Here is a 142,735-nt window from a genome sequence, read left to right as displayed (position 1 = left end):
CCACTCACTCACCCACTCACCCACTCACTCACTCACTCACCCACCCACCCACCCACCCACTCACCCACCCACCCACTCACTCACTCACTCACTCACTCACCCACTCACTCACTCACTCACCCACCCACCCACCCATCAACTCACCCACTCACCCACCCACTCACCAACCCACTCACTCACCTACTCACTCACCCACCCACCCACTCACCCACCCACCCACTCACTCACCCACCCACCCACCCACCCACCCACCAACTCACCCACTCACCCGTTCACTCACCCACCCACTCACCCACCCACCCACTCACGCACCCACCCACCAACTCACCCACTCACCCGTTCACTCACCCAACCACTCCTCTGCCGCCCACAGCCGTCCCGCAGTGCCCCGCCAACAGCCACTACTCGTACTGCGCTCCGCCGTGCCCCATGTCGTGTGTGGACGGCGCCATCGAGGGCCAGTGCCAGGGAGACTGCGTTGAGGGCTGCGTCTGCCACATCGGCTACGTCCTGGAGGACGACGCCTGCGTGCTGGCCGACCAGTGCGGCTGCCTCTACAAAAACAAGTACTACAAGGTGATGCACTGCCTACTGCGGGTTGTTGTTGTAACTAGGCATCGGCAAGGTAAGGTAATTTACCCTTTTTACCGGGTAAAAGGGTAAAGGTAATGGTGTCGACATGCTAAGGGGTAAGGTAAAGGGTAGGGTAAAGGTAGCTCGGAAGAATTACCCGGTAGGGTAAAGTTAGCGCGAAGTATTACCGCTAAAAGCTCCGTGGCGCAGTCCGTGGCGCAGTCCGTGGCCTCCATTTAATAAGTAATATTTAATAAAAACACGCTTTTATTAAATGTACTAGTAATGGCAGAACTCCACGACTCCAGGAAGTAAGGGACTGTGGTGCTTTACAGCCAACGTTGGTTGAGCGTGGACAATTAGACCCAAGCCGAAAAATAACATATACAAAATAATGTAAAAAATATATATATTTTAAATGATATACAGTGATATAGTGTTGTCATCAGTATGACATAAGTATACCAAGTTTGCAGTCGATACCACATTAGGAAGTGGGTTAAAATTGAGTTACAAGATTTGAGGATACAACAACAACAATAACGACAACAACAGAGTGAGTTAAAAGAAAGCGTGTAAAATTGGAATCATCGAGAGTAGTCTATATGAATAAAGCGCTCTACCTATAGCATTTACCGTTATAAACCTTTTTCATGTGTAGTACCCCAGTAATTACCCTGTAATCGTGTAATTTGTATGAGGTAAGGGTAAAAGGTAGGGTAAAGGTAGGCACGTTGCTTTTTTACTATTTACCGTTTACCTTACCTGCTAAAGGGTAAAAGGTAGGGTAGAGTGATTGTATTGTGGTAAGGTAAAAGGTAGGGTAAAGGTATGCTCGTTGTTTTTACCTTCAAACTTTTACCTTACCTTGCCGAGGCCTAGTTGTAACCATGAGATCACCTGGCACACGTTGACTCAGACACAGGAGGATGTTCCGTAACTGTGTTGTTAGAACCCGCGACTTTACCGCAAGAACCAAAGAGCAAATCAGCTCAACCAAGTGGCTGATGTCCTCTATCGTCATCATCGTGTGGAAATTGACAGATGGAGGTGTGGGCCCCCCTCCCCCCCCGGGTCCTCCCCCCACCTGCCCCCCCCCTGCCCCCCCCTGCCCACCTCCCCCCCGTCCCCCCCCCATCGTTTCACCGGTGTCCTCCCTCGGTGGCAGGTGGGGGAGTCGTTCATCTCAGACGACTGCACGAGCTCGTGCCTGTGTGACGTGGGGGGCATCGACTGCCATGCGTTCGCCTGCCCCGAGTTCTACGTCTGCGCCGTGCTGGAGGGGGGCAAGACCGGCTGCGACGCCATCGCGGGTGAGATGATAATGACGATGATGACGATGATGATGACGATGATGATGATGACGAAGTTGATGATGATGATGACAATGATGCCAACTCATGATGACCTCCTGTATACCAGGGAGGTAGTTAACATATCATAGCTACCATGATCATGATGATAGAGAGACGCAGACTCCAAATATACAGCAGCAGCTGGCATCGTCAGAGTCTGGGTTCGAACCCACGACCTCCTGCACACCAAGCGAAGGGAGGTAACATCTCCTAGCCACGGTGGCACCCCATCTAAACCTTTCTTAGGTCTCCCCTAGGCATACCACGCGAGGTGGTTAACATCTCGTCGTGAGCGGGAATCGAACTCGAGTCGCCGGGTTCGTAGTGCAACTCGCAAATCGCTACACCGCCGCTCCCCATTCTCCTCTTACCACCACCGCTACCACCACCACCGCTTCCACCACCACCGCTACCACCACCACTGCTACCACCACCACCGCTATAACCACTGCTACCACCACCACCACTACCACCACTGCTATCACCACTACCGCTACCACCGCTCCCGCTACCACCACCACCACTACCACCACTGCTACCACCACTACCGCTACCACCGCCACCGCTACCACCACCACCACTACCACCACCACTGCTACCACCACCACCGCTATAACCACTGCTACCACCACCACCGCTACCACCACTGCTATCACCACTACCGCTACCACCGCTCCCGCTACCACCACCACCACTACCACCACTGCTACCACCACTACCGCTACCACCGCCACCGCTACCACCACCACCACTACCACCACTGCTACCACCACTACCGCTACCACCGCTACTGCTACCACCACCACCACTACCACCACCGCTACTACCACTACCACCGCTACCACCACCGCTACTACCAAGAAGACAAAGATCACCCGGATAGCCTTAATAGACTGTTGGGGCAAGTGCTGTTATCCAGCACCTATGAAGGCCAGAATGGCACACAAGGGGGTGGGTGACCAACACCCCGCAAGGGCCGCCTTTGTCTTCCCAGTGCCAATGCTTTTACACATCGCACTAAGTCCTCATTTGTGGCAAGGTCGACCAAGGGTACGTCCAGGTACCGGTTCAGATCATCGTCGCCGGTGATAACCGTGAGCGGGAATTGAATTCGGGCTGCCGCGCTCGTAGCGCAGCGTAGCGCTGACCTTCCCACCCCGACCCATTGTCCTGCCCACCGCCACAACCCCCCCCCCCAGGTCACTGCCACGCATCGGGCGACCCGCACTACACCACCTTCGACGGCAAGAACTTCGACTTCATGGGCATCTGCACCTACACGCTGGCGGCGCCAGGCCCTGGCTACGCGGGCCCTCGCCCGGCGGCTTGGCACGTCCTGGTGCAGAACGAGCACCGGTACGGCTCCACGGCCGTGGCGTACACGCGATCCGTCGAGGTGCGGTTCGACCGCGACGTCAACGTCAAGCTGCTGTTCGGTGGCGCCGTCCTGGTGAGTTGGAGGTGGGGGGTGGGGACCAAAGTAGGGTAGCAGAAACGGCAGGCAGGAAGGGAAAACGTCGGGCACGGCCATTGTAGATCGGTGATGCATGTACACGTGTGTTTGCGCATGCGTGTGTTGAACTTCACCTGTGAGAGGCCGCTGCCATTCTTCCACTCTGGTGGCGGGTGTACATCGGGGACCCCGATCAAACCCACAGTGGCCTGGTCTCAGCGAGCCGATAAAAGTTGGCAGTTAGAATTTCATCATCTCTTGCGGCTGGGGTTGGCATCGTCCTCCCCCCTCCTCCTGATGCCGAGGAGAAATGGGTGAGTTTTTGGACTGTGTCTCATGCAGCTGGGAATGGCTGCTTTGGGGACACGGTCAAAAACCTCCCCAGCGACCCTGGCTGATGGAGGAGGTGTTCAGGCTGGCTGAGAAAGAGCGACAGGCCCACTCCTACTGTCTACGACATCCTGCGTCGGAGAATGAGGAGGCTTACCGCCGCCTTTGCTCGGAGGTTCGGAGAGCCGTGCGGCACTGCAAGGATGTGTGGCTGTCGCGGGTTGCTGAGGAGAGGCAGTCTAGTAGCCTGCGATCACTCTTTAACGCTATCAAAAAAGTAACTTGCAGCACCACACCTATCACCATCATTAGCGGAAAGAAAGGTGATCCGATTACCAACCCCCAGGAACAGGTTTGCAGATTTGCTGAGCATTTCTGTGAGGTCTTGTGGAAGGGGAATCCCTCAGCCTGGAAAACATCATGGGGCAAAGTGGGGATGAACCTGCTCGGGCTGCAGTGCCTCAAATATTGGAAGAAGTAGGGTGACGAAGCACAGAAGGTGATCCAGAGTCAGAGACCAGGCAAAGCACCGGGCAGACATGATCTCCCAAGCGAAATGCTGAGGGAGGGTGGTATTTCGGCGCAGACAGCCCTGTATGACATGATCATAAAAGTCTGGATCACTGGATGGATTCTTCAGGATTGGAAGGATGCCCTGGTGGTCCCCCTCTTAAGAAGGGGGACTGCACATACTGTAACAACTACAGGGGCCTCTCCCTCCTCAGTGTGCAGGTCCATGAGCCGATAGCCTCCCATCCACCAACATCATTATCATCATCAGCTGCACCAGCCCATAGCCTGGCCTACACCTACATCATCATCAGCAGCAGGTCCACCGGCCCATAGCCTCGCCTCCACTTTCAGCATCATCTTCAGCAGGTCCATCAGCCCATAGCCTCGCCTCCACCGATGTAGATGGAGGTCAATGTGGGTGGAGGAAATCAGTTGGCAGAGGGCAACCAGAGGGAGGATTCCAGGATACGGACGAGACCAGGAGATGGAGGAGACGATGGGTGAGTGATGTTCAGGGGACCGATCAAGTCAGGGAGAATGGAAGAACGTGAGCAGATGGAAACGACCAAGCGAAAACTCGATCATCTCAGCCAATGGGAGGGAGGTAACTGTAAATGGAGGATTCCAGGAGATGGAAGGTGTGCAGGATAAGGCTCCACTGGGCTGTGTAGCTCTCATCTCAGAAGCGACCTAGCTATCACGAATGACAGCAGCTGAACGAAACTGGTGGCTTAACGTCAACACCATCATCATGTGGGAATTTACAGCGGCAAACAAATCCTCTGAACGTGTGGTCAAGTCGATTCTGAGCGTGGAGGGAAAACCCGGAGGGGGGCCCGGAGAAAGATCCAGAGAGAGAGAGACGCAGACTCCAAATACACAGCAAAAAGGTATCGTCAGGGTCAGGATCGAACCCACGACCTCCTGTGTACCAGGCGATGGAGTTAACATCTCCTACCCGCCGTGATGATGATGAGAGAGAGACGCAGACTCCAAATATACAGCAAAAGGCGTCGTCATGGTCAGGATCGCACCCACGACCTCCTGCGTACCAGGCGAGGAATTTAACATCTCGTGCGTCCGACCAGGTGAACGACGAGAGTGTGAGCCTCCCCGTGGGCCTGCCCAACGGCACGGTGGTGAGGGCCGGCAACTTCGCGGTGCTCTCCTTCCCGGCGGCGGGGCTCACCGTCAAGTACGACGGCTACAGCTACGTGGACCTGCGCCTCAAGGCGTACTACGCGCGCAACCTCAGCGGCCTCTGCGGCGACTTCAATGGCGACCCGGGCGACGACTTCGTGGGGTCCGATGGGGAGCTGCACGCCACCGCCTACACCTTCGGCAGTTCCTGGCAGTTCCCAGTCGCCAGCAACAACTCGGCGTGAGTCGTTTCCGCCGCTTGACCCCAACACGAACACATGACCCTACCACTTGATTCTAACTCGAACACATACCCCTACACCTTGACTCTAACACGAACACATTGCCCCTACCGCTTGACTCTAACACAAACACATTGCCCCTACCGCTTGACTCTAACACAAAGACATATCCCTACTCCATGACCCTTACCCAATCACATACATACCCCTACCACTTGACTCTTAACATGAAAACATGCCCCTACACCTTCTCCAGGAACGCATCTTGAGCGCTAAGCGAGGTCTGCCTATACCTATATATGTATATATACACATTTCCTATGTATACACTCTGCCCCACCATAGTGCTGTGATTGGACAGAGAGAGATGAGAGAGAGAGAGATGAGCGTGCCACCTCAATGCTCGGTCCCGAGCAGAAACTTCGCACCAGATTTATTTGGGGAGGGGTGGCGAGGAACGGGCAGGTGGTGATGGCATCCCCCGTGCCTTTCTCTCTCTTCCCTTGGCAGCTGTGGCTTCGACTACGGTCGCGTCGTGGATCCCGACAAGAACAGCAAGGATAAGGCGTCCCTCCTCTGCGCGCCCCTCAAGAGCGCCACCTCTCCGCTTGCCGCCTGCTTCCAGGCGGTGCCGCCGGCCCCCTACCACAGCAACTGCGTCTTTGACCTGGCGCTCACGGCGCTTAGCAACGAGCTGCGTTGCTCCCACCTGCAGGAGTACTTCGACGCGTGCCTGGCCAGCGGAGTCCGGCCCGGAGAGTGGAGGGATGCCCTCGGCTGCTGTGAGTTTTTTTTGCTTCCTTCCGATGTTATCATCGTTATCCTTGTTGGCAGCGGCGATCACTCGGGGTCGAGCATGGATTGTCACGTCGAAATGTATAAAGGGGCAAATGCTCTGTTTCTAAAGGTAGAGGGAAAAAACCAGAGGAACCCGGAGAAAAGTCCACGCAGCCCACGGGGAGAGAGAGACATGCAAACTCCAAATATACAGGCATCAGAGTTGGGATCCAACCCACGACCTCCTCGGCATCAGAATATGTATTTATACTGCTGGAGGAATCCTATGAGCTATAAAGCTCTTTTTCACAGATGTCCAGTCAGGCGGGTAAGAACGTTACAACAACAAACAATACAAAAATATGATGGAAATGCGTGAGTTCAAAAAAGGTAAACAAATTACCCAAACACATACATATAAAACTAAACCATCCTCATCCTATCAGACGAAGCCCCACTGAGGCATTAACTTATTTTGCAACAGCGACCTGGCCACTAATAATAGCTCAACAAAGTGGCTTATTGTTTGGACATTTATTTTAAGAAAAATTCATCTAAATAGTCTAAACGTGTGTTTCTGTAACAGGCGAGGTGTTTAACATCTCCTTGCCACCATGGCGCCCAGGGAGCCACATACGATGCCTGCTTGCCTGGTTTAAGTTCTAAGTTCTAAATGACCAATTGATCCAACGACTTCAATCTCCTCCCCACCTACACCCCGCCCCGGCACCTCCCGCTCCCCGACAGCGCTGAGCTGCCCGGCAAACAGCGCGTACAAGGCGTGTGCGTCGTCGTGCCAGAGCGCGTGCGGCTTCTCCAATGCCGCGTGCCCCAAGAATCAGCCGTGCGTCGAGGCGTGCGAGTGCAGCCCAGGCTTCTTCCTGCACGACGGCGCCTGCGTGGACGCGGCCAACTGCGGTTGCACCATGGACGGCATCTACCATCCCGTGAGGCCTCGTCTGCTTCGTCTGTGCCCAGAGCCTAATCTACCATCTCGTGAGGCCTAGTCTGCTTCATCTGTGCCCAGATATTAATCTACCATCTCGTGAGGCCTAGTCTGCTTCATTTGTGCCCAGATCCTAATCTACCATCCCAGGAGACCTAGTCTGCTTCATTTGTGCCCAGATCCTAATCTACCATCTCGTGAGGCCTAGTCTGCTTCATCTGTGCCCAGATCTTAATCTACCATCCCTTGAGGCCTAGTCTGCTTCATTTGTGCCCAGATCTTAATCTACCATCCCGTTAGGCCTAGTCCGCTTCATTTGTGCCCAAAGCCTAATCTACCATCCCGTGAGGCCTAGTCTTCCTCATTTGTGCCCAGATCTTAATCTACCATCCCGTTAGGCCTAGTCCGCTTCATTTGTGCCCAAAGCCTAATCTACCATCCCGTTAGGCCTAGTCCGCTTCATTTGTGCCCAGATCTTAATCTACCATCCCGTGAGGCCTAGTCTGCCTCATCTGTGCTCAGAACTTCATTCTTCTACCACGAGATGCGGCCTAGTTTACTTCATCTGCGTCACATCATAATTCATCTACTGTCCCTTGGGGCCTTTACAACTCTGGAATTTTCTCCTATGCTTTGATTTTAAATAAGTTCTGAAAGAGCCCAAATTACGTTTTCTATCCTTTCAGCTCCCTCCCGCAACCCCACAGGCAAAATAAATGTGGTTTGTGTGCGTGTGTGCTTGTCCTGTAGGGAGCGGTTGTGTCCACGACGCTACCCAGCGACATCGAGTTTGATTCCCGCTCACGGCTATCAACACTAGTGATGATAATCTGAATTGATCCTGGGCCAGCCCTAGCCTCAAATGAGTACCTGGTGTAGCGGTGTGTAAAAACATTGCCACTGGAGAGACAAAGGCGGACGGGCGTGATGTTGGCCTCCCACCCACTTTGTAGCTGATCCTGCTCGCTATCAGCACTTGCCCCAATGGTCTGTTAAGGCTACATGGGGGATCTTTGTCCTTTTGTCCTGTGGTGCAGGTGGGCGAGAAGTGGTGGTCGTGGGACTGCTCGCACCACTACACCTGCTACTCGCAGTACAACATCTCGGACGACCTTGGTGGGTGCTTGGGCAACGAAGTCTGCTTCATCAAGAACGGAATTCTGGGATGTCACCCCGGTGGGTCCACACACACACATACGGCACACATACACACACCGCTTCGGACACCGAGGATCTCTGTCACAGCCTCACGTCGGTTTCTTTGCTGTCACCCCCTCGCTGTGGAATGCATTCTGACTTTTTAAAAACATCTAAAGGCCTCTGGCCTTGGCACCTGATTGGCTCACTAGTGAAGACATCACATTTATCCCTCCATTTAAGACCGAAACAGGATTTCTCCACAAATCTGGCTGTCGCTTGATGATGCTCGTAATTACTGGCAAAACGCCATGGTACTCGAATTGTAAATGTTGTGGGTTTACTCTCCAACACACCGGTGTGCTGTACTAGTAACGAATTGGCATGTTCTGTTTACGTGACAAACCTTAGGAGTTGTCTGTGTTGGGTGGTGGCGGGTTTACCAACATTTATATTTACGCGATCTAACCCAAAAACCTCTATTATGGGCCTCTATCTTGTTGGGTCGGGGCATTGGAGCAGCCCTGAGCTTGGCTGAGTTGTTTACTTGTCTGCAAAGTTTTGGTGTGTTATAAATGTCATTATTATTATTATAAGAATATGAAAAATTACGATGATGCTGATGATGTATGTTTAACACATAGGCCTTCACGACCAATATCATCCATAATACAGGTGTTGTTAAACCTGCCATCACCCGACATAGCCAATTCGTAAGGTTTGTCACGTGAACAGAACATGCCAATTCGGTATTAGTACAGCATACCGGTGTGTTGGAGAGCAAAGCCACAACGTTTACAATCTGAGTACGACGTTTCGCCAGTAATTACAACTAGCTTCATTGGGCAACAACCAGATTTGTCGAGAAATCCTACTGTTTCGTTCCTTAATTAGAGAGATAGATGTGATGGCATAACTTGTGAGCACTTCTTGAGCAATGTGGGGTGGGGGGATTAATTAATGCATATAAATGACAATTGGTATCCATTGCCGGTTGAGTTATTTATATGGTAATCAACATACATTGTGCATGCACATTATACAAGCCCATTGTTCTTGTACCTCCTGTCGATGATGTATATATGCATGTTTAACTTCTTTCGCACCGTATGTAGCCAACCATGCTAATCGGAGGTTGCGGAGGAGTCTCTGACACACATCAGAGACTCTGCTTCGCCTCTCTAACCCAAAACTGCTAGGCCTCTCATTCTCTCTGTGACCCTCCTCCCATTTGCCGATTAACAAAAAGCCTGACCCTCGACGTTAAGCTGATGTTGACGGGAGTGACGGCGATGGTGACGGTGACGCTAATGAAGACGACAAAGATGGTGATGGTAACGCTAATGAAGACGACGAAAATGGTGACGGCGGTGCTAATGAAGACGATGAAGATGGTGATGGCAACGCTAATGAAGACGACGAAGATGGCGACGCTAATGAAGACGACGAAGACGTTGACGCTGATGAAGACGAGGACGGTAATGATGGTGATGGCAACACTAATGAAGATGATGACGGTGACGGCAACGCTAATGAAGACGACGAAGATGGTGACGGCGACGCTAATGAAAACGAAGATGGTGACGGCGACGCTAATGAAGACGACAAAGATGGTGATGCTAATGAAGACGACGACGGTGACAACGACATTAATGAAGACAATGATGGTGATGCTAAGATGACGGTGAAGACGACACTAATGAAGGCGATGACCGATGACGGCTGACGATCCGTTGCTCTCTCCCATTTCAGCCGAGTTGGAGCTGTCGTGCCAGAATGAGCGGATGTCGGCCCGCATCCCCAAGGTGCTGGTGAGCACCTACAACGCAAACCAATTCACGCTCAACGACGGCTCACTCCCGGGCTGCTCGCCGCTCGACGATGGCCAGTTCATCGTCTTCGACATTGCCATCATGGACTGCGGCGTCGTGTACCAGGTGCGATGCGTGTGGTCGTGTAGTGGAATGTATAGTCGCGTAGTGTATAGTAGTGTAGTGTATTGTAGTGTATAGTAGTGTAGTGTATAATAGTGTATGGTAGTGTTGTGTATAGTAGTGTAGTGTATAGTAGTGCAGTGTATGGTATTATAGTGTCTAGTAACGTAGTATATAGTAGTGTATAGTAGTGTATAGTATCGTAGTGTATAGTAGCGTTGTCTCGGCCTCGCTGTGCGCTGCGTTGCACCGCTATCCGAGGAGTTAAACTCGCGTCCAATAAACCCTCGTAGCCAGGATGAACGTCCGACTGCAAACGTCATTTATTGAGTTTAACGAGGTAAAACTGGTGAGAAACAGTACAGATACAGCATATGTTAATACCCGGAAACACCAACACAATTAATAAACACCACAGCATCAGAACATTGTCTTAGATAACATGTTTCTCAACAATAGACCCTGGATGGACCAGGCCCCTACATTACCACTAAATAACTATACAAGAGCATAAGCTGCTGTGTTACATAAAGGCACATCGTGTATTCATCACACTGCACCCCAAATGTACAGTATTACACATAACACTAAATTGTGGATGAGATATTTCGTCATCCTTGCTCTCAGGATCGCAATATAGTTACTTGGGTACAAGTTTGACTCGACTTATTAAATTACAAGTAACATTCACAATAAGGAAAGTTGCAGGCTTCGTTGTTACCTAGGCCTCGTATTTATCATAACAATTTAACAGCATTATAAAGGCATTTACATAATTATAACGGTCATTCTAACATTATAACAGCATTGCCAATATTATAAGAACATAAACGAACTTACAGACAATGCTTCTTAAAGTCCCACAATGGACAATTGCGGCTGGCTTCACTGGGATGCGATGTGTGCCGCCATCTTGAATTATGTGTGTAATGGCCGACGCCCGTGTGGTTGAGCGGGAATCTTAACTCGCAACTTCCTGGTCACGTGACCAAACTTAGCATCAAAAACAGGAAATTCCTGTGTACATACGCCCCCCATCTGCCGGGATGCAAGACACTTGCCGTGAGGCAGAACAAGCGTAGTGTATTGTAGTGTAGTGTATAATAGTGTAGTGTATAGTAGTGTATATTAGTGTAGTGTATAATAGTGTATAGTAGTGTCGTTAAGACTTTACCTGGTTAACTGACTGTGATGTTTCCATCCACCTGCCTATGTCAGCTGTTATTTCTGACTCTCTGTGTGTATCTCTATCTATGCCTCTCTCTTAGATCTCTCATGCTCACCTGTCCTTTGCATTGCAACCTCATGCCTTTGGATTGCACCACTCTTCGATCTTACACTAACATGCTAATCTCTCACATTAACATAGCCATTCCGTGCCCTCGTCGAGGAGGCCGCTCTCCGTTCTTACATTTACCTGCTAATTTCTCACATTAACATCACTAGCCCCGCCCACTTCTTTATGACCCTTGGGCTACACCCATTTCAAACCTTTTAAAACAGTCTGCCTCAGCGGCAGGCCACACTTTCCTACCTAATGACGGACGCTTGTGTTGCACCCGAAACGTCGTGATTTACTTTCTTTTATACCTACGTGACTTTACCGAAAGAACCAATCAGTATGGATTCCTGCAGTCATGAAGGCTTCAAATCAAGATAGTAGTGCAGTGTATAGTAGTGTAGTGTATAATAGTGTATAGTAGTGTCGTGTATAGTAGTGTATAACAGTGTAGTGTATAATATGGTAGTGTAATGTATAGTAGTGTAGTGTATAGTAGTGTATAATAGTGTAGTGTATAGTACGGCGCGTTCAAGCAAAACTCAGAAACTCCCCATTCCACCAACCCCCCTCTCCCCGCCCACCCCACCCGCCCCGCCACCCACGCCGACGAGGAGCACCAAAACCTCCGGGCGACGTTACCTCCATAACTCGTCTCGCTACCGTCACTCTCCCCCCCCCCCCCCACCCCCAGGAGACGGATTCGCAGATGATCTTCTCTCAGACGCTCACCCTCAAGTCGGCCAACAGGAACCAGCTCATCATCCGCAACTTCAACGACGTCGAGGTCCCGCTCACGTACGTGTTGCCCCCCCCCCCCCCCCCATGCCCGGCGCTCTTACCCACGACGATGTAAAGTGAACGGATAACCTCGACCTCTCTGCTCAAAGTGACCACCTCCACTCTCCCCCCCCCCCCACCGCCATCGGGGAGACCTCACTGCTCTGGCCATGTTGACAGGTGACGGACGTGCCCTAGTCTATTTGCTCATTCAACGCCTCGCTTTCTTATCATCATCTTATTCTTCTTATTCTTCATTGTTGTATGGGGGGGGGTGGAAGCGGCTGCAGTTTGATTGTCGATGTTCGCCATCCATTCGATGGCTTCACGCGGCGAGCCAGAGTGAGTGATCGCGATGCCACCGCTGCCAGATACGTACATACGGTAACTCCCGCCATCTCTCTTTCTCTCTTTGAACATCCTGACTATCATCTCCACGTCATCTCCACCTCATCTCCACGATCTCTGTCTGACCATATTGAATCTCATCTCCACGGTCTGTCTCTGTGAACATCCTCATCTCTTATGTCCACAATCTCTTTCTGACCAGTTTGAATCTCATCGCCATCTCATCTCCATGATCTCTCTGTGTGGACATCCTCATCTCTCATCTCCATCTAATCTCCATGATCTCTCTCACCATCTCTCATTGTCTCTCTCTGTGAAGATCCTCATCTCTCATCTCCATCTCATCTCCACGATCTCTCTCTCTGTGAACATCCTGACTCTCGTTTCTCATCTTAATTTCATCTCCACTATCTCTCTCTTTCTCTGTGATCATCCTCGTCTCTCATCTCCATCTCATCTTTACGATCTTTGCCACCATCTATCATCGTCTCTCGCTCTCCAGGTGTAAGTACGACAAGCACCGCAGCCTGGCGGTGAACTTCGTGCCGGACACGGGCAGCATCTTCGTGACGGAGACAGGCTTCGGCGACTTCGTCTTCAACATCGAGCTGTACCACTCGCAGCACTTCGCGCTGCCGTACAAGAAGAGCGACTACCCCATGCACTTACAGGAGAACGAGAACATCTTCGTGCAGCTCGCCGTCAAGTCCAACCTGAGCGTCACGCTCTTCACCGAGAACTGCTACGCAACCCCCAACGGGGACCCCCAGAACCCCATTCGATACGACCTCGTCAAGAACGGGTACACGAAAGCGCCACCTGGTTTTTATTACGTTCTATTAAAGTTTTCAAAGTTTCATTCATAAATACAAATTGGGGGGCAGGTGTGGGGCGTGGGGGGGGGGGTTGCGGTAATGCAACACGAGCCCGGTACAGAGTGTAAATGCTGACAAAGAGGGGGTGGGCGGGTCATGGAAACTTCACGAACAAAAAAGGTCCTAAACTCGGTGCTCCCTGGGTATTTATGGCAGGAGGGGGGGTGTATAAATTGTGGCTAACTGCCCCCACCCAAGTGTCGACCGTGAGTGGGAGCGTGGATTTTTTTTATAATGGGGGAAAGGGAAGGGAAGTAAAGGGGATAGAAGGGACAGGGGGATGAGGATGGAGGGGATGGAGGGGAAGAGGGAAAAGCGGAGCGCCTCCTCACTCAATAATCGCAATCGTAATCTTTGATTTACGACTGGAGGAATAGCGTCGACTCGTAACTCTGTGCCGCCACTGGGCAGTATCCGCTCGCTTTCGTAGCGAAAGAAAGGGACGGGGAGGGGGTAGGGAGGGCGACTCAGATGCTCCAGGAGAGAAGCACAGAAGAGCGGGAAGGCGCAACAAGTCGGCGCAAGCAAACAGTTTTTGCCCAAAGCTCTGCAGTCCTCTGTATATTCGGGTGTTTTCCTTTGGCCAATTAATAACGAGCATTTGCTACTTGTGGGAGGAGTCAGAGGAATCCGGAGCACCCGGGGAAAAGCCACGCGAGCGAGGGGGAGAGGCAAGTGTGAAGGAACAGGGCAGGACGCGGAGAGGCCATGCAGCAGAGCACCTGGTGTAGCGGTGCACAGTGAACGTTGCCACTCGAGATACAAAGGTGGCCGGGCGTGGTTCTGACCACCTACCGCCTGAAGTGCCATGCAGGTCTTCGTAGGAGTGCTGTTACTCGCCGCTAACAGCACTTGCCCCAAGAGTCTGTGTGAGGCTACAAGGGGAGATCTTTGTCTTTGTATGTTATCCCCCCCACCCACACTCCCCCCCACTCAACAGCTGTGTGCTGGACTCGACGTGGAAGAGCTACAGCAGCTTCCTCAAGAAGAACCAGATCAGCTTCACCGCCTTTGCCTTCATTGGGGAGTTCAAACAGGTGGGTGCACGAGACGTTGGGAGTGCGTCGTGTCAGCCGCGCGTGCTTTACTGGCGGGGGGCAAATCCCCCGCCTCGTTGCTGCTCGCTGGTCGGGAGCACTACGCTGGCTGTGAGCGATAGCCAATGCGCGGGGGGGTGGGGGGCTCTGGACACGTGCGATGGGAAGGTGACCCACCACACCGCCCTCCACCTTCAACTACGTTACTAAAACATACAACCTGATTAAACAAACTAAGCCTTTGCCGGAGGCCACTGTGAGGTGGAGGCGGGGTTGGGGACAACTGTCTATGATATCTCCTGGCCAAACCCCCATTTTGTGGAGCCAGGAGGTTGTTGACACACGTGTTCTGCCACTGCTGACAGTTGTATTTGTGAGTATTTAGTATCTATTTTCTGTTATTTTAGTCTTGTGCTGATCGTTTGTCCTGTTTGCCCAACATAGCATTTGCCGCAAGTGCAATTAATCTGGTACACACCTTCTGTTGATAGCTTCGGTAATCTTTTGTACCAGATATCATTTTTTGTATTTTATGTCCTGTGCCAAATCTGACTCGGATGTTTTGCAAATCTAGTTACAACTGACCAAGACTAATAAGAGAATCTATCGAAATTGAGAGAAATAAAAATAATTTCATCCGTTCGGATAGCTACAAACTTCGCGCAAGAAGAACGCACAAGTGATGTCATCACATCTACCCCTCTATTTAAGGAACGAAACAGGAGGACAACTCCATAAATCTGGCTGTCGCTTGATGAAGCTAGTTGTTGTAATTACTGGCGAAACGTCGTACTCAGATAGTAAATGTTGTGGCTTGGCTCTCCAAGACACTGGTGCTGTACTATACACTACTGTGCGCTACACTAAACACTACACTATACACTAGTGCTGTACTAGTGATGAATTGGCCACGTTCTGTTTACGTGACAAACCTTTCTAATTGGCTGTGTCGGGTGGTGGCGGGTTTAACGACACATTTATATATTTACGCGATCTAACCCAAAAAGCCTATTACGGATAATATTGGTCATGAAACCCTACGTGTTAAACCAAGCTTTACATGGCTGTACTAGAGGTATTTCCGTCTGGTACAGATACAATGGGAAGCTGATCGATACCTGAGTGCGGTTGAGGGATGGCTCCCCATTGGTAAAACATGTCACGTATGCCAACAATCTGGCCCTTGCTGCTCACTCTCAGGAGTTGGACGTTCTGCTGCTAAACCGTGTTTTCAGGTGTCTCTACGCTGTGATGTGCTGGTCTATGTGTGTGTTCACACTGACCCACGTATCCTCCCCCCCCCCCCGTGTCCCCCCATCCCCCCATCCCCCCATGTCCATGTACTGCAACGTCACTGACCCACGTGTCCCCCCCCACTCCCCCCCTCAGGTCTTCCTGCACTGTGACGTGCTGGTGTGCAAGGCGGGCCAGGCGGGCACACGTTGCCAGCAGGGCTGCGTGAAAAGCGCCCGCCGCAGGAGGAGTGCCGGCGCCATGGGGGAGATCGTCGAGTCGGCGATGCACACTGTGTCCCGCGGGCCGCTCGTCTTCGGTCAGCGCGGACGCTCGACCGGTAATGGACGCTCGAACACACCGATCCAGCCAGTGCAGGGCCTAACCCGCGAGATGTAAACGTCCACATGATGGGCAGCTTTCTTGGTAGGATGGGGATGGCTTAGTTGTCGTAATTGTACGTGTTTGGGTGATTTTGATGAATAATAATGCCAATTCATAACGCGCGCAATTTTCACTCGCCCAAGGGGGCAACGACCCTTGAGGCACAGAGCCCAGCTCAGAGATCCGCTCAAGTGAAAGTTAAATATAGATGTTTTTTTTGAGAAGGCGCTTAAAAGTCGGCAAAGAGTCAGGCACTGCGAATGTGGAAGGGGGAGGGGCATGGTGGCATTCCAGGTGGAGGAAGGGGCAAGACAACGAAGAAATCACGCATGGCGGTCGTGGCCCTGACTCTCTCTCTGGTGTCGAGAGTAACTCCCGGGTCGAGCCGTGGAGAGCTCCGGTGGCGGTTTGGGAGCGGGGCGTCAGGTGGTCCGAGAGGTTACGGAGGGTGGGCCAGTCCTGTAGGCATCGTAACAGAAGCGGGCGATTTTGAAGGTGATACTGATGGGGATTTGGGAAGCCAGAGGAGGGTCCGGAGAGCAAAGTCGGAGGTCAGACGCGGTTGGTGGGAGGTGAGGACAGTGCGCGCCTGGTGGGTTTTGCAGACGTTGGAGTGTCCTCAGGTTGTTTCATGAGGGCCGGTTGAGTACCGGGCTGCAGTCGTCGATGCGTGAACCGATGATGCTGCAAGCCACGTTCGTTTGCGACGTCTGTGGTGATGAATGGTAGATACAGTTGCCGATGACCAGGTTAGTGTGAACGACAGGATGGAAGTCCATGGTGGGCACCCAGAAATTTGAGATGGTCGGTCAATTTAACAGCAGACCCAGCGATTCGAATAGTTACAGGCGGTGAAAATGGGGCCGGCTCTTGTCTGTGACCGATGAGGATCGCTTCAGATTTGCGAGCTTTGCACGATAGACTGTGAGGCCAGAAGCAGTGCTGGGGTGTGCGAAAGAGTGGTCGGGAAGACGTGCGAGCCCCAGAGGTGTTAGGTGGGGGGTGAAGGCGGCATAATAGAAGTGTCGTCGGGCGTACAAATTACAGTGATTTACCGAAATTATCGATAAGTCGTCCGATGGGTGATGCTGTGGAGAGAAGTGGTCTGAGAACGGATCCCTGAGGGTTGCCCGCAGCCCGTCGTGAAACAAGGGGGTGAGAAGTTGCCAAATGTAATGGCGGAGTACTCTGCCAGAGACGAAATATTTCATCCGGCCGACGACCGCACCAGTGATGCCGAAATCGGGAGGAGAGAAGGTCGACGGGGGTGTATTGCGGTTTATGGCGCTGAAAGCGGAGATGTCAAGGGTGATGACGGCTGGCGACTGTTGAGCCGGAGTCAGCGATATGCAGGATGCGATCGAGGACGCAAGCGGGGGCGGTCGAGGCAGAGTACGCTTGTGATAAGCCGATTTGACGAGGACAGAAGCTTGGACGTGGGGTGATGTTTGGGCTTTAGCTGTGCGAACGCAGGGCGCTCAAGCAGCTTAGAGAAAGTGGACAAGTTGGTGATGGGATGATAGTATGATGGGGGTCGTGGTTTAAGTTGGGAGGGGGGGGGGTTCATATATATAATGGGAGTTATTTTTGCCCAGTCTTAAGAAGAGGATGGGGAAACAGCCGGTAGAGAAAGAAGCAATTTGTGATATTCGATAGATTGAGTTGCGATTTGAGAGCTGCGGTGCGGAATGAGCGAGCCGGGGAGAGTGTCCAGAGGTGAGGATTTAATGCGAAGTGAGCACAGCCAGGCAGAGAGACCTCAGCAGGGGACACGTGTGAAAGTAAACGGGCACGGTTAGAGGGGTATTACAAGGAGTGGCAGGAGGGTGAGGAGAGTTGAGGTGAAGATTGAGAGATGATTTGATTGTGTCCGCTATGGTGGTGAGTGTATTGGTGAAGTGTGTGTGAAATGCAGGCAGTATTAAACTATCGTGTTTTTGATTTGAAGCTTTCATGACTGCAGAAATTCATATTCTTGGTTCTTTCAGTGTTGCAGTAGAAACGTCGTGAGAATTTTATTGTTTTATATTTTTATTGTTTTATTATTTCTCTTCTACGTGACTTTACCGAAAGAACCAAGAATATAATATCGTGTTTTTGTATTGTTTGTTGTTGTAACGTTCTGACCCTGTTCCCCTACTAGACATCTGTGGAAAAGAACTGTATAGCTCATCAGATTTCTACAGTATAAATACATATTCTGATCATGGTTATAATGGTTATAATGGTAAGAAAATAATATACAGGAAAACTGTTTAATCTATGTTGATAGTGATGGTGATAGTGATGATGTTGGTGATGATGTTGTTGATAGTGATGTTGGTGATGACAATGATGTTGATGATGGTGATGATGTTGATAGTGATGATACTGTTGAGAGTGATGATATTGATGTTCATAGTGATGATGTTAATGATGTTAATAGTGATGTTGATAGTGATAGCGATGATAATGATGTTGACGACAGTAGTGATGATGGTGATGGTGACGATGATGTTGTGATGGTGACGATGTGCACTTTTCTCTCTCTCCTCACCACAGTGGTCGTTTCGCAGTTCGTGACTCCGATCACCGTCATTGCCGCTGCCTTCATTGTGGCGGTCGCCCTCGTCTACCGCAAGAAGCGATCCTTGAGCAGCGGATACCAGCCCCTGTCTCCCCACTACTCCAGATAGACCACCATCAACTCTCAACACCACTACCATCAACACCACCATCAACACCACCATCAACATCACCATCATCGTTACACAGAGGACACCGGCCCCTGTCTCACTTCTCCAGATCAACCAACCATGATTTCTCAACACCACTACCATAAATACCACCACCATCATCAACACCACCATTAACATCACGATCACTAACACAGACCTTGATGCCAATGTTGAGGTCTCCTGGCCACCAGGACGAGAGGGCTTCAGCAGAGAGAGTTCGTGTCATGTCGCTGTTGCTCCTCCTCCGTTGAAGGAGCACAGACCGCCGTTGGTTTACTGCTAGAGGGTCCGTAGTTTGGGTTGCACGGCCACATTCACGCTGCTGTGGCTTGTCTTTAATGTATCTCTGTGTGTCTCTGCGTATGTCTACGAGTCTCTGAGGGTATATCTGTTGGTTTGCTGTATGGGTCCATGGGTTTTGGTTTGCACGGCCACAGTCGCACGACTGTGGTTCAATCGTTAATCTTCCACTTACTGAACGGTGGCGTTGAGTTATGATGCACGATGCAATAGTGGTGGTGGTGATTAATTGGCAATGCCGCGGGCACAGCTGGTGCATCTGTCAGTTATCTCAGTCAGTCAACCCATGGCACCTTGGTCTGTCACATGACCTCCTCCTGCCAGCAGCGAAAGCCTTCGACACTTCACGTGGCCTCAGAGTGCACCTGGCCTGGCACAGGCGCAGTGGTGATGTCACCGTCACTTAGTGGCAAATGGTGGGTATTGGTATTGATTACGTTGGTAGATTAAAGATTTTTCATACATTACAGTGCTGGTGTTAGCGGTGACGACAACGATGATGATGATGGTGGTGACGATGATGATGTCGAGAAGATGGTCACTGCTATTGACGGTCAACACTGCAGATGCCCCTGGAAGGCAGTCGCAGTGGCAGTGGGGTTCACGGTGGTGCTCACGGTGGCGGGCACGGTGGTAGTCACGGTCGTGGTCACGTTGGCGCTATGGGGTGCGGGTATCGGTGATTGTATCAGAGGCTTTGGTTTCGACATATAAAGGCAGATCGCAGCAGTCCTTTGTCTTCTGACTTATTTTTTTATTTTTACATTCGCCGTGGTTGCTTGATAAGCGCAGGCTCAGACGACGCTCTTGCATTTTGATTCATGTGTAACGGTGTAAATACTGCAGGAGACGAGTTGACGGAGGCAGCACGTATTTATTTATAACACCCTACAGAACAGTCATCTATACAGCCTAGGAACACAGCCTACGGCTACGCGTACCTGACACCGGCTACGCTCTCGGGTCCTCCGGCTATGTACCTCCTAGAGGAGGCTATCTGACCCGACCTAGCCAGGGTATGGGTCTCAACCACTGGCCCATCAAACCGGGCCCTGATAAGGACGTCGGGCCGCGAGTACCCAGGGTCTCACCACTGAGCCACACAGAGTCCCGGCCCTGATAAGGGCAGCGGGGCTAGGGGTCCCAGGGTCCTATCTAGCTTGCTGTCTTCATTCTTCACTGGCTTCAACGACTCCCCGAGCGCTCACGCGCACCGCCCTATATAGCCCTCTGCCCCCGAGGGATGGGGCTCATGCGGACGTCGGTGTAGCCACCCATGTGCGGACAGTGATTTAGACACCGGCTACGCGATGGCTCGCTTCACCCCGGTACGTACCACCTCTACACATGCAACGGGTTCGTTCTATCGATTTTGGGGAATCGCCGCCGCCTGGTGGTGATGCAGCCGGTTGTAGCGCAACTTGATTAGATTGGCCCTTGCCTCCCCCCCTCCACAGTTGCCAGACCATTGCTTCCTGGACAGATTCTCCGTTCTTCGCCACTCTGCTGTCTGGATATGGAACTTGTCTTCCCAAACACAATGTCAGTGTATTCATCGATTCTGGTCTCCCGGGGGCCTTCAAATGCCGAGCACCACGTGGACATCTCCGAATGTCACCGCACGTTTCGGAGGAGTCGGTCTTTTGAGTTTCAGTGAACCGATGATTATGCCGATTAGACTGTACTAATGTCTGATATGGCTGTTGATCACAGTTGTACCCAATACCAAAAAAAAGTATAAAGGATGTTAGACATCCTTGGACAACAGCGTCTTTGTGTATAGGACATGGTTTTTTGCCTTGGATATCGTAAACACCATAACCACCACGAGGGGGCGCTGTAATACGATAACAGCGGACATTAAATAAAAGCAAACACTTGCAAGTGGACGTCTTTGCCCATATATGGTGTCGTGACGTCAAAGAGGGCGTCTTAGGTGTTTTGGATCGCTAATTAGCGATTCTGTGGCGTTAACCGATTATGCCGATTAAATTGCACTGTCTGATATGGCTGTTGTTCACAGTTGCACTCAGTAACAAAAAAAAGTGTCAATTATGTTAGAAATCTTTATATATAGTAGGCCATGGGGGTTTTCTTTACTTGGATATCAAAAACACCAAAGTCGTCATCAGGTCGTATTTATTATTTCCCTTCTACGTGACTTTACCGAAAGAACCAAGAAGATGAATCCCTGCAGTCACAAAAGCTTTAAATCGAAATAGAATAGTACCTGTCAAATAAGATGGTCAAAATGTGTAGTTAAATCTTTTTTGCATGGTTAATAACATTTTTCCAATAATTACTCAGTGTGTACCCATCATCACGGTTGAAGTTATGTCTGTGTTTGTATATATGGATGGCTTCGTGTACAAACCTTTGATGATGTACACGAAGCCATCCTTTTTGTATTTGGATTGTCAACCAACACCGGGTAAAACATCAACATGTGCACCTATTGTTCTCTTTTAGCCCCGCCCACCCCCCAACACGTTCCATTCATTGGCTTCCATATTCAGATAATCCCCTCCCCCTTCCTCCCCCCTTAACTTGTATTTAAGAGCTTGTCTCTTGGAATTTTGCCTCACTTGAGACAGTAAATCTAGCTGACAGTCCCACCTGATGACGGAGACTTGTGTTGCCTCCGAAACGTCGTGATTTATGATTTTATTTCTATTATTTCAATTATTTTTATTTTTTATTTTTACCTACGTGAGTATATACTTACTGTTCTAATAAATGAGTGTTGTCTCCCAAGAAGTGTGTGCGTCTAAAATGAACCCATTACATTTGGTGTTAGAAGTGGCTAGCGTTAGGTGTTATCCTAGTCAGTATAGAATGCGCGCGATTACTACAACTTACCTGGACGCTTCCACACGACGGGGACGGCGGGAAAATCGTCTTCAGGGCAGCCCCGGGGTCTGCAGCCCCGGTGAAGGAGGGAGATGGCGCTGCAGGCGGGGCAGCAGGACGCACATCACGTCGCTGCTTCGCTGCCATCGAGAGAGAGCGCCGGAGCTGGAGGAGAGAGGACGCCGCTGCTGCTGCGGGTGCCTGGGCGGGAAATTCGCGCGCGTCCCGACCGGCCGCCAAGATGGCGGCCGGTCGGGACGTGCGCCATTTTCAACTCCTGATCCCCTGCTGATTTTGTACGTTTGCCCATCTGACAAAGAAATCATCAGTCTATAATTTTAATGGTAGGTTTATTTGAACAGTGAGAGACAGAATAACAACAACAAAATCCAGAAAAACGCATGTCAAAAATTTTATAAATTGATTTGCATTTTAATGAGGGAAATAAGTATTTGACCCCTCTGCAAAACATGACTTAGTACTTGGTGGCAAAACCCTTGTTGGCAATCACAGAGGTCAGACGTTTCTTTTAGTTGGCCACCAGGTTTGCACACATCTCAGGAGGGATTTTGTCCCACTCCTCTTTGCAGATCTTCTCCAAGTCATTAAGGTTTCGAGGCTGACGTTTGGCAACTCGAACCTTCAGCTCCCTCCACAGATTTTCTATGGGATTAAGGTCTGGAGACTGGCTAGGCCACTCCAGGACCTTAATGTGCTTCTTCTAGAGCCACTCCTTTGTTGCGTTGGCCGTGTGTTTTGGGTCATTGTCATGCTGGAATACCCATCCACGATCCATTTTCAATGCCCTGGCTGAGGGAAGGAGGTTCTCACCCAAGATTTGACGGTACATGGCCCCGTCTATCGTCCCTTTGATGTGGTGAAGTTGTCCTGTCCCCTTAGCAGAAAAACACCTCCAAAGCATAATGTTTCCACCTCCATGTTTGACGGTGGGGATGGTGTTCTTGGGGTCATAGGCAGCATTCCTCCTCCTCCAAACACGGCGAGTTGAGTTGATGCCAAAGAGCTCTATTTTGGTCTCATCTGACCATAACACTTTCACCCAGTTGTCCTCTGAATCATTCAGATGTTAATGGGCAAACTTCAGACGGGCATGTATATGTGCTTTCTTGAGCAGGGGGGCCTTGCGGGCGCTGCAGGATTTCAGTCCTTCTCGGCATAGTGTGTTACCAACTATTTTCTTGGTGACTATGGTCCCAGCTGCCTTGAGATCATTGACAAGATCCTCCCGTGTGGTTCTGGGCTGATTCCTCACTGTTCTCATGATCATTGCAACTCCACGAGGTGAGATCTTTCATGGAATCCCAGGCCGAGGGAAATTAACAGTTCTTTTGTTTCTTTCATTTGCGAATAATCTCACCAACTGTTGTCACCTTCTCACCAAGCTGCTTGGCGATGGTCTTGTAGCCCATTCCAGCCTTGTATAGGTCTACAATATTGTCCCTGACATCGTTGGAGAGCTCTTTGGTCTTGGCCATGGTGGAGAGTTGGGAATCTGATTGATTGCTTCTGTGAACAGGTGTCTATACAGGTAACAAGCTGAGATTAGAAGCACTCCCTTTAAGAGTGTGCTCCTAATCTCAGCTCGTTACCTGTATAAAAGACACCTGAGAGCCAGAAATCTTTCTGATTGAGAGGGGGGCAAACACTTATTTCCCTCATTAAAATGCAAATCAATATAACATTTTTGACATGCGTTTTTCTGGATTTTTGTTGTTGTTATTCTGTCTCTCACTGTTCAAATAAACCTGCCATTAAAATTATAGACTGATCATTTCTTTGTCAGTGGGCAAACGTACAAACTCAGGAGGGGATCAATTACTTTTTTCGCCTCAACTGTATGTAGGGTGTGTAGGCATACATGCCTACAAAATCAATGTCTTTTTAGGGGGTGTGGGTGGAGTGACTTTTTTTGGGGGAGGGGGGGGGTTGACCATTTTTGTAAACCTGTTGGATCAACTTTTTACCCCCACATCTGCGGGGGAGGGGGTCCATTTTCTATAACTTTTTGATTTATGCCTTCTGAAAGGCTCTCATCATTTAGTTGACGGACAAACGAACAAATGGGACGCCGGGCTTTTATAATAGAGAAGCTCTTTTGCCCATCAAAGGACGAGTGTATATTGCAGTAAATGTGAAATACTCAATAGAAAAATTGTTCAGCTCATGATTATTAATGAGGGGGGTTGCCCCATGTGGAGTGACGTCACCCGTTAATGGTTATTGTGGAAGGGCTGCGGCATGTGGAGTGACATCACCCGCTCAGGATTATTAATGAGGGGAAGGGTGGGCATGTGGAGTGCGCGACCTTGTGCGTTAGTGTAAATTTCCACACAGGCATGAATATTAATGAAGGGGGGGGGCTTCTTTTGCTGTGACGTCACTCACTGTGCTGCGTATTAGTTTTTTACCGTCACTTTCTGTAAAGAAAAGTCATATTTGAAGCGACTTTGCGTAATTATTTAATTCAGCTCGACCTTCTTCTGCATTAGTGTAAAAATCCACCCACTCATGAATATTAATGAGGCGGGGGGGTGGGCCTCATGTGGAGTGACATCACGCGCGGGACACACTCACATTATTGGCTGATTACACTGGTCAACAAAAAAAAAATTCTGGCCTCGACTTTTGCAGCTGTTTTAGACTAATTTCAGGGTGCCGATTCCAAATCTGATCTCAGATTTGCTCTATCACATCTAATTTTATGCTATCGGCATACCCCATTTTCATTGATTTTACCCGAAATTAACTCTGTCACTTATGATTGCAAGTTGTTGCGAGTCAGTGACTGCTTTAGTGTTAAAATTTGGTGCTGTATCTTTAGGATAGTGTGTTTATAATATCATTTTATGTAGATATCCACATTTCTTTAATATTTTTCTTCTGCAGTTTTTATTGAAAATGCAATATTTGATATCTCAAAAATCTGATTTGATAGACAAAAAGTGATGCCAGATTTGGAATCAGCACCCCAACATTACCTTAAAACCGTTGGAATACCTTATGCCAGAAAAAGTGTGTTGACCAGTGTTATAGTAGTATTCAAGCAAACGCAAAGGGATAGAAGAGCGAGATAAAACACGTGTGCGCGCACGATCCAGCACTAGGTGGAACAAAGACTGAGTGGAGGGGGGGGCTCGCTGCTGCGGCCGCTGTCACCACTGCCGCCCGCGACGCACGTGTTGCCTCCTCACCCTCGGGTACTGTACTGTACGCGGGAACGTGGCGGAAAATTTCGGCTTCTGAAAAATCCCACGAACAAGGGTGTAAAATCGTCGAGCGCGGTGATCGGGCGTCTGCCCCTAACTTTGTAAATCGTTTGCGCCAAACGGATTCGCGATAAACCGGGGACGACTCGTGCATGCTGATGGTGATTTTGGCCGTAACTTACATAACCATTTGCCGAACAAAAACATTATAATAAAGGTCGCCGCGCTCATTACACACTAAGCGCTTGTCACAAATGAACCACAACAATATATCACCGTTCTCGTCAAGGAGCATAAACCAACATCACGCGAATTACGGTCATTCTAGCAGCAGAAGCGGTTTCGGGCTAACCGTCGAACAAAGACGGTCACTGCATCATGCACTTTCAGAAGCGCTGTTTCTGCAGCCATCTGGAACGCTCTTCCTTCGGATATTAGGAAGCCACTGGGAGCTATGCACTTTTAAATCTACATTGAAAACTAATTTCTTTAGAACTACTTTGTGCGTTTATTGTCCTTCCCCCCCACACCTCCGATTTGCGTGGTTGCCTATGTACGGTGCGAAAGGAGTTCAACGTACACACACGTACGTACGTTCGTGTACGTGACTTGGCGGGTGTTGTGGAACTTTACGTGGCCGGTCTCATTCCACAGCTGTGGGGCAACGGCTGGAGAGGCCAAATTGTTTTTTGTCACAAGTTCGCCACGCGAGCGGGCGGTAAGAGGCGGACGCGTGCTGGCATGAAGATGCACGAACTCCGGCTCTACACTGCTGTGGGATGCGAGCGACATTACCACCGCGTGTCAGCTCTCCGTGCCGGCATAATTTCTCGGGCATGAGAGGCGAGGGACTTCTCCGAACCGCGAGCGCGCTTTCACTCTCGGGGTTTTTCCTCCGCGTGGCTCCTCCTGTGCGTTTTGAGCGCACCCGAGCGCTGGAACGCCTTCTCGCACAGGTCGCACTTGTAGGGCTTCTCGCCCGTGTGCACCATCATGTGGGCGCGAAGCCCCCCGGCGCACGAGAACGCCTTCCCGCATGCGGCGCACTCATACGGCTTCTCACCCGTATGGATCCTGTTGTGTATGCGTAGGGCCACCGGCTCAGCAAAGGCCCTGCCGCAAACGGCACACGCGTACGGCCTCTCGCCGGTATGCGTCCTCTTGTGCCCGAGGAGGACCCTGGCCTGCGCGAACGCCTTCCCGCACACGTCGCACACATACGGCCTCTCGCCCGTGTGCCTCCTCCTGTGCATCAGGAGGTACTGCGACCGGGCGAACGCCTTGCCGCACACCGAGCACTTGTAGGGCTTCTCGCTCGTGTGGACACTCTGGTGCCGGACGAGGGCGCCCGACTGCGAGAACGCCTCGCCGCACTCGGCGCACGCGAACGGCTTCTCCCGCGTGTGCGTCCGCTGGTGGCTGCGGAGGTGGTCCGAGCGGGAAAACTCCATGCTGCAGACGGTGCAGTGGTAGAGCTTCTTGCTGACGTGCGTGCTCCTGTGCAAGACGAAGCTCGTCGCCTTCGCGAACGTCGCGTCGCAGACGCCGCACCGGTAGGGCTCCTTGCTGGCGTGTGTCCTCTGGTGCTCGTCGAGGTCCTGCGACCGACTGAATGCCAGTTCGCAACCAGTGCACTTGTAGGGCTTCTCCTCGGAGTGCGCCGCCTGATGCTCACGGAAGACCTCGGCGTCTATAAAGACCTTGCCGCACTTCCCGCACTTGTCCGACGCGCGAGCGTCGTGCGTCGCCTGGTGCTCGATGAACACGTTCAGCTTGTCCGTGTTGAACGCGCAGTGGGGGCACCGGAACAGCGTGGGCTCGGTACACCCCCTGTGCCGCTTCATGTGGTCGTCTAGGGCGGGCAAGCTGACCACGAGCCACTTGCAGATAGGGCAGAAGATCTTCATCTTTGCTCCGTCCGTCCGTCCTATCAGCACTGGGACACGCAGGGCAAAGCACAAATAAGGAAATCAATTCTCTCCTCGTGTCTTCACGTCAACCCTTTTCCCATGTCCAAGGCGACTGCCAGTTCAAAATCAGAATCAATGTTTAATCTGATGAGCTATAAAGCTATTTTTTCACAGATGTCCAGTAGGAGCACGGGGTCAGAACTAAACAACAAACAATACACAAACACAATAGGAGTGCAAAGTGTAGAAAAGGTGGACAGCCAGATGTGTCCGCCTGATGATGCTCGTTGTTGTAATTACTGGCGAAACGGCACAGTACTCAGATTGTAAATCTTGTGGATTTGCTCTCCAACACACAACCGGTGGAGTACTACATTATACACTACACTATATACTGCAGACTATACACTACACACTATGCACGACACTATATACTGCACACTATACACTACACGCGACACACTATACACTACACTATACACTACACACTATACGCAATACACTACACGCTATACACTGCACATTATACAATATACACTACACGATACACTATTTACTACACTGTACACTACACACTATAATATACACTATACACTACACAATATACAGCACACACTATAATTGTAAATATTGTAGATGTACTCTCCCAACATACAACTGGTGTAGTACTACGCTATACACTCCACTGTACACTACACTACACACTACGCTGTACACTACACACTACGCTATACACTACACTGTACACTACACTATACACTCCACTATACACTACGCTGTACACTACACTATACACTACGCTGTACACTACACTATACACTACGCTGTACACTACACTGCTCTCCAACACATAACCGCTGTGGTTCTGTACTAGTGTAGTGGTGATACGCGCTGGGTGTATATGTCGTGTGCCAGCGCGTATGTACGGGTGTGTGTGTGGTGACGCGCGCTGACGGGGAGGAGCAGGCGTCAGTGCGCGGGTGGGGGTAGTGCTGCTGATTGGCTGTGTGCCGGTGACGCGCCCAGAGGGAGTGATCGGGTAGCAGCGCGGGGTGATTGGTCGAGGAGTGGAAACACGCGCTGAGCGGAACCGGATCGTAGGGATAGCGCGTGGGGATTGGGTAACTGAGGAGCGGTGCCGACGTTGAGGTCCGCATCCGCTCCGTCTCCCGGGAAGAAGGGGTATATAAGGTGATGCACAGAGGAGCAGGGGCAGAAGTGGAACCATCTAAGAATGAAGACGAAGGTGCAGAGAGAGAGCCCGGAGAGGAGAGTAATGGAGAGTAGAGGAGAGTAAGGTATAAGTGTGTAGCCAGCGAGAGAGAACGGTCTACACGAGCTGAGTAATGTATAGTGTGTAGCCAGCGAGAGAGAACGGTCTACACGAGCTGAGTAATGTATAGTGTGTAGCCAGCGAGAGAGAACGGTCTACACGAGCTGAGTAATGTATAGTGTGTAGCCAGCGAGAGAGAACGGTCTACACGAGCCGAGTATGCATACGGTGTAGCCAGCGAGAGAGGAAGGTCTACACGAGCCGAGTATGCATACGGTGTAGCCAGAGAGAGAGATGCAAAGTCTACACGAGGCGAGTGGAGAGTGTAGCAGAGGCGCAGAGTCTACACGAGGCGAGAGAGGAGTGTAGCCGAGGCGCGGAGTCTACACGAGGCACAGAGAGCCGGCAGCACAGAATCCAGAGTCAAGAGAAGCGCATTGTGAAGAAGAGAGGCCACGCGTTGTATTGTTACAAGTCAAGATTTAATAAAAGAAGTGTGTTCCCGTCAAGGAGTTTCCTGCCGTCATTTTCCAATACTTCATCTGGCGTCAGAAGTGAAACGGGCTTCCAAGTATGGAGACGAGGAAGACCCGTAGGACCCACGGGATTGACCGCGAGGAAGACCTGGACGACTCGGGGCCGCTGGTGGCGGGGGGTGAGGAAGAGGACTTGCCCACGCTGCAGGGTCCGTCGACGGCGCCGGCCGAGCGACCGGGGACAGACGCCGGGCTTCGTGAGGCGCACTCCCGACTGGCGGAGCTGCTGCTCGCCGCCGCGTCCATCTTGGCGGAGATCAGCTCGTCGGGAGGAGCGGGGACGGTGGGGGACATTTTACAAGGTCGCCCCGCAGATTCCCGCCAAAACGAATGGGGGATTCCCGCCATTGCGCCTGGGCCTACTTTTGGCGGGAACGGCGAGCGCCACGTGGTGGTGGGTTCCCAAGCGCGCGCATCGACGTCATCAGCGCGCGAGGGGGTCCGCCATCTTACGTCTGCTGCTGGAGCCGCCATCTTAGACACCGACGGACAGGCGGAGAGGAACCACGAGGCGGATGACTTCATTTTTCAGCAGCGCCTGCCCACGTTGTCAGCCTTCAAGGCGGAAGGCGGAGACTGGGGCCAATTTCAGCGAAGGTTTTTGGCGCATCAAGAGATGTCAGCGTGGTCCGATGCTACGGCGCTGCGGGCATTGCCCGCCATGCTGGACGACGATGCGCTCGCGGCCTTCAGGGCTGCACGGAAGTCAGACCGCTCCACGCTGAAGGATGCGCTGGGTTTGTTGGCCAGGGTCTACGGGCCTCCCTCTACGTGCCGCCATCTGTTCTACGCAAGACGGAAAGCGGCCACGGAGACCGCGCTGGCCTATCGCACGGCGTTGCTGGCTCTTGCTGATGCTGCGTTCCCTCGGATGGACGAGGAGGGCCAAGACGCGATGGTTTTGGAGCAGCTGCTCAAGTTGGCGCAGGACCTGGGGGTCCCTATCAACACAGCTGACGAGATTGATATTTCTTCTTTGAGAGTCGCCACGAGTATTCAAGCGCACGAGGCCCTGCAACGGAAGCAAGGCGTTGGTTGCAACGCTGCTGTCGTCGCAGCCCCGGGTTTGGTGGTCGCCGAACCCCAAGTCGTCAGCCCACGAGAGGAGGCGTTCGCCACGGGACGACCAGGGGACTGGAGGCCGGGGGCCCGGTCGCCTCTGCGATCGGGCCGAAAGTCGGAGCAACCAAGATCTACTCCGACCCTCGTCACGTGCTATAACTGCGGCCTCCGGGGCCACGTGGCGTCCGGGTGCCGCGCTCCGCGGCAGCGCGCCATGGGAGCTCGGCTGGACGACGACCGAGAGCCCAAGTCATCTCTACAATCCCCGGCAAGTCGCGGCACCTCACACGCTCGGCCTGTTTATTCGGCACACATGGGACGCCGCGTTGCGGCGGAGGAGGGCCGGTTAAGGTTCGGGGATTCGGTTCGGCGAGGGGGGTTCGGCCGGGACCAGGGAGACATTGAATGGGCGGAATTGGGGCATAGAATTGTGGCTGCTTCGGCGGGTTCGTCCGTTGTTACGGGATCTATTGATGGGGTTGAGATTAGGGTGTTAGTGGACACGGGGGCATCGGCAACTATTATATCGGACCTCATTTATAATATTCTTCCGGTCCAATGTCGTCCGCTGCTTCCAGTGGATGTGCCATTTTACGCCGCTAATGGGGGATCGTTGGGCATTATCGGTCAGGTTAGGGCGTCCATTTGCATTGGAGATATCAAATTGTCGGGACCCGTTTTCGTTTCGTCTTCTTTGGCAGTTCCGTGTCTTTTGGGCACTGACTTTTTGGCTAAAATGCCCATTAAAATTCTTATCGATCAACGATGCATTGAACTGCCATCGGGTCGCCGGATTTCATTTTTGACGGGCCCTACTGACATTCGGACGGCGTGCGCTACGATACAAGCGGTGGCGACGTAGACAGTGCAAGTGCCCCCGGGTTCACAGATGTTGATTCCCCTCCGGTTGCGGAAACCATGGGTGAGGGAGGCTTCGGGACAGAGTATGCTTTTGGGTCCTTCTAACAAGGCTGTCGGGGGTCTTGATTTATCGGTGGCTCACACTTTGGTGCGGGCTGACAGGGATCCGTTTGTGATGGTTTTGAACGCGGGGTCGCGACCAGCTGTCATTCCGCAGGGCACCGTGCTGGCTCACGCGGCGCAGGTCCCTGGGGATGATGGGTTGGTTGCGCAGGTGGGCTCGAGCCCCGCGCGGAACGTTGAGCCAAGGGAAGACCTTGAGTGGGTCCATTCGTTATGTGCCGCCTCGGACGATTTGTCGGCGGCGCAGTTGGGTGCGCTGCGCGAGTTGCTCATTGAATTCTCTGATGTATTCAGTAAACATAAGTATGACATTGGGTGCACGGATTTGTTGCACCATCACATTGAAACGGGCGATGCGGCGCCGGTCAGGCTAAATCCCTTCCGACTGAGTCCCGTGGAGAAGGAACATGTTCAGTCGGCTGTTAACGATATGCTAGAAGCTGATATTATTTCGCCCTCCTCTAGCCCGTGGGGAGCGCCTATTGTGCTGGTTAAGAAGCAGGACGGGTCCCTGCGATTCTGCGTTGATTTCCGTCGCCTGAATAAGATCTCTGTGGCTGACGCGTATCCGCTCCCCAGGATGGATGAGTCCCTCGATGCATTGTCTGGTGCGCGATATTTTTCGACTCTTGATTTGTTATCGGGGTTTTGGCAGTTGCCGCTCGACGAAGAGTCGAAACCTAAGACAGCATTTCGGACTCCAGGGGGGCTGTTCCAGTTTAACCGGTTACCCATGGGACTTCACTCCTCTCCAGCGACGTTTCAGCGACTTATGGAGCTGGTTTTGTCGGGCTTGCAGTGGGATACATGCTTGATTTATATGGACGATGTCATTGTTTTCAGTAAAACGTTTGAGGAACACCTCCGGCGATTGAGAGGGGTGTTCTTGCGAATGCGATCGGCTAAGTTGAAATTTAAACCGGCCAAATGTCACCTCCTTCGTAGGTCCGTTAGATACTTGGGTCACATTGTCGATTCTTCGGGGATCTCCACCGATCCCGCGAAGACGGATTGTGTCGGTTCGTGGCCGACACCTACGTCCGTTTCCGACGTGCGTATTTTCATCGGGTTTGCTTCTTATTATCGGCGGTTCGTTGAGCACTTCGCCACTATTGCAAAACCCTTGCACGCTCTAACGGCGAAGGGAGTGAAGTTCAAATGGGGACCGGAGGAGGAGGCCGCGTTTCGCTCCCTCCGGGACGCCTTGGTGGGTGCCCCACCCTTGTGTTATCCCGATTTTGCCAGTCCCTTTTTGCTGGACACGGATGCTGGCAACACGGGCATTGGGGGGGTGCTATCCCAAGTCGTTGGGGGTGTCGAAAGAGTTGTCGCCTACGGTAGTAGGGTGTTGTCTCCGGCGGAGCAGCGCTACTGTGTCACCCGTCGCGAGCTGCTTGCCATTGTTTTTTTTGTGCAGCAGTTTAGGCCATATCTTTATGGTCGTCACTTTACAGTCAGAACGGACCACGCGGCGCTGCAGTATTCATTGAGGGTCGCCCAGCCCTCGGGCCAGTTGTCGCGTTGGTTGGAAGTCCTCCAGGACTATCAGTTTACGACTACGTACCGTAAGGGGTTGCGACACACGAATGCCGATTGCTTGTCGCGGTTGTTGCCTTGTGATGAATGCGCGTGTTTGTCGGGATCGGCGCGCTGTAAACCGACGCTTGCGGGGGAGATGGGGGCACTGGCTGCGACAGCGGGCGCACCGATCGGGGATGATTCCACTGCCTCTCAGGGTCGGGACTCGCTGCTCTCGCTGTCGCTCAGCGAATGGGGCCGCCTCCAGATGGCGGACAGCTCGCTGCTAGCATTGCGCCGCAAGGTTGGGGGTCCCGAGGGGGACCAGGAGCGTACCGGCTCCTATGTACTTGAGCGGGGCGTGTTATTGAAATGGGACAGTTTGTCCCGGCGGAACGCACTCGTGGTGCCTTCCGCTGTGAGGGGGAGGGTTGTCTTGGCGGCACACGAACGCCTCTTGCACTTGGGAGTTAACAAGACGCTTGCCCTGCTTCAGCGTGACTATTACTGGCCGGGAATGGGAAGTGATGTGGTGCATAGTCAGAAGGGGTGCGTTGAGTGCGCCAGGCGTAAACCACCGGCCGTGGCAGCTAATCCACCGCTGCAATCTATTCAGGTCTCGCGTACCAACGAGCTCGTTGCACTCGATATTTTGGGGCCCTTCCCAGTCACGCCGAGAGGGAATAAATATTTGTTAGTGGGGGTCGAATACTTTACCCGATGGCCTATGGCGTGGCCTCTCGCTAACCAGTCGGCAGCGGCTGTGACGGATGCCTTCGTCCAGGGCTATGTCCTGGACAAGGGGGCTCCCGAACGCCTGCTGACCGACCAAGGTAAAAATTTTTCGAGTAAATTGTTGCAAGAGGTGTGCGATCTGTTGGGTACCAAGAAGGTGCGTACCTCCCCGTACCACCCGCAGACTGACGGGATGGTGGAGAGACTCCACAAAACCTTGACTTCCATGCTGTGCCAGCAGGTGTGCGAGGCACATGTAGATTGGGACCTGCAGGTCCCGGGAGTCCTTGCCGCGTATAGAATGGCCCCCCATGCAGCTACGGGGTTTTCCCCATTCTATTTGATGTACGGTCGGGAAGCTGACCCGCCAATAGAAACGCAACTTGGCCTGTCCGCTCCACGAACTAATTCTAATTTGGCAGAACATATTAAGTTTAATATTCACAAGCTGACAGAGGCGAGGGAGGCCGCGCGGCTTAATTCGCGGGCTCGCCAAATTGCTAATGAACGGTTGCGGGCACGGAAGGTGTCCATGCACGAATGGAAACCAGGTGACAGGGCCTGGCTGCATTGCCCTCAGGCACCCTTGGCTACGTCGCCTAAATTGTTGAGACCGTGGAGGGGACCCGTGGAGGTCGTGCGCGTTGCACGGCCCCAGTGCGTTCAGATAAAGTGGGGAAAGCGCCGGTGGTACGTTCACCCCTCCCGACTGAAACCGTTCTCGCCTCCATATGGCCTCCCCTTGTGTCGTGATGGCCGGGCGTGTGACGTGACCGGCGACCCAGAGGGGGAAATGTCTCTGCCTGATCCACACGTATTTTCGCCTGATCTGCTCCCAGGTGTCTCGGAACTGACAGCTGCCGATCACCGGCGGCCGGATCTCCGCGGCGGGGCCGGCCCTTTCAGGCCCGTTCCGCGCCGTCTGGAGCAGCCGGAACCGCCGGACGGTCGTCAGTGTCCCGCCCCATACGATGGACCAGCCAGACGGACTCGCGCCAGGTCGTGCTACTTTGCATGACCTGCCTCGTGAGGAGTCGGGGCAGTTGGAGCGCCTCGTCACTGCGTGTAGTCGCAGGGACGTGGGGCGCGTTCGTTTCGAATTTGCTCGTATCGTGTTATTGTTGACTTTTCGGGTTCATTGTCAATCTGTACATAGTTATTCTTGTTGTTGTTGTTGTTGTGTTATGTTACGGGGCACACTCGGGGGGTTACGGGGTTTTTTTTTGTTGGTTGTCGTTTTATCGTCGCGGTTGGTTGTTGTTAGCAGCCGGGCCGGCTGCGAGCTATGTGGGAGGGGGTGATGTAGTGGTGATACGCGCTGGGTGTATATGTCGTGTGCCAGCGCGTATGTACGGGTGTGTGTGTGGTGACGCGCGCTGACGGGGAGGAGCAGGCGTCAGTGCGCGGGTGGGGGTAGTGCTGCTGATTGGCTGTGTGCCGGTGACGCGCCCAGAGGGAGTGATCGGGTAGCAGCGCGGGGTGATTGGTCGAGGAGTGGAAACACGCGCTGAGCGGAACCGGATCGTAGGGATAGCGCGTGGGGATTGGGTAACTGAGGAGCGGTGCCGACGTTGAGGTCCGCATCCGCTCCGTCTCCCGGGAAGAAGGGGTATATAAGGTGATGCACAGAGGAGCAGGGGCAGAAGTGGAACCATCTAAGAATGAAGACGAAGGTGCAGAGAGAGAGCCCGGAGAGGAGAGTAATGGAGAGTAGAGGAGAGTAAGGTATAAGTGTGTAGCCAGCGAGAGAGAACGGTCTACACGAGCTGAGTAATGTATAGTGTGTAGCCAGCGAGAGAGAACGGTCTACACGAGCTGAGTAATGTATAGTGTGTAGCCAGCGAGAGAGAACGGTCTACACGAGCTGAGTAATGTATAGTGTGTAGCCAGCGAGAGAGAACGGTCTACACGAGCCGAGTATGCATACGGTGTAGCCAGCGAGAGAGGAAGGTCTACACGAGCCGAGTATGCATACGGTGTAGCCAGAGAGAGAGATGCAAAGTCTACACGAGGCGAGTGGAGAGTGTAGCAGAGGCGCAGAGTCTACACGAGGCGAGAGAGGAGTGTAGCCGAGGCGCGGAGTCTACACGAGGCACAGAGAGCCGGCAGCACAGAATCCAGAGTCAAGAGAAGCGCATTGTGAAGAAGAGAGGCCACGCGTTGTATTGTTACAAGTCAAGATTTAATAAAAGAAGTGTGTTCCCGTCAAGGAGTTTCCTGCCGTCATTTTCCAATACTTCACTAGTAACGAATTGGCATGCTCTGTTTGCGTGACAAACCTTACTAATTGGCCGTGTCGGGTGGTGGCGGGTTTAACAACGTAAGAACATTTATATATTTACGCGATCTAACCCACTAACACATTCCTGCGGAGGGAGCTGGTAGGAACGTTGGGTTGCTCGGTCAATGGCCAGGGTCAACGGCGGCGTGGTGTATTCCGCAAATATGCCCGACTGTGAGGGCGGGCACAAGCCGGCGTGAGTAGGTTAAACGTTGAGTTTTATAAGGGCACCACGGGGTGACCAGCCCCTCCCCACCCAGCCCCACCCCTCCCACCCCCCACCCCACCCCTCCCACCCAGCCCCTCCCCACCCAGCCCCTGCCTCCCCACCTAGCCCCTCCCTGCACGACGGACACAATAATCCCCTGTGGGCTGGTGTAACCAGGAGGTTCCTACCAGTATAACCCTCTATTCTGGATTCCTACTACGTATTAAACCAATTGTTGTTTGTCGAGAAACTCACTCTCCCATTTTTGGGGGGGGGGGGGGTGGTTAGATTCGCGTAAATATGTTACATTGAACGTAAATAATATATTTGTTATATTAAGTATAATAATATTTTTTATATTTTATTATAAACGAAATCTGGGGTTGTCCACTCACGCTCGCGTCTGCTTCCGCCTCCGATTCACAAACATCCGGGCGCGACGTCACTGTCGGGATAGGGGTGACGTGACGTCACTGTCAGGATAGGGGCGAACGTGACGTCACTGGCAGGATAGGGAGAGACGTGACGTCACGGTCAGGATAGGGTGATACGTGACATCGCGGGCACGTACAGTTCTGCTTGCGGCCTTACAAAGATAATGCAGTACTGTACGGACAGTACGACACACGTAGTACTGTACATACAGTACGCACAGTGCGATACATGTAGTACTGTACATACAGTACGCATAGTGCGGTACATGTAGTACTGTGCATACAGTACGCACAGTACGATACATATAGTACTGTACGTACAGTACGATACATGTAGTACTGTACATACAGTACGCACAGTACGATACATGTAGTGCTGTACATACAGTACGCGCAGTACGATGCATGTGGTACTGTGCATACAGTACACAGTACGATACATGTAGTACTGTACATACAGTACGCAGTGTTATACATGCAGTACTGTACACACCGTATAGTGCTGTGCGTAGTGCTGTACAGTACGTGCCGTGCTGTATATACAAGAGGCGACGTTTCGGGCAATGGCCCTTCTTCATGGCACGTGATTCGAGGGGATGAGGTGGCTAGGAGATGTTGACTACCTCGCCTGGTGTGCAGGAGGTCGTGGGTTCGATCCCAGACCCTGACGATGCCTGCTGCTGCTGTATATTTGGAGTCTGCGTCTCTCTCATCATCACGGTGGCTAGATGTTGACTACCTCGCCTGGTGTGCAGGAGGTCGTGGGTTCGATCCCAGACCCTGACGATGCCTGCTGCTGCTGTGGAGAGGCTGGTGGCGTTCCCATACCTCACTCGTTGGTTCTTTCGGTAAAGTCACGTATAAAGATAACATAATAAATAAAATAATAGCATACTACGACGTTTCGATTGCAACACAAGCAACCATCATCAGGTATAAAATAAATAGCAACAAAAATCTAACCAGAAAACTATAGACAGACATATAAGCAGACAGATATCACAAAGATACTATTTAAGGCCTCGTCACAGAGACGTTCTCTCTCTATGTATCTTTGTGATATCTGTCTGCTTATATGTCTGTCATATTAACATAAATCTATACATTGATTTATATGAAGTCCAGATATTGTGGCCAAGGTTTAGCTAATTGTTTTTATTTACATAGCATAGCAATTATATTTATAGCAATATATTGGGGGGGACATTTTGTGATAGGCAGGGTGGCTTCTGACGAGAGCTACCACATAGCTCAGTGGGGCCTTACCTGGTAACAAAAAATATATAGTTTAATATATGGGTCTCTGTGTATCTCTATGGGTCTCTGTGTATCTCTATGGGTCTCTGTGTGTCTCTGTGGGTCTCTGTGTATCTCTATGGGTATCTGTGTATCTCTATGGGTCTCTGTATATCTCCGTGGGTCTATGTGTGCCAAGGCGTCCACTCCATCATTAGACCTCCTTTGCCAGTACCAAAATATAATATGGTTTTTCCTCTTTTTTCTGGCAACAAAACTGAAACCTTTTTACGAGGAATCATGTGTGCATTAACCACAATACTTGTGGTCAAAATGCAAACAGAGAACACACTGATAATAGATGCACACAGTGTTTGTGTACGGTGCTTTTTCTGCAATATTTTGCTGTCTTTTCTTGGATTTTCTGTTTGCACTCAGTCACTTTGTTCATGTTTTTGTTTGTTGCGGTTGCACCCGATTCAAGAGCCGAATGGCTCACAGGGCTATACCTAATAAATTAACTTGAACTTGATTGGTCCACACCAAAGAAAGATTTTTGACGCAGAAGATCGCCCTGGCGGTTTGGGTCTTCCGCAAAGCTGCTCACGGTCCAACCTAAACTGCATCGTCCACTGCACAAACCATGGCAAGCGGTCGATGTGGACGACACCAGACGATGCACAAATCCTCACGCAGGTGTCTTCACATTTCATCGGCACCTCGACGTCGCTTGGAGTCACGCCGCAAGCCCCTTTGGACCCCATGCGCTTCATCTTCAACAGTGCGAAGTTCAAACCCCGATGAATCTTGGAGACCGGAATGGAGTTCAAAAGAACTCGCAATCAAACACCTTGTCGTGAAAGAAACCAACGCAGAAGATCCCCTGGGTTTGATCTTCCACGTAGCTCATGGTCCACTCTCAAGCCGCATTCCACTGCAGAAACCGTGGCAGCAGCCGATGGGGATAACCTGATGCACAAATTAAAAATTAAAAACTCTCCAGTCTGTAGTGGTGCGACTGCGGTCAGGGGCCGTCCATAAATGACGTCACACACCTAGGGGGGGGGGGGTCAGACATTTGTGACGATGTGTGACGAGGGGGGGGGGGGTTGAGAAATGTGACGTCACATCAAAATGCACAACTTTAAATATAGACAACACGTTCTACTTAATTAAATAGACTTTTTAATGTTTTCTCCTACAGCATCAGAGTGCAGCAGCACATTAAATACGCACTACAATGACAATAGTTTAAAGCGATTTGAAGCATGTTTTATAAAAAAAAATTTGGGGGGAGGGTCAGAGCTTTGTGACGTCATATTTGAGAGGGGGTCTGACTTTTTGTGACGCCGTGTGACGATGGGGGGGGGGGGGGTCAAAAATCGTCCAAAATCGCGTGATGTCATTTATGGACGGCCCCAAACACGTAGTAGAGTGCACAATTCTACGTGCCATTCAACACAGGTAGGCTAACACCAGCTACACAACGAATAATGAATTAAAGTTTGTCCGTTAAGTTGTATATGATATACAGTGATACCTCGGTTCACGAACGCTTCTGTTCACGAACAACTCGGTTCACGAACAGAAAAGTTCATAAAAATATGCTCCGGTTCACGAACTCCGCTTCGGTTCACGAACAGGAGCCGCGGCCATTTTAATGCTATTTCCAGGCTGTCACGTGGTCGTGACTTCCTGTAGGAAGATCGTGGAGAGAAGAAGAGACACGGAAAGAAGTACTGTGAGTACTGTGAAGACACTTTCAGTGACTTTTTGCTTTTTGGTGTGCTTTTTAGCACATACAGTACTATACTACTGTACTGTACAATACTGTACTTACTGTATTGTACAGTTCACCCGTTTGAGTGCTTACTGAAGTAATCTCAAGCAAGGTTAGTGTTCTCTCTTTATACATTACTATACTGTACAGTACTAATGTGTATTGTAATTTGTTTCATATTTTTGTGCTTCAAAAACCAAAAAAAAGGTCAGAACGGATTAACCGGATTTACATTGAACCCTATGGGAAAATGTGCCTCGGTTCACGACCAATTCGGTTCGCGACCAGAGTCAGTTCACGAATTAAGTTCGTGAACCGAGGTATCACTGTACAGTGTTACCTCGGTATACGTCGTTAATTCGTTCCAGAAGGTAGGACTTATACCGAAAATGACGTACACCAAACGAATTTTCCCATAAGAAATACAGGTAAAGTAAATAATCCGTTCCAGAGGAAAAGAATTGATATTTTACATGGCATATTATACATTAATGGGGTTGTATAAAATAATTTAGACACCAATTACTAAAATACGGAAGCCACGTGACCGCGCTGCTGCCAGCTGCGCTGGTCACGTGGCGTGCCTCAACCCCGCACGTCGCGTGCGCCTCGACCCGGGGCTCCACCCTCCATGGGGGCAGCCCCCCACGCCATCCCGCCCCTCTCCCCCACGCCACCCGCCACTCTCGCTTTGTTTCAGTCGTGAACGGGGCATTCGCGGGTACTGTACGCGGGGACTCATCCCGACCCATACAAGTTCTAGCAAGCGCGTCGTATCCCAAGCAAAACGTCGTATCCCAAGTAAGACGTCGTATCCCAAGCAAGACGTCGTATCCCAAGCAAGACGTCGTATCCCAAGCAAGACATCGTATCCCAAGCAAGGGCCAACAGGGAGAACATGCAAACTCCAATATACAGCAAGCGTCAAGGTCGAGATCAAATCCACGGCCTGTATACCAGGCAATGTAGTTAACATCTCATAGCCACCGTGGTTTACACCCAAACTCCCGAACGCCTCCCACCGTGGTGGCTAAACCATCTTCTACCATTTACGTATTCGCCATTAAGAGACATCCAAAACAAAGTCAAAGACCCCCCGTATAGCCTTAATAGACAATTGGGGCAAGTGCTGTTAGCAAGAAGCACCTATGAAGGCCAGAACAGTACGAATTTGGGGGTGGTTGGCCAGCACCACGCCTCGACCACCTTTGTCTCCCCAGCGGCGATGTTTACTACACACCGCACCAGGTAACTCATTGGCGGCCGAGTCGACCTAGGAGAGGCCCAGGACCGGTTCAGATAATCGCTGTCACTGGTGGCGGTGGTGATGGTCGTGAGTGGGAATTTGAACTCGGGGTCTCTGTGCTGGTACTTAATTTGGAGCTTTCGTGACTGCAGGAATTACTCTTTGGTTCTTTCGGTAAAGTCACGTATGGTAAGTATGCTAGTATTTAATTTATTATTTTCTCTTTATACGTGACTTGACCGAAAGAACCAAAGAGTAATCTCTGCTGGGTTCGTAGCGCAGCGCACTCAACGCTGCGCTACCGCTCCACACAACAGCAGCCGTTCGCCACTAATTGGCAGTGACGTCACCACGGTGCTTGTGCCTGGCTAGATGCACTTTGAGGCCACGTGAAGTGTGGAAGTCTCTCGCTGCTGGCAGGTCACAGGACCCAGGTGGGTTTACTGCTGTGCCAGGCTAGGTGCAGATGCACCAACCGTGCTCCCCACTGTACCACCTCGCTGCGCTTTACCCACCTGGCACTCTGCACCAGGTACTAATTTGAGGCCGAGTCGACCTAGGGGAAGCCCAGGACTCTTTCAGGTAATCATCACCAATGTTGGCCGTGAGCGGGAATCGGATTCGTAGCACTTTGCGCTAACCGCTGCACTGCCGCTCATTATTAGACCCACGTTCTTGAGCTCCAGGCTGCTAACCGAAGGTCTGGTTCCAACTCTCACTTATCCCTTCTGTACAGAGAGTAATATACAACTTTTCCGAACCAAGTTCCCTGACCTTCTTGACCCCATCATCGTCTGCGGTGAACACCACTTCATACTCTTTGGTTCTTTCGGTAAAGTCACGTAGGTAGAAAAATAATAGATCACGACGTTTCGATCGCAACACAAGCAATCGTCATCAGGTGGGACAACCACAGCAACAAAAAACTGATGACGATTGCTTGCGTTGCGATCGAAACGTCGTGATCTATTATTTTTCTACCTACGGGATTTTACCGAAAGAACCAAGGAGTATGGATTCCTGCAGTCACAAAAGATTCAAATCAAGATTGAACCACTTCATACGTTTTCCAGATTGCCAAGTTCAATCCCTGCTTTGTTTTAACAGATACTGCGTCTTCTTATTCTTTCTTCTCGTCGCACGGTCCCTGATGTAGATGCAGAAGAACAACTACGATTTCACATTCGGATGGTCAAGACCGATAACGGTCAGGAGCAGCGGAGTGTGTCGCCATGATGTGTCCTTCGTATTTGTGGATCGAGGCATTGCGTCGTTGTTATACGTTGTACGGTCCTTTCCTGGATGACCAGTCACAGACTGGAGAGTTTCTAATTTCACATTTGTGCATCAGGTATCTGCATCTGCTGCTGCCGTGGTTTGTGCAATGGATGCGGTTTAGGGTGGACCATGAGCTTCGTGGAAGATCAAACCCCAGGAATCTTCTGCATTGGGTCTTTCACAAGGTGTTTGCAAGTTCTTTTGAACTCCATTCCGCTCTCCAAGCTTCATCGGGGGTTGAATCGCATTGAAGGTTAAGCGCATGGGTCAAAAAGGGCTTATGGCGTGACTTCAAGCGACGACGCGAAAAGTAATTGAGGTCCCGATGAATGGGAAGATACTGTGTGAACATTGTATACTTGTATCTGTACTTAAATTGTATTTATTGATGCATATAGCGACTCATCTTGTTCGTTACCATGATTCTCATTCGATGTCTCTCTGACTATATATTCCTTCAGCCTTATCCCTCGTTTTTGTGATTATCACTTCGCTATTAGGTTCTGCGGCCATCTGGAATGCTCTTCCGATATTAAGAAGCCACTGGAGCTGTGCACTTTTAGTTTGTCGTCCTTCCCCCGCACCTCCCATGAGCACGGTTGGCTATACACGGTGCGAAAGAAGTTCAACATATGTACACAACAGTATTGCTTAGCCAGTCCCATTTGCTTTCACGTCAAATGTTTGTCTCCCGGTCAAATATTGCGCGTCAGAGGTTACTTTTCGGCATGTTATAGATCGTCGTTTGGGTTGGTTTACATCAGGGCCTCCGGATCGCGAGTGCTTTTGAAAGAGGCATTTTCACCCCTTTAGGCCTTTTCCTCCGCGTGGCTCCTCCTGTGCTTATTGAGCGCCCCCGAGCGCTGGAACCCCTTCCCGCATAGGTCGCACTTGTACGGCTTCTCGCCCGTGTGGACCATGGTGTGCGTGCGAAGGGCTCCCGTGCACGAGAACGCCTTCCCGCACACGGCGCACACGCACGGCCTCTCACCCGTGTGGACCCTGTTGTGCACGCGCAGGGCCACCGGCTCGGCGAAGGCCTTGCCGCACACGCCGCACGCGTGCGGCCTCTCGCCCGTGTGTGTCCTCTGGTGGCTGCGCAGGTGATCCGACCGGCCAAACGCCCTCTCACACACGGTGCACTTGTACGGCTTCTCCTCCGCGTGGGTCCTCGTGTGCACGAGGAGGGCCCACGACCGCGCGAACGCCTTTCCGCACTCGACGCACTTGTACGGCCTCTCGCCCGTGTGGATCCTCTTGTGCCCCAGGAGGGCGCCCGACTGCGAGAACGCCTCGCCGCACTCGGCGCACTTGTACGGCTTCTCGCCCGTGTGCGTCCGCTGGTGGCTGCGCAGGTAGTCCGAGCGGGAAAACTCCATGCCGCAGACGGTGCAGTGGTAGAGCTTCTCCCCCGTGTGGATCCTCTTGTGCGACAGGAGGCTCGCCGACCAGGCGAACGTCATGCCGCACTCGTCGCACCGGTAGGGCTTCTCGCCCGCGTGGCTCCTCTTGTGCGTGAGGAGGCTCGCCGACCACGCGAACGTTACGCCGCACTCGTCGCACCGGTAGGGCTTCTCCCCCGTATGGGTCCTCTGGTGGCTGCGGAGGCAATCCAGCCGGGTGAACTCCGTCCCGCAAACGCCGCACCGGTACGGCGCCCCGCCGTGGATCCTCTGGTGCGCGCGAAGATCTTCCGCCCGGCCGAACGCCTCTCTGCACACGGCGCACTTGTGGGGCTTCTCCTCGTCGTGCATCGCCCGGTGCTCGCGGAAGACCTCCGCATCGACGAACACCTTGCCGCACTCGGCGCACTTGTGGGACTCCCCCGCGTTGTGCGTCGCCTGGTGGGCGATCAGGACGTTGAGATTGTCCGTGCTGTACGGGCAGTGGGGGCACCGGTACATCACGGGCTCGATCCGGCCCTTGTGGCGCTTCATGTGGTCCTCCAGGGCGGGCAGGCTGACCACCACCCAGTTGCAGACTGGGCAGCAGATCCGCTTCACTTCCTCTCCTTCTTCTTCTTTCATTTTTCCCTCGGCGCCAGGGCACAAAGGGACAGTCAATCCACTTCAATTCTTCGCGCAGAGTACCGCCGATTGCTACGAAACCTAGAGGGGAAAACACGGACGCTGCCTATAACATATCATCCAGCAATACCGGAGAGTCTCGGCGCAGGGCACGCAGTGACGCACGTGGAGGGAGCGAGAGTTGATGCCTTGTCAATCCACCGCTGTTATGTGTGCGTGCTGAACTTCTTTCGCACCGTACGTAGCCCACCGTACTAAATCGGAGGTGCCGGGGGAAGGACAACAAGCTAATAACAACAATCAGTTCGAGAGAAATTAATTCTCAATGTAGCGTAGTGGTGGTGTATATTGGTGAAGTGTGTATTGGTGTAGTGTGTAGTAGTGTCGTGTATAGTCGTGTAGTGGTGTAGTGTATAGTAGTGTAGTGTATAGTGGTGTAGTGTATAGTAGTGTAGTGTATAGTGGTGTAGTGGGTAGTAGTGTCGTGTATAGTGGTGTAGTGTGTAGTGGTGGTGTGTAGTGGTGTAGTGTATAGTGGTGTATAGTGGTGTGGTGTACAGTAGTGTACTGTATCGTAGTGTAGTGTATATAAGTGTATAGTATTGTATTGCATAATAGTGTAGTGTATAGTGTAGTGTATATTATTGTGTAGTGGACAGTCCAGTATATGTTGAACTTCTTTCGCGCCGTACGTAGCCCACCGTGATAATCGGAGCAGGGGTGAAGGACAACAAATACAAAAAGCAGTTCTAAAGAAATTAGTTTTCAATTGAGGTGTGGGAACTCCACCAACTTATCCACAACAGCAGCAGGCATCGTCAGCATTGGGTTCGAGCCCACGACCTCCTGCACACCAGGCGAGGTAGTCAACATCTCCTAGCCACCGTGATTATGAGAGACGCAGACTCCAAATATACAGCAGCAGGCGTCAGGGTTGGTGATCGAACCCACGACCTCCTGTAGACCAGGCGAGGTAGTTAACATCTCATAGCCACCGTGATGATAATGAGAGAGACGCAGACTCCAAATATACAGCAGTAGCAGGCGTCATCAGGGTCGGGATCGAATCCACGATCTCCTGTATACCAGGCGAGGTAGTTAACATCTTCTAGCCACCGTGATGATGATGATGACGAGAGGGAGACGCAGACTCCAAATCTACAGCAGCAGCAGGCATCGTCAGGGTCTGGGATCGAACCCACGACCTCCTGCACACCAGGCGAGGTAGTCAACATCTCCTAGCCACCGTGACAATGATGAGAGAAAGAAACGCAGACTCCAAATCTACAGCAGCAGCAGGCATCGTCAGGGTCAGGATCGAACCCACGACCTCCTGCACACCAGGCGAGGTAGTCAACATCTCATAGCCACCGTGATGATGATGAGAGAGAAGCAGACTCCAAATATACAGCAGCAGGCATCGTCAGGGTCCGGGTTCGATCCCACGACCTCCTGTATACCAGGCGAGGTAGTTCACATCTCATAGCCACCGTGATGATGATGAGAGAAACGCAGACTCCAAATCTACAGCAGCAGCAGGCATCGTCAGGGTCAGGATCGAACCCACGACCTCCTTGCACACCAGGCGAGGTAGTCAACATCTCATAGCCACCGTGATGATGATGAGAGAGAAGCAGACTCCAAATATACAGCAGCAGGCATCGTCAGGGTCAGGATCGAACCCACGACCTCCTGTATACAAGGCGAGGTAGTTAACATCTCATAGCCACCGTGATGATGATGAGAGAGAGAAACGCAGACTCCAAATATACAGCAGCAGCAGGCATCGTCAGGGTCCGGGTTCGATCCCACGACCTCCTGTATACCAGGCGAGGTAGTTCACATCTCATAGCCACCGTGATGATGATGAGAGAAACGCAGACTCCAAATCTACAGCAACAGCAGGCATCGTCAGGGTCAGGATCGAACCCACGACCTCCTTGCACACCAGGCGAGGTAGTCAACATCTCATAGCCACCGTGATGATGATGAGAGAGAAGCAGACTCCAAATATACAGCAGCAGGCATCGTCAGGGTCAGGATCGAACCCACGACCTCCTGTATACAAGGCGAGGTAGTTAACATCTCATAGCCACCGTGATGATGATGAGAGAGAGAAACGCAGACTCCAAATATACAGCAGCAGCAGGCATCGTCAGGGTCCGGGTTCGAACCCACGACCTCCTGTATACCAGGCGAGGTAGTTAACATCTCATAGCCACCGTGATGACGATGAGAGAGAGAAACGCAGACTCCAAATATACAGCAGCAGCAGGCATCGTCAGGATCGAACCCACGACCTCCTGCACAACAGGCGAGGTAGTCAACATCTCCTAGTCACCGTGATGATGATGGTGAGAGGGGATACCTCACCACCGCTCACCGCAGCGAGCCTCGCGGGCGACGTCACTCATTTGCACACCCACCGATTGTGAGACGTCATCGCATCCGACTATGACTGGGTGACGTCGCGCGCGGGAGGGGTGCGGGGCGGAGGGAGGTTTCAGGGGTTGTGGTTAACAAGGGGTTGACGTTGTCGCTCGCGCGTATGTGCGTGACGTCATGTTACCACTCCCCGAGGGGGGGCGTGGACGACTTGAGTGACGTCACGCACGGGGCTGGGTGACGTCACGCACGGAGACAGAGAGTCGAGGTCTCCGTATCTCTGTGTGGTGTGAAGTTGGGGGAGACAAAGGTGGCCGGGCGTGGTGCTGGATACCGACCCCCTTCATAGGTACTGCTACTCGCTACTAACAGCAGCACTTGCGACTGCAGCCTGTGTGAGGCTACCTGGGGGATCTTTGTCTGTGCGCCTGCTCCTGTGACCTGTGAGGAGCGGTGGTGCAGCGGTTAGCGCTACGAACCCGGCGACCCGAGTTCGATTCCTGCTCACGGCCAACACCGCCAGTGACGATTATCTGAACCGATCCTGGTTCTCCCCTAGGTCGACTCAGCCTCAAATGTGTGCCTGGTGCTGTGTGTGTGGTAAACATCGCCACTGGGGGAGAGACAAAGGCGGCCGGGCATGGTGCTGGCCACCCACCCCCTCGTGTGCCGCTCTGGCCTTCCGTAGGTGCTCGCTAACTTCACGTGACGGCCTCAAAGTGCACCTAGCCTGGCACAGGCGCCGTGGTGACGTCACCGCCACTTTGTGGCGAATGGCGGTTCTTGTTGTTGTTGTGTCTGCGCCGGTTTGCAACTTGCAGGCCGACCCTGCCCACGATCCATCGTGGGTTTAACCTGTGGGCTGAGTCGCAGTGTGAGCAGCTCACAGATCCTTCAAAGATCTGGACAGGGTCCCTATCATCGGCGAGCTCCTCCAAGGCTGCTTTGGCTGGGTCATGTAGCCCGCATGCCCAGCCACGGCATTGATCGAGGGGTGCTAAACGGGCGCGGCACGGGCTAAAGATGAGATGGCGCTGATGCGGTACGGGAGGATGTGGAGCTGAGTGGACTTGACGATGACTGGTACCAGCGGTGTCAAGATCGGCCTCTGTGGAGGAGGAGGAGGCTCGTGAAGGACGCTGCTACTGGGCAGTTGGAGGCAGCCGCCCTCCAGCAAAAACGTAACGCAGAGGAGCGACGCTCAAAACAACGAGCAGAGCGCTGGGCTACTAAGAGCACCAAGTTTGCACAGTAGGGGGCACAGGTGGTGCATCTGCCAGTCATCTCTGTCAGAATCAGAATCTTTATTTAGACTGCAGGAGGAATCCGATGAGCTATTAATCTCTTTTCTACAGATGTCCAGTATGGGCATGGGGAGTCAGTGATTTTCAACGGCAAACACACGATACACACAAACACACTATACACAAAAACACGATACACACAAACATGATACACACAAACAAACGATAGGAGTGCAAAATAGAACAAAAGGTAGGCAAGTCGCAAAATGGAAATTAATTGTTTAAGTTCGATTTATCAAGATTGGGCAAGGCAGCAAGAATAACAACAGAACAAGTAGCCAACCGCGCTAATCGGAGGTGCGGGGGAAGGACAACAAATTAAACACAACAACAAGCAGCAGTTCTAAAGGAATTAGTTTGTTAATCTAGAATCTAGATGATGATTTAAAAGTGCATCGTAGCTCCCAATGGCTTCCTGATACCGGAGAGGAAGAGCGTTCCAGACGTCCGCCACAAGCAGCAGCATCTGAAAGCGCCACGCGATGCAGCGACGACCACTGCCTTTGTTCTACAGTTAGCAACCGGTGTCCGTGGTTTCAATCTTCACGCCTTGTTTGCGATACTTCACAGGGGTGGGGCAAGGGAGATTCATTTTACTTCGTGTGCCTCACTCTTTGCCCCAGTCCCAGGACGGGAACGGTGAATGAGGGAGGAAAGATCAAGATCTACTGCCTGATCTGCAACTGGGTGGTGATCAGCCTGCCCGCCCTGGAGGACCACATGAAGCGGCACAGGGGCCTGACCGAGTCCGTGCTATACCAGTGCCCCCACTGCCCGTACAGCACGGACGAAGCGGCCACGCTGATCGGCCACCAGAGGAACCACGCCAACGAGAAGCCCTACAAGTGCTGGGTGTGCAATGAAGTTTTCGCGAATTCGGGAGACTTTTGCTCCCATCAGAGCGTGCACATGAGGCCCTTCGCGTGCCCCACGAGCGGGAAGGCCTCCTCCGCGTCGGGGAGCCTCCGGGCGCGCCGGCAGGCCGGCGCGGGTTCAAGCGTGTCGACGCCGCCGGCCCATCCCCCCTTCCTCAGCCACTGCACCCGCGGGATGGTAGGGGGCGTGACTGCCGCTGGGCAGGTCATGTCGAGCCTTGGGGGCAAGAGTCCCGCGGCGACCCCCTCGGTGACCCCCTCGGCATCGCTAACATCAGAACACGGAGAGACCCTCAGCTTCGAGACGTGGCCGGGGGTGAAGATGGAATTCGACGGTGAAGAACCTTCCACCACACTGCCGATTGTGAAGCGGGAGCACGGAGGGATCGCCAGCTCTGAGATGTGGCCAGCGGTGGAGGTAGAATGTGGGGGTGAGGATTCTTCCTTTAAGTGCTCGGTGTGCGATGAAGTTTTCGTGAATTCGAGAGACTTATGCTTCCATCAGAGCGTGCACGTGAAACAGGCGCGACGCGGGAAGGCGTTCACCCCATCACCAGGAGACGTCTCACCGGACGAGAGGAACCACGCGGGCGAGAGGCCCTACTGCTGCAACGTCTGCGGGGAGGACTTCACTCAGTCGCACCACCTCCTCAACCACCAGAGGATCCACACGAGCAAGAAGCCGTACGCGTGCACCGTGTGCGGCAAGACGTTCGCTCACTCGGCCGTCTTCCTCGCCCACAAGCGGGTCCACACGGGCCAAAAGCCGTACAGGTGCGCCACGTGTGGCAAAGCATTCAAGCAGTCGGGGACGCTCTTCAACCACGAGAAGACCCACGCGGAAGAGAAGCCCTATGGGTGCGCGGCGTGCGGGAAGCGATTCGCGCAGTCAAAGGGCCTTGTCAGACACGCGAGGACCCACACGGGCGAGAGGCCTCACAGGTGCACCACGTGCGGCAAGTCCTTCGCCCAGTCGGACACCTTGCGCATCCACAAGCGCACCCACACGGGCGAGAGGCCGTATGCGTGCGACGTGTGCGGCAGTTCGTTCACGCACGTGGGCACCCTCCACGTGCACAAGAGGACGCACGCGGGCGGGAGGCCCTTCGCATGCCCCACGCGCGGGAAGGCCTCCTCCGGGTCGGGGAGCCTCCGGGCGCAGCAGCAGGCCCGCGCGGGCTCGAGCGCGTCGACGCCGCCGGCCCATCCCCCCCTCCTCCGCCGCTGTGCCGGCGGGAGGGCCAGACTCCACGAGGGCGTGACTGCCGCTGGGCAGGTCGTGGCGAGCCTCGGGGGCGAGGGTCCCGCGACGACCCCCTCGGCATCGCTATCATCAGAACACGGAGAGACCCTCAGCTTTGAGACATGGCCGGGGGTGAAGATGGAATGTGACAGTGAATATCCTTCCACCACCCTGCTGATCATGAAGCAGGAGCGCGGAGGGATCGCCAGCTCTGAGATGTGTCCAGGGGTGAAGGTTGAATCTGAGGGGGAGGATTCTTCCTTTAAGTGCTCGGTGTGCGATGAAGATTTCGTGAATTCGAGAGAATTATGCTTCCATCAGAGCGTGCACATGAAGCAGGCGCAACGCGGGAAGGCATTAGCCCCACCGCCAGGAGACGTCTCACCGGACGAGAGGAACCACGCGGGTGAGAGGCCCTACTGCTGCAACGTGTGCGGGGAGGACTTCACTCAGTCGGACCACCTCCTCAACCACCAGAGGATCCACACAAGCAAGAAGCCGTACGCGTGCGCCGTGTGCGGCAAGACGTTCGCTCACTCGGCCGTTTTCGTCGCCCACAAGCGGGTCCACACGGGCAAAAAGCCGTACAGGTGTGCCACATGTGGAAAGGCATTCAAGCAGTCGGGGACGCTGTTCAACCACGAGAAGACCCACGCGGAAGAGAAGCCCTACGGGTGCACGGTGTGCGGGAAGCGATTCGCCCAGTCAAAGGGCCTCGTCATACACACGAGGACCCACACGGGCGAGAAGCCCTACAAGTGCTCCACGTGCGGCAAGTCCTTCGCCCAGTCGGGCACCCTGGGCATCCACAAGCGCACCCACACGGGCGAGAAGCCGTACGCTTGTGACATGTGCGGCAGCTCGTTCACACACTTGGGCACCCTCCACGTGCACAAGAGGACGCACGCGGGCGGGAAGGCCTCCTCCGGGTCGGGGAGCCTCCGGGCGCGCCGGCAGACCCACGCGGACTCAAGCGTGTTGACGCCGCCGGCCCGTCCCCCCCTCCTCCGCCGCTGCACCCGCAGGAGTGCCGGGCTCCACGAGGGCGTGACTGCCGCTGGGCAGGTTGTGGCGAGCCTCGGGGGCGAGGGTCCCGCGGCGACCCCCTCAGCGACCCCTTTGGCGACCCCCTCGGCATCGCTAACATCAGAACACGGCGAGACCCTCAGCTTCGAGACATGGCCAGGGGTGAAGGTGGAATGCGACGGTGAAGATCCTTCCTCCTCCCTGCCGATCGTGAAGCAGGAGCACGGAGGGATCGCCAGCTCCAAGACGTGGACAGGAGTGAAGGTAGAATGTGGTGGGGAAGATTTTTCAGTTCCCCTCTCGATCGTGAAGCAGGAACGGGAAGAAAGCCCCGGCTGTGAGATGCAGCTGGGATTAATGTGGCACACCGGAGGGAGAGTCTCTGTTTTGGGAACGGATGTTGAGGTCTACGTGGGAAGAGTGAAGGAGGAGGCTCCAAGCAAGCATGTCGAGTGAGAGTGAGTCCTCGAATGGGACCTTTGTTAATTTGGTGGCTCTGGTGGAGGATGTGGGCTAAGCAGAGGGGGCAAGCCTCGTGGAGCGGAGATTAAACACTCAAGAAGCTGATTGTTGTATATATTCCTTTTTCAAAAACATGTATTAAGTGATATTGCCTATTTTTAATTTAATAGATTTTCTTATATGAATGGATTCAGCGCGTTAAAAAAAAATGCAGCGATGCATACCTGCGAACTCCTCCCTCGAAACAAAAGGCCAAAAGGAACCACGCTTAGGGGCAATTAAGAGCATCTGTGTCCACAGGCCATGAGATGACCGCTGGAAGAAGGGGAAAGGGGTCGGGTCTTGATGTGATTTAGGCAATGACTTCAAGAAATTAGAACAGACAGACACGCACGTACACCGGACAAACGGTCACAATCAAATGGACAGTTCTTCCGTCGTCAAAGGAAACCGACCAATCACAGGCCGAGGAGCGAAATGAAAGGAATTCCGGTCCTTTGTGAGAAGACGAGCCGAGGTGAAACATTTCGGAAATAACAAAGAAGCCGAACCATCCAAATCAGTCTTGCAACGGCAAGCTACGGGGTATGGTCCTCGATCATACATGGGTGTCGAGTCTTGCAGAGAGGTGCAATGTGTTGCTAAATATTGAGTTTGGCGCTGACAGACGGAGTATCGCTGAAAGTTTTATTCTACATTTATCCTTGTTTTTAGTCGCTTGCAGAGTCAAGGACTGCGATAAGTTGTATTGTACTAAGCTATAAGAGTTGTGAAAAGCTAAGAGGTGTGGAAATACATTTTATGAGTTTTGGAGAGTGAGGAGCAGCCGATGAGCAGCTCACAGCAGGATCCCTCCTGGGGCAAGGGTGGGCGGCGCAAAGGATGCTCGCGCGAAGCAAGCTGCCGAGACGAGAAGCGACGGGGCCACAGGCATTCCAACTGTTAATCGACCTGGACGCGCAGTTAATCCGTGGACGTGCTTAATCGGAAGCCCCGAGCACACTCCAGCAAAGGTTGAGTTCAAGGATCAACAGTGTCTGGAGCCAAGGGGGTGATGCACTGCCACCCAGCGGAGGAGCTGCGAGTGCTATCTTGCGACGGGACCATCGCGCACATCAACGCAGTAGGAGCCGGACCCATCCTTTCTGCCAGCACGGGCACTGCCGCCAGCATGAACAGCGTAGTGACTCAGCAACCACCCCAGCGGTGGAGAGAGACTGACGGTGCAGCCGAGAACGCCGTGTGTTCGAGACACACACGCCAATCCAGCGCTGGGGACCTGACGTATTTTCGGTACAAGGAACGCTGCACTACGAAGTTCACCTTTGACCTCAGCAGGACAGTTAGCAGGAATAGTACGTGGATAAATCAAACCATACTGCCCGCTATAATTATTGGACCTCGTGGTGACTGCGGTCCAACACACACATACAACGCGCATATCGGTATGAATAAGATTGTTCCAAGAAGTTTTGTTTCGAAAAGGGTTGCCATCCCCAGGTGGTGTGTTAACTATTCGCTAGTCGTGAAAAGCATTGTTCTGTCCTTTGAACCGCATGAATACGGTCGTTTAGAAGTATTTTGGTCATTATGAGAATAGGTTTTCCCCTTTTTCTAGCAACAAAACAGGGGTTAAGATGTTAAAACACCAAACTGAAACCTTTTACAAGGAATCATGTCATGCAAACAGAAAACATTCTCATAATATATGCATGAATATGGTCATTTAGAAGTATTTTAGTCATTAGTTTTCTTTTATCACGTAATATTACCAATGAACTAATTGATGACACACTAAATATTTATAAGCATCTATGTTACGAATCTACACACATGAATACTATTGTTTTGAGATATTTATTTTAATCACAGAATTTTGCCCGTGAATTCATTGATGTCCCATTAGTCAATTGATAAGCATCTGTTAGCCAAACACACACACTCACATGTACACGATTGTTTCAGGATATTTCTTTAATTGCATATTCTTACCAATGAATTCATTGATGTCCACTTTTGCCATTGGACACATGTTTCTTTCGTGCGGTTCCGTATGAATACTGTAATAATTAAGGACTTGTCCTATCGTCGTGTATTGTCGCGCTACTATGAAGAGTTAGCCTATTGTTTTATTGCCCAGTCTGGCCATCACAAATGATACCTCAACGAAGTGGCCTATCATCACGTGGACACTTATATCAGCAGCCAAAGACTCTCTAAACGCCTGGTGATGTTGATTCTAAATGTCGGGGGGGAGGGGGGGGTGGAAACCGGAGGACCTGGGGAAAAATCCACGCGAACCACGGGGAGAGAGATACGTGCAAATTCCAAATATACAGCAGGCCATGTCAGAGCTCGGATTGAACCCACGACCTCCTGTATACCAGACGAGGTAGTTAACATCTCGCCACCATGTCACCCAAAAGCGGAGAAGGCACCAAAGCAAATTTTGAAACAACATCTTTTTGGGACCTTTGGCGATCTGGAGGTGTGGGCGACGCAACAGGCATGGATGGATAACGTGCAACAGACTTTAAACTTTGGAAAACAATCTAGAGCGGTGGTTATTAACCTTCACTGCAGCATTGCACCCCGTTGGTTCTCAATGGTAAAACAAAAATGTATGTTAATAAATATGCAGGGCTTGATGGAACAAAGTTGTTTACTTGCCCGTGCTTAATTTGTGTTTTTGATTATTTACCGTCTAAAAAAAAACCTGGTCATTTCTCGCACACCCCCAACAAAGGGAATCTCGCACCCTCAGGTGGTGCGTGCACCCCAGTTTAAGAACCACTGCTCTCATGGGATTGGACAGGGGAATAGGTGAGTGGGTGAATGAGTGTTAAGTCTGTAGACAGTGTTGAGTCTATGGGTAGTGTTGAGTCTGTTTCGATGATTTACCCTTCTAAAAAAGATTCTGCCATGTCTCGCTACCCCCAGAAAAGGGCATCTCGCACCCAGGTGTGCACCGCAGGTTAAGAAGTAAAACCACTGGTCTAGACTCATTAGAACTTACACGATTATGGTAGCGTATGTGTATTCGACGAGTAACTGGTGGTGCACCTTGGGGAGGCTTCACAACACTAAATAAGTTCTCAAAAACTCGCGGCAGAACCGGTTGAGATTGCAGCTTGTCCAGCGAAGCAAATTTGCTGCCACTTAATTTTTCTCGGTTGACTCCGTTGGTAATTCACGAACGGCGCGGTCTCGCGGGCGGGAGGAATGCATTGTGGCCACGTTTGGTCGTACTCGACCATCGATAGAATGTCCTACTCCACGCAAGACGCCCGTCCCCCCTCACTTCACACTCAACGGGGAGACGGTCGAATCTCGACCTCCGCTTTTTAGTTTCACGCCCGCGCGTATCTCACAGCCGGCGCTTTCCTCGGTTTGCTGCTTCGTGAGCGACTGGGTGAGAGGCCAGGATCTTCTCCGCAGGATTCCATCTTCACGCCCGGCCACAGCTCGCAGCCTGAGCTCCCGGTTTCTCGCAACAGGGGGAAGAGGCGCATGCACAAACGTCCGTGACATGTCGGGTTCCACTGAGTCACCCCTCTGCCCACCACCTTCACGAGCTCCATCTGACCCCGCCCTCCGTTTGTAACATTGCACGGTTCATAAGTCGTGTACAGCGCCATATTTCAATGCCCGCATGGTCGGTGTTGTGAAACGTGTTACGGTTCAACGCAACAAAAAGGTTAATGCACCGTTAACACCTCGTAAATTAAGAGGAAACGTCGTACATTTGCATGTAATACTGAACTGTAACAAATACGATCAAGTCAATTGTTTTGGCTGTCTGTCTCTCTGTGTCCATGCCTGCCATGTAACGCTTTTTAACTGACAAACTATTGGGTTTACGTTTCAAGAAAGTACACAAATACAACAAACTCAGCCACCGGATGAACACTTGCTATTTGTTTTTGCCCTTGGTCCAATCTAAACTAAGAAAATCACACTTTATACATCGTATGCTAATCATCATAACGTTGAGCCGCGTGCCAAAGCACCCATTTATAGAGTCGCCTATCTAGCCAGCACAGGAGGTCATAAAGGTCATGTAAACTCATCAGCGTTGACTGATGTTCATCTTTGTTGGGCGTAAGTCACCACCACCATGTCTTGCCTCCCATTGATGAAGAAGCAAAGCCCACAGTAGCTTGGGGTTCACAGCTTCCCACACCTCACCGCCATGCCCCAATGCCCCCATCATTCTAAGAGCCACTCTGTTATTTTGTCCACCCCTCAAGTGCTTGGAGGCACAACCTGGCCACAGACGTCACTGACGTGTCGTCAATCGCGCCTGTGTGTGCGTTACGTCATGTTACCACCGCCCGGGGGGAGGGGCCTGTGGACGCCGTGAGTGACGTCACGAACTGGGTTGGGTGACGTCACGCACAGATACAGGCCTCCGTGTCTGCGTGGTTGTGCGTCTTGTGTAGCGGTGTAAAGTTCAACATCGCCACTGGGGGAGAGGCAAAGGCGGCCGGGCGTGGTGTTGGCCACCCCCCCCCCCCCGTGTGCCGTTCTGGCCTTCGTAGGTGCTCGCTAACAGCACTTGCCCCAACAGTCTGGTAAGGCTACACGAGGGATATTCTTTGGTTATTTCCGTAGATACAAAATAAAAATAATAAATACAATAAAATAAGCATTTAAATAATGAAACACAAGCGGTCTTTTCTCTACGCCTGAGGAAGACTGCTTGTGTTGCGATCGAAACGTCGGGGGTTTTTTTGCTTTTATTTGTAATTACATTTTTAGGGGCCGTCCATAAATGACGTCACGCGATTTTGGCCGATTTTTGCCCTCCCCCGCTCGTCACGGCGTCACAAAAAGTCAGACCCCCCTCAAATATGACGTCACAAAGCTTTGCCCCCCCCCCCACAAACCATCTTTACATTTTGATAATAAAACATGCTTCAAATCGCTTGAAACTATTGCCATTGTAGTGCGTATTTAATGTGGCGCTGCACTCTGATGTTGTAGGAGAAAACATGTATTAAAAAGGAGGCGCTGGAAAGCTGAAATTTAGCATAACATTCACTTGAAAATATTCAACGTCTAACTAAAACTGCAGATGTTCAGAATATGATATATAAATTATCTTATTATAAATTATTAAAAGTAATTATAACTATAAAAAAAATACTTGAATCTTTGTAGTAGAACGAAGCAAAATGGAGAGTACAATTATAACAATCACATTAATTCCACAGAATGAAAAGCCCTGGTAGAATAATTTAAATCAAAATGTTTAATAACATTCATAAAAAAAAAATACAAAATGTATGCTTCTCCATTCTCCCATGCAGAAGCAAAATGCTCCTTCATGGAATAAATAAAAGGTGACCTTAGTAAATGTAAATAATAAAATAATTAATAATGAAAATGTATCTAAATTAGTGTTGTTATAACAATTATATTTATTTAAAGTTGTGCATTTTGACATGACATCACATTTCTAAAACCTCCCCCTCCCCCCCTCGTCACACATCGTCACAAATGTCTGACCCCCCTCCCCCCCTTAGGTGTGTGACGTCATTTATGGACGGCCCCTTATTTTCTATCTACGTGACTACCGAAAGAACCAAAGAATGTGAATTCCTGCGGTCACGGAAGTTTTAAGTCAAATTTTATACCAGGGATCTTTTTAATTTTCGGGTCTGCATCTCTGTCCTCCTGCCAGCAGTGAGCCCTCGACACTTCACGTGACGGCCTCAAAGTGCACCTAGCCTGCCACAGGCGCCGTGGTGACGTCACCGCCACTTTGTGGCGAATGGTGGTTCTTGTTGTTGTTGTGTCTGCGCTGGTTTGCAACTTGCAGGCCGGCCATGCCCACGATCCATTGTGGGTTTAACCTGCAGGCTGAGTCGCAGTGTGAGGAGCTCACAAAGATCTGGACAGGGTCCCTATCATCGGCGAGCTCCTCCAAGGCTGCTTTGACTGGGTCATGTAGCCCGCATGCCCAGCCACCGCATGCCCAAGCAGCATCTCTTTGGCCGGATAGAGGGGGGCTAAACGGGTGCGGTACGGGCTGGGGATAAGATGGCGTTGATGCGGTACGGGAGGATGTGGAGCTGAGTGGACTTGCCAATGACTGGTACCAGCGGTGTCAAGATTGGCCGCTGTGGAGGAGGAGGAGGCTCGTGAAGGACGCTGCTACTGGGCAGTTGGGGGCAGTCGCCCTCCAGCAACAACGTAGGGTAGAGGAGCGACGCTCACAACAACGAGCAGAGCGCCGTGCGACTAAAACGCAGCAAGTTTGCACAGTAGGGGGCACAGGTGGTGTATCTGCTCATCATCTCAGTCAGAATCAGAATCTTTATTGTGACTGCAGGAGGAGGAATCCGATGAGCTATTAAGCTCTTTTCTACATATGTCCAATGTGGGCATGGAGAGTCAGTGATTTTCAATGGCAAACACACGATACACACACACACACGATATGAGTTTAAGTCCGATTTATCAAGATTGGGCAAAGCAGAAAAAATAACAGAACAGTTGCTAACCGTGCTAATCGGAGGTGCGGGGAAAGGACAACACAACAAAAATCAGCAGTTCTAAAGAAATTAGTTTGTAAATTTTGATGATGATTTAAAAGTGCATCGTCGCTGCCAGTGGCTTCCTCATACCGGAGAGGAAGAGCGTTCCAGACATCCACCACAAGCAGCAGCATCTGAAAGTGCCACGCGACGCAGCGGCGACCACTGTTTTTGTTCGACGGATAGCAACTGGTGTTCGTGGTTTCTAGCTTCACGACTTGTTTGCGATATTCATAATAATGAATAATATTGGTCGCGAAAGCCTACGTGTTAAACTTGTTTGCGATACTTCACAGGGGCAGGGCGGGGGAGATTAATTTTCTTTCGTGTGCCTCACTCTTTGCCCCAGTGCCAGGACGGGAACGATGAACGAGGGAGGAGAGATGAAGATCTACTGCCCGATCTGCAACTGGGTGGTGATCAGCCTGCCTGCCCTGGAGGACCACATGAAGCAGCACAGGCGCCGGACCGAGTCCGTGCTGTACCAGTGCCCCCACTGCCCGTACAGCACGGACAAAGCGGCCACTCTGATCGGCCACCAGAGGAGCCACGCCGACGATAAGCCCTACAAGTGCTGGGTGTGCGATGAAGTTTTCGCGAATTCAGGAGACTTCTGCTCCCATCAGAGCGTGCACATGAAGCGGGCGCGACGCGGGAAGGCATTCTCCCCACCGCCAGGAGACGTCTCACCGGACGGGAGGATCCGCGCAGACGAGAGGCCCTACTGCTGTAACGTCTGTGGAGAGGACTTCACTCAGTCGCAACACCTCCTCAACCACCAGAGGATCCACACGAGCGAGAAGCCGTACGCGTGCACCGTGTGCGGCAAGACGTTCACTCACTCGGCCGTCCTTGTCGCCCACAAGCGGGTCCACACGGGCAAAAAGCCGTACAGGTGCGCCACATGTGGCAAGGCATTCAAGCAGTCGGGGACGCTCTTCAACCACGAGAAGACCCACGCGGAAGAGAAGCCCTACGGGTGCGCGGCGTGCGGGAAGCGATTCGCCCAGTCGAGGGGCCTCGTCATACACGCGAGGACCCATACGGGCGAGAGGCCGTACAGGTGCTCCACGTGCGGGAAGTCATTCGCCCAGTCGGGCACCCTGGGCATCCACAAGCGCACCCACACAGGCGAGAGGCCGTACGCGTGCGACGTGTGTGGCAGCTCGTTTACGCACTTGGGCACCCTCCACGTGCACAAGAGGACGCACGCCGGCGGGAGGCCCTTCGCGTGCCCCAAACGTGGGAAGGCCTCCTCCGGGTCGGGGAGCCTCCAGGCGCGCCGCCACACCCGCGAGAGGGCCGGGCTCCACGAGGGTGCGACTGCCACTGGGCAGGTCGTGGCAAGCCTCGGGGGCGAGGGTCCCGCGACGACCCCCTCGGCGATCCCCTCAGCGACCCCCTCGGCATTGCTAACATCAGAACACGGAGAGACTCTCAGCTTCGAGACGTGGCCGGGGGTTAAGGTGGAATGCGACGGTGAAGATCCTTCCGCCTCCCTGTCGATCGTGAAGCGGGAGCACGATGGGATCGCCAGCGTCGAGACTTGGCCAGGGGTGAAGGTAGAACTGGGGGGGGAGGATTCTTCAGTTCCCTTCTCGATCGTGAAGCAGGAACGGGAAGAAATCCCCGGCTGTGAGACGCGGCTGGGGTGAAGGTGGCACACGGGAGGCCGAGTCTCTGCTTTGGGAACGGATGTTGAGGTCTATGTGGGAAGTTTTGTTTCGAAAAGGGTTGCCATCCCAAGGTGGTGTGTTAACTATTAGCTAGTCATGAAAAGCATTGTTCTCTCCCTTGAACCGCATGAATAGAGACAGCTTTCTTTCAAGCCTAGTCTCAAACGGTGTCTCTGGTGTGGACCAATCCGTTTCAAAGACAATGCATATATTATCAGAGTATGTTTTTGTTTGCATTCTGACCACAAGTATTGTGGTTAATGCAGGCACGATTCCTTGTAAAAGGTTTAAGTTTGGTGTTTTAACATCTGAACACCTGTTTTGTTGCCAGAAAAAAGGGGAAAACCTATTCTCATATTTTGGTACTGGCAAAGGAGGTCTCATGATGATATTTATTTAATTGCATAATCTTGCCAATTAATTGGTTGATGCCCCCTTTTGCCATTGGGCACATGTTTATTTAGCACGTTTCCATATTAATATTGTCACTTTTAAGGACTTTCCTATCGTTGTGTATTGTTGCTTTACTATTGCTCAGTCTAACAACGTAACCATTGAGGGTAAATTGGACAGTTCGATGAGTAGGACATCTTCAGGAGTACTGTTGTGGCAATTCCGATCATAAGTGTGTTCGCATATTAGAGTGTTTTTAGATGTTCAAGTTACTTAACACAGCAGAGTCTGAGTGGTTTCTTCCTAAGTTCATGCATAATAATTTTAATTATAAGAACTGTATCCTGCGGCGAGATCTGAGTCCCGAGACTGGACATAATTACACTAAAATATAATCGGTAAAAGTTTAAGCGAGAATCATGGTATTATCACGATTGGTTATACACCCCTAGACAACGAAGCCGAGCTTAATTTACACAATTACAAACATTTGCATAATTTCTTAAATTTGCATACTTTCTTGAAATGACATATTTATTATTTATATATGTTTATTTTTAAAAATAATATATACAACATGACCGAGAGAGATAAATGTTGAGAAAATGCGGCGCGATACATCGGCCGTTCGAAATGGCGCAAGCGTGTCTGCACGACTGTGAAGGACTGAAGGTACACAAGGTGGAGGCAATATCTTTTGCTCTGAACCGATACACGTGAAGTGAAAACTACGTAGACTCTTTGTTTTACTTTACCAGGTAAGGCCCACCACTGAGTCATGTAGCTCTTTTTCGCAAGTGACCTGACCATCACAAATGATACGGGGCCGTCCATAAATAACGTCAAGCGCTTTTGGACGATTCCCCCCCCCCCCCTTCGTCACACGGCGTCACAAAAAGTCAGACCCCCCCCTGAAATATGACGTCACAAAGCTCTGCCCACCCCCCAAAAATCCAAAAATAAAACATGCTCCAAATCGCTCAAAACTATTGTCATTGTAGTGCGTATTTAATGTGGCGCTGCACACTGATGTAGGATAATTTTTTTTATTAAAAAGTCTATTTAATTAAGTAGAACGTGTTGTCTATATTTATTTAAAATTGCGCATTTTGATGTGACGTCACATTTATTAACCCCCCCCCCACCTCGTCACAAATATCTGACCCCCCCCCCTAGGTGCGTGACGTTATTTATGGACGGCCCCTTATAGCAGCAGCCAACTGCTCTCTAAACGCCTGGTGATGTTGATTCTAAATGTCGGGGGGTGGGAAGGGGAAACTGGAGCACCCGGAGAAAATCCACGTGAACGACGGGGAGAGAGACACGTGCAAATTCCACATATACAGCAGCCCGTGTCAGTGCTGGGATTGAACCCACGACCTGTAATACCAGACGAGGTAGTTAACATCTCACCACCCTATCATCCAACGGCGGAGAAGACACCAGACCAAATTTTGAAACAACGCCTTTTGGGGACCTTTGGCGATCTGGAGGTATGGGCGAAGCAACATGCATGGATGGATAACGTGCAACGGACTTTAAACTTTGGTAAACACTCTAGAGCGGTCGTTCTTAACATTCTCTGCAGCCTTGCACCCCGTTGGTTCTCAATCCTTACAAAAAATATATCATGTTAATAAATACGCAGGGCTTGATGAAACAAATTGTGGACTTACGTGCCCATGCTTAGTTTGTGTTTAAGATTTACCTTTAAAAAATCTGTCCATTTCTCGCACACCCCCAACAAATGGAATCTGGGTGAATGATTGTTAAGTCTAGGCAGTGTTGAGTCTATGGGTAGTGTTGAGTCTATGGGCAGTGTTGAGTCTATGGGTAGTGTTGAGTCTATGGGTAGTGTTGAGTCTATGGGCAGTGTTGAGTCTATGGGCAGTGTTGAGTCTAAGGGCAGTGTTGAGTCTATGGGTAGTGTTGAGTCTATGGGCAGTGTTGAGTCTATGGGGCAGTGTTCGGGAGGTTAAAGGCGGGGCCCTGGAATCTGTCCGGCCACCAAATTGTCTACCGCATCGCACGACGTCACGTCTGTTTGCAGAACAAACATCATGCCCTTCGTTGCCATTGACGTCACGTCTCTTCGCACCCACCCCACCGGTCGTGACGTCACGTCACTTCGTCCTCCACCGGTCGTGACGTCATCACCCCAACCGCTCGTGACGTCACGCCGGCGTTGCTTGCTCCCACTTTCCCCCCCCCACGTCATTCGCACGCGACGGAAGGAAGACGACGGAGAGGGAGCGGAGGTCGTGGGGGAGAGACCGTGGGAGAGAGACCGTGGGTGAGAGACCGTGGGTGAGAGACCGTGGGGGAGAGACCGTGGGTGAGAGACCGTGGGGGAGAGACCGTGGGGGAGAGACCGTGGGTGAGAGACCGTGGGTGAGAGACCGTGGGGGAGAGGCCGTGGGTGAGAGGCCGTGGGTGAGAGACCGTGGGAGAGAGACCGTGTGAGAGAGACCGTGGCCGAGAAGACCCGAAGCTTTCTGTGGAGCAACAGACCAGGTAGCTTCCACACAGCGTTACACAGCCGATGAGAAAATAATGCCACTCGACTGATTCGGAGTGAGACCACTGCCCAGGTATGGAAAATTCTCCACTCTCTCCACAACTGGCCCCATCACCAATTTTGAGTTGTGGGGGTGGAGTGTCCGATGGTACAAAATACCCAGGCACATGCTTAGTTTTGGTGGGGCTGATGGTAAGGCCCCACCTCTTAGTGGCACTCACCAGTTTCAGCATCAGCGCCTTCAACTCCTCCTCTGAGTGAGCAGCAATCACCAGATCAGCATGCATAACACGGTTGATTAATAGGGGCCATCCCTTGACCGCACCTGGGCATCGATCAGCCTCAAATTGTATCTGTACCAGATGGAAATTCCTCCGGTACATCCACCAAAGGTTTCGCAAACTACGTGGTCGAAATAGATGTTAAATAATGTGGGAGCCAGAAGACATCCCTTTTGCACCCCAACGTGAACAGAGAATGGCTATGACTCCCGGCCACATAGTTTTACCTGGGCCTGCCCACCATCATGGTTGTGATCAGAGAGCCAGGGACTCCGAAAGCATTAAGAACAACCCAGAGCCCAGGCCTTATTGATGGTGTCATAGACCTTGACCAGGTGTAACAAATCAGAGATGTAGGTGCTGTTGGAATTCCCTACATCTCTGCTGTAGCAGATGGACAAAATATGACATCTGTCCGGGACAGCCCTTTCCCGAAACCACATTGGGGCTCCGCGAGCCTTTCCTCAGCGTGCCCGGCAAGGCAATGTTGAATAATCCTTGCCAGGACCTGTCCCAGCACACTGAGGAGGGAGATGCTCCTGTAGTTGTTATAGTCTGTGCGGTCCCCCTTGTTAACGAGGGGGACCACCAGAGCATTCTTCCAATCCTGCAAAACCTGTCTAGTGGTCACCATCATCACCACCACCACCATCACCGCTACCATCACCACCATCATCACAACCATCATCGCCACCATTACATTATTTAAGGCCACACTCATTACACATTAAGTGCTTGTCACAAATGAACCACAAACCATCACGCAAACTCCGGTCATCCTCACAGCAGTAGTGGCTTCTGGCTAACCATCGAACAAAAACGGTCACCGCATCGCTCACTTTCAGGTGCACTTCTGCGGCCGTCTGGAACACTCTTTAAATTTTAGAAAGCCACTGGAGCTATGCAATTTTAAATCAAATAGATTGTTCTCCTTTCCTCCGCACCTCCGATTAGTGCAGCTGGCAAAGTGCGGTGGAAAAAAAGTTCAACATATGTACGTACATAGAATAAGCTGAGTATGTTATGGCGAAAGTAGGTAAAGCGGGAGGGCGTAAATCAGTGCGTTTCTGCACTTCATTTAGATTATTTTAACCCTTTCCCGTTCTGAGACGTCTGCATGTTGCAGGGTGGGTGTCCCGTTCACCTCGCGGAACGTGCAAGCGGCTCAGCCTTAAGCTTATAGAGAGAGGCATAGTCGTAGTGCCGCTGTTTTTAAAGATGTCGTTACTCACCGCAGAGAAGCGTAGCGACACAACCGGCACACTCTACGATAGCCGGCGCCAACACGGCCCTCCCCCGCATGGCCTTGTGGAGGCCTCACCTACCGATAAAGTTATTTGATTTTTTCTTCCGTGTACGTCATCGGAAGGGGAACAGGATGATTCAAGATGCTAAAGGGGGGGGGGATTAATTTCCCTTCTCGTTTCCTTGCTCTTTGCCCACTGCCGATTTCCCACCGCAAGTGCCAAACTTGAGGACGCGATGAGCCTCAGTGTGGAAGCGGAGGGGACAAGAATCTGCTGCCCGGTGTGCAACTGGGTAGTGGTCAGCCCGCAGGCCCTAGAGGACCACTTGAAGCAGCACGGAGGGCGCACTGAGCCCATCTTGTACCAATGCACCCTGTGCCCGTACAAGACCGACATTCCCTTCGACCTCATCAGCCACCAGAAGACGCACGGCGAGAAGCACTACAAGTGCCGCACGTGCGGGGACGAGTTCGCCGAGCTGGAGTACTTCCGTGCCACCAGCGGCTCCACGTGGAGGAGAGGCTCCACCGGTGCCCCATGTGCAAGAAGGCCTTCGCCCAGCTGGAAACTCTCCAGAGGGTGCATGCGGGTGAGAAGCCGTACCGCTGTGGCGTCTGCAGCATGGACTTCACCCGCGTTGACCACTTCCGCAGCCAACCAGATAATCCACACGGGCGAGAGGCCCAACTGGTGCACAGTGTGCAGGAAGAATTTCACACGGTCGGACTACCTGCGCAGCCACCACAGGACCCACACGGGCGAGAAGCCGTACAGGTGCGATGTGTGCGGTAAGGCGTTCACGCACCTGGGGGGCTTTAACATTCACTAGCGGACGCACACGGGGGAGAGGTCCTAGGCGTGCACCGCGTGCAGGAAGGCCTTCGCGGAGTCGGGGACCCTCCATGTGCACTGGAGGGTCCATGCGAGGGAGATGCGCAGCCGGCGCTGCCTTTGCCGCCGCGGTTGCTCCCGCCGCCACCGTGCCACCACCGCCGTGCGAGCGGGGGACGACACTCGCCGGTTCGGAGGAGCCGCGGCGGGCAGAAGGAGTGAATCGTCCCAGGGAGATCAAAGTGATTCCCAAAGTCGAGAGCCCGGCGGCGACCCCTTCAGCACTGGAGGAGGAAGAATAAAAGGATAAAGTAGAAAGAGAAGGACGTCAAGAAGACGCCACCGTTGAGGCACGCCCGGCGGTTAAGGTGGAAAGCAGAGCCGAAGACTCTTCCGTTTCCTTGGTGGTCGTCAAGCAGGAGTGGGAAGGGAGCTCTGGCTGCGAGCTGTGGCCGGGCGTGAAGGTGGAATCCTGCGGTGCGGATCCTGGCCTCTTGTGGTCACTCGTGAAGCAGGAAGCCGAGGAAGGCGTCGGCTGTGAGACGCTCACAGGCATGAAGCTGGAAAGCGGAGGTCAAGCTTCGTCCATCTCCCCGTTGAGTGTGAAGCAGGAACCTGAAGAGGGCCCCGGCGGTGAGGCGCAGCTGGGGTGCACGTAGGCCGAAGGTTCTGCCCTGGGTGCAAGTCACGGCAGAGTTGTTGAGGAGCATGAACCAGCATCACACAAACTCTCCAGTCATCATCCTCGCAGCAGCAGCAAAGGCGGGCTTTGGCTGGCCGTGAAACATAGACGGTGGTCACCGCATTATCGCGCGGCGCTTTCAGATGCGCTTCTGCTGACATCTGGAACGCTTTTTCTTCTCCATTTTCAGGAAGCCACTGGAGCTATGCAATTTTGAATCGTATAGATTTGTTATCCTTCTCCCGCACCTCCGATTAGCATGGCTGGCTACGTATGGTGTGAAAGAAGTTCAACATATGTACATACAATTAGCCGAGTACTTTATAGCGAAAGTACGTAAAGCGGGAGTGCGTAAATCGGGGCGTTTCTGCACCTCATTGGGGGTGTTTCAACCCTTTCCAGTTCCGAGACGAGTGCAAGTTGCAGGCTGGGTGTCCAGTTCACCTCGCGGAACGTGCAGGCGGCCCAGCCTTAATTTTATGTTGCGCCGATGATTTTAAATATATTGTTACTCACCGCAGAGAACGGAAGCGGCACGACCTCCACACTCTACAATAGCCGGCACCAAACCACGCCACACGCCCTCCCCCCCGCATGGCCTCGGTTACCGATAAAGTTATTTTTGTTTTTCTTCTGGTTTTATTTCCGATGACGTACACGTACGTCACCAGAACGGGAAAAGGGTGAATCAAGATGCTAAGGGGCGAGGATTAATTTCCCTTCTTGTCCCCTCACTCTCTGCCCACCGCCAGTGCCGAACACGGGGACACGATGAGCGCCAGCACGGAAGCGGAGGGGACAAGGATCTGCTGCCCGGTGTGCAACTGGGTGGTGGTCAGCCCGCAGGCCCTGGAGGACCACTTGAAGCGGCACGGAGGGCGCACCGAGCCCATCTTGTACCAGTGCACCCTGTGCCCGTACAAGACCGACAAGCCCTTCGTCCTCATCAGCCACCAGAAGACGCACGTCGGTGAGAAGCCCTACAAGTGCCGCACGTGCGGGGAGGCCTTCGCCGAGCCGGAGGACTTCCGCGTCCACCAGCGCCTCCACGTGGAGGAGAGGCCTCACCGGTGCCCTGTGTGCAGGAAGGGGTTCGCCCAGGCCGAGGCCCTCGCGACGCACCAGAGGGTGCACGCCGGCGAGAAGCCGTACCGCTGCGACGTGTGCGGCATGGGCTTCACCCGCGTCGACCACTTCCGCGGCCACCAGATGATCCATACGGGCGAGAACGCCTACCAGTGCTCCGTGTGCGGCGCCACCTTCGGCCGCGCCGAGCACCTGCGCAGTCACAACAGGACGCACACGGGCGAGCGACCGTACGCGTGCGCCGAGTGCGGCAAGGCGTTCGCCAACTCGGGCACGCTGTCGGCGCACCGGCGGACGCACACGGGCGAGCGGCCGTACGCGTGCGGTGAGTGTGGCAAGGCGTTCGCGCAGTCGGGTGGACTCCTGGCTCACCGGGAGACCCACGCCAGGGCGAGGGCCCGCGCGTGCCCCACCTGCGGGAGGGCGGCGCCAGGGCGCTCCGCGCTGGCCCGGCGCCAGGGCGGGAAGGGGCGCCGGAGTTGCGTGGCCTGTGGAAGGACGATCGCCCGAGGGGCGGCGAAGACGGAGGCGGCGGTGGCGGCGGTGGCGGCAGGGATTCGGGGAGGACAAGCGGCCGGTGACGCGGACGATGGCGGTGACGACGGCGGTGATGACGGCGGAGACGGTGACGACGGCGGTGGCGACAACGGCGGCGGTGACAACGGCGGCAGCGGTGATGACGGCGGTGGTGACGACGATGACTACGATGGCGGCGGCGGCGGATGTCGGCCTGTGGCCCCTTCCACGTCGGAGAGGGGACACGGTCACGAGACATGGCCAGGCGTGCCTGCGGATGGAGATGGAGGGGATCCTTCCCTACGCCCATCAGTGGCGCAGCGGGGCAGCTGAAGATGCTGCCGGTTGCGAGCCCCGGCAAGGCGAGGGGGTGGACTAACGATGTTCGGGAGGTTCGCCCGAGTGATGCGGAGTCGCGGGGGCCACGGAGAGCGGTGTATGAAGCGAGTTCTTTTCTGAAAATTGGACGATTTGGCGGTGCCCGTGGAGGATGTCGAACTTCTTTCGCACCGTACATAGGCAACCGTGATTATCGGGAGGTGCGGGGGAAAGACAACAAACTAAACACAAATAGCAGTTCTAAAGAAATGAGTTCTCAATGCAGTACAGTTGCGTAGTGTAGAATAGTGTAGTGTATAGTGGTGTAGTGTATAGTGGAGTGCAGCGGTGGCTAACCGGCTTCTCCTGAGCCGCATGCAGATCTTTATTCCACCACATGCGGCTCCCTTCAAGGGGCATAACATAGAACGCACTATTACAGCGGCAAGGACATGTCTACCGTGCTATGCCAAAAACTGTCTATATACACACACTTATATATGTATACACTTGGCACTTTGCAGAACACACAGCTCCTTTTTGGCTCGTAGTCTGTTACGGGTTGGCCACCCCTGGTATAGTGTATAGTACAGGAATCCCTCGCCAACCATGGTTCCATGCACACACGGTTTATTACCTGTGTATTGTCGTAGGTCTATTCTTCCTCGGCGAGGCTTGTGTGTGTGCGGGTGGCGTGCGGCACACACACTCAGTCGGAGACGAGGTAGTCGCAGGAGGCACCGTCCTTCCCATGTTACTTTCCACCGCCACCAACTCCGGCCCCCTCTCTCACGACCACGCTGCCGTATGACCCGACCCAGACATGACCCTGTCCGCGTTGCACCGACAGCGTCAACCGGGACGGCTAACTACTGTCCGGCCGCTCAATAATCGGGCGAAGGCGGCAGCGACGAAGACGGCGGCGACGACAGTGACGACGAGACGAGTCCACTCCCAGAACTGGCAGCCCCGGAGCTCTCGCTGTCTGCTGCTTATATTCCCCTAGGAGTGGCTTGGCTCCGCCCTAGCCACGCCTCCCTTGTCGAACCCACCAGAGATAGTTCCAGGGGCCTCCCCACAAGGTCTACCGTGACTCTTGCCCCAGTTCATCCGCGCTGCCGGCACACCTGTGTATATGCTCAACGGCATGTGCGCTAAGTGTCTACCTGCAGTTGCAACTGCTGTACAGCAGTCAGCACTGTGTCACTACACCTGTATACCAACTTTCAAACCACGGGCGTGGGTATTACGTCGTTGCTTTACAGCATGACGTCATTGTCTCGTGTGACGTCATTGTGTGGCCGTGGTGCTGCGCGGCTGATCGGCTTCCCATCCGTTTTGTTGTATCGTAGTGCTGTCCTGTAATTCTCGCAGCGCGCAGATGGCGTCGCATTGCAACCACATTCGGGTTACTTTTGCCCCCTTAATCATGGAGCCCGAAGTGTGGTAGTGAGTGGCGAGGGTGAGTGAGGGTTGTGTCCGTGGCCCCGTAGTAAGACGGTGGGCTAAGAACCTCTTGCTCCTAGTCAGCCCTTCCCCCGACATCTCATCATCAACGTCGTTAACATTCAAGTTATGTAAAGTTAATAGAATATTTGTGTTATGTTATGTTGCATAATGTACCGTATTTAATTCGGTGTTTAGTGAATAAACGGGCAACTTAGTTAAGCTATGATGAGTCTGACTGCGGCTGTGGTCCCACTAACCCCCTATTTATCACAGGCCCTCTGTACTTTACCAACCGGTGATTTTCCTACCGCGCAATTTTCCAGGAACCTAACCCCCCCACGCGGTTGACGAGGAATTTCTGTACTTGCATTTGCGATACAAGATGATAAAACTGGAATTAAGAGATCGGACCGAGTCATTGTTCTCATTCGGAATTCCTGCGTCTTGTCCCGAAGATGCTTGATGAACAGTGCACTAAACCTTTCCCATCGTGGGCAGGGGTTACGTTCCTGCGAATAGAAACGCAGTCGGCAAATCCGCGATCCACAAACTCGAAGGCATCAAATGTAAATCAAGTGGGGCTGGTTTACGGTTCGTGATACAACAGCCACCCCACCTTCCGTTTTATGTTACCCTACGTCAGGGGAGGGGAACGTCCAGCCCGAAGGCGGTATGAGGCCCACAAAATGATTTGGTTTGGCCCTCCCAAAGAAACCGCATCCCACAGGGGATTAAGAGGGTTCACTTAACTATGTACACTCGGGAAATTTCCGGGCAATCGTTGCCGACGATCGTCACCGGTGACGGATTAAACCAATCGGATTGGAAGTCATTATCCTCGGTTGCTGCCCACCGGTGGGCAGCTTCAATCAGAATTGCTCAGATTTGGGGCCAACGAGACGTTTTATTATTACGTTTGCAGTCTGACGGAAAAGTCTTCAACAACCACCATCCTGAATTTGACAATGCGGTCATTTTACGTTGCGTCATTCACACCAATAGGACCCCAATAGCACCGTGCATTAATTACGCATGAGGGCAAAATCCCAGCATGCAGCCACTACAACATCGAGCAAGCAAGAACCCTGATGAAGCAAGCAACAGACATCTAAAAACAAATTAAGAAATGGCACCAAAACAACAAAAAAGCACAAACAACATTTATCGCAACAGAGACATGGGTCGTCCGTGAGGTCTCAACAACATCAGTCACCAACTTCCAAACGAAGCCAAGAAACCTTCATAGGGAGGGAAGGGGTGGGGGTGTTAGTGGATTGGCCAAAAAGTTCACAGCAAAGGTGTTTTTCTTGGGTTAGATGGCATGAATATAAATGTGTTCACCCAGCACCGTCACCATCACCCGACACAGCCTATATATTTTATTTGACTTTTTCTTTTGCCAGGTAAGGCCCCACTACTGAGCTATATTAGTAGCTCCTTTTAAGACGTGACCTGGCTATCACAAATGACAGCAGCTCAACAGAGTAGTGGCTTATCATGCGGAAATGTATAGCAGTCAAAAACTCGTAACCAGTGGTTCATCTTAACCCGGGGTGCACGCACATCCTGGGGGAGTGGGATGCCCTTTCTGGCTGTGCGAGACATGGCCAGATTTTTATAGAAGGTAAATCATCGAAACGCAAATTAAGCACGGGCATATAAGTACACAACTGACTTTGTCTAATCAAACCTATGTATTTATTGACATACTTTTTTACGATTGGAGAACCAATGGGGTGCAAGGCTGCAGTAAAGGTTAAGAACCACTGCTCTCAACGCGTGATGTTGATTCTAAATGTGGGGGGAAAAACTGGAGGAACCGGAGAAAAATCCACGCGACCACCACAGGGAGAACATGCAAACTCCAATTATACAGCCATCAGGGTCGGAATCCAAATCACGACCTCCTGTATACCCCGAGAGGGAGGTAACATCTCATCACAGTGGCACCCGAGCAAGGTTTGTCACGTAAAAAAAACGTGCCAATTTTAGTACCAGAATTGTAAATGTTGTGGGTCTACTCTCCAACACACATCCGGTTGGTGAAGTAGTTAACTTAATTGGACAAGTTTGGTTTACATGACAAACGTTAATCATTGGCTGTCGGCTGGCGGCGGGTTTAAGGACAAATGTATATTTACGCGTTCTAACCCCAAAAACCCCTTTATTATGCAATATTGGTCGCAAAAGCCCTACTGCTTACTACTGCAGTAGAGCCCCTCTTAATGAGCACCCCTGTTAACGACTGATCGCTTAACGACGGGCCTCCATAGAGCCCAAACATGTAGTATATAGTGGAGTGTATAGTAGTGTAGTGTATAGTGTAGTGCCTCCGTAGAGCCCAACATGTAGTGTATAGTAGTGTATAGTGTAGTGTAGTGCCTCCATAGAGGCCAATGTGTTCGCTTACAGACCATTCCCTTGTTAACGACGGGCTGTTGTAGGTACAGTACATATTAATTAATGCATCGATTAACCGCGTTCCTTGTAATATTATGCGTTTATAATGTTAGTATCTTTACATATTAATATCCATTGTTGAAACATTATAAAGTACGGTTTTTTGGGTGAAAAAGGGGTAACTTTCGATGCTGGCGGAACAAATTGAGCCCTTAACGTGCATTTCCTATACTCACTTAACGACCAAATCACTTAACCGACCGGTCTCGTGGCACCAATTACTATCGTTCAGGAGGGATTATACTGTGTTGCTACGACGTGTTAAACTAGGCCAAAAAGTTACGACTAATTGACACCGAAAGTGATTACCTATTTTCAGCATATGCCTGGATGAAGAAAAAAGGGCCTTTAGTTTAGATTTAAATCGTAATAGTGATGATGATGGTGGCATCATCATGGAGTTGATGTCGGACATGGAGTGAAGGGGTTTGTGGGAGGAGGAGGGTATTCCGGACTGCGGGTGGGGGGGGGTGCATAAGAAATCTCGTCCACCAATGGTTTTAAGCTTTTTAGTTTTTCCGATCCGCGTCGTTTACACCCATTCCTTTTTGTTTTTGGTTCGTTCCAATTAAGACTTTGCATTCCTACCCGGAGATAACCCCTCTCCGTGCCATTGTTTCCGTCCATCTTCATTTACTTGCGCCTGTAGCACCGCACCGCGCCTCCGATCAACGGCACGGTTGGCGGCCACGGACGGCGCGCAAAGAAGTTCAACGTCGCGTACGTCGCAAGACTTTTCGGTCGTGTCAACCTTCCTTTCTTAAGGAGTCCCCCACAAGGTTTCTACCACGTAACCAACAACTCCACACTCGGGTTCTCGACAAGTCCGGCTCATTCGTCTCGTTGGTAATAATTCTTCTTCTCTTCCCCGACCTGTTGACTTTCCGGTGGCTTTAAATCTTTGAGTATCTTGCCATGTATTGACAAAGTAAAATCTTCTTCATCTTCCTCCTCTTCTATCCTTTGGTAGCGTCTCTGCATCGATGAACCACAACTCCCCCTTCTCTTCTCTCTTCTACGGCAAAGCCCCAAATCCCTACCCACCACTACAAAACTCAAGGTCGTCCAAAATGCCACACTGGCCAAACTTAAGACTGGCGCGTGAAAAACAGGGTCGCGTCCTCGACAATTTTCCCAAATCGAACTTATTTCGCAGCACCGTACGTAGCCTACCGCACTCATCGGAGGTTCGGGAAGGGAGGCGGGGACAACAAACTAAACACAACAGGCAGCAGTTCTAAAAAAATGAGTCTGTCAATCTAGATGATGATTTAAAAGTCGGTAGCTCCAAGTGGCTTCCTCATCGGAAGGAAGAGAGAGTTCCAGATGGCCGCGGAAGCAGCAGCATCTGCAAGCGGCTCGCGGTGATGATGCGGTAACCACCGTCTTTGTTCGACGGTTCGCCAGAAGCCGCCACTGCTGCTGCTGCTGCTGCGAGGACGACGACAAACTCTGCCGCCGTGACTTGCACCCAAGGCAGAACCTTCGGCCTACGTGCACCCCAGCTGCGCCTCACCACCAGGGCCCTCTTCAGGTTCCTGCTTCACACTCAACGGGGAGATGGACGAAGCTTGACCTCCGCTTTCTAGCTTCACTCCAGCGAGCGTCTCACAGCCGGTGCCTTCCTCGGCTTCTTGCTTCACGAGCGACCACGAGAGACCAGGATCCTCGCCGCAGGGTTCCACCTTCACGCCCGGCCACAGCTCGCAGCCTGAGCTCCCCTCCCACTCCTGCTTGACGACCACCGAGGAAACGGAAGCGTCTTCGGCTCCGCTTTCCACTTTAACCGCCAGGCGCGCCTCGATGCTGGCGTCTTCTCGACGTCCCTCCTCTTTTTCTTCCCCCTCGAGTGGTGAAGGGGTCGCCGCCGGGCTCTCGTCTTCGAGCATCACCTCGATCTCCCCGGGACGACTCGCCCCTCGGCCCCGCCGGTTCGGAGGAGCCGTCCCCTGCTCGCACGGCGGCGGTGCGGCGCCGGAGTCGTCGTTGCAACCTTGGCCGCGGCGGGAACGAAGGCCGCGCCTCTCCCTGGCGTGGACCCTCTGGTGGACGAGGAGGGCCCCCGACTGTTTGAACGCCTTCCCGCACACGGCGCACGTGTATGGCCTCTCCCTCGTGTGCACCCTCTTGTGCACGCGGAGGGCGCCCGACTCTGCGAAGGCCTTCCCGCATGCGCCGCACTCGTACGGCCGCTCCCGCGTGTGGATCCTCTGGTGGACGAGGAGGGAGCCCGACTGCGTGAACGCCTTGCCGCACACGTCGCACCCGTAGGGCCTCTCGCCCGCGTGGATCCGGGCATGCGTGCGCAGGGCCCCCGAGTCCGCGAACGCCCTGGCGCACACCGTGCACTTGTAGGGCCTCTCACCTGTGTGCGTCCGCTCGTGTATGCGCAGGGCGCCCGACTCGGCGAAGGCCTTGCCGCACGTTGTGCACGCGTACGGCCTCTCACCCGTGTGGGTCCGCTCGTGGACGAGAAGGGAGCCTGACTGAGCGAACGCCTTCTTGCAGACGGCGCACGCGTAGGGCCTCTCGCCCGTGTGCGTACGCTTGTGAATGTGGAAGCCGCCCGGGTGCGTGAACGTCTTGCCGCACACGTCGCACCTGTACGGCTTCTCGCCCGTGTGGATCCTCGTGTGCGTCGACAGGGTGCCCGGGTGGGCGAAGGCCTTGCCGCAGGTGGCGCACCTGAAGGGCTTCTCGCCCGTGTGGGTCCTGTGGTGGCTGCGCAGATGCTCCGCCCGCGTGAAGTCCATGCCGCAGACGCTGCACCGGTAGGGCTTCTCACCCATGTGGAACCTCTGGTGCGAGAGGAGAGCCTCTGGGCGGGCGAACGCCTTGCCGCATACGTCGCACTTGTGGGCCTCCCCGCCGCCGTGCGTCGCCTCCTGGTGGGCGCACAGATCCGCCGACCTCGCGAACGCCTCCCCGCACGCCCGGCACTCGAACGGTTTCTCCCCGACGTGCGTTCTCTGGTGACCGATCAGCGCGACCGGCTTGTCCGTCTCATACGGGCACAGGGGGCACCGGTACAGCACGGGCGCCGTGCGGCCCCTGTGGCGCTTCATGTGGTCATCGAGGGCGGGTGAGCTGACCACCACCCAGTTGCAGACCGGGCAGCAGATCCTCGTCCCTCCTCCTTCTCCTTGCTCGCTCATGTCTGCCTCGGCGGTGCTGGGGGGGGGGGGCAGGGAGTGGGAGCACAACAACAAAAAGGGGGGGGTAAAGAATTTGTGCCTCCGTCCTCCCGCGTTCACCGCCGTATCTCGAAGCGCGCGAGCTGGCCTCGGCGTTTTAATTTTATTTAGAGAGGTGCAGTAGCGACGGCAGCGCCATTGTTTTTTTACGAAGACGTCGTTGCTCGCCTGCCAGAGGAGCGTAGCGACACGACCGCCGCTCACTCTACGGTAGCTGGGAGCCGTGCCCCATCAGATCTGTCAAGAGACTCCACGAGGCGTACCCATCAGACGTTCATTGGCTGCGACAATTTCAGCTTGGGAGAAAATTCAGTCCCTTACCCGGTGTTGTTTTTTCTTTTTTAAATTCAAAAAAAAATGTTTTGCTTTTAACAGCTTTAGAATCTACCTGCCAACGGACCCGCTTCATCTCCTTCATCCACAGTGCCCTATAGACCTCCCTGTAGGCCAGCAGCGCCACATCGACGTCGCTCCCGAGGTGCACGCTCCTCTCCGCCAGCGGGTCAATTTCCGCAAACGAAAGACGGCCGCCTGGAACATCGCGAAGCACTCGGACAGCGCACGCATCGTCATCCGGCACCTTGGCGGCGGCGTCGTCAATTCTTCCTCTCCTTCCTCTTCCTCTCCTTTCTCTCCCTCTTCCTCCTCGTCATCCTCCTCCACCGACGGCTCCTCCTCGGGAGTCTCCGTGCAGCTACTCGATCAATTCCTCGCGCTCCGCCTCGGTGAGCTTGCGCGCGTGCGACTCCAGCAGGCGCTCCACGTCGCGCGCCTCCACGTCGGCGAAGCCCTTGCCGCCGACGCTCCGCGCCAGCCCCACGATCTTCCTCACCTCGTCGGCGACGCTCGCCACGGGGTCCCGCGCCAGCGCGTCGACGAGCCCCTCCAGGGTCCGCCGGGCGTAGCACGCCCGGAGCCGCGCGATCGTCCCCCGCTCCGGCGGCTCCAGGAGCGGCGCGGTGTTGGGCGGCAGGAAGGCGACGCCCCGGTGGGCGAAGCGGACGCCGCCCGGGCGCGCCGGCGAGCAGCCGAGCAGCAGCAGGGCCCCGAAGGGCAACCCCGGCGACCTGAGGTAGCCGCCGCGCCTCGGGCACGAAGCGGCGGCGGAGCCACTCGGCGAAGACGCGTGGCGTGACCCGCGCCCGCGCGTCGGCCCGCCACAGGACGGGCGGCCTCGCCACGAAGTCGCTCGACGCGTTCGCGCGCCCGGGCACGCGCTTCCAGCAGAGGGCCGCCTCGGCCGCGCAGAAGATCTGCTGGGGCGCGTTGCCGCCCGTGCAGACGATGCCGTCGAGACGAGCGCGGAACTACCCACACACTCGCCGTCGAGGACGACGTTCCGGAGGCCGAACCGCCTCTTGAAGTTCTCGAACCAGCCGCGGCTGGCGCCAAATCTTCTGGCGGCGGCGGCCGCGGTGGCGTCGGGGGCCGCGGTGGCGGCGGCGGCCTCTTCGCCACCTTGTCCACCCCGGCCGCGTCCCAGGTGGTTGTAGAGACGCTTTCTCGCGGATGGCACCGGCGCTCAGCGCCGCCCGCCGCCACGTCTCGTCCTCGATCCACACCCCGAGCGCCGCCTCGACACGCTCCACGAGGGGGTCACGAAGGGTGACGCGCGACACCTTGGCCCTGGCGGGCGCGCTCGCCCGCACGCTCGCCCTGATGCGCCCCTCCGACTTGCGGATCGAGTGCACGGTCGACTCGTTGACCCGTAGCGGCGGCCCACAGACGCGGCGCTCTCGCCGAGGGCCAGGCGGTCCAGGAGCTGCACCTTTTGCAGGAGGGTCATAACTCTGCGGGCCCTCTTCTTTGGGGGGTGGGGGTGGTGGGGGTCGCCGTCGCCACCGACGACATCACGCCGACTCAACTTACGCTTGGGTGCCATGGTTGCTCACGCACTCACTCACCCACCCGACCTCACCTGACCTTTCAAGGGGGGGGGGTATTAATAAGCAGTACACAGGGATGTGAATAATCGACGGTTTCATTGACTAACGACGACGGTGGTGGTTTGTTGTTTGTGATACGGAAGAAGAAAAAATAATCCCCACCCCTCTTCCGCGGAGTGAGACAAATCTCGAGGCGGGGGTGCAAAATGGCGACCAGCGCCCCACCCCCCACACTTACCCAGCCCCTCCACACTTATCCAGCCCCTCCCCACCCTGCACACCCCACCAACCCCTCCCATCCCACCCACTCCTCCAACCCCTCCCACCCCACCAACCCCGCCCACCCCTACCCACTTACCCCTCCCCACCCACCCACCCCGCTAACCGCTGCGCCACCGCTCCCCAGCGCTGTTACTCGAAACTCACCTTCTGATCTGCTGCTGCCGGAGTCGAGTTCACGGCCTTCGAGACACAGAGACAGATAAACACACAGACAGATAGACACACAGAAATACAGATTATATACACAGACAGACACACAGAGACAGATAGACAGAGACAGACACGCAGAGAGAGACACACAGAGCCCGAAACACAGATACGCAGGCACGCAGAGACAAACTCAAGAGGCAGACACGGAGATAGATTGACACGGACACGCAGAGGTCTCAGACACACGAGACAGAGAGACACTGAGACACAGAGAGACACTGAGACACACAGATACACAGAGAGACAGACACTGAGACACACAGATACAGAGAGACACTGAGACACACAGATACACAGAGAGGCACTGAGACACAGATACACAGAGAGACACTGAGAGAGACACAGAGAGACAGAAAGAGACACTGAGACACATACAGAGAGCGATCGAATAGACAAAGATGCCCCCCACACCCGTGTAGCCTTTAACAGACAGTCGGGGCAAGGGCTGTCAGTAGCGAGCCCGGCCGCCTTTGTCTCTCCGGAGAGACAAGCTCCTGGAGGCGGACAGCCTCCTCGCACAGGGACATCGATAGGCGATAGATGAACAAGAGATGGACTCACACAGACACATAGAGAGAGACAGACACAGAGAGACACACAGACAGAGAGAGACAGACACAGAGACACACAGACACAGAGAGACAGACACAGACACAAAGAGACACACAGACAGACACACACAGAGAGACACACAGAGACAGACAGAGAGACACACAGAGAGACACACAGAGAGAGAGACAGACACAGACAGACAAGAGAGAGACTCACATCGACACGATATAAACAGAGAATTGGCAGCCGGGAAGGGGGGGGGAGTCGTGACGTCACTTCCCGCGCGACTCCAAAACCCGGGCGTGACGTCAAATACTTGCAAAAGCCGCTGATGAAGGGGGGGGCGGTGGAAATATAAAAGTGACGTCATGTCACCAGCATCCTGCGCGCGCGACTTGCGAAAAACGTCACGTCGCCCCCGCATCCCCGGGGCCCCGCCGTGGTGTGTGTGACGTCACGTTAACCCACCACCCTCCTCCCACCCCCACCTCGATTTTTTGACGTCATCGTTCCAAGTCCGACGCCGCGGGAACAGAGGGTGAGGAGGGGTCCCGGGGGGGGACATCTTGTTAAGTTAAGCGTCGTCACTGGGGGAGAGACAAAGGCGGTCGGGCGTGGGTGGTGCTGGCCACCCCACCCCCTCGTGTACCATTCCGGCCTTCAGGTGCTCGCTAACAGCACTTGCCCCTACAGCCTGTCAAGGCTACACGGGGGATCTTTGTCTTTGTAGTAGTAGCAGTGAGTCGTTAAGCGTCGTCACTGGGGAGAGACAAAGGCGGCCGGGCGCGCGCCGGGGCCTTCGTAAAAGCACTTGCCCCGACATTCAGGCGAGGCTATACCGGGTGTGGTGTGTGGGTGGGCACCTTTGTCTTTGTGTGTGTTGGGGAGCGGTGGTGGTGTGGTAAGCGTCGTCACCGGGCGGGGGTGGTGCCGGCCACTCCACCCCCTCCCCCTCTGTGTGGCGGCCTTCATAGGCTCTGCTCGCTACTTACAGCACTTGCCCCAACAGTCTGTTGCAGGCTACACGGGGGATCTTTGTCTTTGTGCCTGGGAGCTGTCGCGAATTGGTTAACTCCACTACCCAGCCATACGCTCCACTACCCAGCTACACACTCCACTACCCACACACTCCACTACCCAGCCACTCAACTACCCACATACTCAACAACCCACACACTCCACTACCCAGCCACACGCTCCACTACCCAGCTACACACTCCACTACCCACACACTCCACTACCCAGCCACTCAACTACCCACATACTCAACTACCCACACACTCAACTACCCACATGCTCCACTACCCACACGCTCCACTACCCAGCCACTCACTCCACTACCCACACACTCCACTACCCAGCCACACGCTTCACTACCCAGCCACACGCTCCACTACCCACACACTCCACTACCCAGCCACTCAACTACCCACACACTCAACTACCCAGCCACACACTCCACTACCCAGCCACTCAACTACCCACATACTCAACTACCCACACACTCAACTACCCACATGCTCCACTACCCACACGCTCCACTACCCAGCCACTCACTCCACTACCCAGCCACACGCTCAACTACCCAGCCACACGCTCCACTACCCAGCCACACACTCCACTACCCACACACTCCACTACCCAGCCACTCAACTACCCACATACTCAACTACCCACACACTCAACGACCCACACGCTCCACTACCCACACGCTTCACTACCCAGCCACTCACTCCACTACCCAGCCACACGCTCAACTACCCAGCCACTCACTCCACTACCCACACACTCCACTACCCAGCTACACACTCCACTACCCACAAGACGCTCCACTACCCACACACTCCACTACCCAGCCACACACTCCACTACCCAAAAGACGCTCCACTACCCACACACTCAACTACCCAGCCACTCACTCCACTACCCAGCCACTCACTCCACTACCCAGCCACACACTCCACTACCCAGCAAGACGCTCCACTACCCACACACTCAACTACCCAGCCACTCAACTACCCACACGCTCCACTCTCCAGCCACACACTCCACTACCCAGCCTCACACTCCACTACCCACACACTCCACTACCCACACACTCCACTACCCAGCAACTCAACTACCCAGCCACACGCTCCACTACCCAGAAACCTTGAGATCCGGGACGAGCAGGACCTTACTACCCTCCATAATCCAGGTTTTTTTGGGGTTAGATCGCGTAAATATATCAATGTTGTGTCGTTAAACCCGCCACTACCCGACACAGCCAAATTAGTAAGGTTTGTCATGTCAACAGAGCGTGGCCAACTCGTTACTAGTACAGCACTAGTATATAGTGTAGTGTATAGTGTTTAGTGAAGTGTATAGTGTAGTGTATAGTGTAGTGTTTAGTGTAGTGTTTAGTGTAGTGTATAGTGTAGTGTATAGTGTTTAGTGAAGTGTATAGTGTAGTGTTTAGTGTAGTGTATAGTGTTTAGTGAAGTGTATAGTAGTGTATAGTGTAGTGTTTAGTGTATTGTATAGTGTAGTGTTTAGTGTAGTGTATAGTAGTGTATAGTGTAATGTATAGTAGAGTATAGTATAGTGTATATTAGTGTAGTGTGTAGTGTATCGTGTAGTATACTAGTACAGCACACCGGTTGTGTGTTGGAGAGCCAAGCCACAACATTTACAATCTGAGCACGACGTTTGGCCAGTAATTACGACTGGTTTCATCAGGGGACAGCCAGATTTGTACAGTCTTGTTGCAGTTGCTTTTCCTTAAATGGAGGGGGGGGACGAAACGAAACAGGAGGACTTCACAAATCTGGGGGCTTCCGAGGTACTTTATAAATCTTCATATCTCGACTAAAAACCTGTTTAAAAATGTCTCGCTCTCTTTGGTTATTTTCAAGCTGTCTTTTCCTCCCATGGTTGATGTTAACTCTTTCTGCCTTTTCGCGCACAGCGCCCCGACAATAATTACTTAAGGGTGCCTTAAAATATAAATTATTATTAATCTCCGTGTATCTCTGTCTTTCTGTGTCTCTCTGTGTATGTCTGTATATCTCTATCTGTGTGCCTGCCTGTGTATCTCTGTCTATCTGAGTGTCTATATCTGTGTCTGTCTCTGTGTGTATCTCTGGCTATCTGCGTGTCTATCTCTGTGTGCTCCAGTGACGAGCAAAGGAAAATGAGTGAAGAAGAAGGAGAGGAAGTGAAGCGGATCTGCTGCCCGGTCTGCAACTGGGTGGTGGTCAGCCTGCCCGCCCTGGAGGACCACATGAAGCGACACGCGGGCCGCACCGAACCCGTCGTGTACCAGTGCCCCCACTGCCCGTACAGCACGGACAATCTCAACGTCCTGATCGCCCACCAGGCGACGCACGACGCGGGGGAGTCCCACAAGTGCGCCGAGTGTGGCAAGGTGTTCGTCGACGCGGAGGTCTTCCGCGAGCACCAGGCGATGCATGACGAGGAGAAGCCGCACAAGTGCACCGCGTGCGGAGAGGCGTTCGCCCAGCCGGAGAGCCTTCTCGCGCACCAGAGGTGTCACGCGCGGGAGGCCCACTATCAGTGCACCGATTGCGGGATGGAGTTCACCCGGTCGGATTGCCTCCGCAGCCACCAGAGGACCCACACGGGGGAGAAGCCCTACCGGTGCGACGAGTGCGGCGTGACGTTCGCCTGGTCCGCGAGCCTCCTGTCGCACAAGAGGATCCACACGGGGGAGAAGCTCTACCACTGCACCGTCTGCGGCATGGAGTTTTCCCGCTCGGACTACCTGCGCAGCCACCAGCGGACGCACACGGGCGAGAAGCCGTACAAGTGCGCCGAGTGCGGCGACGCGTTCTCGCAGTCGGGCGCCCTCCTAGCGCACAAGAGGATCCACACGGGCGAGAAGCCGTACGCGTGCACCGAGTGCGGCAAGGCGTTCGCGCGCTCGGGAGCCCTCCTCACGCACACGAGGACCCACATGGAGGAGAAGCCGTACAAGTGCACCGTGTGCGAAAAGTCGTTCACCCGCTCGCAGTACCTTCGGAACCACCAGAGGACGCATACGGGCGAGAGGCCGTACGTGTGTGCCGTGTGCGGCAAGGATTTCAAAGAGCCAGTGACCCTGCGCAAGCACCACAGGATCCACACGGGCGAGAAACCGTATGCGTGCGCCGTGTGCGGGGACGCGTTTGCGTGGGCAGGAGCCCTTCGCACGCACAAGATGGTGCACACGGGCGAGAAGCCGTACGTGTGCGCCGTGTGCGGCAAGGCGTTCCAGCGGTCAGGAGCCCTCAATACGCACAGGAGGAGCCACGCGAAGGAAAAGCCATGAAAGTGAAGCATGCGTGTGGACGTACGCCCAGGTCACGGTGCTTGTCAAGTACCCGATGGCATCCAGACGGGGTTCCGTTACGCTGAAGCGGAAATCTTAAATGCAAAATTGAACCCAATAAAACGTGCGCTCTTCTGAATGCGTTCAACTCACGTTCACCCGCCAAGATTGATGTTAATCACGGACATGTAAGAAGAAGGCAACTTGAGGAAAAGGGTGAAAAAGCCGAGGGGAATACTGAGATGTCAAAAAGAGAGACATCTCCGGGGTGAAGAGGAGGATGAGAAAAAGACGAACCGCAGACCTCCGGACAAAGAGCACGGTCGGCGATGAGAGCGCACCACACTCACTGAAGCCGTAGCAGGTGTGGGTGAGCCGGGTGCCACGGTGGCGAGATGTTAACTACCTCGCCTGGTGTACAGGAGGTCGTGGGTTTGATCCCAACCCTAACGCCTGCTGTATATTTGGAGTTTGCGTGTTCTCCCCGTGGTTCCGTGGATTGTTTCCCCCCCCACGTTTAGAAAGACGCATTTAAGAGTCTTTGACTGCCGCTATAAATTGACACCTGATGAGCCACTTCATTGGGCTGTCATTTGTGGTCAGATCGCTTCTGAAAGACAGCGGGTACAGCTCAGTGGGCCTTACCTGGTAAAATAAAGAAGTTTTAGTTTCTTTGTTGAATGGATGTTAGGCAAACCAGGCGTGAGGTCACTCCTTGAACAGGATGGGGAGAATTGACCCGACGGTTGAGGCCAGAACCCCGGGGCCGTGCCGCTTGGTACTCCGTGGGGTCGAGTCCTGCTGGTCCCGGTACTTAATTCCTTGCCCCATGCAGGACCATCCCCCATTGTTCACAGCTCCCCATCATCTTCATCACCGCATCATCACGCGGCGCTTTCAGATGCGCTTCTGCGGCCGTCTGGAACGTTTCTTCCGATATTAGGAAGCCACTGGAGCTATGCACTTTTAAATCATCTAGATTGACGCAGTAATTTCTTTATAACTGATGTTTGTCTTTAGTTTGTTGCCCTTCCCTCACACCTCCGATGAACACGGTCGGCTACGCACGGCACGAAGGAAGTTCAACAAACAGGACATGCATCATCATCATCATCATCGTGAAATCTCGCCCTCCCTTCTAACCGCCACTCACACGGTTAACCAGTTCCATGACATCCTGTAACGTGTAAAGCATGCGCCGATACTTGGCGTTAGCATCGCGACCTTTGTGACCGCGGATTGCAACGCAAATCTCTACCGCCGCAGCCTGGCAGCTTATTTGGCCCTCGCTGCTGAAATAAATCAAATCCATCGATAGCTCCGGTGGTTTCCTACAGAGTTGGAATACATTGGCCACGTAAACACCCAGATTGTTCGGACGTTATAACACGCCTCCTCCTTCGCTGTGGTCATTCAAAGCGAAGGAGGGGAGGCGGGATCCACTGATTTAGATTCCGGCCACAGAACCACCGGTCGTCGGAATTGAAAAAACTGCCTGCAGTCATCAAAGCATCAAAATGATGAGACGGCACAACGTAGGATCAAAATCATCATCATCTTAAATAAATAAATCAACCCCTGGGCCAAGGTTATGGTTAAGATTATGGCCCATTGGCCAACACAGCCTGCTGTATGTGTCTGTGGGGAGCGGTGGTGCAACGGTGAGCGCGCCGTGCTGCGTACCCCGGCGACCCGAGTTTGATTCCCGCTCACGGCAAACACCACTGACGATTATCTAAAACGGTCCTGGGACTTCCCCTAGGTCGACTCAGCCTCAAAACGAGTACCTGATGCGGTGTGTAACCCACCCCCTCGTGTGCCGTGCCGGCCTTCATAGGTGCTCGCTAATAGCACTTGCCCCAACAGTCTGTTCAGGCTATATTGGGGATCTTTATGTAGTAAGTAAGCCTGAGCATTTCTTATCTTGCACTCTTATGAGTCTAGTCCGTCATGAACGTGCACTAATCGGACGTAGTAAGCTCTTTGGATCGACGCCGTTTTAAGTCTCTTGCAAAAACGTACTCAGGCTCAGGGATGGATCTTGAACGTGAGCTGGTAACCCGTTCGGGGTCTTGGGGCCGGAGACCCCGAAACTGCGCTGGCCGCATCGGTGCACCATGAGGTTCACGCGCGGCGGGTACAGCGGATTGCCGTGGGCTGCGGATACTGGATGGATTTTGGTCTGTTGAGACCGTCACGCGCCGATCGCCAAGAGAAGGACGGAGCGGATATACACAGGCTCCTGTAGACAGGCCGGCGCAGTTCGTACGCGGTCCTGTGTTACACAGGTAGCCAGTGTAGCTCTTTGTCCCATCGAAGTCGTAATCGGATCAAATGTTCCGCTTCAGAACTATCAGACGAGCTGACCTGAGCAGACGGAGGTGCGCCTGCGCTTGGCACATCCGAAGATTCCGTTGTGTGTCGTCCGCGCGACCGACGATAAAACGCGCAGATGAGCATGCCAGCTGCCTCGCCGGTCGGCGCACATAACAGGCGGCGGTGCAGTTGACGAAACCGACAGAAGCACCGTCCGGTGAAGTGCCTGATGTGAGCGGCGGATGTCAACTCGCTGTCGACAAGAATGCCGAGGCACTGTTGCCTTGTCCGGCACTCAAATGTCCCGGTAATTTTTTCTTGCGAGCTGACGGCGGGTCCCGAGTGTGATGAATTCGTCTTTTGTTCCCGTTCAACTTCGGACGGTTCGACGTTGGCACATGACATGAAGCGCCTAACGTGAGACACACAAATTGGTTTCCGAGCGGATGAAGAACTTTACATCATCGGCACATGGAATGCATGCCGATATGACGATGGGCGATGCGGATGGCAGTCACCGGTGTAGAGTTGAAAGAACACCGGGCCAAGTACACTGCCTTGTGGCTCACTGCATGTCACTGGTGACCTTCTAGACTGGTTTCCAGCAATTCCTCGAAGACTTATCATCTAAGATGCTGTGATCGACCGTCTCGAACGCAGCAGGCGGAGCAGCGTGACTTCGCCATAGTCAGCTGCCATAAACGTATCGCGCCGACTTGCAGGCTCGGGATGAGGCTGCTTTGTTCAAGAAAAGCCACGCGCCGACGTCGCATCTCCGCTAGTTGTCTTCGACGCGAGTGTCCGTTCCCAGGAGATTCGCCACAGAGCTGCACATCTTACTCGGCTGAGCAGAGCGCTCCGGGATTCTGCGGCTTCTTTGCGATGGACTCGGTGCCCATTCCATACTTTTGGTGAACATGCAAACAATACGTCAGAATTTCATGAACGATTCCTGTACCCAGTGCCCATGGTCCCAGAACTGCCTCCTGGCTCTTGCCTGGCCATCGTTCTACACTCTGGAGAAGAATCTCCTAGGCCCTGTCCCGGTTCCATCTGTGGCAAAAAAAAAAAACTTTTTGTCTTACTGTACGGTTGTTTTTGGATGTATGTTGTAAAGAAATTAGTTTTCAATCTTGATTTAAAAGTTCACAGCTCCAGTGGCTTGCTAATATCGGAAGGAGAGCGTTCCAGACGGCCGCAGAAGCGCATCTGAAATCGCCGTGTGATGCGGTGACCGCCTTTTGTTCGATGGCCAGCCATAAGCCGCCGCTGCGAGGATGACGGCTGGAGTTCGCGTGATGATGGTTTATGTTCCGGTTTCTGTACAGCATCTTAACTCGTTCCCATTTCCGAGACGTCTGCAAGTTGCAGGGTGTGGGGTAGTCCCCGTTCACCACCTAATCTCGGAGCGCATGAGCGGGCTCGGCGTTAGTTTCATTTAGAGAGGCGTGGCAGCAGCAGCGCCTCTGTATTTATCAAGGCGTCGTTACTCCCCGCGGAGAATCGTAGCGACACGACCACTGCCACTCCACGGTAGCTGGCGCCAAACTGTGCCACACGCCCTCCCGCATGGCCTTCAATTATCAAATTCTCATTGATCCTGCAGTGATGCCGTACACGTTCGTTAGTGAATCCTCTTCATCCCCTGTGGGACGCAAGGCCGCAATGAGTTCCCCCCACTTCTTCCTGTCCTTGGCAACATGTCGTGAGCCTCGCCCCCCAAGAGAGGTTGATTGCTGCCACCAGCTCATCCTTCACCGTCTCGGGCCAGGTGGTCTCGGGTCTCCCGGGTTTCCTTCTAACCTGGTGGTGTCCATCTACGGTCGTCATTTTTTTTGGTACGTGGGTCCCCTGGTCCATTCTGAGTTCGTGTCCGAGCCGTTCGAGTCGACGTCTCTAGATGTCTCGTGTGCGATATATTAGGACAACCGGTATTTTGTTCAGTTTAACACCTAGTAGGCTTTCGCTACCAATATCCATAATACAGGTTTTTTTGTTGTGTTAGATCGTGTAAATAAGGGTGCTTCAAAAAAAATGTGAACACTTCTGAGAATTTGCAACAATACCACAAGAAATGTGCCTCCGGGCTCTGGAGACCACCTGGAGAAGATTCCAGGCACGTTGTTGACAATGATGGCGAATGAGTGGAGATTCTTAGACTTTTTGTTATCGTGTTACAGTGTATTTTCCGTTCTTTTCCATTTAAGTGTTAAAAACATTTTTAAGCACCCTGTATATAAATGTGTCGTTAAACCGGCCACCACCCGACACGGCCAATTAGTAAGGTTTGTCACGTAAACAGAACGTGGCCAATTCGTCACTAGTACAGCACCGGTGTGTTGGAGAGCCAAGCCACAACATTTACAATCTGAGTACGACGTTTCGCCAGCAATTACAACAACTAGCTTCATCGGGCGGCAGAGAGATTTGTGGAGAAGTCCTCCTGTTTCGTTCCTTAAATAGAGGTGTAAACGTGATGACAACACTTGTGCGTTCTGCTTGTGCGAAGGGGGGGGGGGGATTCATGAATATATGACTGGGTATGCATTCCCGTTTGGGTTATATATATATGTTCTTTTGTTCAGTTTATATTTTGTTCACTTCGTTGTCATGGATTTTGCTCGGCCAGAATAATCCAGCAAGATTCTCCCAAGGCACCCGTTATGGAAGCACTCCCCATCATCTTCGTGTCGGCCTTGATGACAACTCTCCGAGCCACACGACCAGCGACGATTTAGGATGACGTACGTCATCGGAATGGCAAAGGGTTAAGATGCAGTCGTGTTTGGACACTTATATATGATCTGAATAATTTCGTTGTAATTCCCATGATTTAATAGTGTTAATTATGGAGGTACGATATGGGGACTTTGAATTAGAAGGATTAAGGCTAAGGTATTTTCCATGCTATATCAAGGCCGAGTGGTTTGAAGCAGTTATATTCTCTTGTGAATGAATATCGCTAGGCAGTGACAGTTTTGAGGCTCGCAAATCGTTCTTGTCACTGCTATGTGACTGTTGTTTATTAAGGGACTGACGCGAAGATAACTTTGTGAACATATTTTGGAATAAATTCTAAATGTACGTATGTTGAACTTCCTTCACACCATACGTAGCCAACCGTGCCCATCGGAGGTGCGGGACACGTTCACTCAGACACTGCAACCAGTACTACTACAAGGTGGTGCACTCCCTACTGCGGGTTGTAACCATGAGGTCACCTGGTACACGTTGACTCAGACACTGCAGCCTGTACTACTACTAGGTGATGCACTCCCTATTGCGGGTTGTTGTAACTGTAGTGAGTCCAACTGAGTCGCAGACGTTAACTTGGGAGCAACACTATTTATTCAACACAACAGCACGAACATAACACAACCTACGCTCGGGTCTCGAATGCCCATCTAACCACGCTACGGCATAACTAGACATGGTTCGCTATCCTGGTCCGGACCACAAGCTGGGTCCCGGACCGTGTGGCTAGAGGCTTCTCCCCGACGTGGATCTTCGAACACCAAGACTTGAAGAACCCCGAGCTTCTCACGGAGCTCTCGTTATATGCCCCAGGGCTGGGGCTGGCTCCGCCCTTAGCCCCGCCCACCTTCCAGGCTCCTCGGGCCCTTTCTCGAATGTTCCCGAGAGCTCTCCGGGACGTGACCGTCCCTCGGCCCCCGTCCACCGGTGGCCCCCCTCCAGTATCGTCCGGTCACATGACAACAGGTCAGCCAGAGCGTCGTGCCCCAGAGTAACCCTGGCTGGCTGACGCTCGCTCTCGTTCCCTCACTGGGAGCCGGCACCGCACACTGCTCGCGGTGCCTTCGCGCTAACCAGCGCTCACCCAACCACCGCTAGTGTTAGTACTGCAGCCCGCAACCCGGGCTGCCCGCAATGACAACATTACCGGCCGTGATTTTGCAAGTCCCAGCACCACACAGTGACAAGTACAGTCACTACATAACCATGAGGTCACCTGGTACAAGTTGACTCAGACACTGCAGCCTGTACTACTACAAGGTGATGCACTCCCTAGGGGCCGTCCATAAATGACGTCATGCACCTGGGGAGGGTCAGACATTTGTGACGATGTGTGACCACAAGTATTTTGGTTCATGCAGACATGATTCCTTGTAAAAGGTTTCAGTTTGGTGTTTTAACATCCTAACACCTGTTTTGTTGCCAGAAAAAAGGGGAAACCCTATTCTCGTAAACTAAATAGTTTATCAGTTAAAAAGGAAGGTGCGGATACAGAGAGACAGCCAAAAAATATAGTTTTTTGATAAGATTTACTTCATGGTATTTGTTACAGTCCAGTATTACATGCAAATGTACGACGTTGCCTCTTAATTCAACCGTAACACGTTGCACAACACCGACCGTGCGGGCATTTAAATATGGCGCTGTACATGACTTACGAACCGTGCAATGTTACAAACGGTGGGGGGGGGGGAGTCAGATGGAGCTCATGAAGGGGGTGGGCAGAGGGGTGACTCGGTGAAACCCGACATGTCACGGACGTTCGTGCATGCGCCTCTTCCCCCTGTTGCGAGAAACCGGAAGGGAGCTCAGTCTGCGAGCTGTGGCTGGGCATGAAGGTGGAACCCTGTGACGAAGATCCTGGCCTCTCATCCAGTCGCTCGGGAAGCTGCAAACCGAGGAAGGCGCCGGCTGTGAGACCCACGCGGGCGTGAAACTAAGTTCTCATGAGTCTAGACCAGTGGTTCTTCTTAACCTGGGGTGCGCATCACCCCCTGGGAGTCTACGTAGTTTTTACTTCACGTGTATCTGTTCAGAGCAAAAACTATTGACTCCACATTGTGTACCTTCACAGTTGTGCAGATGTGCTCGTGCTTTCGAATGGCCGTTGTATCGCGCGGCATTTTCTGAACATTTCTCTCTCGGTCAACTTCTCGAGTGTTTCATCTCCGTTCCACGGGACCTGCCCCCTCTGTGTAGCCCACATCCTCCATCCGTGCCACCAAATTAGCAAAGGTCCCAGTCGAGGACTCACTCTCACTCGACATGCTTGCTTGGAGCCTTCTCCTCCACTCTTCCCACGTAGACCTCAACATCTGTTCCCAAAGCAGAGGTTGGGCCTCCCGTGTGCAACCTTCACCCCAGCTGTGTCTCACAGCCGGGAGTTTCTTCCTGTTCCTGCTTCACGATTGAGAGGGGAACTGAAGAATCCTCCCCCCCGCCATGTTCTACCTTCACCCCTGGCCATATCTCAGAGCTGGCGATCCCTCCGCGCTCCCGCTTCACGATCGGCAGGGAGGCGGAAGGATCTTCACCGTCGCATTCCATCTTCACCCCTGGCCACGTCTCGAAGCTGAGAGTCTCTCCACCTTCTGATGTTAACGATGCCGAGGGGGTCGCCGAGGGAATCGCCGCAGGACCCTCGCCCCCGAGGCTCGGCACGACCTCCCCAGAGGCAGTCGCACCCTCGTGACACCCGGCCCTCCTGCGGGCACGGCGGCAGAGGGGGGGACGGGCCGGCGGCGTTGACGCATTCGAGTCCGCGCGGGCCCGCCGGCGCGCCCGGAGGCTCCCCGCCCTGGAGGAGGCCTTCCCGCGCGTGGGGCATGCGAAGGGCCTCCCGGCCGCATGCGTCCTCTTGTGCGCACGGAGGGTGCCCGAGTGCGTGAACGAGCTGCTGCACACGTCGCACGCGTAAGGCCTCTCGCCCGTGTGGGTGCGCTTGTGGATGCCCAGGGTGCCCGACTCGGAGAACGACTTGCCGCACGTGGGGCACGCGTATGGCCTCTCGCCCGTGTGCGTCCTCCTGTGTACGGACAGGGCTCCCGACTGGGCGAAGGACTTGCCGCACATGGCGCACCCGTAGGGCCTCTCGCCGGTGTGTGTCCTCGCGTGTATGACGAGGCCCCTCGACTGGGCGAATCGCTTCCCGCACGCCGCACACCCGTAGGGCTTCTCGCCCGTGTGGGTCCTCTCGTGGTTGAGGAGCGCCCCCGACTGCTTGAATGCCTTGCCGCACGTGGCGCAGCCGTACGGCTTCTTGCCAGTGTGGACCCGTTTGTGGGTGACGAGAGTGCCCGAACGCGCGAACGCCTTGCCACACACGGCGCACGCGTACGGCTTCTCGCCCGTGTGGATCCTCTGGTGGTTGAGGAGGTGGTGTGACTGAGTGAAGTCCACTCCGCAGACGTTGCAGTGGTAGGGCCTCACACCCGCGTGGATCCTGTCGTCCGGTGAGACGTCTCCTAGCGGTGGGGCGAACGCCTTCCCGCGTCGCGCCCGCTTCATGTGCACGCTTTGATGGGAGCAGAAGTCTCCAGAATTCGCGAAAACTTCATCGCACACCTTGCACTTGTAGGGCTTCTCGTCGGCGTGACTCCTCTGGTGGCTGATCAGGGTGGCCGCTTTGTCCGTGCTGTACGGGCAGTGGTGGCACTGGTACAGCACGGGCTCGGTCCGGCCCCTGTGCCGCTTCATGTGGTCCTCCAGGGCGGGCAGGCTGATCACCACCCATTTGCAGATTGGGCAGTAGATCTTCATCTCTCCTCCCTCGTTCATCGTTCCCGTCCTGGGACTGGGGCAAAAAGTGAGGCACACAAAGGAAAATTTATCTCCACCGCCCCTGTGAAGTATCGCGAACAAGTCGTGAAGCTAGAAACCACGGACACCGGTTGCTAACCGTCGAACAAAGACGGTGGTCGCCGCTGCATCGCGCGGCACTTTCAGATGCTGCTGCTTGTGGTGGCTGTCTGGAATGCTCTTCCCTACCGATATGAGGAAGCCACTGCGAGCTATGATGCACGTTTAAGTCATCATCTAGATTGACAAACTTGTTTCTTTTAAACTGCTGCTTGTTGTTGTGTTAAGATTATTGTCCTTCCCCCGCACCTCCGATTAGCACGGTTGGCTACGTACTGTTGCGAAAGAAGTTCTGCATTCTACACGACTACACACACTACTACATACTACACGACTACACACTACACTACAACATACTACTCTATCATACACTACACTACGATACACTACACCACTATACTACATTGAGAACTCATTTCTTTAAAACTGATTTTTGTGTTGAGTTTCTTGTCATTTCCCCGCACCTCTGGCTACTGTTATGTTGTGTTTTTGCTGCTTTGCCCAATCTTGATAAATCGGACAAAAAATAATGAATTTCCGTTTCGTGATCTGCTTACCTTTTGTTCAATTTTGCACTCCTATCATGGGTTTGTGTGTATCGTGTGTTTGTGTGTATCATGTTTGTGTGTATCGTGTGTTTGCCGCTGTAACTCGCCGATTCCCCGTGCCCATCCTAGAGATCTGTGAAAAAGAGCTTTACAGCTCATCAGAATCCTCTTCCCGCAGTCTAAATAAAGATTCTCATTCTGACTGAGATGACTGGCCGATGCACCGCCTGTGACCCCTATTGTGCCAACTTGCTGCATTTTAGTCACACTCCTGATTGCTTTAGTCGCACCCCCGACTGCTTGAATGCCTTGCCGTATGTGTCGCACCCGTAGGGTTTCTTGCCCATGTGGACCCGCTTGTGGGCGACGAGGGTGCCCGCGCGCGCGAACGCCTTGCCGCACACGGTGCACGCGTACGGCTTCTCGCCCGTGTGGATCCTCTCGTGGTTGAGGAGGTGATGCGACTGAGTGAAGTCCACTCCGCAGACGTTGCAGTGGTAGGGCCTCACACCCGCACGGATCCTCCCGTCCGGTGAGACGTCTCCTGGCGGTGGGGGGAATGCCTTCCCCCGTCGCGCTCGCTTGATGTGCACGCTCTGATGGGAGCAGAAGTCTCCCGAATTCGCGAAAACTTCCCCGCACACCCTGCACTTGTAGGGCTTCTCGTCGGCGTGGCTCCTCTGGTGGCCGATCAGAGTGGCCGCTTTATCCGTGCTGTATGGGCAGTGGGAGCACTGGTACAGCACGGGCTCGGTCAGGCCCTTGTGCCGCTTCATGTGGTCCTCCAGGGCGGGCAGGCTGATCACCACCCATTTGCAGATCGGGCAGTAGATCTTCATCTCTCCTCCCTCGTTCATCGTTCCCGTCCTGGGACTGGGGCAAAGAGTGAGGCACACGAAGGAAAATGAATCTCCCCTGCCCCATCCCTTTGAAGTATCGCAAACAAGGCGTGAAGCTAGAAACCACGGACACCGGTTGCTAACTGTAGAACAAAGGCAGTGGTCGCCGCTGCATCGCGTGGCGCTTTCAGATGCTGCTGCTGCTTGCGGCGGACGTCTGGAACGCTCTTCCTATCCGGTATGAGGAAGCCACTGGGAGCTACGATGCACTTTTAAATCATCGCCTAGATTGATAAACTAATTTCTTCAGAACTGCTGCTTGTTGTCGTGTAAAAATTTGTTGTCCTTCAACCCACACCTCCGATTAGCGCGGTTGGCCACTGATCCGTTGTTATTTTTGCTGCCTTACCCAATCTTGATAAATCGGACTTGAACAATTAATTTCCATTTTGCGACTTGCTTACCTTTTGTTTTATTTTGCACTCCTATCGTTTTTGTGTGTATGGTGTGTTTGGGTGTATCGTGTTTGTGTGTATCGTGTTTGAGTGTATCGTGTTTGTGTGTATCGTGTGTTTGTGTGTATCGTGTGTTTGTGTATATCGTGTGTTTGCTGGACATCTGTGGAAAAGAGCTTCATAGGTCATCGAATTCCTCCTCCTGCAGTCTGAATAAAGATTCTGATTCTCATTGAGATGACTGGCAGATGCACCGACTGTGCCCCCTATTGTGCAAACTTGCTGCGTTTTAGTCACCCAGCGCTCTGCTCGTTGTTGTGAGCGTTGCTCCTCTGCCCTCCGTTGTTGCTGGAGGGTGACTGCCTCCAACTGCCCAGTAGTAGCGTCCTTCACGAGCCTCCTCCACAGAGGCCGATCTTGACACCGCTGGTACCAGTCATCGTCAAGTCCACTCAGCTCCACATCATCCTGTACCACGTCACTCAATCTCTTCTCCAGCCCGTGCCGTGCCCGATATGGCCGAACAAAAGCTTTTTAGGCATGCGGTGGCTGGGCATGCGGGCTACATGACCCAGCCAATGCAGCCTTGGAGGAGCTCGCTGATGATAGGACTCTGTCCAGATCCTTCAAGGATTCGTGAGCTCCTCACACTGCGACTCAGACTACAGGTTAAACCCACGATGGATCGTGGGCAGGGCCGGCCTGCAAGTTGCAAACCGGCGCAGACACAACAACAACAAGAACCGCCATTCGCCACGAAGTGGCGGTGACGTCACCACGGCGCCTGTGCCAGGCTAGGTGCACTTTGAGGCCGTCACGTGAAATGTCGAAAATGATAAAGACCCCCCGTGTAGCCTTGCCAGACTGTAGGGGCAAGTGCTGTTAGCGAGCACCTACGGAAGGCCAGAGCGGCACACGAGGGGGTGGGTGGCCAGCACCACGCCCGGCCGCCTTTGTCTCTCCCCCAGTGGCGATGTTTACCACATACACAGCACCAGGCACACATTTGAGGCTGAGTCGACCTAGGGGAGAACCAGGACCGGTCCAGATAATCGTCACTGGCGGTGTTAGCCGTGAGCGGGAATCGAACTTGGGTCGCCGGGTTCGTAGCGCTAACCGCTGCACCACCGCTCCTCACAGGAGCAGGCGCACACACAAAGATAAAGATCCCCCAGGTAGCCTCACACAGGCTGCAGCCGCAAGTGCTGCTGTTAGTAGCGAGTAGCAGTACCTATGAAGGGGGTCGGTATCCAGCACCACGCCCGGCCGTCTTTGTCTCCCCCAGTGGCGATGTTGAACTTCACATCGCTACACGGAGGCCTCGACTCTCTGTATCTGTGCGTGACGTCACCCAACCCCGTGCGTGCGTGACGTCACTCACGCCACCCCCCGAGGCAGTGGTGACGTGACGTCACGCACATACGTGCTCGAGCATCTGACGTTACCCACACCGTGTTAACCTCCCCCCCACCCCACAGGATTGACGTCACGTGCTGGGGAGGGGCAGGTTGGGGTGACGTCACTCGCGTCTCCCAGCGACCCGGCACGGTTAGTGACGTGACGTCACGACGTCAAACGGGCGCGCGTATGCCGGGGGGGTCGATAGTGTAGGGTGACGTCACGAAGGGGCTGGATGCGAGTGATTTTTTTCTCTTACATCACACGGGTCTACCCCGTACTATATACTACCATAGACAAACCCAACATTAAATTATATACTGTATTACTATACACCACTCTATACCTTCGACTATAATATTACCCTAAGTATTATTCTACCCACCCTACTGTATACCACACTGCTGTATATTCACTAAACAATTACGATACTGTATATTACCTTATACATTGTATTAAGCATTACAATTTTATACTATTTATACAATCTGCTATACACTATACCATTGACCGTCGCGTGAAAGATACTAAGAGGAAGCAACGAAATATGTCAATGGGAGAGGTGGTAAAAGTTTAGCTGGAAGCATATATTTTTTGCGACATAGAATTGTAATGTATTACTTACTGTTAGTAGCTCAGCTTATTGGAGAGTATATTTAGTATACTGATGATACTATGTAGTTTATACTTAAGTTTTTTTACGTGGTGGTTTAGTAACTGCAGCTACATACTATTAACATTCCTTCCCTTTGTTAATGCTACCCCTATCCCCTCCCTTTAATGCTGCTAATCCTGAATAATGCACGGACATATGACTTTGAAACCCCCCGCCCACCTCCTACGCATTGCTCATAAATATGCTAAATTCCTCTTGATATGCAAATTATTGTGTCAAGGCGCTCTTCTTCTCCCTCCAACTCAGCTTAAATATACACTCCAAGCTTGGTGGCGTTTCATTCATCACCTGAGGATGGCTGCTTGCGTTGTGGCCGAAACGTCGTGAGAATTATTTTATTGGTTTATTTTTATTATTTTATTATTTCCCTTCTACGTGTCTTTACCGAAAGAACCAAGAAGATGACCGATGTTTTGCGGGTCTGCACTGGGTGAGAGTTACGTGTTAACTGAGTCTCTCATACGGTAAACCCTTTGGGAAAGCGTCATGCACGCTAGCCATACGCGTCTCAGCCGTACAGGTTCTTTCAAGTCGCGATTGCCCGTTCGACCTCCGAATTTCATTCGGTTTCCGGGGCAAAAAATGTTCGGGAATATCGTTCGAACACCGATTTGTTCGAGTTCCGGTGCGTTCGATCTCCAAGGTGCTACTGTATTGCTGTACAAAGTGAACCATGACCAGAAGTTATCTGCGCGTCGCGCAGTAGCGCTTCTCTGCGAAGGACAACACATGGTTCCCGTCGGCCACCACTTTCTCTGTGCCGTTCCCGACCTGGGATAGCACAGCATTAATTCTGGTGTTGCTGGCATCCGTTTCCAACACAAAGGGCAGAGATAAATCCGGGTAGCCGAGGGGTCGTGTGTGTAGGCAATCTTCAGCCCATATTGGCACTTTCTGCCTCACTGTTTCATTATTGCTAATAGAATAGTATTCTATTATTTATTATATTTTCTTTCTACGTGACTTTACCGAAAGAACCAAAGAGTAATTCCTGCAGTCACGAAAGCTTCAAATCAAGTTTGTTTTATTATTATTTCTATGACGTGGTGGTCAATCCAGTTTTACAACTTTCCCAAGACAACTTCTTGGTTCTTTCGGTAAAGGCACGTAGAATGGAAATAATAAAATAATAAAAATAAAACATTATAAAATAATTCTCACGACGTTTCGGCCACAAAGCAAGCAGCCGTCCTCAGGTGAAGAACAGGTCTGTCATTCAGACACTGTCTTTCCGACATACCTGTTCTTCACCTGAGGACGGCTGCTTGCGTTGTGGCCGAAACGTCGTGAGAATTATTTTATTAAGTTTTATTTTTATTATTTTATTATTTCCATTCTACGTGACTTTACCGAAAGAACCAAGAAGAGGAATCCCTGCAGTCACGAAAGCTTTAAATCGAAATTTCCCAAGACAAGCTTGTGAATAATTAACCTCCAGATGTCTTTTGTTTGGGCGAGGCAAGGGGGGGGGGTGCTCCTTTGGCCTTTGTTGTCTCGAGGGAGGAGACACACTTCTACATTTTCTGTAACGATTGAGAACCAATGGGGTGCAAGGCTGCAGTGAAGGTTAATAACCACCGCTCAAAAGTGTTTACCGAAGTTTAAAGTCCGTTGCACGTTAGCCATCCTTGCCTGTTGCGTCGCCCACACGTCCAGCAGATCGGCAAAGGTCGGGAAAAGGTGTTCCTTTAAAATCTGGTTTGACGTCTCCTCCGCCATTGGGTGACATGTTGGCGAGATGTTAACTACCTCGTCTGGCATACAGGATGTCGTGGGTTCAATACCAGCTCTGACACGGGCTGCTATATATTTGAACTTTGCACGCGTCTCTCTCACTGTGATTCACGTGGATTTTCTCCGGGTCCTCTGGTTTCCCCCCGTCCCGCCCCCGAGACATTTAGAATCAACATCACCAAGCGTTTAGAGAGCATGTGGCTACTGCTATAAGTATCCACGTGATGATAGGCCGCTTCGTTGAGGTATCATTTGTGATGGCCAAGTCGCTTCTAAAAAGAGCTACGTGGCTCAGTGGTGGGCCTTACCTGGTAAAATAAAACAAAGAGTCTATGTAGTTTTCACTTCAAGTGTATCTGTTCTCAGAGCCAAAAATATTGCCTCCACGTTGTGTACCTTCACAGTCGTACAGACGCGCTCGTGCTTTCGAACGGCCGATGTATCGCGCGGCAATTTCTCTCGGTCAGCTTCTCGAGTGTTTAATCTCCACTCTAAGAGACCTGCCCCCTCTGTGTAGTACACATCCTCCACCCACGCCACCAAAATTAACAGTCGAGGACTCGCTCTCACTCGACATGCTCGCTTTGGAGCCTCCTCCTTCACACTTCCCACGTAGACCTCAACATCCGTTCCCAAAGCAGAAACTCGGCCACCCGTGTGCCACCTTCACCCCAGCCGCGTCTCACAGCCGGGGCTTTCTTCCCGTTCCTGCTTCACGATCGAGAGGGGAGCTGAAAAATCCTCCCCCCCAAGTTCTACCTTCACCCCTGGCCACGTTTCGACGCTGGCGATCTCTCCGTGCTCCCGCTTCACGATCGGTAGGGAGGCAGTAGGATCTTCACCGTCGCATTCCACCTTGACCCCTGACCACGTCTCAAAGCCGGCGATCCCTCCGCGCTCCCGCTTCATGTTTGATAGGGAGGCGGAAGGATCTTCACCGTCGCATTCTACCTTGACCCCTGGCAATGTCTCGAAGCTGAAGGTCTCTCCGTGTTCTGATGTTAGCGATGCCGAGGGGGTTGCCGAGTCGGTTGCCATGAGACCCTCCCTCCCGAGGCTCGCCACGACATCCCCAGCGGCAGTCCCACCCTTGTGGAGCCCGGCCCTCCCGCGGGCGCAGCGGCGGAGGAGGGAGGGACGGGCCGGCGGCGTCGACGTGCTGGAGCCCGCGCGGGCCTGCCGGCACGCCCGGAGGCCCCCCGCCTCGGAGGCCTTCCCGCGCGTGGGGCACGTGAGGGACCTCCCGCCCGCGTGCGTCTTCTTGTGTACGTGGAGGGTGCCCAAGTGCGTGAACGATCTGTCGCACACGTCGCACGTGTACGGTCTCTCGCCCGTGTGGGTGCGCTTGTGGATGCCCAGGGTGCCCGACTGGGTGAAGGACTTGCCGCACGTGGTGCACTCGTAGGGTCTCTCGCCCGTGTGGGTCCTCTCATGTGGGACGAGAACCTTCAACAGGGTAAATCGCTTCCCGCACACCGAGCACACATAGGGCTTCTCGCCCGTGTGGGTCCTCTTGTGGTTGATGAGAGCCGTCGACTGGCTGTATGCCTTGCCGCACGTGGCGCACTTGTACGGCTTCTCGCCCGTGTGGACCCGAGTGTGGGTGACGAGGTTGGCCGAGCGCACGAACGCTTTTCCGCACACGGTGCACACGTATGGCTTCTCGTTAGTGTGGATCCTCTGGTGTTTGAGGAGGTGGTGCGACTGAGTGAAGTCCACCCCGCAGACGTTGCAGTGGTAGGGCCTCTCGCCCGCGCGGATTCTCTTGTCCGGTGAGACGTCTCTTGGCGGTGGGACGATCGACTTCCTGCGTCGCGCTCGATTGATGTGCGTGGTCTGATGGGAGCAGTAGTCTTCCGAATTTGCAAAAACTTCATCGCACACCCAGCACTTGTGGAGCATCTCGTCAGCGTGGCTCCTCTGGTGGCCGATCAGAGTGGCCGCTTTGTCCGTGCTGTACGGGCAGTGGGGGCACTGGTACAGCACGGGCTCGGTCCGACCCCTGTGCTGCTTCATGTGGTCCTCCAGGGCAGGCAGGCTGACCACCACCCAGTTGCAGACCGGGCAGTAGATCTTCATCTCTCCTCCCTCGTTCATCGTTCCCGTCCTGGAACTGGGGCAAAGAGTGAGGCACACAAAGAAAAAATAATCTCCCCCACCCCGCCCCTGGAAGTATCGCAAACAAGGCGTGCAAATGTAAAACAAAGGCAGTGGTCGACGCTGTGTCACATCGTGCTTTCAGATGCTGCAGCTGCTTATGGCGGACGTTTGGAACGCTCTTCCTCTCTGGTATGAGGAAGCCACTGGGAGCTACGATGCAATTTTAAATCATCATCTAGATCAGGGGTGGGGAAACTTTTTTCTGCCAAGGGCCATTTGGATATTTATAACATCATTCGCGGGCCATACAAAATCATCAACTTAAAAATTTGCCTGTTATATTTGGTCAAACATTTAATTAGCTCACCCCTAATGTGATGGCTGGAACTGCTTCTCTTTAGCGAGGCGTGGTGATGTTAGCTGGTATCGATGATGTTGCTGCTACTCGCAACTGCTTTTCCAGGTTTATTGAATTTCGAGTCCTGCGTGTGGTTGCCTTGGCAGGGCCAGCAGACCAAATGATTTCGCGGGCCTTATACAGCCCACGGGCCGGACGTTCCCCACCCCTGATCTAGATTGAAAAACTTAATTGTTTAGAACTGCTGCTTGTTGTTGTGTTGTCCTTCCCCCGCACCTCCGACTAGCGTAGTTGACAACTGCTCTGTTGCTATTTTTGCTGCCTCACCCAATCTTGATAAATCGAACTTAAACAATAATTTCCATTTCGGGACTTGCTTACCTGTTGTTCTACTTTGCACTCCTATCGTGTGTTTGTGTGTATCGTGTGTTTGTGTGTATCGTGTGTTTGCCGTTGTAAATCGCTGACTCCCCATGCCCATACTGGACATCTGTGGAAAAGAGATGAATAGCTCATCGGATTCCTCCTCCTGCAGTCTAAATAAACATTCTGATTCTGACTGAGATGACTGGCAGATGCACCACCTGTGCCCTCTACTGTGCAAACTTGGTGCGTTTTAGTCGCCCGGCGCTCTGCTCGTTGTTGCGTCGCTCCTCTGCCCTGCATTGTTGCTGGAGGGCGACTGCCTCCAACTGCCCAGTAGCAGCGTCCTTCACGAGCCTCCTCCTCCACAGAGGCCGATCTTGACACCACTGGTGCCAGTCATCGGCAAGTCCACTCAGCTCCACATCCTCCTGTACCACATCACTCCATCTCTTCTCTAGCCCGTACCGCGCCCGTTTAGCCCTCCTCTATCGGGCCAAACAGAAGCTGCTTGGGCGTGCGGTGGCTGGGCATGCGGGCTACATGACCCAGAGAAAGTGGTAGCCTTGGAGGAGCTCGCCAAAGACAGGGACCGTGTCCAGATCTTTCAAGTATTTGTGAGCTCCTCATACTGCGACTCAGCCTGCAGGTTAAAGCCACCATGGATTGTAGGCAGGGCCGGCCTGCAATTTTCAAACCGGCGCAGAAATCTCTCATGGTCTCTCTACTCGCGATTTCGCCCTCGCGATGTCTCCCACTCACGATCTCCCCCTTACGATCTCCCTCTCATAATCTCCCACTCACGATCTCCCTCTCACGATCTCCCACTCACAATCCCCCACTCACAATCTCCCACTCACAATCTCCCACTCACAATCTCCCTCTCACAATCTCCCACTCACAATCTCCCACTCACAATCTCCCACTCACAATCTCCCACTCACAATCTCCCACTCACAATCTCCCTCTCACAATCTCCCACTCACAATCTCCCTCTCACAATCTCCCTCTCACAATCTCCCTCTCTCTCACGGTCTCTCTCCCTCTCTCTCACAGTCTCTCACGATCACTCACAATCTGCCCCACCTCCCACGGTCTCCCCCCCCCCCCACGGCCTCTCTACCCCCACGGTCTCTCTCCCACGGCCTCTCACCCACGGCCTCTCACCCCACGGTCTCTCACCCACGGCCTCTCACCCCACGGTCTCTCACCCACGGCCTCTCACCCCACGGTCTCTCTCACACAGTCTCCCCCACGGTCTCTCCCCCACGGCCTCTCACCCCACAGTCTCCGGGTCTCTCTTCGCCCTCTGCTCCCTCTCCGTCGGCTTCCTTCCGTCGCGTGCGAGTGACGTTGGCGCGAGCAAAACGGGACCAAGCAAGGCCGGCGTGACGTCACGGCCGTTGGGGGGGAGATGACGTCACGACCGATAGATGACGAAGGGACGTGACGTCTTGACCTTTGGGGGGGGGGGCGTATAAACATGACGTTACGACCGGTGGTGTGGGGAGGGGCGAATGGACGTGACGTCAAAATCGGTTGGCGGTTGCACGAAGAGACATGAGGTCACGAGCAATAGTGATCCAAGTTGCAAACAGGACCCTGCGGGGTGGGCTGGTAGGAATAATACTTAGTACCGGTACAGGGATATCGACCGGGTATAGAGGAGTTCAAGAAAAAATTACTGTATTCTAGTGTAACGTTAATGAAAAGTGTTTGTTTTGACAAGAAACGCTGTGAGATTTAAAGACTCGTAGTCTTTCATTTCCAAACGATCACATCTGAGATTAATTGACCTTAGATGGGGAAACTCGAATGCATTTACTAGTATAAAGGTGAAATAAAATAGAGGGAATAAACGGCACCTTGGTGCATTTTATGTCGTCTACATAGAGTTGAATAGACGAGCGTTTGGCATATTCATATAACAGTACTACATTGAGCAGTGTTTGTTTGGCACTTCGAGTTTTTATTCGCGCGCACGACATGGATACCGAAAACAACCACGACTTTGAAGACCCCAATGGTTGTCTGGACGCCCACGTTGAAAAGATGCTTGCTGAAACAGAGACCGCATTTGCTGCTGGAACCCTTTACAAACTCGCAGTGAAAAGCGTCGTTTCCATGGACCCAGAACCAACCGCAGTTGGTGCTGCTATAACGGTAGCATCGCCACCAAACATGCAGCCAGCAGCTAAATAATCAAAGATTGCAGCACAAGTAGAAATACTTGCGTGTGAATACGATGTAGTGAACACGACAGAGATGTAGTGAACACGGCAGAGATGTGGTGAACACGGCAGAGATGTGGTGAACACGGCAGAGATGTGGTGAACACGGCAGAGATGTAGTGAACACGGCAGATGTAGTGAACACAGCAGATGTAGTGAACACAACAGATGTAGTGAACACGGCAGAGATGTAGTGAACACGGCAGAGATGTGAACACGACAGAGATGTAGTGAACACGGCAGAGATGTGGTGAACACGACAGAGATGTGGTGAACACGGCAGAGATGTAGTGAACACGACAGAGATGTAGAGATGATAGTGAACACGACAGAGATATAGTGAACACGACAGAGATGTAGAGATGATAGTGAACACGGCAGAGATGTAGTGAACACAGCAGATGTAGTGAACACGGCAGAGATGTGGTGAACACGGCAGAGATGTGGTGAACACGACAGAGATGTGGTGAACACGGCAGAGATGTGGTGAACACGGTAGAACTATAAGCGAGTGAATAGCAGCAGCGACGAGGCCTCTCGCTGCCTCTGCTCTGCCGCTGCCGGGCTGCAGATTCAGCCGAGTCAGGCACCACTGCCAATATGCACAACAACAACAATAAACGTGCTGCGTTTCATCTCTGTGTTAATAAGCCTCCCGCACTAGGCCTCGCGAAGCCTGCCGCACTAGGCCTCGCGCCGTGCTTTTCGTGCACAAATAAGGCGATTAAATGTATCTCGTCTCTGTGTTAATAAATGTTTCTTGTCTCTGTGTTAAAAAAACGTGCTGCGTTTCAGTAAAGTAATTTTTTTTTAAATAAACGTGCTGCGTTTCATCTCTGTGTTAATAAGCCTGCCGCACTAGGCCTCGCGAAGCCTGCTGCACTAGGCCTCACGCCGTGCTTTTCGTGCACAAATAAGGCGATTAAATGTATCTCGTCTCTGTGTTAATAAATGTTTCTTGTCTCTGTGTTATAAAAACGTGCTGCGTTTCAGTAATGTATTTTTTTTTAAATAAACGTGCTGCGTTTCATCTCTGTGTTAATAAGCCTGCCGCACTAGGCCTCGCGAAGCCTGCCGCACTAGGCCTCGCGCCGTGCTTTTCGTGCACAAATAAGGCGATTAAATGTATCTCGTCTCTGTGTTAATAAATGTTTCTTGTCTCTGTGTTAAAAAAACGTGCTGCGTTTCAGTAAAGTATTTTATTAAATACACGTGCTGCGTTTCAGTAAAGTAATTTTGTAGCGAAGTTTAAAGTTTTGCCGTGATGCGCCGGAAGCGATGGCCATCTTGTTTAATTCACAGATCGCAGGGGGAGCGGGCGGCCATCTTGTCGGACAGGGTCATGCCAAGTGTTTGCAGTTGGGGGCAATGTTGATACACGGACGGACGGACAAACGTGGACGGACGGACAAACGCGGACGGGCGGACGGACGGACAAACGCGGACGGACGGACGGACGGACACATTAATCTATTGGTGGTCTGGTCCACTTCGTTCCTACCAGTATAAACTGCAACTTGAATCACTACCTGTGAGATCTTCACTCAAAACTGCTCTAGAAGAATTGTATACCCCTAGCTGCCACTGCTATTCAGAATGGCCTGAAATCAAATTCATCGTTCTGGATGACTTCTGCAAAGTATGATCTTGAGTTTTGATTATAGTGTGTTGATCTTTAAAGGTGTAGTGAAATATTTTGATTCTGCTACTGATACTCCTGCTATTATGGAGTGACTCATGCTGCCAGCTATGGCTGCAAAGTTTGGTTGTACATGTTATGTATATCGTTTTTATTAAATTTGAATGACAGTTCCTATGATCACTGTTACTTTTTTTATAGCTTTATTTTGGTGATTTTGAAAACGTTTTGGTTTAGCCATGTTTGTTTGTTGTAGTACAGAGTTGGTCTGATAACTTTAATCTACATTGTCTTATGGTTATTACTGTTTGACTTGCATCCCACTGGGATTTTTGCACACAGCGTTGAAATACGGTGTTTTTTCTGGAAGAATTAGCTGTTTTTTCCTGGATTTTTCTGTTGCGTGTAGTCACTTTAAGATGTTTCTTGTTCATGTTTTTGTTTTGTTGCGGTTGCACCCGAGTCAAGAGCCGCATGGCTCACAGGGTTATACCTAATAAATGAAACTGAAACGAACAGACGTGACGTCAGGACTGGTAGGGTGAGGGCACGAGTTGTGACGTCACGACAGGTGGGGGACGAAGTTACGTGACGTCTTGACCGGTGGGGCGAAGGGACGTGACGTCACGGGCAACAAAGAGCGTGAGACGTGACGTCGTGCGATACGGTGGACATTCTTTGGGTCTTTCGGTAACGTCACGTAGATATGGCTCTTCTGAACAAAAGAATGATGGGGACGTGGGAGCGGGAAGCTGTAAGCCTCAGGCTACTTTGGGCTCGCCTTCCCATCAACCAGAGGCGAGGAGTGGTGGTCATGGTTACTTATGCCCCCACCGAAGACGAACATCTGTGGAGGGATGCAGGCAAGGCTGATCAGTCAGATGTTTTTTGTTTGTTGCGGTTGCACCCGATTCAAGAGCGGAATGGTTTACAGGGCTATACCTAATAAATGAACTTGAACTTGAGCCTTCTATGACCTCCTGTCACAGGTGCTGGCTAAAGTGGCCCCTCGGGATATTCATCTTGTTGGGTGACTTCAATGCCCGAGTTGGTCATGATGCTAGCACCTGGTCTGGAGTGATTGGAAGACATGGGCCAGATCAGCTCAATAACAATGGTAGGAGGCTGTTCGATTTTTGTGCAGCCCATGGACTTGTAATTACCAACACGCTGTTACAGCATCGGCACATCCACACATCATGGATGCATGCCGGGTCCAAGCAAGAACATCTGCTGGACTACATAGTGACGGAACAGTGGATGCGGGCTCATGTCTTTGACACCAGGACCTACTGTGGAGCTGATCTGCCCACTGACCATAGACTTGTCATCTGTAAGATGCGCCTGCCATTCTTCCACTCCGGTGGTGGGTGTACACCCAGAATCCCATTCAAACCCATAGTGGCATGGTCTCAGCTAGCTGAGACCATGCTGGGGTTGGCATCGTCCCCCACTCCTGATATCGAGGGGTAATGGGCAAGGTTTAGGACTGTGGCTCATGCAGCTGCAATGGCTGCTTTGGGTACATGGCTGACAGAGGAGGTGTTCAGGATGGCTGAGAAAAAGTGACAGGCCCATTCTCATCGTCTACAGCATCCCACGTCAGAGAATGAGGCTTACCGCAACCTTCGCTCGGAGGTTCAGAGAGCCATGAGGCACTGCAAGGATGGTTGGTGGTCGTGGATTGCTGAGGAGATGGAGTCAGCCTCAATGGCCCGTGATCACAAAACGCTCTTTAATTCCATCAAAAACGTAACCTGCAGCGCCACACCTATTGCCATCATTAGGGGAAAGAACGGTGATCCAATCTCCGACTCCCAGGAACAGGTTTACAGATTTGCTGAGCATTTCTGTGAGGTCCTGGGGGAGGGGAAATCCCTCATCCTGGAAAACATCATGGGAAAAAGTGGGGATGAGCCTGCTGAGGCTGTGGTGCCTCAAATATGTAAAGAAGTCACCCCCTGTGAGTGGCTGGCTGAGGTGCCATCTGTTGAGGAAGTACTGAAGGCGATCCAGAGCCTGAGACCAGGAAAGGCACCGGGCAGAGACGATCTCCAAAGCAAAATGCTGAGCGAGGGTGGCGTTTGTGCACAGACTGCCCTACATGACATCATAACAACAGTCTGGACCACTGGACGGGTTCTGCAAGATTGGAAGGATGCCCTGGTGGTCCCCCTCTTTAAGAAGGGGGACCACACAGACTGTAACAACTACAAGGGCATCTCACTCCTCAGTGTGCCGGGAAAGGTCCTGGCAAGGATTATTCAACATCGCCTTGCCAGGCCTGCTGAGGAGATGCTTGCGTAGCCCCAATGTGGTTTCAGGAAAGGGCGGCCCTGCACAGATGCCATATTTTCTGTATGTCTGCTACAGCAGAGGTGTAAGGAATTACCACTAGACCTACATCTCTGCTTTATTGACCTGGTCAAGGCCTATGATACCATCAGTAGGCCTGGGCTCTGGGTTGTTCTTCATGCTGTCGGAGTCCCTGACCCTCTGCTCATATCATTAAGGACCTTCATGATGGTGAGCGGGCCCGGGTAAAACTACGTGGCCAGGAGTCGGAGCAATTCCCTGTACACCTTGGGGTGCGACAGGGATGTCCCCTGGCTCCCACATTATTTAACATCTATTTCGACCACGTAGTTCGTGAAGCCTTCAATAGCTGTACCAGAGGAATTTTCATCTGGTACAGATACAATGGGAGGCTGATCGATGCCTGGGTGTGGTCAAGGGATGGCTCCCTATTGCTCAACTATGTTACGTATGCCGATGATCTGGTAATTTCTGCTCACTCAGAGGAGGAGTTGGAGGCGCTGCTGCTGAACCTGGAGCATGCCATTAAGAGGTTGGGCCTTACCATCAGTCCCACCAAAACGAAGCACCTGCCGGGGTATTTTGTACCATCGGACACTCCACCCCCACAACTCCCAATTCGTGATGGGGCAGTAGTGGAGAGAGTGGAGAGTTTCCAATACCTGGTCAGTGTGCTCATGACCGGCTCTGGTTTGACAGCAGATGTCTCACTCCGAATCAGTCGAGCGGCATAATCTTTTCATCGGTTGCCTAACGCTGTGTGGAAGCTACCTGGTCTGTCACTCCGCACGAAGCTTCAGGTCTTCTTGGCGACGGTCATTCCCTACCTTCTCTACGCTTGCAAAACTTGGACCCCCCTAATGGAACATTTAGACTGGCCTGCCTCCATTCTGGGCTTAACCAGGCTGGATTTTGTGAGGAGCTCACAAATCTTTGAAAAATATGGACAAAATCCCATCGGTGAGCTCCGGCAGGCAGGACTGCGTTGGCTGGGTCATAAAGCCCACATTCCTAAACAGCTTTTGTTTATAATTACGCATGAACTTAGGAAGGAACCACTCAGAATCGTCTGTGTTAAGCAACTTTAACATCTAAAAACACTCTAATTTGCTAACACACTTATGATCGGAATTGCCACAACAGTACTCCTGTAGATATCATACTCATCGATCTGTACAATTAAAATGTCCGTAGTTACGTTGTTAAATTGAGCAATAGAACAATAGGCTAACTCGTAATAGTAACGTGACAATACACGACAATAGGAAAGCCCTTAAAAATGACAATATTCATATGGCACCGTGCTAAAGAAACATGTGTCCAATGGCAAAAGGGGGCATCAATGAATTCATTAGTACAATTGTAGTGACTAACTCGGAGACAGTAAGACTTGGAGGCACTTCTTTATTTAACAAGCGCCACCGGGATAACACACTATTTAATAAGGCCGTCTATTGTCAGCGGCACTACTTAGTTAGAACAGTTGGTAGGCTGTCTGACTAGCGGCGCCCCGGGATGGTGAAGAGGGAGACGACGACGAGAAGAATGGTGACGACGACGACGAGAAGAATGGTAACGACGACGACGAGAAGAATGGTGGCGATGGACTTGAGCAGCATGATGGGGATCCCACTTCTGGCCTCGCTCCGCCCCGGCCACACCCCCTTTCTGGAACCTACTAGCAGGTTCCCAAGGCTTCCCGATGGGCACCTTTTGAGACCTTTCCCCTGGATCCCCCTCTCGTGTATATCCTGGCCTGCTGAAATCAGAACTGCCATATGCCCAATCCGTATGAAGGGGTTCTGGCCTCGGGATGACAACCACTCAAAGGGAGTGGGGGGTCAGGGCGGCCGCTGGGAGAGGCCGCGGGGAGAGGCCGCGGAGGGCATGTTTTTTTATTTTTCTCTCACAACAGACGTGCAGAGAGGGGAGGGGGTTTCAGGTTTTTGGTTTAAGCACAAACGCACATCACGCAGTTCAGTCTGGTTTGAGTCTTGCTCAGTCTTGTGACTCGGCTTGCGACGCAGTTGTGCGAGGGAGTTGGGGCGAAGGCTTGCCGGCAGGCACCGACACCAACCATGGGTGTCGTGCCTCGAGAAGGGAAGAGACGAGGGGTCGTTAGAGGCTGAGTTCGGTATGAGCCAACAGAGTTGCGCTGACGAGCAATCAGCCGCGAGGAAGGGTAGAAACGCAAGAGTGTCAGCATCAGCTACCGAGCGCCACCGAGCGCCACCGACAAAAGGGTGTCAGCCATCAGCGGACAAGTGACGAGCGTCCTGTCGACCCGTCATCCAACAGGGGAAAGAGCCTGACCAGCCGCCCATGAGGAAGAGGAGAGCGCCATCGAATGCGCCGTGTGTTCGACCACACACCGACCTGCACCATCCAGCAGCGGATGAGCTGTGCGTACTATCTGACGACGGAATCATCACGCACCACGATGGCGAGCGTCGTGCCGACTCGTCATCCAGCAGCGGACAAACAGCTGCAAACGGCGCCACAGAGCACGGGTGTCAGCGCCAGCGAGAGCGCCGTGTGTTTAATACACACACACATCGACCAGCACCGGCTGGGAACCAAGACAAGAGTGAGGAACCTGCGCAGCTGACGAGCTGCGCGCGCTATCTCACGACGAAATTGCCGAGCACCGAGCGCCAAGCGACCGAGCCTCTTCAAGGACAACTTCGTGCCGACGCCGCTCAATCTAGCTACGGAGAGAGAAAGCCGGCGGCTCACTGCAGACACGCCCGCGCGAGGGAGCAGGGAGTGAAGCCGCTGTTTGTATACCCCTCCCCCACCTCACAAGCTCATGACACAGCGCCCGGCTTCTGCTTAAAACAATAATTTATCAAGGGGACAATACACACTCACACAACACGCATATCGGGACGAATAAGATTGTCCCAAAAGTTATCTTTGTGTTTTGAGAAGGGTTGCCATTCCAAGGTGGTGCATTAAATATCAACTGATCGTGAAAAGCAGTTGCTGCCCGTCGAGTTACATGAATAAGATTGTTAGAAGTATTTTAGTCATTCGTTTTCGCTAATTGCATAATCTTGACAATGAATTGACATATACTTTGCCTTCGGGATATAATAATTTGATTATTGCCTTTCGTATGACTATCATTGCATGCCTGTTTTATAGACTCTACCTGCCACCGGATATGCTCGCGTTACTCTGTGGAATTAATTGATTGTTCTGATTACCCAGTTTGACAACATAATCACTGAGGGTTAAATGCACGGATCATAAGGAAAACATATCTAGGAGTAATGTGTTAACAATTCCAAGCATGAGAGTTCACATATTAGAGTGACATGTTTTTATTTAGAATTAAAATTGCTTAACACAGAAGTGTTTGAGTGTTTCTTTCTTAAGTTCATGCGTAACAATCTTAGTCATAAGAACTGTATCCTGCGTTGAGATATGATTTTGGAGACCTAACATAACACACTAAGATATAATCAATAAATGTTTAAGCAAGAATAATTGTTTTATCCCGATTGATACAACTCTGGGCAGCAAAGCTAAGCCTAATATTCATAACTGCCCACATTAACATAATCACAAACATTTGCATAAAATAATTAGTATGATTTATGCACATAATTACATAAATTAGCATGCTTTCCGCGATTTACGCATTTTTCACATCTTCATTTTTTTTTTCAAAATTTCATAACCCGACATATACAACAGCAGTCACCAAGAGGTCCAATAATTATAGCGGGTAGTATGGCTCGAGTTTGTCCACGTATGATCTCTGCTATTTGTGGTTCTGTGCTCAAGAGGCTGTCATCGGCTTGATAGTGGTGCGTTTCCTCCTACCTAAAATACCTCAGGTCCCCAGCAGGGGCACTGAATCGGCGGGTCTATGTCGGCACACGGCGTGTGATTTTACTCGGGTGCATCCAGCCAGGCTCCACGTCCACCGCTGGAGTGGTTGTCGAGTCGGCATGCTGCTCACGCTGACTGCGGTGCCCGTGCTGGCAGAGATCAATGGGTCCAGCTCCGTCTGCAGTCGTGTGCGCGATGGTCACGTCACCAGATATCGCTAATAGCTCGTCCGCCGGCGGCAGCGCGTCATCCCCCTTGGCATCAGACACGGTTGACCCTTGCAGACTGAGGAACGGCTGGGAGAGACAGCGCCCGTCATGTCTTTCCCCCTCTTTCCGAGAATCCTCCGGCAGTTGTCTGTACTCTGTTCAGTGGACACGCTCCAGATCAGGTTATATCGTTCCGCTTCAGTCTCTGATTCGACCCTCACTATCCTTTGCCTGTGGGTTGGCGAAGTACTGGGCACACTCAAGAGTAGCGGCGGCCTCAAGTATTCCCTCGGAGATGTTGACTTTGATCGGAGCACAATAGGAATGATCCTCACACTATGGTCATGTGTGTAGGCTCTCATCAGCCCATATTGGCGTTTTATGCCTCACTATTTTTTTGATTATTTCTATGCCGTGGTGGTCAATCGAGTTTTACAACTTTCCCAAGACAACCTTGTGAATAATTAACCTCCAGATGTCTTTTGTTTCGGCGAGGCAGGGGAGGGGGTGATCTTTTGGCCTTTGTTGTCTCGAGGGAGGAGACAACTTATAATTATTTTGTAACGATTGAGAACCAATGGGGTGCAAGGCTGCAGTGAAGGTTAATAACCACCACTCAAGAGTGTTTACCGAAGTTTAAGTCCGTTGGACGTTATCCATCCTTGCCTGCTGCGTCACCCACACGTCCAGATCGGTGTTCCTTTAAAATCTGGTGTGGCGTCTCCTCCACCGTTGGGTGACATGGTGGTAAGATGTTAACTACCTTGTCTGGCATCCAGGAAGTCATGGGTTCAATCCCAGCTCTGACACGGGCTGCTATATATTTGGACTTTGCACGTGTCTCTCTCCCCGTGATTCACGTGGATTTTTCTCCGGGTCCTCCAGTTTCCCCAACCCCCCCCCCCCCCCCCCCGACATTTACAATCAACATCACCGGGCGTTTAGAGAGCATGTGGCTACTGCTATAAGTGTCCACGTGATGATAGGCCGATTCGTTGAGGTAACATTTGTGATGGCCAGGTATCTGTTCTCAGAGCAAAAAAAATTGCCTCCACGTTGTGTACCTTCACCGTCGTACAGACACGCTCATGCTTTCGAACGGCCGATGTATCACGCGACATTTTCTCAGCATTTATCTCTCTCGGTCAGCTTCTCGAGTGTTTAATCTCCGCTCTAAGAGACCTGCCCCCTCTGTGTAGTACACATCCTCCACCCACGCCACCAAAATTAACAAAGGTCCCAGTCGAGGACTCGCTCTCACTCGACATGCTTGCTTTGGAGCCTTCACCTTCACGCTTCCCACGTAGACCTCAACATCCGTTCCCAAAGCAGAGACTCGGGCACCCGTGCGCCACCTTCACCCCAGCCGCGTCTCACAGCCGGGGCTTTCTTCCTGTTCCTGCTTCACGATCGAGAGGGGAACGGAAAAATCCTCCCCCCCAAGTTCTACCTTCACCCCTGGCCACGTCTCGACGCTGGCGATCTCTCCGCGCTCCCGCTTTATGATCGGTAAGGAGGCGGAAGGATCTTCACCGTCGCATTCCACCTTCACCCCTGACCACGTCTCGAAGCTGGCGATCCCTCCGCGCTCCCGCTTCATGTTCGGTAGGGAGGCGGGAGGATCTTCACCGTCACATTCTACCTTAACCCCTGGCAATGTCTCGAAGCTGAGGGTCTCGCCGTGTTCTGATGTTAGCGATGCCGAGGGGGTCGCCAAATGGGTTGCCGAGGGGGTCGCTGCGGGACCCTCGGCCCCGAGGCTCGCCACGACCTCCCCAGCGGCAGTCATGCCCTCGTGGAGTCTGGCCCTACTGCGGGTGCGGCGGCGGAGGAGGGGGAGACGGGCCGGCGGCGTCGACTCGCTCGAACCCGCGCGGGCCTGCCGGCACGCCCGGAGACTCCCTGCCTCAGAGGAGGCCTTCCCGCGCGTGGGGCACGTGAGGGACCTCCCACCCGAGTGCGTCTTCTTGTGTACGTTGAGAGTGCCCAAGTGCGTGAACGATCTGTCGCACACGTCGCACGTGTACGGTCTCTCGCCCGTGTGGATGCGCTTGTGGTTGCCCAGGGTGGCCGACTGGGTGAAGGACTTGCCGCACGTGGTGCACTCGTAGGGCTTCTCGCCCGTGTGGGTTCTCTCATGTTGGACGAGAATCTTCAACAGGGCAAATCGCTTCCCGCACACCGAGCACCCATAGGGCTTCACGCCCGTGTGGATCCTCTTGTGGTTGATGAGAGCCGTCGACTGGCTGTATACCTTGCCGCACGTGGCGCACTTGTACGGCATCTCGCCCGTGTGGACCCGAGTGTGGTTATCGAGGTTGGCCAAGCGCACGAACACTTTTCCGCACACGGTGCACACGTATCGCTTCTTGTTAGTGTGGATTCTCTGGTGTATGAGGAGGTGGTGCGACTGAGTGAAGTCCACCCCGCAGACGTTGCAGTGGTAGGGCCTCTCCCCCGTGCGAATTCTCTTGTCCGGTGAGACGTCTCTTGGCGGTGGGACGATCGACTTCCTGCATCGCGCTCGATTGATGTGCGTGGTCTGATGGGAGCAGTAGTCTTCCGAATTTGCAAAAACTTCATCGCACACCCAGCACTTGTGGAGCATCTCGTCAGCGTGGCTCCTCTGGTGGCCGATCAGAGTGGCCACTTTGTCCGTGCTGTATGGGCAGTGGGGGCACTGGTACAGCACGGGCTCGGTCCGACCCCTGTGCTGCTTCATGTGGTCCTCCAGGGCAGGCAGGCTGACCACCACCCAGTTGCAGACCGGGCAGTAGATCTTCATCTCTCCTCCCTCGTTCATCGTTCCCGTCCTAGAACTGTGGCAAAGAGTGAAGCACACGAAGAAAAATTAATCTCCCCCACCCCGCCCCTGTGAAGTATCGCAAACAAGGAGTGCAAATGTAAAACAAAGGCAGTGGTCGACGCTGTGTCACATCGTGCTTTCAGATGCTGCTGCTGCTTGTGGCGGACGTGTGGAACGCTCCTCCTCTCTGGTATGAGGAAGCCACTGGGAGCTACGATGCACTTTTAAATCATCATCTAGATCAGGGGTGGGGAACCTTATCCGCCAAGGGCCATTCAGATATTTATAACATCATTCGCGGGGCATACAAAATCATCAAACATTTAATTAACTCACCCCTAATGTGATAGCTGGCGTGGTGATGTTATCTGGTATCGATGATGTTGCTGCTACTCGCAACTGCTTTTCCAGGTTTGCTCCTGGATGTATTGAATTTCGAGTCCTGCGTGTGGTTGCCTTGGCAGGACCAGCAGACCAAATGATTTTGCGGGCCTTATACAGCCCACGGGCCGGACGTTCCTCACCACTGATCTAGATTGAAAAACTAAATTGTTTAGAACTGCTGCTTGTTGTTATGTTGTCCTTCCCCCGCACCTCCGACTAGCGCAGTTGACAACTGCTCTGTTGCTATTTTTGCTGCCTCGCCCAATCTTGATAAATCGAACTTAAACAATATTTTCCATTTCGGGACTTGCTTACCTGTTGTTCTACTTTGCACTCCTATCGTGTGTTTGTGTGTATCGTGTGTTTGTGTGTATCGTGTGTTTGCCGTTGTAAATCGCTGACTCCCATACTGCACATCTGTGGAAAAGAGATTAATAGCTCATCGGATTCCTCCTCCTGCAGTCTAAATAAACATTCTGATTCTGACTGAGATGACTGGCAGATGCACCACCTGTGCCCTCTACTGTGCAAACTTGGTGTGTTTTAGTCGCCCGGCGCTCTGCTCGTTGTTGCGTCGCTCCTCTGCCCTGCATTGTTGCTGGAGGGCGACTGCCTCCAACTGCCCAGTAGCAGCGTCCTTCACGAGCCTCCTCCTCCACAGAGGCCGATCTTGACACCACTGGTGCCAGTCATCGGCAAGTCCACTCAGCTCCACATCCTCCTGTACCACATCACTCCATCTCTTCTCTAGCCCGTACCGCGCCCGTTTAGCCCTCCTCTATCGGGCCAAACAGAAGCTGCTTGGGCGTGCGGTGGCTGGGCATGCGGGCTACATGACCCAGAGAAAGTGGTAGCCTTGGAGGAGCTCGCCAAAGACAGGGACCGTGTCCAGATCTTTCAAGTATTTGTGAGCTCCTCATACTGCGACTCAGCCTGCAGGTTAAAGCCACCATGGATTGTAGGCAGGGCCGGCCTGCAAGTTTCAAACCGGCGCAGAAATCTCTCATGGTCTCTCTACTCGCGATTTCGCCCTCGCGATGTCTCCCACTCACGATCCCCCCCTTACGATCTCCCTCTCACGATCTCCCACTCACGATCTCCCACTCACGATCTCCCTCTCACGACCTCCCACTCACGACCTCCCACTCACGACCTCCCACTCACGACCTCCCACTCACGACCTCCCACTCACGACCTCCCTCTCACGATCTCCCTCTCACGATCTCCCTCTCACGATCTCCCTCTCACGATCTCACGATCTCCCACTCACGATCTCCCACTCACGATCTCCCTCTCACGATCTCACGATCTCCCACTCACGATCTCACGATCTCCCTCTCACGATCTCCCTCTCACGATCTCCCTCTCACAATCTCCCTCTCACAATCTTCCTCTCACAATCTCCCTCTCACAATCTCCCTCTCACAATCTCCCTCTCACAATCTCCCTCTCACAATCTCCCTCTCACAATCTCCCTCTCACAATCTCCCTCTCTCTCACGGTCTCTCTCCCTCTCTCTCACAGTCTCCCACGCTCACTCACAATCTGTCCCACCTCCCACGGTCTCTCCCCCACGGTCTCTCACCCCACGGTCTCTCCCCCACGGTCTCTCACCCAAGGTCTCTCCCCCACGGTCTCTCACACAGACTCTCACACAGTCTCCCCCACGGTCTCTCCCCCACGGCCTCTCACCCCACAGTCTCCGGGTCTCTCTTCGCCCTCTGCTCCCTCTCCGTCGGCTTCCTTCCGTCGCGTGCGAGTGACGTTGGCGCGAGCAAAACGGGACCAAGCAAGGCCGGCGTGACGTCACGACCGTTGGGGGGGGGGGGGTGACGTCAGGACCGGTAGATGACGAACGGACGTGACGTCTTGACCTTTGGGGGGGGGGCGTATAAACATGACGTTGCGACCGGTGGTGTGGGGGGGGGGCGAATGGACGTGACGTCACAATCGGTTGGACGAAGAGACATGAGGTCACGAGCAATAGTGATCCAAGTTGCAATAAACTGCAACTTGAATCACTACCTGTGAGATCTTCACTCAAAACTGCTCTAGAAGAATTGTATACCCCTAGCTGCCACTGCTATTCAGAATGGCCTGAAATCAAATTAATCGTTCCGGATGACTTCTGCAAAGTATGATCTTGAGTTTTGATTATAGTGTGTTGATCTTTAAAGGTGTAGTGAAATATTTTGATTCTGCTACTGATACTGCTGTTATGGAGTGACTCATGCTGCCAGCTATGGCTGCAACGTTTGGTTGTACATGTTATGTATATCTTTGAATAACAGTTCCTATGATCACTGTTACTTTTTTTATAGCTTTATTTTGGTGATTTTGAAAACGTTTTGGTTTAGCCATGTTTGTTTGTTGTAGTACAGAGTTGGCCTGATAACTTTAATCTACATTGTCTTATGGTTATTAGTGTTTGACTTGCATCTCACTGGGATTTTTGCACACAGCGTTGAAATACGGTGTTTTTTCTGGAAGAATTTGCTGTTTTTTCCTGGATTTTTCTGTTGCGTGTAGTCACTTTAAGATGTTTCTTGTTCATGTTTTTGTTTTGTTGCGGTTGCACCCGAGTCAAGAGCCGCATGGCTCACAGGGTTATACCTAATAAATGAAACTGAAACGAACAGACGTGACGTCAGGACTGGTAGGGTGAGGGCACGAGATGTGACGTCACGACAGGTGGGGGACGAAGTTACGTGACGTCTTGGCCGGTGGGGCGAAGGGATGTGACGTCACGGGCAACGAAGAGCGTGAGACGTAACGTCGTGCGATACGGTGGACATTATTTGGGTCTTTCGGTAACGTCACGTAGATATGGCTCTTCTGAACAAAAGAATGATGGGGACGTGGGAGTGTGGCGGTGAGGTGCGGGAAGCTGTAAGCCTCAGGCTACTTTGGGCTCGCCTTCCCATCAACCAGAGGCGAGGAGTGGTGGTCGTGGTTACTTATGCCCCCACCGAAGACGAACATCTGTGGAGGGATGCAGGCAAGGCTGATCAGTCAGATATTTTTTGTTTGTTGCGGTTGCACCCGATTCAAGAGCGGAATGGCTTACAGGGCTATACCTAATAAATGAACTTGAACTTGAGCCTTCTATGACCTCCTGTCACAGGTGCTGGCTAAAGTGGCCCCTCGGGATATTCATCTTGTTGGGTGACTTCAATGCCCGAGTTGGTCATGATGCTAGCACCTGGTCTGGAGTGATTGGAAGACATGGGCCAGATCAGCTCAATAACAATGGTAGGAGGCTGTTCGATTTTTGTGCAGCCCATGGACTTATAATTACCAACACGCTGTTACAGCATCGGCGCATCCACACATCATGGATGCATGCCGGGTCCAAGCAAGAACATCTGCTGGACTACATAGTGACGGAACAGTGGATGCGGGCCCATGTCTTTGACACCAGGACCTACTGTGGAGCTGATCTGCCCACTGACCATAGACTTGTCATCTGTAAGATGCGCCTGCCATTCTTCCGCTCCGGTGGTGGGTGTACACCCAGAATCCCATTCAAACCCATGGTCTCAGCTAGCTGAGACCATGCTGGGGTTGGCATCGTCCCCCACTCCTGATGTCGAGGGGTAATGGGCAAGGTTTAGGACTGTGGCTCATGCAGCTGCAATGGCTGCTTTGGGTATATGGCTGACAGAGGAGGTGTTCAGGCTGGCTGAGAAAAAGTGACAGGCCTATTCTCATCGTCTACAGCATCCCACGTCAGGGAATGAGGCTTACCGCAACCTTCGCTCGGAGGTTCGGAGAGCCATGAGGCACTGCAAGGATGGTTGGTGGTCATGGATTGCTGAGGAGATGGAGTCAGCCTCAATGGCCCGTGATCACAAATCGCTCTTTAATTCCATCAAAAAAGTTACCTGCAGCGCCACACCTATTGCCATCATTAGGGGAAAGAACGGTGATCCAATCTCCGACTCCCAGGAACAGGTTTACAGATTTGTTGAGCATTTCTGTGAGGTCCTGGGGGAGGGGAAATCCCTCATCCTGGAAAACATCATGGGAAAAAGTGGGGATGAGCCTGCTGAGGCTGTGGTGCCTCAAATATGGAAAGAAGTCACCCCCTGTGAGTGGCTGGCTGAGGTTCCATCTGTTGAGGAAGTACTGAAGGCGATCCAGAGCCTGAGACCAGGAAAGGCACCGGGCAGAGACGATCTCCAAAGCGAAATGCTGAGGGAGGGTGGCGTTTGTGCACAGACTGCCCTACATGACATAACAACAGTCTGGACCACTGGACGGGTTCTGCAGGATTGGAAGGATGCCCTGGTGGTCCCCCTCTTTAAGAAGGGGGACCGCACAAACTGTAACAACTACAAGGGCATCTCACTCCTCAGTGTGCCGGGAAAGGTCCTGGCAAGGATTATTCAACATTGCCTTGCCAGGCATGCTGAGGAGATGCTTGCGGAGCCCCAATGTGGTTTCAGGAAAGGGCGGTCCTGCACAGATGCCATATTTTCTGTCCGTCTGCTACAGCAGAGGTGTGAGGAATTACCACAAGACCTACATCTCTGCTTTATTGACCTGGTCAATGCCTATGATACCATCAGTAGGCCTGGGCTCTGGGTTGTTCTTCATGCTGTCGGAGTCCCTGACCCTCTGCTCATATCATTAAGGACCTTCATGATGGTGAGCGGGCCCGGGTAAAACTACGTGGCCAGGAGTCGGAGCCATTCCCTGTCCACCTTGGGGTGCGACAGGGATGTCCCCTGGCTCCCACATTATTTAACATCTATTTCGACCACGTAGTTCGTCAAGCCTTCAATAGCTGTACCAGAGGAATTTTCATCTGGTACAGATACAATGGGAGGCTGATCGATGCCTGGGTGTGGTCAAGGGATGGCTCCCTATTGCTCAACTATGTTACGTATGCCGATCTGGTAATTTCTGCTCACTTAGAGGAGGAGTTGGAGGCGCTGCTGCTGAACCTGGAGCGTGCCATTAAGAGGTTGGGCCTTACCATCAGTCCCACCAAAACGAAGCACCTGCCGGGGTATTTGTACCATCGGACACTCCACCCCCACAACTCCCAATTCGTGATGGGGCAGTAGTGGAGAGAGAGGAGAGTTTCCAATACCTGGTCAGTGTGCTAATGACCGGCTCTGGTTTGACAGCAGATGTCTCACTCCGAATCAGTTGAGCGGCATAATCTTTTCATCGGTTGCCTAACGCTGTGTGGAAGCTACCTGGTCTGTCACTCCGTACGAAGCTTCAGGTCTTCTCGGCGACGGTCATTCCCTACCTTCTCTACACTTGCAAAACGTGGACCCCCCTAATGGAACATCTTTGCCGGTTAGAAACATTTAGGCTGGCCTGCCTCCATTCTGGGTTTAACCAGGCTGGATTGTGTGAGGAGCTCACAAATCTTTGAAAAATATGGACAAAATCCCATCGGTGAGCTCCTCCGGCAGGCAAGACTGCGTTGGCTGGGTCATAAAGCCCACATTCCTAAACAGCTTTTGTTTATAATTACGCATGAACATAGGAAGGAACCACTCAGAATCGTCTGTGTTAAGCAACTGTAACATCTAAAAACACTCTAATTGCTAACACACTTATGATCGGAATTGCCACAACAGTACTCCTGTAGATATCATTCTCATCGATCTGTACAATTAAAATCTTCGTAGTTACGTTGTTAAATTGAGCAATAGAACAATAGGCTAACTCCTCATAGTAACGTGACAATACACGACAATAGGAAAGCCCTTAAAAATGACAATATTCATATGGCACCGTGCTAAAGAAACATGTGTCCAATGGCAAAAGGGGGCATCAATGAATTCATTAGTACAATTGTAGTGACTAACTCGGAGACAGTAGGACTTGGAGGCACTTCTTTATTTAACAAGCGCCACCGGGATAACACACTATTTAATAAGGCCGTCTATTGTCAGCGGCACTACTTAGTTAGAACAGATGGTAGGCTGTCTGACTAGCGGCGCCCCGGGATGGTGAAGACGGAGATGACGACGAGAAGAATGGTGACGACGACGACGAGAAGAATGGTGGCGATGGACTTGAGCAGCATGATAGGGATCCCACTTCTGGCCTCGCTCCGCCCCGGCCACACCCCCTTTCTGGAACCTACTAGCGGGTTCCTAAGGCTTCCCGATGGGCACCTTCTGAGACCTTTCCCCTGGATCCCCCTCTCGTGTATATCCTGGCCTGCTGACATCAGAACTGCCATATGCCCAATCCGTATGAAGGGGTTCTGGCCTCGGGATGACAACCACTCAAAGGGAGTGGGGGGTCAGGGCGGCCGCTGGGAGAGGCCGCGGGGAGAGGCCGCGGAGGGCATGTTTTTTTTATTTTTCTCTCACAACAGACGTGCAGAGAGGGGAGGGGGTTTCACGTTTTTGGTTTAAGCACAAACGCACATCACGCAGTTCAGTCTGGTTTGAGTCTTGCTCATTCTTGTGACTCTGCTTGCGACGCAGTTTTTCGAGGGAGGTTCGCGAGGGAGTTGGTGTGAAGGCTTGCCAGCAGGCACCGACACCAACCATGGGTGTCGTGCCTCGAGGAGGGAAGGGATGTTAGGGGCTGAGTTCGGTATGAGCCGACAGAGTTACGCTGACGAGCAATCAGCCGCGAGGAAGGGTAGAAACGCAAGAGTGTCAGCGTCAGCTGAGCGCCACCGAGCGCCACCGAGCGCCACCGACATAAGGGTGTCAGCCATCAGCGAACAAGTGACGAGCGTTCTGTCGACCTGTCATCCAACAGGGGAAAGAGCCTGACCAGCCGCCCGTGAGGAAGAGGAGAGCGCCATCGAATGCGCCGTGTGTTCGACCACACACCGACCTGCACCATCCAGCAGCGGATGAGCTGTGCATGCTATCTGACGACGGAACCATCACGCACCACGACGGCGAGCGTCGTGCCGACTCGTCATCCAGCAGCGGACAAACAGCTGCAAACGGCGAGAGCGCCGTGTGTTTAATACACACACATCGACCAGCACCGGCTGGGAACCAAGACAAGAGTGAGGAACCTGCGCAGCTGATGAGCTGCGCGCGCTATCTGACGACGAAATCGCCGGGCACCGAGCGCCAAGCGACCGAGCCTCTTCAAGGACAACTTCGCGCCGACGCCGCTCAATCTAGCTGCGGAGAGAGAAAGCCAGCGGCTCACTGCAGACACGCCCGCGCGAGGGAGCAGGGAGTGAAGCCGCTGTTTGTATACCCCTCCCCCACCTCACAAGCTCATGACACAGCGCCCGGCTTCTGCTTAAAACAATAATTTATCAAGGGGACAATACACACGCACACAACACGCATATCGGGACGAATAAGATTGTCCCAAAAAGTTATCTTTGTGTTTTGAGAAGGGTTGCCATTCCAAGGTGGTGCATTAAATATCAACTGATCGTGAAAAGCAGTTGCTGCCCGTCGAGTTACATGAATAAGATTGTTAGAAGTATTTTAGTCATTCGTTTTCGCTAATTGCATAATCTTGACAATGAATTGACATATACTTTGCCTTCGGGATATAATAATTAGCTCATTGCCTTTCGTATGACTATCATTGCATGTCTGTTTTAAAGACTCTACCTGTCGCCGGCTATGCTCGCGTTACTCTGTGGAATTAATTGATTGTTCTGATTACCCAGTTTGACAACATAATCAGAGGGTTAAATGCACGGATCATAAGGAAAACATATCTAGGAGTAATGTGTTAACAATTCCAAGCATGAGAGTTCGCATATTAGAGTGACATGTTTTTATTTAGAATTAAAATTGCTTAACACAGAAGTGTTCGAGTGTTTCTTTCCTAAGTTCATGCATAACAATCTTAGTTATAAGAACTGTATCCTGCGTTGAGATATGAATTTGGAGACCTAACATAATACACTAAGATATAATCAATAAATGTTTAAGCAAGAATAATTGTTTTATCCCGATTGATACAACTCTGGGCAGCAAAGCTAAGCCTAATTATCATAACTGCCCACATTAATATAATCACAAACATTTGCATAAAATAATTGGTATAATTTATGCACATAATTACATCAATTAGCATGCTTTCCACGATTTACGCATTTTTCACATCTTCATTAAAAAAAATTTATTTTTATCAAAATTTCATAACCCGACATATACAACAGCAGTCACCACGAGGTCCAATAATTATAGCGGGTAGTATGGCTTGAGTTTGTCCACGTACGATCTCTGCTATTGGTGGTTCTGGGCTCCAGAGGCTGTCATCGGCTTGATAGTGGTGCGTTTCCTCCTACCTAAAATACCTCAGGTCCTCAGCAGGGGCACTGAATCGGCGGGTCTATGTCGGCACACGGCGTGTGATTTTACTCGGCTGCATCCAGCCAGGCTCCACGTCCACCGCTGGAGTGGTTGTCGAGTCGGCATGCTGCTCACGCTGACTGCGGTGCCCGTGCTGGCAGAGATCAATGGGTCCAGCTCCGTCTGCAGTCGTGTGCGCGATGGTCACGTCACCAGATATTGCTTATAGCTTGTCCGCCGGCGGCAGCGCGTCATCCCCCTTGGCATCAGACACGGTTGACCCTTGCAGACTGAGGAACGGCTGGGAGAGACAGCGCCCGTCATGTCTTTCCCCCTCTTTCCGAGAATCCTCCAGCAGTTGTCTGTACTCTGTTCAGTGGACACGCTCCAGATCAAGTTATATCGTTCCGCTTCAGTCTCTGATTCGACCCTCACTATCCTTTGCCTGTGGGTTGGCGAAGTACTGGGCACACTCAAGAGTAGCGGCGGCCTCAAGTATTCCCTCGGAGATGTTGACTTTGATCGGAGCACAATAGGAATGATCCTCACACTATGGTCATGTGTGTAGGCTCTCATCAGCCCATATTGGCGTTTTATGCCTCACTATTTTTTTGATTATTTCTATGCCGTGGTGGTCAATCGAGTTTTACAACTTTCCCAAGACAACCTTGTGAATAATTAACCTCCAGATGTCTTTTGTTTCGGCGAGGCAGGGGGGGGTGATCTTTTGGCCTTTGTTGTCTCGAGGGAGGAGACAACTTATAATTATTTTGTAACGATTGAGAACCAATGGGGTGCAAGGCTGCAGTGAAGGTTAATAACCACCACTCAAGAGTGTTTACCGAAGTTTAAGTCCGTTGCACGTTATCCATCCTTGCCTGCTGCGTCACCCACACGTCCAGATCGGTGTTCCTTTAAAATCTGGTGTGGCGTCTCCTCCACCGTTGGGTGACATGGTGGTGAGATGTTAACTACCTCGTCTGGCATCCAGGAGGTCATGGGTTCAATCCCAGCTCTGACACGGGCTGCTATATATTTGGACTTTGCACGTGTCTCTCTCCCTGTGATTCAAGTGGATTTTTCTCCGGGTCCTCCAGTTTCCCCAACCCCCCCCCCCCCCCCCCGACATTTACAATCAACATCACCGGGCGTTTAGAGAGCATGTGGCTACTGCTATAAGTGTCCACGTGATGATAGGCCGATTCGTTGAGGTAACATTTGTGATGGCCAGGTAGCTTCTGAAAGATAGCTATGTGACTCAGTGGTGGGCCTTACCTGGTAAAATAAAACAAAGAGTCTACGTATTTTTCACTGCACGTGTATCTGTTCTCAGAGCAAAAAAATTGCCTCCACGTTGTGTACCTTCACAGTCGTACAGACACGCTCATGCTTTCGAACGGCCGATGTATCACGCGACATTTTCTCAGCATTTATCTCTCTCGGTCAGCTTCTCGAGTATTTAATCTCCGCTCTAAGAGACCTGCCCCCTCTGTGTAGTACACATCCTCCACCCGCGCCACCAAAATTAACAAAGGTCCCAGTCGAGGACTCGCTCTCACTCGACATGCTTGCTTTGGAGCCTTCACCTTCACGCTTCCCACGTAGACCTCAACATCCGTTCCCAAAGCAGAGACTCGGGCACCCGTGCGCCACCTTCACCCCAGCCGCGTCTCATAGCCGGGGCTTTCTTCCTGTTCCTGCTTCACGATCGAGAGGGGAACTGAAAAATCCTCCCCCCCAAGTTCTACCTTCACCCCTGGCCACGTCTCGACGCTGGCGATCTCTCCGCGCTCCCGCTTTATGATCGGTAAGGAGGCAGAAGGATCTTCACCGTCGCATTCCACCTTCACCCCTGACCACGTCTCGAAGCTGGCGATCCCTCCGCGCTCCCGCTTCATGTTCGGTAGGGAGGCGGGAGGATCTTCACCGTCACATTCTACCTTCACCCCTGGCAATGTCTCGAAGCTGAGGGTCTCGCCGTGTTCTGATGTTAGCGATGCCGAGGGGGTCGCCAAAGGGGTTGCCGAGGGGGTCGCTGCGGGATCCTCGCCCCCGAGGCTCGCCACGACCTCCCCAGCGGCAGTCATGCCCTCGTGGAGTCTGGCCCTACTGCGGGAGCGGCGGCGGAGGAAGGGGGGACGGGCCGGCGGCGTCGACTCGCTCGAACCCGCGCGGGCCTGCCGGCACGCCCGGAGACTCCCTGCCTCAGAGGAGGCCTTCCCGCGCGTGGGGCACGTGAGGGACCTCCCACCCGAGTGCGTCTTCTTGTGTACGTGGAGGGTGCCCAAGTGCGTGAACGATCTGTCGCACACGTCGCACGTGTACGGTCTCTCGCCCGTGTGGGTGCGCTTGTGGATGCCCAGGGTGCCCGACTGGGTGAAGGACTTGCCGCACGTGGTGCACTCGTAGGGCTTCTCGCCCGTGTGGGTTCTCTCATGTTGGACGAGAACCTTCAACAGGGCAAATCGCTTCCCGCACACCGAGCACCCATAGGGCTTCTCGCCCGTGTGGGTCCTCTTGTGGTTGATGAGAGCCGTCGACTGGCTGTATGCCTTGCCGCACGTGGCGCACTTGTACGGCTTCTCGCCCGTGTGGACCCGAGTGTGAATGACGAGGTTGGCCGAGCGGACGAACGCCTTTCCGCACACGGTGCACACGTACGGCTTCTCGTTAGTGTGGATCCTCTGGTGTTTGAGGAGGTGTTGCGACTGAGTGAAGTCCACCCCGCAGACGTTGCAGTGGTAGGGCCTCTCGCCCGCGCGGATTCTCTTGTCCGGTGAGACGTCTCTTGGCGGTGGGACGATCGATTTCCTGCGTCGCGCTCGATTGATGTGCGTTGTCTGATGGGAGCAGTAGTCTTCCGAATTCGTGAAAACTTCATCGCACACCCAACACTTGTAGAGCTTCTCGTCGGCATGGCTCCTCTGGTGGCCGATCAGAGTGGCCGCTTTGTCCGTGCTGTACGGGCAGTGGGGGCACTGGTACAGTACGGACTTGGTCAGGCCCTTGTGCTTCGTCATGTGGTCCTCCAGGGCGGGCAGGCTGATCACCACCCAGTTGCAGATCGGGCAGTAGATCTTCATCTCTCCTCCAACGTTCATTGTCCCTGTCCTGGCACTGGGGCAAAGAGTGAAGCACACGAAGGAAAATGAATCTCTCCCGCCCTGTCCCCGTGAAGTATCGCAAACAAGTCGTGAAGCTAGAAACCACGGACACTGGTTGCTAACTGTCGAACAAAGGCAGTGGTCGCCGCTGCATCGCGTGGTGCTTTCAGATGCTGCTGCTGCTTGTGGCGGACGTCTGGAACGCTCTTCCTCTCCGGTATGAGGAAGCCACTGGGAGCTACGATGCACTTTTAAATCATCATCTAGATTGACTAACTCAATTCTTTAGACCTGCTGCTTATTGTTGTGTTTAATTTGTTGTCCTTCCCCCGCACCTCCAACTAGAGCAGTTGGCTAATGTTCTGTTGTTATTTTTGCTGCCTTGCCCAATCTTGATAAATCGAACTTAAACAATGAATTTCCATTTCGGGACTTGCTTACCTTTTGTTCTATTCTGCACTCCTATCGTGTTTGTGTGTATCGTGTGTTTGCTGTTGTAAATCGCCGACTCCCCATGCCCATACTGGACATCTGTGGAAAAGAGATTAATAGCTCATCGGATTACTCCTCCTCCTGCAGTCTAAATAATAATTCTGATTTTGACTGAGATGACGAGCAGATACACCGCCTGTGCCCCCTACTGTGCAAACTTGGTACTCTTAGTAGCCCAGCGCTCTGCTAGTTGTTTTGAGCGTCACTCCTCTGCCCTACATTGTTGCTGGAGGGGGACTGCCTCCAACTGCCCATTACAGTAGAACCTCTGGTCACGACCATAATTCGTTCCATAACTTTGGTCGCAACCCGATTTGGTCGTGATTCGAACATAATTTCCCCATTGTATTGTATGTAAATATGACCAATCCGTTCCAGACTCCTACGAACTGTATATAAATATTGTTTTTTTATAGATTTTTAAGCACAAAAATAGTTAATCAAGCATTAGAATTCACAGTGTAATAGTAAACTAAATGTAAAAACATTTAATAACACTGAGAAAACCTGGAACAGCAGAGAAAACTAACATTGCCGCGTCAAGGTTTAGAATCGTTCAGCAAGATGATTGTTTCGTCTGCTACATCAGTCGGTCGATTCTGAGAGAGAGCGAATATTCGAATGAGCAATTCATGTTTCTATTGAAAGTAAGTTAACAGTAATATTTGGGTACAGTATTGTTTTTGGAAGCATTCACCGTAATATCGTATGAACGTTAACTTCCCCGCATCATCGTATGAATGATGCGAGAAGAGATTAACGGGTTCTTATGTTAGCGATTTACGTACTAATTGCAAAATTAATGCAAAAATACAGGAAATTTGGCGCTTACAAAAAAATGCGTTAAGGGGGAAATCGGCTGCGGCCATGTTTGATCGCCACCCGAGTATGTGTTCGTGACCAGATTCAAAAATTTAGTGAATTTTTTGGTCGAAACCCGATTTGGTCGTGGTCAGAAGCGTTCGTGACCAGAGGTTCTACTATAGCAGCGTCCTTCACGAGCCTTCTCCTTCACAGATGCCGATCTTGACACTGCTGGTACCAGTCGTCGGCAAGTCCACTCAGCTCCACATCCTCCCGTATCGCATCAGCGCCATCTCATCTCCAGCCCGTACCGCACCCGTTTAGCCCCCCTCGATCCGGCCAAACAGAAGCTGCTTGGGCGTGCGGTGGCTGGGCATGCGGGCTACATGACCCAGCCAACGTAGCCTTGAAGGAGCTCGCCGAAGATAGGGACCGTGTCCAGATCTTTAAAGTATTTGTGAGCTCCTCACACTGCGACTCAGCCTGCAGGTTAAACCCACGATGGATCGTAGGCAGGGCCGGCCTGCAAGTTTCAATCCGACGCAGAAAACTCTCATGGTCTCTCTACTCGCGATTTCGCCCTCGCGATGTCTCCCACGGTCTCTCTATCACACACACATAGATCATATACATAATCTCAATCTCACAATCTCCCACTCACGATCTCCCACTCACAATCTCCCTCTCACAACCTCCCTCTCACAACCTCCCACTCACAACCTCCCACTCACAATCTCCCTCTCACAATCTCCCACTCACGATCTCCCACTCACAATCTCCCTCTCACAACCTCCCACTCACAATCTCCCTCTCACAATCTCCCTCTGACAATCTTCCACTCACGATCTCCCTCTCACAATCTTCCACGCACTATCTCCTCACGATCTCCCTTTCACAATCTCCCTCTCACAATCTCCCTCTCACAATCTCCCTCTCACAATCTCCCTCTCACGATCTCCCTCTCACGATCTCCCTCTCACAATCTCCCACTCACGATCTCCCTTTCACAATCTCCCTCTCACGATCTCCCTCTCACGATCTCCCTCTCACGATCTCCCTCTCACGATCTCCCTCTCACGATCTCCCTCTCACGATCTCCCTCTCACGATCTCCCTCTCACGATCTCCCTCTCACGATCTCCCTCTCACGATCTCCCTCTCACAATCTTCCACGCACTATCTCCTCACAATCTCCTTCTCACAATCTCCCTCTCACAATCTCCCTCTCACAATCTCCCTCTCACAATCTCCCTCTCACAATCTTCCACGCACTATCTCCTCACAATCTCCCTCTCACAATCTCCCTCTCACAATCTCCCTCTCACAATCTCCCTCTCACAATCTCCCTCTCACAATCTTCCACGCACTATCTCCTCACAATCTCCTTCTCACAATCTCCCTCTCACAATCTCCCTCTCACAATCTCCCTCTCACAATCTTCCACGCACTATCTCCTCAAAATCTCCTTCTCACAATCTCCCTCTCACAATCTCCCTCTCACAATCTCCCTCTCACAATCTCCCACTCACAATCTCCCTCTCTCCCACGGTCTCTCTCCCACGGTCTTTCTCTCCCAGTCTCTCTCCCACAGTCTCTCCCTCTTTATTACTCAGTCTCTCTCATTCTCACTCTCTCTATTACTCAGGTCTCTCTCCCACGGCCTCTCCCCCACGGTCTCTCCCCCACGGTCTCTCACACAGACTCACCCACGGCCTCTCCCCCCCGGCCTCTCCCCCACGGTCTCTCCCCCACGGTCTCTCCCCCACGGTTTCTCACACAGACTCACCCACGGCCTCTCCCCCACGGTCTCTCACACAGACTCACCCACGGCCTCTCCCCCACGGCCTCTCCCCCACGGTCTCTCACACAGACTCACCCACGGTCTCTCCCCCACGGTCTCTCCCCCACGGTCTCTCAGACAGACTCACCCACGGCCTCTCCCCCACGGTCTCTCCCCCACGGTCTCTCACACAGACTCACCCACGGTCTCTCACCCACGATCTCTCCCCCACGGCCTCTCACCCACGGCCTCTCACCCCACGGTCTCTCACCCACGATCTCTCCCCCACGGTCTCTCACCCCACGGTCTTTCGGGTCTCTCTTCTGCTCCCTCTCCGTCGGCTTCCTTCCGTCGCGTGCGAGTGACGTCGGGCGAGCAAAACGGGAACAAGCAACGCCGGCGTGACGTCACGACCGGTGAAGGGGGGGATGACGTCACGACCATTGGGGGGTGGGGCGTATTACCTTAGGTCACGTCCGGTGGTGGGGAGGGGCGAAGAGAGGTGACGTCACGAGCATTGGGCGGTTGGACGAAGAGACATGAGGTCACGAGCAATGGGTGGGGGGTGGGGAGTTGAAGAGACGTGACGTGGCGACCGTTGGGGGACGTTGCCTCCATTTCTCCAAACACGCAGTAGAATTGTAAAAAAATGGTTCTTTCGGTAAAGTCACGTAGAAGGGAAATAATAAAAGAATATAAATATCAAACAATAAAATGTTTTATTGTTTGATATTTAAATTATTTTATTATTTTGTATTTATATGAATATTATTTAAATATTTATTGAACAATATTTATTTTATATGAATATACAACAATAAAAAAATATATTTTTTATATTTCTATTATTTTATTATTTCCCTTCTACGTGACTTTACCGAAAGAACCAAGAATATTAATCCCTGTAGTATCGAAAGCTTTCGATCAAAATTTAACGCAGTAGAATTGTTTAAAAAATTAACCTCTCTTCTCGCACCCAAACTGTATTCAAACATGGTTGCAGGTCAAACAGTGTTAAGATAACAAAAGGGGTTCCACATGGTTCCATCCTCAGCCCCCTCTTGTTCTCTCTTTATACTCTTTGGTTCTTTCGGTAAAGTCACGTAGGTATAAAAATAAAATTAATTTATTTTGTGCATGAGGTCTTATTTAATTTGTATTATTATTTTATGCAAATTAGGTAAAACAAATTATCAAATAAATGAAACTTGTGTATCAATTTATGTTAATTGAGTGTAAGTGCAATGTTATCAATCGTGTGTGATTAAACTTGCGTAAAATATCACGTGAAAATTATGTATATGATCTATGTGTGTGTAGAGTATTATTAATGTGTCCGGCAAAAACAACCTCTTCGTGGTGCCGGACAGCAACGCTGTGGTGGGCAGTGCCGTGGGGGGAGGGCAAATTTAGTTTGGCCTTTCCCTTCATGTCGTTTGTAACGACCACAGCGGCCAAATGGGGGCTCTCGACGGGTGCGACGGGCTGGTAACCCTTCGACCTTCAATTAACTACCACTAAACTACGATGTAAAAAAACGTATTAAGCTTCTGCCGGAGGCCCCGTGGGGACAGGCGTCTATGACGTCTCCTGGCCAAACCCCATTTGGCGGAGCCAGGAGACTGAATCCTTACCCTCGGAGCTCCTCCAGAAACAACACAAAGCCACTTCGGATGGCCACATGGAATGTTCGAATGCTCACTGCTGAGGAGAGGCTGCCACTCCTCTGTCGGGAGCTGGACCGGTACCACCTGGATCTCTGTGGTATTCAGGAGGTCCGGTGAACCGGCTCTGGCTCCTTCCACCATTAGGGGTGGAAGGTCCTCTACTCGGGGCAGGGGACTGCCAAACAACGGGGAGTGGCTCTTCTTCTGAACAAAGAATGATGGGGGGCGTGGGAGCGTGGCGGTGAGGTGTGGGAAGCTGTAAGCCTCAGGCTACTTTGGGCTCGTCTTCCCATCAACCAGAGGCGAGGAGTGGTGGTCATGGTTACTTATGCCCCCACCGAAGACGAACATCCGTGGAGGGATGCAGGCAAGGCTGATGAGTCAGATGCCTTCTATGACCTCCTGTCACAGGTGCTGGCTAAAGTGGCCCCTCGGGATAGTCATCTTGCTGGGTGACTTCAATGCCCGAGTTGGTCATGATGCTAGCACCTGGTCTGGAGTGATTGGAAGACATGGGCCAGATCAGCTCAATAACAATGGTAGGAGGCTGTTCGATTTTTGTGCAGCCCATGGGCTTGTAATTACCAACACGCTGTTACAGCATCGGCGCATCCACACATCATGGATGCATGCCGGGTCCAAGCAAGAACATCTGCTGGACTACATAGTGACAGAACAGTGGATGCGGGTGCATGTCTTTGACACCAGGACCTACTGTGGAGCTAATCTGCCCACTGACCATAGACTTGTAATCTGTAAGATGCGCCTGCCATACTTCCACTCCGGTGGTGGGTGTACACCCAGAATCCCATTCAAACCCATAGTGGCATGGTCTCAGCTAGCTGGTGAAAGTTGCAAGCGAGAATATCATCATCGCTTGCGGCTGGGGTTGGCATCGTCCCTCAATCATCCTGATGTCGAGGGGAAATGGGCGAGGTTTAGGACTGTGGCTCATGCAGCTGCAATGGCTGCTTTGGGGACATGGCTGACAGAGGAGGTGTTCAGGCTGGCTGAGAAAAAGCGACAGGCCCACTCTCATCGTCTACAGCATCCCACGTCAGAGAATGAGGCTTACCGCAACCTTCGCTCGGAGGTTCGGAGAGCCATGAGGCACTGCAAGGATGGTTGGTGGTCATGGATTGCTGAGGAGATGGAGTCAGCCTCAATGGCCCGTGACCACAAATCGCTCTTTAATTCCATCCAAAAAGTAACCTGCAGCGCCACACCTATTACCATCATTAGGGGAAAAAACGGTGATCCAATCTCCGACCGCCAGGAACAGGTTTGCAGATTTGCTGAGCATTTCTGTGAGGTCCTGGGGGAAGGGAAATCCCTCAGCATGGAAAACATCATGGGACAAAGTGGCGATGAGCCTGCTGAGGCTGTGGTGCCTCAAATATGGGAAGAAGTCACCCCCTGTGAGTGGCTGGCTGAGGTGCCATCTGTTGAGGAAGTACTGAAGGCGATCCAGAGTCTGAGACCAGGAAAGGCACCGGGCAGAGACAATCTCCCAAGCGAAATGCTGAGGGAGGGTGGCGTTTGTGCACTGACTGCCCTACATGACATCATAACAGTCTGGACCACTGAACGGGTTCCGCAGGATTGGAAGGATGCCCTGGTGGTCCCCCTCTTTAAGAAGGGGGACCGCACAGACTGTAACAACTACAAGGGCATCTCACTCCTCAGTGTACCGGGAAAGGTCCTGGCAAGGATTATTCAACATCGCCTTGCCAGGTATGCTGAGGAGAGGCTTGCGGAGCCCCAATGTGGTTTCAGGAAAGGGCGGTCCTGCACAGATGCCATATTTTCTGTCCTTCTGTTACAGCAGAGGTGTAGGGAATTCCCATAAGACCTACATCTCTGCTTTATTGACCTGGTCAAGGCCTATGATACCATCAGTAGGCCTGGGCTCTAGGTTGTTCTTCATGCTTTCGGAGTCCCTGACCCTCTGCTCATATCATTAAGGACCTTCATGATGGTGAGCGGGCCCGGGTAAAACTACGTGGCCAGGAGTCGGAGCCATTTCCTGTACACCTTGGGGTGCGACAGGGATGTCCCCTGGCTCCCACATAATTTAACATCTATTTCGACCACGTAGTTCGTCAAGCCTTCAATAGCTGTACCAGAGGAATTTCCATCTGGTACAGATACAATGGGAGGCTGATCGATGCCTGGGTGCGGTCAAGGGATGGATCCCTATTGCTCAACTATGTTACGTATGCCGATGATCTGGTAATTTCTGCTCACTCAGAGGAGGAGTTGGAGGCGCTGCTGCTGAACCTGGAGCGTGCCACTAAGAGGTGGGGTCTTACCATCAGTCCCACCAAAACAAAGCACCTGCCAGGATATTTTGTACCATCGGACACTCCACCCCCACAATTTCCAATTGGTGATGGGGCAGTTGTGGAGAGAGTGGAGAGTTTCCAATACCTGGTCAGTGTGCTCATGACCGGCTCTGGTTTGACAGCAGAGGTCTCACTTTGAATCAGTCGAGCGGCATAATATTTTAATTGGTTGCCTAACGCTGTGTGGAAGCTACCTGGTCTGTCACTCCGCACAAAGCTTCAGGTCTTCTCGGAGACGGTCATTCCCTACCTTCTCTACGCTTGCAAAACGTGGACCCCCCTAATGGAACATCTTTGCTGGTTAGAAACATTTAGGCTGGCCTGGCTCCATCCTGGGTTTAACCAGGCTGGATTGTGTGAGGAGCTCATAAATCTTTGAAAAATGTGAACAAAATCCCATCGGTGAGCTCCTCCGGCAGGCAAGACTGCGTTGGCTGGGTCATAAAGCCCACATGCCCAGTCACCGCATGCCGAAACAGCTTTTGTTCGACCGGATAAAGGGGGCTAAACGGGCGTGGCACGGGCTCGAGAAGAGATGGAGTGATGTGGTACAGGAGGACGTGGAGCTGAGTGGACTTGCCGATGACTGGTACCAGCGGTGTCAAGATCGGCCTCTGTGGAGGAGGCTCGTGAAGGACAATCCAAAAACAAAAAAGGAGAGTACTGTTGAACAGTACTCTCCTTTTTTGTATCTGGATTGTCTACCAACACTGGGTAAAACATGGGCATTTTCGTTCTCTTCTAGATTGTGCACCTTTAGCATGTGCACCTGTTGTTCTCTTTTCGCCCCCCCCCCCTCCCAACACGTTCCATTCATTGGCTACCACATTCAGATAAGCCCCTCCCCCCCTCAACTTGTATTTAAGAACTTGTATCTTGGAATCTTTGCCTCACTTGATACAGTAAATCTAGCTGTGACGGTCCCACCTGATGACGGAGACTTGTGTTGCCTCCGAAACGTCGTGATTTATTATTTTATTTCTATTATTACTTTTATTAATTTTAATATAATTTTTTACCTACGTGACTTTACTGAAAAAATCTAAGAGTATATAGCTATGTGGCTCAGTGGTGGGCCTTACCTGATAAAATAAAACAAGAGTCTACGTAGTTTTCACTTCACGTGTATCTGTTCTCACAGCAAAACATATTGCCTCCACGTTGTGTATTTTCACAGTCGTGCAGATGCGCTCATGCTTTAGAACGGCCAATGTGTAATAAAGGTCGTTGAGGCGACTTCTGGAATCCGGTCTTTATTCGTCTTTCATTACACACTCCTTCACGCTGCTGACAGCGTAAGAGGGATAGAAGAGAGAGACGCATGCAGCCACATGGCAGCCTGGACCCCCGCTCTCGCGTGGCCTCTCCCCTTCGTTCGTTCCAGTTCTGACCACGTGTTGTTCGTCTCCACCCCGATTTAATACCCGGGTCACGTGGTACGTTTCCACCAATCCTGGTTAGCCTCTATGGAATCTTCCAGACTCCACTGTAGGCTCCCGGGACCACGCCCCTGACTCATCTCCCCATTGGCTGTGGCTAAAGCCAGCAGAACCAATCCTCTACTTACAGCTGTCGCCTTTCCATTACGTCAGGGCCACGCCCCTAGGCTTCCCCCCCATTGGCTATGGACCAGGACCGGCAGAGCCAATCATCGTGACGAGTTGTGATCCGTCAATGACCCGGATATAGCCTCACATTACAAATGTATTACGCGATATTTTCTCAACATTTATCTCTCTCGGTCAGCTTCTCGAGTGTTTAATCTCCGCTCTAAGAGACCTGCCCCCTCTGTGTATTACACATCCTCCACCCGCGCCACCAAAATTAACAAAGGTCCCAGTCGAGGACTCGCTCTCACTCGACATGCTTGCTTTGGAGCCTTCTCCTTCACACATCCCACGTAGACCTCAACATCCGTTCCCAAAGCAGAGACTCGGCCACCCGTGTGCCACCTTCACCCCAGCCGGGTCTCACAGCCGGGGCTTTCTTCCTGTTCCTGCTTCACAATCGAGAGGGGAGCTGAAAAGTCCTCCCACCCAAGTTCTACCTTCACCCCTGGCCACGTCTCGACGCTGGCGATCTCTCCGCGCTCCCGCTTCATGATCGGTAGGGAGGCAGAAGGATCTTCACCGTCGCATTCTACCTTCACCCCTGGAAATGTCTCAAAGCTGGCGATCCCTCCGGGCTCCCGCTTCATGTTCGGTCGGGAGGCGGGAGGATCTTCACCGTCGCATTCTATCTTAACCCCTGGCAATGTCTCGAAGCTGAGGGTCTCGCCGTGTTCTGATGTTAGCGATGCCGAGGGGGTCACCAAAGGGGTTGCCGAGGGGGTCGCTGCGGGACCCTCGCCCCCGAGGCTCGCCACGACCTCCCCAGCGGCAGTCACGCCCTCGTGGAGTCTGGCCCTACCGCGGGTGCAGCGGCAGAGGAGGGGGGGACGGGCCGGCGGCATCGACGCGCTCGAGCCCGCGCGGTCCTGCCGGCACGCCCGGAGGGTCCCTGCCTCGGAGGCCTTCCCGCGCGTGGGGCACGTGAGGGACCTCCCACCCGAGTGCGTCTTCTTGTGTACAAGGAGGGTGCCCAAGTGCGTGAACGATCTGTTGCACACGTCGCACGTGTACAGTCTCTCGCCCATGTGGGTGCGCTTGTGGATGCCCAGGGTGCTCGACTGGGCGAATGACTTTCCGCACGTGGCGCACTTGTAGGGCTTCTCGCCCGTGTGGGTTCTCTCATGTTGGACGAGAACCTTCAACAGGGCAAATCGCTTCCCGCACATCGCGCACCCGTAGGGCTTCTCGCCCGCGTGGATTCTCTTGTCAGGTGAGACGTCTCTTGGCGGTGGGACGATCGACTTCCTGCGTTGCGCACGTCTGATGTGTGTGGTCTGATGAGAGCAGTAGTCTTTCGAATTCGCGAAAACTTCCCCGCACACCCTGCACTTGTAGGGCTTCTCGTCGGCATGGCTCCTCTGGTGGCCGATCAGAGTGACCGCTTTGTCTGTGCTGTACGGGCAGTAGGGGCACTGGTACAGCACGGACTCGGTCCGGCGCCGGTGCTGCTTCATATGGTCTTCCAGGGCGGGCAGGCTGATCACCACCCAGTTGCAGATCGGGCAGTAGATCTTCATCTCTCCTCCAACATTTATCGTCCCCGTCCTGGTACTGGGGCAAAGAGTGAGACACACAAACGAAAATGAATCTCCCCCACCGCACCCAGTCCCCATGAAGTATCACAAACAAGTCGTGAAGCTAGAAACCACGGACACCGGTTGCTAACTGTAGAACAAAGGCAGTGGTCGCCACTGCATCGCATGTCACTTTCAAATGCTGCTGCTTGTGGTGGACGTCTAGAACGCTCTTCCTCTCCGGTATGAGGAAGCTACTGGGAGCTACGATGCACTTTTAAATCATCATCTAGATTCTAGATTGACAAACTAATTTCTCAATTATTTAGAACTGCTGCTTATTGTTGTGTTTAATTTGTTGTCCTTCCCCCGCACCTCCAACTAGTGCAGTTGGCTACTGTTCTGTTGTTATTTTGCTGCCTTGCCCAATCTTGATAAATCGAACTTAAACAATGAATTTCCATTTCTGGACTTGCTTACCGTTTGTTCTATTTTGCACTCCTATCGTGTGTCTGTGTGTATCGTGTTTGTGTGTATCGTGTTTGTGTGTATCGTGTGTTTGTGTGTATCGTGTTTGTGTGTATCGTGTGTTTGCTGTTGTAAATTGCTGACTCCCCATGCCCATACTGGACATCTGTGGAAAAGAGATTAATAGCTCATCGGATTCCTCCTCCTGAAGTCTAAATAATCATTCTGATTCTGACTGAGATGACGAACAGATACACCGCCTGTGCCCCCTACTGTGCAAACTTGGTACTCTTAGTAGCCCAGCGCTCTGCTAGTTGTCTTGAGCGTCACTCCTCTGCCCTACATTGTTGCTGGAGGGGGACTGCCTCCAAGTGCCCAGTACAGTAGAACCTCTGGTCACGACCATAATTCGTTCCATAACTTTGGTCGCAACCCGATTTGGTCGTGACTCGAACCTAATTTCCCCATTGGATTGTATGTAAATACGATTAATCTGTTCCAGACTCCTACGAACTGTATATAGTTTTTTTTCTTTTTAAGCACAAAAATAGTTAATCATGCCATAGAATCCACAGTGTAATAGTAAACTAAATGTAAAAAATTTAATAACACTGAGAAAACTAACATTGCCGCGTCAAGATTTAAAATCGTTCAGCAAGATGATTGTTTCGTCTGCTACATCAGTCGGTGGATTCTGAGAGAGAGAGAATATTCGTTTGAGCAATTCATGTTTCTATTGAAAGTAAGTTAACAGTAATATTTGGGTACAGTATTGTTTTTGGAAGCATTCACCGTAATATCGTATGAACGTTAACTTCCCCGCATCACCGTATGAATGATGCGAGAAGAGATTAACGGGTTCTTATGCTAGCGATTTACGTACTCACTAATTGCAAAATTAATGCAAAAATACAGGAAATTTGGCGCTTACAAAAAAATGGCGCGGAGTGGGAAATCGGCTGTGGCCGTGTTTGATCGCCACCCGAGTATGTGTTCGTGACCAGATTTAAAAAAATTGTAAATTTTTTGGTCGAAACCCGATTTGGTCGTGGTCAGAAGCGTTCATGACCAGAGGTTCTAATGTAATAATAAACTAAATGTAAAAACATTGAATAACACTGAGAAAACCTTCCGGCATGAAGGAAGTGAGGAGGAAGATTTGGGAGCAGGTTACTGTTTTGAGGGAGAGTCCGCCTCCGCGATGGAAGGACGTTCTCCTTCAGGTGTTTTCTCTCTTGCGATTTCTTCGTCTTCTAATGTTTCGTCTTCAGGGATTTCTGGGTCAGGGGTTTCTTGTTTTTTTATCCGTTTAGCTGGTGGACCAACAGTCACCAAAAACCGATCTGTTGTGACTCGTCTTTTCCTGTGCATCAAAACTTTCCGGAAATGAGAGATGACACAATCGTTCATCATGTTCAACACTCTATTCGTAAGAGTTTTGTCGGGGTGGTGCTTTTCAAAGAAATTCTGGCACTCATTCCATTTTCCTATGACGTCTTTCAACACATCACTTTTAATCACCTCCCTTTCATCTTCTTCCTCCGATGACTGCTCCTCAGTGAGCACCTTATGCTGCTCATTCTGGAGTTCAACGAGTTCATCCATTGTCAGTTCCTCATCGTGATCTTTGACCAGTTCCTCGACGTCGTCACTATCGACTTCAAGACCCATGCTCTTACCCATGGACACGATCTCCTCCACAACAGGGGGCTCAAATCCTTCGAAATCTCGTTCAGCAATGCATTCAGGCCAAAGTTTCTTCCACGCCGAGTTCAAGGTCCGGTACGTGACGTCTTCCCAGGCTTTGTCGATGAGGTTGATGCAATGAACAATATTAAAATGGTTCTTCCAAAACTCTTTCAGGGTCAAAGACGTCTCTTCGGTCACATTAAAACACCTGGTGAAGAGTCCCTTAGTGTACAGCTTCTTTAAGTTGGAAATGACTTGCTGGTCCATGGGCTGCAGAAAAAGAGTCGTGTTTGAGGGGAGAAACTTGACCTTAATGAAGTCGTAATCATTGTCCATATGGTCAACCAAACTTGGAGGGTGTGCCGGTGCATTGTCCATCAGAAGAAGGCACCTTTCAGGCAGATGATTGTCAGAAAGATATTTCCTAACAGCGGGAGCGAAAGTCTCGTGCAGCCATTCCAAAAACAAGCTCCTTGTGACCCAACCCTTCGTATTAGCCCTCCACATCACGGGCAGTCTGGCCTTGTTCACATTGTGCTGCTTGAATGCACGAGGGTTCTCGTATTGGTAGACGACTAGCGGTTTAATTTTTAAATCGCCACTTGCGTTCGCACACAGCAAAATGTTCAATCTGTCCTTCATTGGCTTGTGCCCGAGTATAGCATTCTCCTCCTGTGTGATATAGGTCCTCTTCGGCATCTTTTTCCAAAACAATCCCGTCTCGTCGCAGTTAAACACTTGTTGCGGGACATAACCTTCAGCCTCCACGAATTTAGCGAAATCTTTCGCGAACGCTTCCGCAATAGCAGCGTCAGAACTAGCAGCCTCTCCATTCCTTACAACACTATGAATACCACTTCTCTTACGAAACTTTTCCAACCATCCTCTACTGGCTTTAAATTCATCACTTTCTCCACTCGAAGAAGGGTATTTCTGACGCAAATTACTATGTATCTTCTTAGCTTTCTCGCATATGATCGCCTCGCTTACGCTATCACCTCCAAGTTGCTTCTCGTTCAACCACACTAGCAACAGTTTTTCCACCTCTTCCAGCACTTGAGGCCTCTGCTTGGTTAACATTGTAACTCCCCTTGCAACATTAGCTGCTTTAATAGCCTCTTTCTGCTTCAAAATAGTCGAGATCGTAGACTTTGATTTCTTGTACTCTGCAGCAAGATCGGTAACACGCACACCACGCTCATACTTTTCAATAATTCCCTTCTTCACTTCGATTTCAATTTTCTTTAAAACCTTCTTCTCACCAACATTACCACTCTTCACTTGATTAGAGGCCATGGCTAATTGCAAAATTAATGCAAAAATACACAAAATACTGCACAGAGTTCACAGCGAATGAGCGCACGTCTGACCGAGACCGATTACTAAGCGAGACTGACTGAGCAAGCGGCCACACGTGGTTCGCTGTTGTTTGTAAACAAACAACAGGAAATTTGGCGCTTACAAAAAAATGGCGCGGAAGGGGAGATCACCAACAGTATCTCTCCCACAGTCTCTCTCCCACGGCCTCTCCCCCACAGTCTCTCACAATCTCTCACACAGTCTCTCCCACGGCCTCTCCCTCTCTATTACACAGTCTCTCTCCCCCACGGTCTCTCACCCACAGTCTCTCCCACGATCTCTCTCCCACGGCCTCTCCCTCTCTATTACACACAGTCTCCCCCACAGTCTCTCTCCCCCACGGTCTCTCACCCACAGTCTCTCCCACGGTCTCTCTATTACACACAGTCAATTACACACAGTCTCTCTCCCCCACGGTCTCTCACACGGCCTCTAAACCCACGGCCTCCCTCTCTCTATTACTTACAGACGCTCTTCGCCCTCCTCCGTCGGCTTCCTTCCGTCGCGTGCGAGTGACGTCGGGCGAGCAAAGTGGGAGCAAGCAACGCGGGCGTGACGTCACGACCGGTGGAGGACGAAGGGACGTGACGTCCCGACCGTTGGGGGGGGAAGGGCGAAGAGACGTGACGTCACGTCCGGTGGTGTGGGGGGGGGGCGAATGGACGTGACGTCAAGATCGGTTGGCGGTGGGACGAAGAGACATGAGGTCACAAGCATTGGGGGGGGTGGGGTTGGTCGAAGAGACGTGACGTTTCGACCGGTGGGGAAGGAACACACATGACGTCAGGACCGGTAGGGTGGGGGGGTCAGACATTGAGGGGGGGAGGTTTGAAAAATGTGACGTCACATAAAAATGCGCAACTTTAAATAAATGTTAATAAAATAGAATTCTTATAACAACACTAATTTTGATTCATTTTCATTGTTAACTATTTTATGATTTAAATTTACTAAGGTCATCTTTTAATTATTCCATGAAGGAGCATTTTGTTTCTCCATGGGAGAATGGAGAAGCATCAATTTTGTAAAAAAATGATTGTTATTAAACATTTTGAGTCTAATGATTCTACCAGGGCTTTTCATTCCGTGAAATGAATATGTGATTGTTATAATTGCGTTCTCCATTTTGCTTCGTTATACTACAAAGTTTCAAGTATTTTTTTTATAGTTATAATTACTTTTAATATTTTATAATTATAAGAGAATTTCAATATAATAATCTGAACATCTGTAGTTTTACACCATTGGAACCCCATTTGCCAGTAGCAACATATGATAATTGTTTTTTTACCCTTTTATCTGGCAATAAAACTGACACCTTTTTTTACAAGGAGTCATGTTTACATTGACCACAATACCTGTGGTCGGAATGCAAACAAAAAACACAAATCTGATCATGTATGCACTGTCCTTGAAATTGATTGGTCCACACCCGATTATCATATTTTGCTACTGGCAAAGGAGGTTAGTCTAATCTAAATTAAGGAAATCACACTTTGTACAATACAGTGATCCCTCGTTTATCGCGGTTAATGGGGACCGGAACCCCTCGCGATAGGTGAAAATCCGTGAAGTAGGATTGGCCCCCCTAGGAATTTCCGTATATGTGTGTGTGGGTACCAGAATGTTTAAAATATGTATATTTATACTTTATATATTTTACTAAAATCTATTTCATTATAAAACCTTAATATTATACATTCACTCTCTCTCGCTCTCATACGATACGTATTATGATGCGCAGCCAATCAGCTCACGGGATACTGTACATCAACTCGTGCTCTCATTCGTCGATATCACGCCGGGAACCAATCACGTGCCTTGTCTGAGTGCCCGTGGGTACAGTATGTACAAAGCCTCTGAGAGAGTTTCTCTCTTTGTCTGGCATCCTGGGAAACCGTTTCTCTCGCGCATCACGATGAAACAATGCTGCTTTCCGCAATACGGCTGCCGATATGGCGGTATTTTTGAATTTTTAATTTTGAAAAATCCGCGATGCACTGAGGCAGCGAAACTTGAACCGCGAAGTGGCGAGGGATTACTGTATACGCTAATCATCATTACTGAGCCGCGTGCCATAGCATGCATCTGCGCATGCGTGGAACGCCGGTTCCCCCTAGCAACGCAAACACAGTTGCTTAGCGACGAAGGGAGGTTCTCCCGCGTTAAAGATTTGGTGGTCATTTTGTTTACAAGAAAAAATGCCTCCAAAACAAACACAAAGAGAATGGTGGCACTGTGGCACACAAAATACATACATACAACTTAATAAAAAAAATACTATCCTTAATTGAGGTTTGTATGGGTTATATGGCCTAAATATTAAAAACATCCATAAATGTGTTGTTAAACCCGCCACCACCCAACACAGCCAATTAGTAAGGTTTGTCAAGTAAACAGAATATGCCAATTCGTTACTAGTGTAATGACTCTTGGACGATACAAACTGTAGAGGGCTTTCTTTATTTTGATTAGGGCGCTTGACGCAGATAACTTGGGCCAGGGATGACGCGTAAATCGCGATGATGCGAAGACAACGATGACACGAAGACAACGGCGGCGTGAAGACATTTCGATTTAAAGCTTTCGTGACTGCAGGGATTCATCTTCTTGGTTCTTTCGGTAAAGTCACGTAGAAGGGAAATAATAAAATAATAAAACATAATAAAATAATTCTCACGACGTTTCGGCCACAACGCAAGCAGCCGTCCTCAGGTGAAGACCAGGTCTGTCGCTGTCTTTCCGACAGACCTGTTCTTCACCTGAGGACGGCTGCTTGCGTTGTGGCCGAAACGTCGTGAGAATTGTATTTTATAATTTTTGATTATTATTTTATTTCCCTTTGTGAGAATTTTATTTTATTATGTTATTTTTAATATTTCCCATTGTGAGAATTGTATTTTATTATGTTTTATTTTTTATTATTTTATTATTTCCCTTCTACGTGACGACTTTACCGAAAGAACCAAGAAGATGAAATAGTTCACTACTTTAGCCCACCGCTGTGTTGTGAAACCACAACAACATTTACAATTTTGTTGTTGTTGTTGTGGTTTCACGTTGTTGTTGTTGTAGTTTCACGCTTCAACACACCGGTGGGCTAAAGCAGTGAACTATTTGTCTTTTGTCAACGTGACACTTTATTACTGATTGACCGTGTCGGGTGGTGGAGGGTTACGACACATTTATAAATAACGCGATCTAAACCCAACAACGTTGATTATGAAGGAATTCATATTCTTGGTACTTTCGGTAAAGTCACGGAGATAATTAATATTATTTCCCTTCGGCGTGAAGACAGCGACGACCCCGATCCCACGGCAGCCTTGAACCTTGCTACTCGCCTCCTTTTATCCCCGGCGTGTCCCTAACTCCGCCCCTGGCCACTCATCCTTTCTAGAACTCTCTGGCCCGTTCCCGTACTTCCCTGTTGATTCCCCCTTGTGACAACTTGCTATATTCTATGGGAACCTCATTTGCCAGTAAAAATATGATAATTGGTTCTTTACCCTTCTATCTGGCAACAAAACTGACACCTTTTTTACAAGGAGTGCGCCTTTTGGCGTCATCTGGTCCAACCCATATGAGACTAGGCGCTAAGGAAAGCTGTCTCGGGTGTGGATCAATCAACTTTAAGGACAGTGCACATTATCAGAGTTATGTTCTTTTGTTTGTATTATGACTGCAGGTATTGCGGTCTATGCAAACATGACTCCTTGTAAAAAAGGTGTCAGTTTTGTTGCCAGATAGAAGGGTAAAGAACCAATTATCAACTTGCTCTATTATTTATCAATCCTGTAATGTCTGCTCGTGAGCTCTAGTCCACGCACTGTCTTTGCACCCGCACTGTCTCCACAGACGTACTGTCTCCACACACGCACTTTCTCTACATTAGTACAGCACACGGGTGTGTTGGAGAGTAAATCCACATTCACAATCTGATTACGACGTTTCGCCAGTAATTACAACTAGCATCATCAGGCGACAGCCATATTTGTGGAGAAATCCTCCTGTTTCGTTCCTAAATCCCTCGGCCCTTCTGTGCGTACCTCTATCCCGGCTGCGTTCCTGCGGTGAGCAGGCATTTGCTGTGTCTCTGCCTCGGTCGTGGAATTCCTTACCATTGGAAATTCGTTTAACCGACAATGTGGATACTTTTAAGTCGCGTTTTTTTAAAATCCACAAATTATTAAGTCCGTTTATTCTTTGTAGCTCTCATCCTCTCTTGGCCTTTCCTTAACCTTAATCTTACAAGGCGCCTTGAGACAGAGAAAGGCGCCTTACAAATAAATACAAATAATTATTATTAATTGGCTGTGTCGGGTGGTGACGGATTTAACGACATTTATAGTTATGCAATCTAACAAAAAAACTATTATGGATATTGGCCTTAAAGATTAGAGTGGTAAGTACGATGCAGTAAATGTGGTAACTTTTTGTCTATTTGTATTGTTTCTTTATGCCAACTTCATATAAAACACGAAAAAAACAACACCTACAAACATGTCAAGCAAGAATGTGCAAAAATAAGTTATTTTAAACAATGATGACGATTTAGTGATTGTCCGGTGTTTTTGAAAATCCGGTGCCTCCTACCCCAACTCCCTAAGCCGGTGCAGTTTGCAAGTGTTTTCGTTTTAAGTTAATGTTACTCAAATATATACAGCACAGGAACTCCTCTACCTACTAAGACTAGACTTACACACTTTCAGAGATTGGAAAAAACCCGGTACGGTGCGTCCAGTTGCCTGCTCGGACCGAGAGTCGTAAGTTCAACCGCCCCGCTCAATAGATGGTGGTGGCATCTACATCTGTAGAACGTGAAGAACCAGCAGCATCTACATCTGCAGAACGTGACGATTTAGTGGCATCTACATCTGCAGAACGTGAAGAACCAGTGACATCGACATCTGCAGAACGTGAAGACACCAGTGGCATCTACACCTGCAAAACTTGAAGAATCAGTGGCATCGACATCTGCAGAACATGATGAACCAGTGGGATCTGCATCTGCAGAATGTGAAGAACCAGCGGCATCTAAATCTGCAGAACTTGAAGAACCAGTGTCATCTGCATCTGCAGAACACGAAGAACCAGTGGCATCTACATCTGCAGAAAGTGAATAACCAGCAGCATCTACATCTGCTGAACTTG

At 52.0% G+C, this 142,735-nt stretch overlaps 8 protein-coding genes across 8 annotated transcripts in view; 2 read left to right on the top strand and 6 right to left on the bottom strand.

Moving 5' to 3' along the window:
- Positions 1 to 25,915: 25,915 nt before the first annotated feature.
- Positions 25,916 to 46,358, bottom strand: LOC144948259 (uncharacterized). Its single transcript, XM_078877682.1, has 4 exons — positions 46,280 to 46,358; positions 42,727 to 44,019; positions 38,215 to 38,380; positions 25,916 to 27,366 (listed from the first exon to the last, which is right to left on the bottom strand). The coding sequence occupies exons 2-4, from the start codon at positions 43,936 to 43,938 to the stop codon at positions 26,306 to 26,308; spliced, it is 2,439 nt and encodes an 812-aa protein (XP_078733808.1). The 5' UTR covers positions 43,939 to 44,019; positions 46,280 to 46,358; the 3' UTR covers positions 25,916 to 26,305.
- Positions 46,359 to 46,560: 202 nt separating this feature from the next.
- LOC144948258 (uncharacterized) lies at positions 46,561 to 69,104 on the top strand. The gene is made up of 5 exons (XM_078877681.1): positions 46,561 to 46,672; positions 58,125 to 59,426; positions 61,895 to 61,925; positions 62,079 to 62,137; positions 66,156 to 69,104. The coding sequence occupies exons 2-5, from the start codon at positions 58,141 to 58,143 to the stop codon at positions 67,336 to 67,338; spliced, it is 2,559 nt and encodes an 852-aa protein (XP_078733807.1). The 5' UTR covers positions 46,561 to 46,672; positions 58,125 to 58,140; the 3' UTR covers positions 67,339 to 69,104.
- On the top strand, positions 47,671 to 53,467 carry LOC144948293 (uncharacterized). The gene has a single exon (XM_078877723.1). It carries the CDS (start codon positions 48,348 to 48,350, stop codon positions 51,225 to 51,227), a length of 2,880 nt encoding a protein of 959 aa, XP_078733849.1. The 5' UTR covers positions 47,671 to 48,347; the 3' UTR covers positions 51,228 to 53,467.
- An 814-nt stretch (positions 69,105 to 69,918) lies between the features above and the next one.
- On the bottom strand, positions 69,919 to 93,821 carry LOC144948257 (uncharacterized). The gene is made up of 13 exons (XM_078877680.1): positions 93,667 to 93,821; positions 91,469 to 92,014; positions 89,095 to 90,528; positions 87,583 to 87,671; positions 83,688 to 83,831; positions 82,378 to 82,486; positions 81,120 to 81,623; positions 80,994 to 81,038; positions 80,602 to 80,867; positions 75,943 to 76,230; positions 75,170 to 75,884; positions 75,007 to 75,123; positions 69,919 to 74,403 (listed from the first exon to the last, which is right to left on the bottom strand). The coding sequence occupies exons 2-13, from the start codon at positions 91,996 to 91,998 to the stop codon at positions 72,723 to 72,725; spliced, it is 5,922 nt and encodes a 1,973-aa protein (XP_078733806.1). The 5' UTR covers positions 91,999 to 92,014; positions 93,667 to 93,821; the 3' UTR covers positions 69,919 to 72,722.
- A 1,945-nt stretch (positions 93,822 to 95,766) lies between these two features.
- Positions 95,767 to 100,451, bottom strand: LOC144948300 (uncharacterized). The gene is made up of 2 exons (XM_078877732.1): positions 100,345 to 100,451; positions 95,767 to 98,356 (listed from the first exon to the last, which is right to left on the bottom strand). The coding sequence occupies exon 2, from the start codon at positions 98,338 to 98,340 to the stop codon at positions 96,910 to 96,912; it is 1,431 nt and encodes a 476-aa protein (XP_078733858.1). The 5' UTR covers positions 98,341 to 98,356; positions 100,345 to 100,451; the 3' UTR covers positions 95,767 to 96,909.
- Positions 100,452 to 110,229: 9,778 nt separating this feature from the next.
- LOC144948256 (uncharacterized) lies at positions 110,230 to 127,362 on the bottom strand. The gene is made up of 4 exons (XM_078877679.1): positions 127,229 to 127,362; positions 122,410 to 123,867; positions 114,182 to 114,310; positions 110,230 to 112,118 (listed from the first exon to the last, which is right to left on the bottom strand). The coding sequence occupies exons 2-4, from the start codon at positions 123,849 to 123,851 to the stop codon at positions 110,657 to 110,659; spliced, it is 3,033 nt and encodes a 1,010-aa protein (XP_078733805.1). The 5' UTR covers positions 123,852 to 123,867; positions 127,229 to 127,362; the 3' UTR covers positions 110,230 to 110,656.
- A 4,824-nt stretch (positions 127,363 to 132,186) lies between these two features.
- Positions 132,187 to 138,099, bottom strand: LOC144948309 (uncharacterized). Its single transcript, XM_078877741.1, has 2 exons — positions 138,048 to 138,099; positions 132,187 to 134,102 (listed from the first exon to the last, which is right to left on the bottom strand). Exon 2 carries the CDS (start codon positions 134,066 to 134,068, stop codon positions 132,896 to 132,898), a length of 1,173 nt encoding a protein of 390 aa, XP_078733867.1. The 5' UTR covers positions 134,069 to 134,102; positions 138,048 to 138,099; the 3' UTR covers positions 132,187 to 132,895.
- Positions 138,100 to 140,671: 2,572 nt separating this feature from the next.
- Positions 140,672 to 142,735, bottom strand: part of LOC144948311 (uncharacterized) — a 6,367-nt gene continuing 4,303 nt past the window's right edge. The window contains exon 2 of the mRNA XM_078877745.1: positions 140,672 to 142,735. This exon is cut by the window's right edge and continues 2,101 nt beyond it. The gene's annotated coding sequence lies outside the window, so the exon portion shown is untranslated.

This window comes from Lampetra fluviatilis, chromosome 48 (assembly GCF_964198595.1).
Source record: "Lampetra fluviatilis chromosome 48, kcLamFluv1.1, whole genome shotgun sequence".
In the NCBI taxonomy this organism is placed as follows: Eukaryota; Metazoa; Chordata; class Hyperoartia; order Petromyzontiformes; family Petromyzontidae; genus Lampetra; species Lampetra fluviatilis.
The sequence above is the reverse complement of the archived record's forward strand: the minus strand, read 5'-3'. Positions and strand labels throughout refer to the sequence as shown.

Excerpts from the sequence above, each read along its gene's own strand:
- LOC144948259 (XM_078877682.1), bottom strand. The coding sequence starts at position 43,938 with ATGAAAGAAGAAGAAGGAGAGGAAGTGAAGCGGATCTGCTGCCCAGTC. Across the intron at positions 38,381-42,726 it reads GGAGCCACGCGGAGGAAAAG|ATGAAGCGCATGGGGTCCAA; the intron begins GCCTAAAGGGGT and ends GCACTGTTGAAG. Across the intron at positions 27,367-38,214 it reads GATGCAGTTTAGGTTGGACC|TGCTGATAGGACGGACGGAC; the intron begins GTGAGCAGCTTT and ends TGCGTGTCCCAG.
- LOC144948293 (XM_078877723.1), top strand. The coding sequence starts at position 48,348 with ATGAAGCGGCACAGGGGCCTGACCGAGTCCGTGCTATACCAGTGCCCC.
- LOC144948258 (XM_078877681.1), top strand. The coding sequence starts at position 58,141 with ATGAACGAGGGAGGAGAGATGAAGATCTACTGCCCGATCTGCAACTGG. Across the intron at positions 61,926-62,078 it reads TGCCCTTCGTTGCCATTGAC|GAAGACGACGGAGAGGGAGC; the intron begins GTCACGTCTCTT and ends ACGCGACGGAAG. Across the intron at positions 62,138-66,155 it reads CCGTGGGAGAGAGACCGTGG|TGCCGAACACGGGGACACGA; the intron begins GTGAGAGACCGT and ends GCCCACCGCCAG.
- LOC144948257 (XM_078877680.1), bottom strand. The coding sequence starts at position 91,998 with ATGAACGAGGGAGGAGAGATGAAGATCTACTGCCCGATCTGCAAATGG. Across the intron at positions 83,832-87,582 it reads GGGCCCGAGGAGCCTGGAAG|TATCCGCAGCCCACGGCAAT; the intron begins GTGGGCGGGGCT and ends AAATCCATCCAG. Across the intron at positions 75,124-75,169 it reads GTGGAGCGCCTGCTGGAGTC|TAGCTGCACGGAGACTCCCG; the intron begins GCACGCGCGCAA and ends GAATTGATCGAG.
- LOC144948300 (XM_078877732.1), bottom strand. The coding sequence starts at position 98,340 with ATGAACGAGGGAGGAGAGATGAAGATCTACTGCCCGGTCTGCAACTGG.
- LOC144948256 (XM_078877679.1), bottom strand. The coding sequence starts at position 123,851 with ATGAACGTTGGAGGAGAGATGAAGATCTACTGCCCGATCTGCAACTGG. Across the intron at positions 114,311-122,409 it reads GGCTATGAGACGCGGCTGGG|CCCCAACGGTCGTGACGTCA; the intron begins GTGAAGGTGGCG and ends TCACCCCCCCCC. Across the intron at positions 112,119-114,181 it reads AGAGACCCGGAGACTGTGGG|TTCTAGGACGGGAACGATGA; the intron begins GTGAGAGGCCGT and ends TCTTTGCCACAG.
- LOC144948309 (XM_078877741.1), bottom strand. The coding sequence starts at position 134,068 with ATGAAGATCTACTGCCCGATCTGCAACTGGGTGGTGATCAGCCTGCCC.